This window comes from Engystomops pustulosus, chromosome 7 (assembly GCF_040894005.1).
Source record: "Engystomops pustulosus chromosome 7, aEngPut4.maternal, whole genome shotgun sequence".
Classification (NCBI taxonomy): domain Eukaryota; kingdom Metazoa; phylum Chordata; class Amphibia; order Anura; family Leptodactylidae; genus Engystomops; species Engystomops pustulosus.
In genome coordinates, this window is record NC_092417.1 from 161,683,038 (window position 1) to 161,827,216 (window position 144,179).

General features: G+C 43.8%; 1 long non-coding RNA gene across 4 annotated transcripts; it reads right to left on the reverse strand.

Moving 5' to 3' along the window:
- Window positions 1-11,018: 11,018 nt before the first annotated feature.
- Window positions 11,019-120,687, reverse strand: LOC140071194 (uncharacterized). Of its 4 annotated transcripts, none has more exons than XR_011849091.1 (9): window positions 120,400-120,687; window positions 118,610-118,817; window positions 116,154-116,230; window positions 71,848-71,983; window positions 70,151-71,489; window positions 67,241-67,490; window positions 65,961-66,005; window positions 28,842-28,998; window positions 11,019-11,716 (listed from the first exon to the last, which is right to left on the reverse strand). It is a non-coding gene; the product is annotated as an uncharacterized lncRNA (long non-coding RNA). The 4 variants fall into 4 exon arrangements; XR_011849092.1 differs by having other exon boundaries at window positions 70,151-70,262; window positions 71,320-71,983; XR_011849089.1 differs by having other exon boundaries at window positions 70,151-71,983.
- Between the last annotated feature and the right edge of the window lie 23,492 nt (window positions 120,688-144,179).

Consider the following 144,179-nt stretch of genomic DNA (forward strand, 5'->3'; position numbering starts at 1 on the left):
CCCCTGCTAATTCCTCACAAAATGGTAAAAGATGCAAATTAAAATAAAAAAAGTAGAACGTTATTGTAGCCCTAAGAAGGGCTGTTGGGTTCTTGGAGAATCACTCCTGCCTAACACTATTCTAATAGAACACCCTAACGCTTTCCCTGACCAGCAGCAGCTCTCTCCCTAGCGGCATCCAGACACAGAATGATCCGAGCAGCGCGGGCAGCGGCTAGTCTATCCCAGGGTCACCTGATCTGGCCAGCCAACCACTGCTATCGACGTGTAAGGGTACCACGTCATGCTGGGTGGAGTGCAGAGTCTCCTGGCTTGTGATTGGCTCTGTTTCTGGCTGCCAAAAAGCAAAACGGCGGGAGCTGCCATTTTCTCGAGCGGGCGAAGTATTCGTCCGAGCAACGAGCAGTTTCGAGTACGCTAATGCTCGACCGAGCATCAAGCTCGGACGAGCATGTTCGCTCATCTCTAGTGATAATCCTTTTCCTATACAGATCCAAAATACATTCAAATATAAACCCAAGGAATCTATCTTGTATGTAACTCGGGGACTGCCTGTATGCATGTTAGATTATACAGTTTTTCCATTCTGAAAAAATTGGAAAAGCGTCTATTATTTTCACGTCAAGAGTATTTGATACTTTTACTAAGGTTCCGCGGACCGCGATTCTGTCAGGTTTCCCGAATATTTCTGATTTGCGCTCAATCGCCCCCGGGTTTTTGGTGCACGCGATCTGCACCGGCTTGCATACGACACAAATCGGGGGCGTGGCTGTCGGACAACCCGACAGATTCGGACAAACTGCGGAATTTAAAATTCTAATTGTGTCGCAAGATCAGCACTCACATGCACCGGGAAGAAGATGGTGAACTCTGGCGGACCTGAGCGGGGGAAGCGACACATACAGGAAATTGGACGCACGATCTTAGTGAATCGCGGCAGCTCCGAATCCTCGTCGGACATTGCGGATCGGGGATCGCGACAGGACCGGGTAAGTAAATGTGCCCCTTTGTGTTATTCTATCACATAAAAGAACAATAAAATACATTTACGTTTTCCCTGTAACATTTACAAATGAGGAATAGTTCAATATATTAAGATGGATAGATAAGTGGATACATATAAAGTTGTAAAGATGGATGGCTGTAATGTATATCTTCTTTATATACACTCACCGGCCACTTTATTAGGTACACCTGTCCAACTGCTCGTTAACACTTAATTTCTAATCAGCCAATCACATGGCGGCAACTCAGTGCATTTAGGCATGTAGACATGGTCAAGACAATCTCCTGCAGTTCAAACCGAGCATCAGTATGGGGAAGAAAGGGGATTTGATGCCTTTGAACGTGGCATGGTTGTTGGTGCCAGAAGGGCTGGTCTGAGTATTTCAGAAACTGCTGATCTCCTGGGATTTTCACGCACAACCATCTCTAGGGTTTACAGAGAATGGTCCGAAAAAGAAAAAACATCCAGTGAGCGGCAGTTCTGTGGGCGGAAATGCCTTGTTGATGCCAGAGGTCAGAGGAGAATGGGCAGACTGGTTCGAGCTGATAGAAAGGCAACAGTGACTCAAATCGCCACCCGTTACAACCAAGGTAGGCAGAAGAGCATCTCTGAACGCACAGTACATCGAACTTTGAGGCAGATGGGCTACAGCAGCAGAAGACCACACCGGGTGCCACTCCTTTCAGCAGCTAAGAACAGGAAACTGAGGCTACAATTTGCACAAGCTCATCGAAATTGGACAGTAGAAGATTGGAAAAACGTTGCCTGGTCTGATGAGTCTCGATTTATGCTGCGACATTCGGATGGTAGGGTCAGAATTTGGCGTCAACAACATGAAAGCATGGATCCATCCTGCCTTGTATCAACGGTTCAGGCTGGTGGTGGTGGTGTCATGGTGTGGGGAATATTTTCTTGGCACTCTTTGGACCCCTTGGTACCAATTGAGCATCGTTGCAACGCCACAGCCTACCTGAGTATTGTTGCTGAGCATGTCCATCCCTTTATGAGCACAATGTACCCTGTAACATCTGATGGCTACTTTCAGCAGGATAATGCGCCATGTCATAAAGCTGGAATCATCTCAGACTGGTTTCTTGAACATGACAATGAGGTCACTGGACTCAAATGGCCTCCACAGTCACCAGATCTCAATCCTATAGAGCATCTTTGGGATGTGGTGGAACGGGAGATTCGCATCATGGATGTGCAGCCGACAAATCTGCGGCAACTGTGCGATGCCATCATGTCAATATGGACCAAAATCTCTGAGGAGCTTCCAGCACCTTGTTGTATCTATGCCACGAAGAATTGAGGCAGTTCTGAAGGCAAAAGGGGGTCCAACCCGTTACTAACATGGTGGACCTAATAAAGTGGCCGGTGAGTGTATATGAGGATTCTCTATATAGCGGTGACTTTAATAATATAAATGGCTGGTGACAAGCTCTTAGGACGTACAAGCAAATTACATTGTGCAAATATTATAAGAATAGATATTATGTTGCTTCCTGTAATTTGCTGGCAGCGTGGGTCGTATTCATAGTTAGAGCAGTGACGCTGGACTGACCCCTATTGTCAGAGTTCCCTTGAAATCTGATATTCCGATGAAAAGTTCCATTTAGATAAAAGGCCGGGGATAATAGAGGAGGCTGCCGTGAGCTTGGATGAAACTCTATAGTTTACTATTCCTGCCTCTATGTAAACTCTGACAAGTTCCTCTTGTGTGGAATGTTATATAACCGCGCCGCGCCGCCGGAGCGTTCCGGGTCAGGCAGAGGGCATCTCTCAATTTGCCAGGGCTTCCCTGACATCTGCCGAAATAAACCTCCCAATCCACAAGAACTGATTAGATGACAGAGGTGCAGCCTGTACATGATGTGGGGGGAGAGGACAATACCAGACAGAACGTTGATTAGTTTGTATTTCAATAAAATATTTATAATTTATTTTCCGTGTACCCAAATTACCTCTCTTCTTCTGATACATTTCAGATTCTAAAATATATTATACCGTATTTTTCGGACCTTTGATCTACTCAGAAATCAAAGGTGCGCCTTATAGTCCAGTGCGCCTTATATACGAACCTTACTTACAGACAACAACTGCCTTGAACGGTGCACAGGTCTGCCACCTGCTGGTCATTCATCCTTTTTATCAGGTGCGCCATACAGTGCGCCTTATATATGAACCTAGACATTTTAGCAGGCATTTATTGATGGTGCGCCTTATCTGCAAAGAACAGGTCTGACTCCAGGTCTGTCACCAGATTTTACCGCACAAAACTACTCCCCCCCGCCCCCCTCAGGAAGGGGTTGGAAGTTTCCAAAATTCCCTCTTATGTGAAATTTCAATACAGGCCCTGGGTTACGTATAAGATAGGTTCCATGGGTTTGTACTTGAGTTGAATTTGTATGTAAGTCGGAACTGTATATTTTATAATTGTAGCTCCAGACAAAATTTTTTTTTTTTGTCCCAGTGACAATTGGGTTTTCTAAATTTTTTGCTGTAATGGGACCAAGGATTATCAATAAAGCTTCATTACCGACATCTTAAAACTGATCTTTGCAGCCTGGGATTAAAGTAAAGCATTCAGAGAGCTTCACCGAAGGTAACAGGGGGCAGAGGGGTCCATCTGTAACTAGGGGTTGTCTGTAAGTCAGGTGTCCTTAAGTAGGGGTCCGCCTGTAGTTTAACTATTAAAAAAAAATCTCCTCCGAAGTCAGGCAAATATGACTTATTTTCACATGAGATAAGTCAATTTTATTAGTTGCAGGTGGAGGGTCACTTCAGAAACCCCAATAATAATAATAATAATAATAATAATAATATTTCTTTATTTATATGGTGCCTACAGATTACTGGTCAAAGTGAGAAGTAGAAGACTCTGAGGCACTAACGCTCATCTATATTAAATTGAATAGGATCCATACTGCAGTTCTCCAAAGTGACCACTATACAATGGACGGAGCCTTCCACTTTTAGTTCCATCCACTGAACTCCTGCAGGATTTAAGAGGCTGCTTGGACAGCTAATTGTTGTCCAACCCTGACCTATCCTGAACATATGTGTGGATGAACATGGATTTCCACTTTTTATTCCCGTTCCATTTTCAAAGCCCCTTGTAACGTCATCCTCCTGTTTATATGAAGGCTGCATGGTGGGGTTTTTGTAGTCAGTGACTACAGGAATTAATCAGAAATGCTGACCTGTAAAGGGGAATGGTGTATGTTCATATCCCCATTTTCCGAAATATGTGAACAAAGTCAGGGGTGCACCAGCCATTAGGCAAGTTGAATCTCTTGCCTCAGGCAGCACCATCTGCAGGAAGATTGGGGGTAGCATCAGGGGCCAGTTATCTGCTGCAAAGCAGGAACTGCCATTTAAAAATAATTGGGGTCATTTATCTTTATTTTTCTTCTTGTATTTTCTTTCTATTTTGAGACATTTTTTTTTTGTAATTTGCAATTTTTGCGCCTTTTTGGGGACATTTCGAAATGTTTTTGGTCATTAAGACACATTTATCTTCTATTCCAGATGTGCTAAATGTCGCAAATGACATTTATCATTTCAAATGGTCTAATATTTGGGACAATTTTTTGGAGCAAAAAATTCCAGCCAAAACCATACTGAAGGAAAACTTAGAAAAGGGAAAAAAATGACTTGTGACATTTGTGCGACTTTTTTGCGACATTTGTAACAAATGTCTCAAAAAGAGATCTGAAATTAAAAAAAAACATTGAACACAAGGAAAAAGTGAAATTACCAAAGAAGCAGGGAAAAAAAGGCAAAAGGCATAAACAAGCCTAAACAAACAGAGATAAGATAAATGACCCCCAACGTCTCTTCCCACCCAATGTCAGTATTAGCATGGGGCACTGCATAGAGAACCCACTTACTAAATTTTAAAAAAATAAGCTGATATTGGATGGGGCAGAGAGGGCGCCATTTTATTGTTTGCTTCAGGCAGCAGAGAGTTAAAGTTCTACGGTGAATTAACTAACCAACACATTCAATGTTACTTCCTCGGTAAAAAAAAGGTCCAATCTAAGAGCAGGAGACAAGTCTCACCAAGAGATAAGGAATCTGTATAGACATTCTTTCTCTATTAAATGCGACCTTTGACCCCTTCGCTCCACAGATTCCGACACAATTGGAATTTTTTTCTCTAAACCGTTTTTTTCTCTAGTTTTGTTATTCGTTGCTTCTCATGTATTTTTGCTATTATAATTGATTTTAAGAAAACTAAATGCTGCATTTACTCTTTACCTGAGTCACCCTCAATCCCTACCAGGAGAGAGATAGAAAAGTAGACACCATCGGGAGAGTTCATTTAGACTGGAATTTTGAGAACCAGTTCAGGCCTGGTCTATGGGTAAATATGGGTGCAAACTCCATCAGCTCAGGCCTGGTCTACAGATAAATATGGGTGCAAACTCTACCAGTTCAGGTCTGGTTTCCGGGTAAATATGGGTGCAAACTCTACCAGCTCAGGCCTGGTCTATGGGTAAATATGGGTGCAAACTCCATCAGCTCAGGCCTGGTCTACAGATAAATATGGGTGCAAACTCTACCAGTTCAGGTCTGGTTTCCGGGTAAATATGGGTGCAAACTCTACCAGCTCAGGCCTGGTCTACAGGTAAATATGGGCGCAAACTCCATTAGTTCAGGCCTGGTTTACGGGTAAATATGGGTTGAAACTCTACCAGTTCAGACTTGGTCTACGGGTAAATATGGATTCAAACTCCACCATCTCAGGCCTGGTCTATGTGTAAATATGGGTGCAAACTCCACCAGTTCAGGCCTGGTCTACTGGTAAATATGGGTGCAAACTCCACCAGTTCAGGCCTGGTCTATGGGTAAATACGGGTAGAAACTCCACCAGTTCAGGTCTGGTCTACTGGTAAATATGGCTGTGAACCTGTAGACCAGGCCTGGTGGAGTTTTTGCTATAGTCTCCACCAGTTTTTCAGTAGAGACTATAGTAAATCTGGGCTGAGCATTCACACCCCTGCCCATCCTCCACCTGTCCCCTCACGTCCAAAGTGGCATGGGTTGGAGAATCCGAAAACTGTTGGGGAGTGGGAGGTTCATGTGTGTTCTCACAGTTTGGTGGAGAAGGCTTAACAAATCTCCTCCTATGTGATCTCATTGCAGAGAAGACCTAATCCCTATACAAGGGTCAAGGGTGAAAAGCAATGGTTTACTTAAACAACACCCTTAAAAGTAACCGACAGCCATACTGATTAGAGGACACATAAGATCTACAACCTTCTACCCATCACATTAACCATGAGGAGATGGTCATAGAAAACTGATGACACTGTATGAGATGTGGTACTGGAAGTCATCCATGACTAAGGACGCAGTTAGCGTCTGAAACGCGTTGGAATATACCGATGTATCTGTACATGATTTTAACATGTCATGAATAAAGAATAAGGTTTTTAACCAATCCCTTGATCGGGTGGATTTGAGCTTGAAAATACCATTTGCTACCCTCAAAGTGGAGTGAGGATCCCTGCTCTCCCCCTCCCAAGGTGAATTCACGTGTTGGAAGCTGAAGATTTTCCCAGTGGTTTCAGGTATTGGGATTATCCTGGGATACCCAAGATAGCTTTACCTATAGAGTAGCTTGTTTGCAGTCTGTATGGAATAACAAAATGGAAAATAGAAGTCACCAAAATAGGACCCGTAGAGTTCTTTCCATTTGGACCATGTGGATGTCACTACAAGGAAACCATCTTATTGTGTAGTCTCTGCTCAATAAATGCTGACCCGGGATGGTTGAAATATAGCAATACAAGGTACCAGACTGCGATTTGGTCAGAGTTTCCAACTAAGGTCAAGGGTAGGTCCTTCCATGTGATGGGTCACGGTAGGAGCCAAGATCAAAACATGGGTCACCCCCATAAGAGCTGGTTAGCTAGGAACCTATCTGCTAAGGCACTTTCCTGTGGAGATAGGTGCCTTAATAAGCTAACAAGAGCAAACTTCAAGGTTTGCAGCTTTTTGAGAGGCCACCACTCTTTTCAGACGTGGACTGGAGCAAGGCGCTCATGTCCAGGAAAATATAGAGGGTTACACTGGTTAAACATCTCGTTTTGTGCCTTTCGTTGTAAGGACACGTCAAGGGATTTCAACATTTCCTTACAACGTATGGCAATGCCGTATATCGCTGTATACCTATAGAGTGAGATGCGTCGGGGACACAACGGCAGTAGTCGACTATGTAAGGGATGATTCCCCAGTGATGTCACGGTCCTTATTTGGACAGTAAAATCTCTGAGTCCCCCCTTCCTGCTGAGCGATGTATCCACTCAGTAGCTGAGGCTCCGGGATTCAATACACTATATACATCGCCGACCAGGAAGGAGCAGGATGGAAAGACATAGGGGCACATTTACTTACCCGGTCCAGTCGCGATCCCGCGGCGCGTTGTCCGACGCTGATTCGGGTCTGCCGGGATTCACTAAGGTCGTGCGCCCGATATCCAGCAGGTGTCGCTGCTGCACCAAGTTCTGCCGGATTTCACCTGCTTATTCACGCTGCATGGAAGTGCTGATCTTGGGACACAAATTCTTTTTAAATTCTGCAGTTTTTCCGAATCCGCCGGGTTGTCCGACGGCCACGCCCCCCCATTTCTGTTGCGTGAAAGCCAGCGCCGATGCGACACAATCCGATCGCGTGCGCCAAGATCCTGGGACAATTTGGTACAAATCGGAAATATTCGGGAAACCCGATGAAAGTGCGGTGTTCGGGCCCATATCTTGCTACATCTTTCCATCCTGCCTTTTTCTGCAGATGTGACGTATACGGGTCAAACAGAGGCAACAACTATGCCTCCGTCTGCCAGTATATATCAATGTATATGCTCAGCATATACGCTGGGAGCTTTCACAATGTATACGCTGAGCATATACAAAGAACGAGATAAGATCTCATCCTTATCGGCACTATCCACCACTTGCACTCTTTAATCTAAATTTTCTCACGAAATATGTGCATATTTTAGGTAAATTTTCCAATCTATAAACTCGACCCTACAGTCTGAGACAGGGACCATATTACGAGGTGATAGGGACTATATGATTGCAGCTTGGCGGTCTGTATGACTAATGGGATCCCTAGTGTTCAACCATCATCACGTTTGCCGGCCAATCTATGACTCTTATATGGAAGAGAAAGATTGAAGACTTTGTCAAGGACAATTTCCCATTAGTTCCTTCAAGTCCAATCAGAATCCGGCGACACCTCTTATTATTCATTAGTGTCCTGTCAGGATCCATCAGCTCCTGTGGCCCGTTACCTAATTTACAAGTCTGCGCACATAACAAGGACAGCGGGGATCTTCTGTCTGACATCATGTAACCAGGAGGCTGCAATATTAATGGAACTCAACAGTTTACTTTCTCAAAATTGTGTTCATGACCTTTCCTTTGATATAATTTGATGGCTGCACAGTGTTAAGTAAGTCTATAAAATAATTATAGTTATTTTTTGGGCGTTTAGCATCACGCCGGCAGCGGTAAGCTCTAATGGTGGAGGATGGGTGACTATTAGAGGATACATTTAAAGGGCAGAACGGATAAAATACTTTGATAATTTAATATAGAACATAGAACTTCTACTATTTCACTTTTTGAAAAAAAAAAAAAGTTATTACTGAAATCATCACATATCACTTTGCTTCAAGAGCAGCGGCGTAACTAAAGGGGTAGCCGCTGCTATGGGGCCCACGGTGTCAGGGGGCCCTGGCATCTGGGGTATTGGGTGTGTATGTATGTCTGTAAATGGTATTGTATGTATATGTGTGTGCATATATAATGATGTATATATGATGCATATGTGGTACAGGATGTATGTGTGTTGTATGTTGTATGTATATATGGTGGGTATATACTGTGTGTGATTGTAACTCACATGTCTTAGTATACAAATATGTATATTATTTTAAGGGGTTCAGAAGTTTGCCATGGGGCCCTGCATCTCCTAGTTACACCCCTGTTCAAGAGATTTTCTGCGCTCAAAGTAAGATGAATTATAATTATAATGATAATCTTTATTTCTATAGCGCCATCATATTCCATAGCGCTTTACAAATCATAGGGGACATATAAAAATAAAATATGACAGAACACAAACATTGGAACCAAAGGAGTGAGGTCCCTGCTCGAAAGAGCTTACAGTCTATGAAGAAGAATGGGGTGACACATAAGGTAGAAAGGTAATACAATGGTCCACCCATTCTTCATGAGGGAATAGAACAAAATATAATATGATAAATAGAAGTGCTGCTGCCTGACCCAGTCCTCAGCCGTCATCTTATATAAAAGGTCCAAGGTGATTGTGACTGCAGAGAAGCCTGGAGCTTGGTGTCTGGTGGTTGCCGGATAACAGACAGGAGGAGGACACAGGATGGGTTAGTAAAGAGAGAGTTGAAGTTGGATGCAGTTAGCGAGTGTGATAGGCTGCCTTAAGAGATGGGTTTTAAGAGCATGTTTAAAACTTTGGAGGTTGGGTGTAAGTCTGATAGTATGATAGTCCAGAGCAGAGCATTCCATAGAATTGGTACAGCTGGGAAGAAGTCCTGGAGAAGTGAGTGGGAGGTTCAAAGTAAGGTAGAGATTAATCTAAGATCACTGGCAGAATGAAGAGCACGGTTTGGGCGATAGACTGAGATGAGAGAAAAGAGGTGCAGCATTATGCAGAGCTTTGTGGATGAGTGTGATTATTTTAAACTGTAATCAAAAGGAGTCTAGTAGCCAGTGCAGTGACTGGTACAGACTGGAGGCATCCGTGTAGCGTTTGGTTTGAAATACAAATCTGGCTGCTGCATTAAGGATAGATTTAAAAATATCCGTCATCAAATGTTATAACTCAAGTCACCAGAGGAAAGATTCACCCTGCTGCTAATTAATCAACATATCAGGGCAGATTTACTTACCCGGTCCTGTCGCGATCTCGCGGCTCGTTGTCCGACGCTGATTCGGGTCTGCCGTGATTCACTAAGGTCGTGCGTCCAATTTCCTGCATGTGTCACTTCTGCGCCGAGGTCCGCCGGAGTTCACCGTCTTCTTCCGGGTGCATGTGAGTGCTGATCTTGCGACACAATTCCATTTTTAAATTCTGCGGTTTGTCCAAATCCGTCGGGTTGCACCCCCCCCCCACCCCCCCGATTTCTGTCGAATGCAAGCTGGTGCCGATGCGTCACAAAACCCAGGGCAATTAGGCGCAAAATGGAAATATTCGGGAAACCCGACGGAATCGCGGTCTGTGGACCCTTAGTAAATGAGCCCCAATGTGATACATTGAGATAGAAAGGAGGTGAGGTGACAGATGGAAATCCCTAATGGAGAACATAAGAATTTTTTTGGTTTGTCTGGAATCTTCCTTTAACGCTACATCGGCACCAGGGAGAGAAGGGGGGATGAGCGCTGATCACCCCCACCCCTTTGGATAGTAATATATGGCGCACTGAGCCGTATTCCAGCAAAAGATAGGACATGTCCTATCTTTCTCCTGGCTACGGAACGGTACCACTCCCGTAGGGCGCCGTGCACCAATTGTTGTGCATGAGGGATGTATATACACCATATATACGTCCTCCATACGTTCGTGTGAATGTAGCCTAAATGTTAGTTTACGTACAACATAGGTTCTGTAGGTTTGTTCTTAATTTGTATGTAACTGTATATTTTATAATTGTAACCCCAGGCAGAATTTTTCTGGTCTCTGTGACAATTGGATTTTAAAAATGTTGGGTTGTCATAAGAACCAGAATTAACAATAAAGCTTCATTACAGACGCCTGTGACTAGGGGTCATATGTAAGTCAGGTTTTCTTAAGTAGGAGACAGCCTATTATTGTATGTAGATTATGACCTGGCATCTCACCTGTTCCGCCGCTAAAGAATATACCAATAATTTGGCATTGGTGAGATGATGCGTTTGTAACATTTTGCAAAAAAAAATTTCAAACCGACTTTATGAATATTTAAAAATTTTATTTTCGCCCATTTTTCTTTTTCTCGACAGATACAGTCACTGCGTCCTATCCCCATCAGTCTGCATAAGATCATTTAACCCCCTATGGAAAGGTCGGGTACAGTATCAGCGCAATTTAATCAGTCATCGCAGGTCCTGCTAAGTGGGAGACGTCCACAAGTCTCGCTCCATTGTGTAAGTAGAAAAGTGGAGGAAATAAGGGGTAAACGGATGTGCAAAAATAATTGTTGATTTGGAAAAAAAAAATCTACGTTGCAATTGAATATACAGGAGCCTATTGTGTGGCACAAAGGCGGCGGCTTCTTCGAGGCCTCGGGGATCGGTGCCAGGAACCCTCTTGAATTTCTCCAGGATGATCTGCATTCAGCCCCTGAGCCGTGGCCCTGGAAGCAATAATTGCCTCTGACAGGATTTAATTACCTTCTTCAAGACCTTTTTTCTGTCTGACTGGGGACCTCCTTCTGCCTCCGATCAAAACAGACAGTAATAACAGGCCGGGGCAGCGCAGCCAATCACAAGGCAGGCCTGAAGAGTGACCTTGCTGAGTAGAAGCTGATTGGTGGCGTCAGTCTTGTCACCCGCATCACTTAACCATCACCCGAGACGGAAAATGTGATAACAGGAGTCGGGATGTGCTCCACAGTGATACCGGGGGATAAATCACTCTATAGAAATGTATAACATTATTCATAAGAGATCACGGCCAGATCTAGGGGTAAGAGAGTGAGAGAAAAACAACAGAAGGTTATTTATAATAAAATAATAATAATTCCTTTAAAAAAGCTTAGTTTAAAGAGCCACTGCTCCTGATCTATCTATCTATAGAAAAACAAAAAGCGAACAGCACTCCAAAGTGGTGGAATAATTCAAGTGGTGTTTATTCCCAATCTATCTATCTATATCTATTTCTATATCTATCTATCTATCTATTTCTATATCTATCTATCTATCTATCTATCTATCTATCTATCTCATATCTATCTATCTCATATCTATCTATCTATCTGCCTATCTATCTATATCTATATCTATCTATCTATCTATCTATCTATCTATCTATCTGCCTATCTATCTATATCTATATCTATCTATCTATCTATCTATCTATCTCACATCTTTCTATCATCTATCTATTATCTATCTATCTCTATCTCATATCTATCTATCTCATATCTATCTATCATCTACAGTAAACTAAGAAAAGCAAGGCAGCACAACCTGTATAGTTTTAGTTGGGTGCAAAAATCTGTAAACTCCTCGGCAGGGGATCCAATAGTAGTCACAGGAAAGGTGAAATGCTCACCGAAACGTCGCACCTTTGAAATAAAGATCACCCTGCTTTGATCACATTTTGGAGTGCTGCTGTCTTCCTGTGACTATCATCTACAGTATCTATCTATCTATCTATCTATCTATCTCTATCTATCTATCTATCTCTATCTATCTATCTATCTATCTATCTATCTATCTATCTATCTATCTATCTATCTATCTCATATCTATCTATCTATCTCCTATCTATCTATCTCATATCTATCTATCTATCTATCTATCTATCTATCTATCTATCTATCTATCTATCTATCTATCTACAAATGATGCAAAAGAATGTAAGCAGCACTCCAGGACGTCAGGTGTCAAAAGTGAAGTAGATGAAGTTTATTCCTTTTATTAAAGGTACAGCATAGTACAGCAGCGACGTTTCGGCTCAGAAGAGCCTTTATCAAGCTAAGTGACATAGGTGAATGGCGGTATATATATATCAAACACAGGTGATCACATGATCAAATTGTTCCCACCCCCTTGCATCAACATATTGCATCACATTGCATAAATTAGTGTTTGAACATTGAAAAAGACATAATAATACATGAAAATACTGAAATACATACATAGGTATCTAAAGTGCTAGTGCAGCAATCCTTTTCATTATAATATAGTGGATCGTATTGAATGTGTTCTGTGTCAATAAAGTGACAGGTGCATAAAGTGCTGACACAGTGAATAAATCACAATTAAACAAGTTTAAAAACAGAGGGAGTCTCACCACCTGGATCCTCCGATACCCTGGGCAATAATATCAAGCGCTATGTTGCATCAAAAGGTATGGACCGCAGGTGGAACGCACGCCAAATGTGGCGCACCTGCGCCTAATATCAGTGATTTGTGGCGCTCCTGCGCATGTCCAGGACAGTGCTTAGGCAATCTTAGTTGACAAGCGGAGTGGCCGCGTTACCAGGGAAACCAATCACATCATATGTATACAAAGAGTTGGTACGGCTCAGTATTAAAGAACAATCCATTAGAGTATAAAGATGAGGTGATCAATGGCACAGCGGAGGGCACTTCAGATAGAAATACAAATCAGAGGAGTTTTTATGTGGGTTAACCCCAGTGTAGAACGGGGAAAAGCAGTAGCCCACTAGATAGTATTTATATCCCTGTGACCAAGTAGTGGTCCATACGGGATTATGTAAAGAGATTATAGACCCATGAAGGGGTCATGCGTAATGAGTACATAGCCACTCCCATGGCACAAATTATCATCAACTCAAGGTAAGATACTGTATTAGAAGGATCTTATTAGAAGATAATACAGTATCAGTAATACAGTGCCTAAACACTGTCCTGGACATGCGCAGGAGCGCCACAAATCACTGATATTAGGCGCAGGTGCGCCACATTTGGCGTGCGTTCCACCTGCGGTCCATACCTTTTGATGCAACATAGCGCTTGATATTATTGCCCAGGGTATCGGAGGATCCAGGTGGTGAGACTCCCTCTGTTTTTAAACTTGTTTAATTGTGATTTATTCACTGTGTCAGCACTTTATGCACCTGTCACTTTATTGACACAGAACACATTCAATACGATCCACTATATTATAATGAAAAGGATTGCTGCACTAGCACTTTAGATACCTATGTATGTATTTCAGTATTTTCATGTATTATTATGTATTTTTCAATGTTCAAACACTAATTTATGCAATGTGATGCAATATGTTGATGCAAGGGGGTGGGAACAATTTGATCATGTGATCACCTGTGTTTGATATATATATACCGCCATTCACCTATGTCACTTAGCTTGATAAAGGCTCTTCTGAGCCGAAACGTCGCTGCTGTACTATGCTGTACCTTTAAACATGGAATAAACTTCATCTACTTCACTTTTGACACCTGACGTCCTGGAGTGCTGCTTACATTCTTTTGCATCATTTGTATCTGGAGGATCCGTAGCCCGATCTCAGTGAGCCTGCACCCACCTTCTTCTCCTCTTTTTTCTCCAAAGTGTGCTGTTTGTAATTTCTACAAGTATCTATCTATCTATCTATCTATCTATCTATCTCATATCTATCTATCTATCTATCATCTATCTATCTATCTATCTATCTATCTATCTATCTATCTATCTATCTATCTAGAAAAAGAAAACGGCAGCACTCCAAAGTTGTGAACAAACAGTTGTGTTTATTCCACCTCCAGCAACGTTTCGGCTGTTAGCTCAGCCTTTGTCAAGCAATGTGTGTAAAGTTTTGTACAAATATATATAGTCGCAGTGCAGTGACATCATACATACAAGTAAACACAAGCACATGGTGCATATAGTACAATATAGCGGTGATCGGGCAATTAACAATCCATAATTGATGAATACAGATAATAGCATTTCATAAATATATATAATAGTGATCAGGTGGTCATTTATACATAGACAAAAGATATGTTATAAAAAAGTGTACCGGTCACCTATGTGGGACCTCCTCCTGGCTGTGGGTTGACACTGATCAGACGCTGTCCGCGTCACATGGCCCATACTGCGCATGTCAGGAAAAAGAATAACAAATCAGACGCTGCTCGCGTCACAAAAAAGCTAATGCGCATGTCAAAGAATGTTGTGGAGAGCAGATCATCTACTGCGCATGTCGCGCATGCGCACTATTGATAGTTCAATCGGACGCCATCTTTGGTAAGGATGCCCTCACTTCTCTTTTATTGAGGAAAACCAGCTCTGTCTGTTTCTGGCGCATACGTGCGTCCAATCCTATTTAGTAAGAGAGGTGCATACTGGTAACACAATAATTGTAAGGTATCAAGAGATATCAAAATATAGATATTTTTAGTGTAAACAGATATGGTGCCACGATAAAAATGGACATGATTATTCCAACTTAGCGGTACCAAAAGGATACCTGATCACAGTACCACAAAGGATACCTAAGTGTAGCACACTCAACACAAAATATGGGCTATTGATGCAAAAAAGTCCCAGAATATGTGGGTTACACTGTACGGTGTACACTGGTATAGTGCACTCCGTTCATGTAACAGAAAGCCTATAGGTTCGTGGTGGAAACAATGTTGTCCCCAATCACGGACCAAGCATTTCCCCACTAGAGGACTCAAAAGTAGGTTTGGCCCTAGTGTCGAGTATGCACTATAAGAGTGAAAATGGCATCTGTCAAGAAAAAAATATATCAATAGGTATGTCACCAGCTAGTATAGATAAAACTTCTTCTAACATAAGCGGCTCAATGATGGCTCCAATGCTAAGTCGACTATCTGCAGGGTTACAGATCTGCTACTCCAGTACATTAAATAGAGAGAAAAGATTGAGTAAAGTAAAAAATTATTGATCCCACAAAAAACAAGTATATGTGGTCTAGAAAAAACTTAAAGCCTCAGGAGGGGTCCACAAACGGTGTCCACTTTAGTGTGACAGTGAGTAAGTGCACTGGGTGATCTAAAAAAGAAGAAGAAAAAATATGATTAATATCATATGGTTCAATACACCATAACCTACACAGAAGATTATGATCAACAAGAGCTATGGCAGTACAGTAAGGCAAGTCAGCTTTCAGAGGACTCCACTTGTTTTAAAATCAACATTCAGCCCATTGGGCTTCAGAGTATTTAGTTTGTAAATCCATTCCAATTCACGTCTTTTAAGTAATTTTGTTCTGTCTCCTCCCCTTCTAAGGGGTGGGATTCGGTCAATGATTCGGAATCTGAGCTGTCCCTCTCTATGTTTGTGTTCATGAAAGTGTTTAGGGACTGGGAGGTCCTTCCTACCAGCCCTAATTGTATAACGATGTTGGTTAAGACGGGTTTTCAGGTCAAGGGTAGTCTCACCTATATACCACAGGTCGCACGGACATTGCAATAAATAGATCACATGGTCAGAATCACAGGTAAGATAATGTTTTATCTCATATGTAGCATTAGTCACTGGATGTGTGAACTTGTTCCCCTTTAACATCATCGTACAATTCACACAACGTCTGCAAGGGAAACTACCGTTTTTCTGTGGGGCCAGAAAGGTCTGTCTTACTTTTCCCTTAGTGCCCACATCAGCCTTCACCAGCTTGTCTCTCAGACTAGGTGTACGACGGTATGACATCAGGGGTGGGGTATTAAATTCCGGTATCGTGGGAAAGACATCAGAGAGGATATGCCAGTTCTTTGCAATTATTTTCCCTATATCACTACTCACCTCCGTGTATGTAGATATAAAGGGTATGCGTTTCATTTCCGTTTTTTTTGTTTTAGGTTGTAAAAGGTCTTGTCTCCGTAAATTACAAACTCTTTCCCTGTGTTCAGCTATGAGGGATTTCGGATAGCCTCGATCTCTAAATTTGGTAGTGAGTGTATCAAAATTTTTTTGAAGACATGTCTCTTGGGAGACAATACGGCGTACCCTCAAAAACTGACTATATGGTAGAGACTTTGTCATTTTTTTGGGATGATTACTGTTAAAATATAATAAATTGTTCTTGTCAGTAGGTTTGACAAACAAGTCTGTCTGTATGGTCCCATTGTTCAGTAAAACCTGTACATCCAGGAATTGTATGGATTCCCTAGACCATACCAAGGTGAACTGAACATTCTCATCCTCTCTATTCAGAAAACCCTGAAACAAGTGGAGTTCATCCAAAGTCCCCTTCCACAGGAGGAATATGTCGTCAATGTATCTCCACCACTTCAGCACATTACTGAAGTGGTGGGACACATAAACCGACTCCTCCTCAAAATCACACATGAAAATATTAGCATATGTGGGGGCTACATTCGCCCCCATGGCAGTCCCCCTTAATTGCACATAAAATGTGTCCTGAAAAAGAAAATAATTGCAGGTAAGTACAGTTTCAAGTAAATCCATAATTAAAGTAATAACAGCATTACTGTAGTCAGAATTACACAATTTTCTCCTGACCGCAGCCAGGCCTCTTTCGTGACTAATGGACGTGTAAAGGCTTACCACATCAAAGGAAGCTAAAATTATATTGTCATCCATTGTTATGTCAATTCTTTCCAACTTTTGTAAGAAATCAGAGGTGTCCCTGATGTATGATGAGGTGTTGACAGCAAAGGGTCTCAAAATTTTATCCAGAAAAATAGCGATTGTATTTAAAATGGAGTCCATGCCTGCCACTATTGGTCTCCCTGGGGGGTTTGACAGGCATTTGTGAATTTTTGGCAATACATAAATCACCGGTGTAACCGGATGATCAACTTTCAAAAAAGTATACAATGCCTCATCTGTGAGGTTACTCTCTCGTGCCCCATCGAGAATACCCTTGATCCTCTTAGAAAATTCAAATTTAGGATCACTGCTCACCTTTCTATATACTGAGGCCTCTGCCAGTTGTCTCTCTATTTCCCCCAGATACATCTGAGTATCCATGACGACGACAGCACCCCCTTTATCAGCGGGTTTAATTGTGAGGTCGCCGTCATGGATAAGGTCTTGTAAGGCCTGCCATTCGTGGCTGGTAATATTGGGATTTTTAAACAAACCGCAAACATTATTTTCCTTCAATTTTTTAACACCGGCATTAACTCCTTGTATGAAGGAGTCAACCGCCATATTGTTGACATTTGGGGTAAAATTGCTTTTAACATGTAAATTGAAATCTTTTAACTTAAGTATAGAGGGTGTACTCACACTTGCTTGGATGGGTCTATCAGCAAACCATGTCTTAAGTTTTATGGATCTGAAAAAGTTTTGTAAATCCACCTCCACATTAAACCAGTCAACGGGAGCCGCTGGACAAAATGACAATCCTCTATTAAGAAGTGTGGTTTGTGCAGGAGACAAAACCTTAGAGGAGATATTTACAACTAGTGTCTCTCCTTTCTCCTTGTTGATACCTTGGTGGGTGCTGGTTTCTCTCTCTGATTCTTTAGTTTTCCTACGTCGCCAGTGTCGGATTCCTCCTCTCCTTGTAGGTTTGTCCTTTGGGGCTGGGAACTTGCCCCTACCCCTAAAAAAGAATCGGTATCTGTAGATATACCGGCTTGGTCTCTCGATGCGGTGTTTCTTGTTTTAATCCGACGTATGTGGTCCTTTTGTCGCGATGAACCCTGGTTATATGGGTCACTTTGCCATGAATAGATGGTCCCTTTCTGATAGTCCTCGGCATCCCTGTTCCATTTTTGCCTCTTGGTACTCTCAAGTTCAGTCTGTAGTTTCGACAAGTAATTGGATACTTTAGTCTTGAAATTCGAGAATTCATCCTCTGTTAATGTATTTTTAAGTTCACTTTCGGTTTCCTGAATTTTCACTGTGATTTCCCTAAGTTCAATTTGCAAAAATTCCAAGTTCAATAGTATAAAGTCCAATGCATATTTGTTAGACAGTTCCTCAAATCGTTGACAAAATGATGTATTCATAAAAAATAAATTCGGTCTGATGTTGGAACGCATACCTTTGGGTATTCGGCCCATCTTATAATATTCACCCAATGTAGTTAAGTGCAATTGTAGATTCAGGGCTCTTTTGGAATGGTTCTCATACTTTTTCTTAAGTTCATTTGTAGATGGTTTCCTAAGAAAGCTGGCATCTCCTCCTATACCGCTCACAATCCTTGTGATCTCCTCTTCAGTAAAGGAAAAAGTTTGAGGTGGAATATCCGAATGATCAGTCATCTTGACGTGCAAAGCATGCAATGGTATGGTATAAAAAGAAAAGAAAAAACAGCAGCACAGTCTCCGGCAATGAAGTATAACGGGTGCTATCCTTACACTCACACCAGTCTGAGTGGATTAGCTCTTGTTGATCATAATCTTCTGTGTAGGTTATGGTGTATTGAACCATATGATATTAATCATATTTTTTCTTCTTCTTTTTTAGATCACCCAGTGCACTTACTCACTGTCACACTAAAGTGGACACCGTTTGTGGACCCCTCCTGAGGCTTTAAGTTTTTTCTAGACCACATATACTTGTTTTTTGTGGGATCAATAATTTTTTACTTTACTCAATCTTTTCTCTCTATTTAATGTACTGGAGTAGCAGATCTGTAACCCTGCAGATAGTCGACTTAGCATTGGAGCCATCATTGAGCCGCTTATGTTAGAAGAAGTTTTATCTATACTAGCTGGTGACATACCTATTGATATATTTTTTTCTTGACAGATGCCATTTTCACTCTTATAGTGCATACTCGACACTAGGGCCAAACCTACTTTTGAGTCCTCTAGTGGGGAAATGCTTGGTCCGTGATTGGGGACAACATTGTTTCCACCACGAACCTATAGGCTTTCTGTTACATGAACGGAGTGCACTATACCAGTGTACACCGTACAGTGTAACCCACATATTCTGGGACTTTTTTGCATCAATAGCCCATATTTTGTGTTGAGTGTGCTACACTTAGGTATCCTTTGTGGTACTGTGATCAGGTATCCTTTTGGTACCGCTAAGTTGGAATAATCATGTCCATTTTTATCGTGGCACCATATCTGTTTACACTAAAAATATCTATATTTTGATATCTCTTGATACCTTACAATTATTGTGTTACCAGGAATATGCACCTCTCTTACTAAATAGGATTGGACGCACGTATGCGCCAGAAACAGACAGAGCTGGTTTTCCTCAATAAAAGAGAAGTGAGGGCATCCTTACCAAAGATGGCGTCCGATTGAACTATCAATAGTGCGCATGCGCGACATGCGCAGTAGATGATCTGCTCTCCACAACATTCTTTGACATGCGCATTAGCTTTTTTGTGACGCGAGCAGCGTCTGATTTGTTATTCTTTTTCCTGACATGCGCAGTATGGGCCATGTGACGCGGACAGCGTCTGATCAGTGTCAACCCACAGCCAGGAGGAGGTCCCACATAGGTGACCGGTACACTTTTTTATAACATATCTTTTGTCTATGTATAAATGACCACCTGATCACTATTATATATATTTATGAAATGCTATTATCTGTATTCATCAATTATGGATTGTTAATTGCCCGATCACCGCTATATTGTACTATATGCACCATGTGCTTGTGTTTACTTGTATGTATGATGTCACTGCACTGCGACTATATATATTTGTACAAAACTTTACACACATTGCTTGACAAAGGCTGAGCTAACAGCCGAAACGTTGCTGGAGGTGGAATAAACACAACTGTTTGTTCACAACTTTGGAGTGCTGCCGTTTTCTTTTTCTTGAATACCTAATCCACTCAGACTGGTGTGAGTGTAAGGATAGCACCCGTTATACTTCATTGCCGGAGACTGTGCTGCTGTTTTTTCTTTTCTTTTTATACCATACCATTGCATGCTTTGCACGTCAAGATGACTGATCATTCGGATATTCCACCTCAAACTTTTTCCTTTACTGAAGAGGAGATCACAAGGATTGTGAGCGGTATAGGAGGAGATGCCAGCTTTCTTAGGAAACCATCTACAAATGAACTTAAGAAAAAGTATGAGAACCATTCCAAAAGAGCCCTGAATCTACAATTGCACTTAACTACATTGGGTGAATATTATAAGATGGGCCGAATACCCAAAGGTATGCGTTCCAACATCAGACCGAATTTATTTTTTATGAATACATCATTTTGTCAACGATTTGAGGAACTGTCTAACAAATATGCATTGGACTTTATACTATTGAACTTGGAATTTTTGCAAATTGAACTTAGGGAAATCACAGTGAAAATTCAGGAAACCGAAAGTGAACTTAAAAATACATTAACAGAGGATGAATTCTCGAATTTCAAGACTAAAGTATCCAATTACTTGTCGAAACTACAGACTGAACTTGAGAGTACCAAGAGGCAAAAATGGAACAGGGATGCCGAGGACTATCAGAAAGGGACCATCTATTCATGGCAAAGTGACCCATATAACCAGGGTTCATCGCGACAAAAGGACCACATACGTCGGATTAAAACAAGAAACACCGCATCGAGAGACCAAGCCGGTATATCTACAGATACCGATTCTTTTTTAGGGGTAGGGGCAAGTTCCCAGCCCCAAAGGACAAACCTACAAGGAGAGGAGGAATCCGACACTGGCGACGTAGGAAAACTAAAGAATCAGAGAGAGAAACCAGCACCCACCAAGGTATCAACAAGGAGAAAGGAGAGACACTAGTTGTAAATATCTCCTCTAAGGTTTTGTCTCCTGCACAAACCACACTTCTTAATAGAGGATTGTCATTTTGTCCAGCGGCTCCCGTTGACTGGTTTAATGTGGAGGTGGATTTACAAAACTTTTTCAGATCCATAAAACTTAAGACATGGTTTGCTGATAGACCCATCCAAGCAAGTGTGAGTACACCCTCTATACTTAAGTTAAAAGATTTCAATTTACATGTTAAAAGCAATTTTACCCCAAATGTCAACAATATGGCGGTTGACTCCTTCATACAAGGAGTTAATGCCGGTGTTAAAAAATTGAAGGAAAATAATGTTTGCGGTTTGTTTAAAAATCCCAATATTACCAGCCACGAATGGCAGGCCTTACAAGACCTTATCCATGACGGCGACCTCACAATTAAACCCGCTGATAAAGGGGGTGCGGTCGTCGTCATGGATACTCAGATGTATCTGGGGGAAATAGAGAGACAACTGGCAGAGGCCTCAGTATATAGAAAGGTGAGCAGTGATCCTAAATTTGAATTTTCTAAGAGGATCAAGGGTATTCTCGATGGGGCACGAGAGAGTAACCTCATAGATGAGGCATTGTATACTTTTTTGAAAGTTGATCATCCGGTTACACCGGTGATTTATGTATTGCCAAAAATTCACAAATGCCTGTCAAACCCCCCAGGGAGACCAATAGTGGCAGGCATGGACTCCATTTTAAATACAATCGCTATTTTTCTGGATAAAATTTTGAGACCCTTTGCTGTCAACACCTCATCATACATCAGGGACACCTCTGATTTCTTACAAAAGTTGGAAAGAATTGACATAACAATGGATGACAATATAATTTTAGCTTCCTTTGATGTGGTAAGCCTTTACACGTCCATTAGTCACGAAAGAGGCCTGGCTGCGGTCAGGAGAAAATTGTGTAATTCTGACTACAGTAATGCTGTTATTACTTTAATTATGGATTTACTTGAAACTGTACTTACCTGCAATTATTTTCTTTTTCAGGACACATTTTATGTGCAATTAAGGGGGACTGCCATGGGGGCGAATGTAGCCCCCACATATGCTAATATTTTCATGTGTGATTTTGAGGAGGAGTCGGTTTATGTGTCCCACCACTTCAGTAATGTGCTGAAGTGGTGGAGATACATTGACGACATATTCCTCCTGTGGAAGGGGACTTTGGATGAACTCCACTTGTTTCAGGGTTTTCTGAATAGAGAGGATGAGAATGTTCAGTTCACCTTGGTATGGTCTAGGGAATCCATACAATTCCTGGATGTACAGGTTTTACTGAACAATGGGACCATACAGACAGACTTGTTTGTCAAACCTACTGACAAGAACAATTTATTATATTTTAACAGTAATCATCCCAAAAAAATGACAAAGTCTCTACCATATAGTCAGTTTTTGAGGGTACGCCGTATTGTCTCCCAAGAGACATGTCTTCAAAAAAATTTTGATACACTCACTACCAAATTTAGAGATCGAGGCTATCCGAAATCCCTCATAGCTGAACACAGGGAAAGAGTTTGTAATTTACGGAGACAAGACCTTTTACAAACTAAAACAAAAAAAACGGAAATGAAACGCATACCCTTTATATCTACATACACGGAGGTGAGTAGTGATATAGGGAAAATAATTGCAAAGAACTGGCATATCCTCTCTGATGTCTTTCCCACGATACCGGAATTTAATACCCCACCCCTGATGTCATACCGTCGTACACCTAGTCTGAGAGACAAGCTGGTGAAGGCTGATGTGGGCACTAAGGGAAAAGTAAGACAGACCTTTCTGGCCCCACAGAAAAACGGTAGTTTCCCTTGCAGACGTTGTGTGAATTGTACGATGATGTTAAAGGGGAACAAGTTCACACATCCAGTGACTAATGCTACATATGAGATAAAACATTATCTTACCTGTGATTCTGACCATGTGATCTATTTATTGCAATGTCCGTGCGACCTGTGGTATATAGGTGAGACTACCCTTGACCTGAAAACCCGTCTTAACCAACATCGTTATACAATTAGGGCTGGTAGGAAGGACCTCCCAGTCCCTAAACACTTTCATGAACACAAACATAGAGAGGGACAGCTCAGATTCCGAATCATTGACCGAATCCCACCCCTTAGAAGGGGAGGAGACAGAACAAAATTACTTAAAAGACGTGAATTGGAATGGATTTACAAACTAAATACTCTGAAGCCCAATGGGCTGAATGTTGATTTTAAAACAAGTGGAGTCCTCTGAAAGCTGACTTGCCTTACTGTACTGCCATAGCTCTTGTTGATCATAATCTTCTGTGTAGGTTATGGTGTATTGAACCATATGATATTAATCATATTTTTTCTTCTTCTTTTTTAGATCACCCAGTGCACTTACTCACTGTCACACTAAAGTGGACACCGTTTGTGGACCCCTCCTGAGGCTTTAAGTTTTTTCTAGACCACATATACTTGTTTTTTGTGGGATCAATAATTTTTTACTTTACTCAATCTTTTCTCTCTATTTAATGTACTGGAGTAGCAGATCTGTAACCCTGCAGATAGTCGACTTAGCATTGGAGCCATCATTGAGCCGCTTATGTTAGAAGAAGTTTTATCTATACTAGCTGGTGACATACCTATTGATATATTTTTTTCTTGACAGATGCCATTTTCACTCTTATAGTGCATACTCGACACTAGGGCCAAACCTACTTTTGAGTCCTCTAGTGGGGAAATGCTTGGTCCGTGATTGGGGACAACATTGTTTCCACCACGAACCTATAGGCTTTCTGTTACATGAACGGAGTGCACTATACCAGTGTACACCGTACAGTGTAACCCACATATTCTGGGACTTTTTTGCATCAATAGCCCATATTTTGTGTTGAGTGTGCTACACTTAGGTATCCTTTGTGGTACTGTGATCAGGTATCCTTTTGGTACCGCTAAGTTGGAATAATCATGTCCATTTTTATCGTGGCACCATATCTGTTTACACTAAAAATATCTATATTTTGATATCTCTTGATACCTTACAATTATTGTGTTACCAGGAATATGCACCTCTCTTACTAAATAGGATTGGACGCACGTATGCGCCAGAAACAGACAGAGCTGGTTTTCCTCAATAAAAGAGAAGTGAGGGCATCCTTACCAAAGATGGCGTCCGATTGAACTATCAATAGTGCGCATGCGCGACATGCGCAGTAGATGATCTGCTCTCCACAACATTCTTTGACATGCGCATTAGCTTTTTTGTGACGCGAGCAGCGTCTGATTTGTTATTCTTTTTCCTGACATGCGCAGTATGGGCCATGTGACGCGGACAGCGTCTGATCAGTGTCAACCCACAGCCAGGAGGAGGTCCCACATAGGTGACCGGTACACTTTTTTATAACATATCTTTTGTCTATGTATAAATGACCACCTGATCACTATTATATATATTTATGAAATGCTATTATCTGTATTCATCAATTATGGATTGTTAATTGCCCGATCACCGCTATATTGTACTATATGCACCATGTGCTTGTGTTTACTTGTATGTATGATGTCACTGCACTGCGACTATATATATTTGTACAAAACTTTACACACATTGCTTGACAAAGGCTGAGCTAACAGCCGAAACGTTGCTGGAGGTGGAATAAACACAACTGTTTGTTCACAACTTTGGAGTGCTGCCGTTTTCTTTTTCTTGAATACCTAATCCACTCAGACTGGTGTGAGTGTAAGGATAGCACCTGTTATACTTCATTGCCGGAGACTGTGCTGCTGTTTTTTCTTTTCTTTTTATCTATCTATCTATCTATCTATCTATCTATCTATCTATCTATCTATTATCTATCTATCTCTATCTATCTCATATCTATCTATCTATCTATCTATCTATCTATCTATCTCTAATACCAATCTGTCCATCTCACATTATCTATCTATGGATCAATCTAATGGCTATCAATCTATCTCTTTATCTTTTTGTCTCTCTATATCTATCTCATATATACTCTATTTCAAATCATTTATCCATCCATCATTTTACTATCCATCTATCTATCTATGTATCTATCTATCTATCTCATATCTATCTATCTCATATCTATCTATCTCATATATATCTATCTATCTCATATCTATCTATCTCATATCTATCTATCTATCTATCTATCTATCTCCTATCTATCTATCTATCTATCTATCTATCCATCCCATATCTATCTATCTATACATCTATCCATATATCTAGCCTTATGAGTGGTAATGTATTCTTGATATGCTTGCCCTGACATATAGGGCCACATTTATCACGACTTGCACGCCACCAGTGAGCTGGGAATTTCGATTGCTCCATCCAATATGCCTGTTGGGTGGAGCAGGGGCAGTGCCGTGCAGTGGACGATCGTGTAGTGTTGGTGCCCCCCGCACGCGCACTGCTTATAGCATGAGTCCGCTCAGGCACAGACTTTGGCGCAATTCTATGCCTGTCTTAGCAGCACCAGGATTTTCCAGAAGGCTGGAGTGCTGAGAATGTTTTTATAGATGGAACATATTACACTTATTCTTCGTTAAGGTAATAATAATAATAAATTAGATAAGATTTATTTCAGTACCATAGACAGCTTAGAATTAGTGCCCCTTTCTTGATATATATATATCAACGAAAGTTCAGTCCAGCAAAGACGAAAGTTCTCTAGACACAGAGCTTCTTATTGTAGAAACTTTCCATGTGCTTCCAGCACAACAAGGTAAGTCCACAGGTGCGATGATGAAATATTAACTTTCTGTTACATACAGCTAATGTCATGGAACAGTGACCCACGTGTTTAGACATTCTTGTTGGCTCTTTATCGCCACAGTCCCTAGGAAAGTGAGCCTTAAGGATTGGGCATGTTGAAATTCAGCTTCCCAATCAGAGACCCAACCATGAAACTGTTACCCAAAACCACCAAAAATGGCTGTATGGTGCATTTTTGGTGGGTTTGGCTTTCCGTTTCCTTTGTGTTGGGTATCTGAATGGGTAGCTGAATTTCAACATGCCCAATCCTTTTGGTCTCAGATAGGGAAGCCACAATAGCTTTCTCTGTGCTAAATACTTTTACACTCAGCTGAGTATGCATGTGCATATGTATTGTGAGAGGAACAGTTGTCAGTTGACAAGTTATTGAATGGTCTACAACCGTCTAGATTGCACTTCCAGCTTAACTGAAAGTTAAAGTGATTCACCATCTCCCAAATCAAAGGCTCTTTTACTAGCTTGCCAAGCTAAGCCCTATCACGGGAGCTCCTGCAACCCACGTCCCAGGACGCAGGTGCACCTGTTCCCCTTTCTGCTCTCCCGGACCCCTTCCCTCAATCCAGAGCTGGCTCCGACGGCCTAATGTGTGCACCCCCGCCTCCTTGAGCGCACGTGCGCCGGCTTCTGTAGATTTAAAGGGCCAGTGGGCCAATAATTGGCAATGATCAGCTACCAATTTTGTTAAATGTCCAGCCCCTACCTGTGTCCCCTGTCAGATCTTTGTGCCTCACAGCCTAAGAGAAAGCTTTGTCTGATGCCCTACACTAGCATTCTGTATTCCCTTTGTGACCCCGATTCCGTTATTGACTTCAATCCTGTCCTGACCTTCCTCCATGTCCCCGACTCTGATCCGGAGCTGCCTGTCCCCGACCACGATCTTGCCTTATGACCTTGTACTATCCCTTGGCCGCCACCGCGGACAAAGTTGCGCCTGTGGAACCACCTGGTGGTACCACACCGCAGCAAGTCCAACCCGCTTTGCGGCGGGCTCTCGTGAAAACCGGGAAAACCTTAGACTCTGCTCCCAGGTGTAAGCTTACGTCGCTGTCCGCGGGGGTCCAGAGGGTCCACTACCTCTGGTGCCTGACAAGCCCCAAGTAAATTTTTAAATCTACAACATACTTCTATGGAGCATGTCAATTATTGGGTAAAGTAGAAGTTTACAGTCATGTGACCATGCCCTAAGTGCACCGAGGAGCTAATTTGCATAAAACAGAAACGGGATTTTCTCTAAAATAAAAGATCACTGCAAAACGAGAAATATATATCTAGAAATCTTAGAAAGTGCCCTACACAATGCTGGTTTCACTTGTAGGGTGACTTGGGAGCTGATAGATGCCCTTTAAAGGGAACCTACCACCACGAATCTACCTATAAAGGTAGATCGGGTGGTAGGTGGATGTATGGGACGTGAGGATAGCCCTTACTCCGCATCCTCGGGCGCGATCTCAGGAACGAGGCCGGAGTTACTGCGCATGCGCAGAACTCCGGCTTCTCGGACGAGGGCGCGCAGCTGCCAGGAGCTGCGCGCCGAAGATCACAGGGTAGGCGGGGGAAAGCAGCTACTGGGGCGTGGAGTAGCCGCGCCGTGTAGCCTCGTGTCCGGCTACTCCACGCCCCGGTAGCCGCTTAATTAAATTTACATATTAGGGCAATAAAGTTTATGCTACGCTAGCGGGGACGTGAGGATTAGCTCTAAAAAGGGCTATCCTCACGTCCCATACATCCACCTACCACCCGATCTACCTTTATAGGTAGATTCGTGGTGGTAGGTGCCCTTTAAGCCCAAAATACTAGATTCAGAAATACAAGGACAAGTTCATCTAGAGAAGTGAGGAGGTGAAATTCTGAAATTGGAGAAAGTAGTGACTTTTACTTAAGACAAATTCAAAACAGATGTATATCAAAGAGGCAGCGTAGGGCTCCCGTTATTAAGGCTGAGATAAGACCTTGCCTTTGGCTGCTCCTGTCCTTTCATTTACTTCATTTCATGCTGATAGGAATCACTTCTCAGCAGTCGGCAGACTAGACCGTAGGTTTATCCTCGCCCCAGAGGTAGTTAGGAAAAATGAAGTACCTGGAAGTGAAGACTCATGTCCCTCTACTTGCTCCCACTCTCTGATATGTCACTCGGCTTCGTGGAGCATGAACATGGGATCCAGACAGGAGCCGAGCACATACACTACACATCAAATATTCTGCACCTCCCCCATGTCATTGTAGACCTTTGAGGGTTCTACTTTAGATTCCTAAAAACTTTGGTAATTTATTGTCTGGCAAATTGAGGATTTTATTGTTAACCACTTAAGGGTTAAATATTAGTATGATTTAACAGTTTGGTGTATTTGGACATAGGGATACCAAATGTATTTCCACTTTTAGTTTGGTAAAAGTTCCCGGTGAAAGGGAGCACCGGAATAAGTGAGTATAAGATTCTTTCTTGCAGAGCAAAGTTTGACTACTCTAATTCCTGTTTCCAATGTGTTTTCAGTTAAAGTTCATGCTTGTTAACTAGTGCTAAAGTTGTTGACTAAAATTCTAAAAAATTTTCTATTTTATCCATATTTTCCAGAAACTGCGGCACTTTTGTCCACAGCCTATGTCTGGTATTGCAGCTTATTTCGTTGGTGTGATACTTACCATGATGTCTGCACGACACTGTAAATAGAAAAGTTTACATTCACCAAAAGTTACAATTGGAACATGAAACAGAATGTGAGAGATGTGATCGTTCAGGAAAGCCGTGCAGGTAGCATCCACATGGCCGAGGCCGCAATTAAAGCAGGGACATCGCTCCCTACGGAGAAAAAAAAAAATAGAATTTGTTATTTATTGAATTCAACACCAGTTCCTGCCTGAAGAAGGAGAATAGATTTGATTTCTCCCATGTGTTTCCGCTCATGCTGACCCCTGGTTGGAGTCGAGCACCTGAGCCAATTGTAGAGTTTCCAGGCAAATCTATTGATTGTCTGCAGGAAAGATTGGATGCTGGGTTATTATGAGGCGCAAGCAACCGGCTGGAACTAAAATAGGCTCCTGATGATTTTTTTTGTGTTGACAAGCTTGTCACTTTAACAATAGTGTAAAAATGATATAGTCCAGGAAAACACACAGTCCGAGAGAAGAATATTTCATAGATATCAGAGAGGTAAGTTAGAGAGAAGACATTGGCCTCTCGAGGAGCTGAGGTCCAGATATGGCTGCTACCTCTGCCAGGCTCCTATTAGAAGACTACTTTCACCAGACAAACTTTTCTCCAGATTCTTCTACGAATTAGTGGACACCTTGGACCATAGGACCATGGTACCAGGGGGCCACTGATTGTCAATCGTGGCGTGGGTCGCAGAATCTGCTTCTCCTCAGACTATGAGACATCACTTGTGACGTAAGATGAAATGGCATCCCTTGGTTTGAGGTGGACATTAATTCATGGAAATGGACCCTCTGACATATGGAAAGATAGACCCAGATTCTTGTGTGTGCAACATGCCCTGTGGGGGGTGCTGATGATGGCTAAAAGGGGATTCTCGCTCTGCTGGAAGTGCCATACATCACGCATCAGTAGACGCTTTGGACCATGAGAAATTTCTTCATCCTACATCACAAAGGATGTCCTATGGTCCAAGGAGGCCAGTATTTGGCAAAGGTGTTGTGATTCACGCAATCCACTTCTGCCAATTAGTTGCCACGTCAGACTATGAGACATCACTTGTTATGTAGGATGAAGTCTAATGGTTTGAGGTGGACACTAATTCATAGAAGCATATACTGCGACATATGGCACTGAGGCCAGGAACCCCATTTAGCTATTACATAAAATGAAGTGACATCCCAAGGTCCCATTGACCCACTGATTGGTGGAAGCGGGGTGGGTCATAGAACTTGGCAATGTCAATCAGTGGCCTCATTGTACCACAAGACATCAATTCAACTTACGGCAAACCTGACACCCTATGGTCTAAGGTTGTCGACTGATGGGCACTTCTGGGAATGGAACCGACTTTCAATCGAGTTGCCATCTCGGACCATGAGACATCACTTCATCTTATGATTTAAGGTGGCTAGTGATTGGCAGAACCCAGTTCCGTCAATCAGTAGCCTCCTAGTACCATGAGACATCACTTCGACCTTAGATCACAAGTGACATTCGACGGTCTATGGAGGCCACTGATTGGTGGAAGTGGTTACGATAAAGACTTCTTAACATTAGACCCTACCTGTAAGTGAAGCCCCTCTGATCTCATGGCCTCACAAAGTTGCATGGCTTGTGCCAACCCTGCCAAAACCAATGTCCCTGGAGCCCATAGATACCACATATTTAAGAATATTTGATCACTTACTAAAGATGATATATTTCCTTAAAAATTGTAAAATATTGTTACCATATTTTAGCATATAGGACAATAGTTTATGTATTTTTAATGTAATAATTTAATGGTATTTTTGATTCAATGTTATGTACCTTCTGACGGATAACCTCCCCCTCTGCACAGCTGGAGAGAACATATAGCAGAACATTACTGGAAGGTATAGATAAGCCAGTGCTCCGGCTGTACTTTCTCCCTTTGTCTAGGTAACATGTGACTTTCTTCATTGTGAAAGCTGCTTATCTTGGCTCTGACAGCACAATGTACTTGTTATTTTGCTATCAATCCTGCACTGAATTTCTATCATGACAACATTGGTAAAGCCAAATACATATGGACATGAAAGTGACTGAAGGTGTTTTCTTGGGCTAAAATGATTAATAACATATCCAGGGAATGGGTCCTGAAAGTCAGACTGATCTCAGCTGATAAACAGTGATTGAAACAGGAAGGAGACAGCACCAGTCTCTATTGTGGTTGAACTAAGGCACTGCAGCCTGGCTCTCAAGCAAATAAGTGGGAACTGATCTGCAGTAACCTGGTCGTACCACTACACAGAGATTGGAGCTGTCTACTTCCTGTTTCAATCACTGTTTATCAGCTGAGATCAGTCTGACTTTCAGGACCCATTCCCTGGATATGTTATCCTGCTGAGGACAGCTGACTAGGGTGCTAAATTTGATATTGAGAAAATATCCATTGGATAAGTATCAAAAATTATTATTAATGAAAAACTACCAGGACTGTTCCTTGTGATGTACAACTATGTAACATGTTATTTCTGGTGTTTAACATCAGACTGAAGGTGCTGGATCCAGTAGTTATGAACCTACATGAGAAGGAGAATCTCTGTGAACCACAAGACATATTATAGATCTGATTGTGGAAAATGATTTCTGAGACATAGGCGGCACTCACCCAAATAGGAAAAATCTTCTTTTAATTCAACACCAAAGCATGGGGCAGGGAGGTGCTACACGCTGTGAAAATGGCAACGGGCCGTTTCGCTTGCCGTTTCTCTTGCGCTTCTTCTGGCCATACGGGGGGCGTGAGCGGATGTGGGTGTATATACACCCTCCGCTGACGTCACCCGTCAGGAAGTGTCATGTGATGTAGGAAATCCCGGGGGTGTGTACAGACGTGGTGGGCGTCACGTGGTCAGATCATGTCATGTGACCGCAATCAGATGCGTGTACACTCCGGACCTACGTGATTGCCACAACCACAAAGGTAAGGGTAAACAAATACATCGTAACATGAACTTAACACAAACCAAAACATGTTAAAAACACTCCATATGAACAATGAAATATCGGAGAAATGGTGAGTGTTATTATTGCATATTATTATCAACTAGCTCATGAATCATAGAAATACTGCCATATCATTCTTGTCATTAAGGCCAATTGGGCCCTCTGCTTCTGTCTTTAGAATCCATCGTGCCTCGCATCTCAATAGTTCTCTGTGTCTATCTCCCCCATTAGTATTGGTCAAGACCCGTTCGATGCCTGCAAAGGAAAGTACATCTGGGTTACCTGCATGGGCTGTTCTAACATGTTGTACGAGTCTTGGGGACCCTTTCCCCGTATGTATAGAACGATGGTGTTCTCTAAATCTGATATAGAGGGGTCGAATTGTTTTTCCTATATAAAAACGTTTGCAGGGACAAAAGATGACATAAACTGTATAATCTGTTTTACAACTAATGAATTGTTTCACTGTCGTTGTAGTGCTCCCAATCTGGAGGGTATTGATGGTAAGGTGAAATTTACAAAAGTTGCAATTGTGACATTGAAAGTTGCCTTTTGGAATTTCTCTATCCAACCAAGTGGTCGTGTTTTCACCGAATCTACTTCTAACCAACAAATTCTTCATGGTTGGATTTCGTCTAAAGGCTACTATGGGTGCATTTCTGGTGACCTTTTCTAAATCTGGATCTCTCTCTAAAATCCTCCAATTTTTCCGTATTACTTTCTTAATGTTTTCCTCATTGGGTCCAAAATCGAAAGTGAATGTAAATCTATCTTTTTTCGTCTCTATCTGCACTTTTCGTTCCCTGTACAAAAGTTGTCTCCTGTCGAGTCGTCGAGCTTTCTCGTATGCTGACCCGATAATCTCATCCGGGTACCCTCTAACTCTAAGTCTATCCCTCAATTCCAGTGCTTGTCTCTGAAAGGAGTCGTCAGTGTCATTAATACGTCTCAATTGGACAAATTGTCCGTATGGTACGGCTTTTTTAACGTGGTCTGGGTGTGCACTGTTGAAATGCAGTAAAGCATTGGTGGCTGTGGGTTTTCGATAGCCACTAACTTGAATGCGGTCCACGACAATGTCCATTTGGACGTCTAAAAATTTGAGGTGTTTATTGCCGAAATTGCTCGTGAATCTCATGTTCATCTTGTTACCCTCATTTAAAAATTTCACGAAATCGTGGAATTCAGACTCAGATCCGGACCAGGCCATGAACACATCGTCGATGTACCTTAAATATGTATGTATATACTTTATATATGGGTTGGTGGTATTAAGAATAAATCTACTTTCGAAGACCGCCAAAAATATATTAGCAAAGGTACATGCGACAGGTGTGCCCATGGCCGTCCCCGTAATCTGGTTGAACCATTGATTATTGAATAAAAAGGAATTATGGGTCAAGATGAACATGAGAGCTTCACGGACAAACCCGACAAAGGCCCCACTTTTACCCGCTTTTTGCAGGACCAAACATATTGCTTCGACTCCCTCTTGGTGTGGAATCCGCGAGAGATCCAGATTTAGAAAAGGTCACCAGAAATGCACCCATAGTAGCCTTTAGACGAAATCCAACCATGAAGAATTTGTTGGTTAGAAGTAGATTCGGTGAAAACACGACCACTTGGTTGGATAGAGAAATTCCAAAAGGCAACTTTTAATGTCACAATTGCAACTTTTGTAAATTTCACCTTACCATCAATACCCTCCAGATTGGGAGCACTACAACGACAGTGAAACAATTCATTAGTTGTAAAACAGATTATACAGTTTATGTCATCTTTTGTCCCTGCAAACGTTTTTATATAGGAAAAACAATTCGACCCCTCTATATCAGATTTAGAGAACACCATCGTTCTATACATACGGGGAAAGGGTCCCCAAGACTCGTACAACATGTTAGAACAGCCCATGCAGGTAACCCAGATGTACTTTCCTTTGCAGGCATCGAACGGGTCTTGACCAATACTAATGGGGGAGATAGACACAGAGAACTATTGAGATGCGAGGCACGATGGATTCTAAAGACAGAAGCAGAGGGCCCAATTGGCCTTAATGACAAGAATGATATGGCAGTATTTCTATGATTCATGAGCTAGTTGATAATAATATGCAATAATAACACTCACCATTTCTCCGATATTTCATTGTTCATATGGAGTGTTTTTAACATGTTTTGGTTTGTGTTGAGTTCATGTTACGATGTATTTGTTTACCCTTACCTTTGTGGTTGTGGCAATCACGTAGGTCCGGAGTGTACACGCATCTGATTGCGGTCACATGACATGATCTGACCACGTGACGCCCACCACGTCTGTACACACCCCCGGGATTTCCTACATCACATGACACTTCCTGACGGGTGACGTCAGCGGAGGGTGTATATACACCCACATCCGCTCACGCCCCCCGTATGGCCAGAAGAAGCGCAAGATAGCGCGAAACGGCCCGTTGCCATTTTCACAGCGTGTAGCACCTCCCTGCCCCATGCTTTGGTGTTGAATTAAAAGAAGATTTTTCCTATTTGGGTGAGTGCCGCCTCTTTCCTTACCTATTGATTCATATATGCATTCCTTCTCTGGTTGAGCACCACCCGTGCATTAGGAATGTTCCATACCTGAACGCCACAATACGGGGCTGTCTGTGAATTTCCTATACGAGTCTGGTAGTGCCGGCGCTTCTCTTTAGATGGTTATTACACCATCTTTCGGACTTTGTTGTGATTTCTGAGACAATTCTCGTTGGAAAAACTTGTATTTTATCAGATGCAATTAGTGACAGAAATAGTCAGAGACAGTCCGAGAGAGAGAGAGAGAGACAGTCTAGAGACAGTCACAGTCAGAGACAGTAAGTAACAGAGACAGTCAGTAACAGAGACAGATAGCCCGAAACAAAGACAGATACAAAGACAGTCAGAGAGAGACAGTCAGAAACAGGCACAGTGTGACAGTCAGAGACAGATACAAATACAGTCATATATAGATGACTATATAAATAGATAGATAGATAGATAGATAGATTTAGAGATATAGATTTCCAGAGATTCTGCTCCACTACACAGTGTCAATACAGCACTTATAATAATCATTCCTCTGCCAGGCCTGTGGCACCTCACTTGGACTTTGGCATTTCTCCATGTCAGTGATAATGTAGACGGAGGAAGAAGTAATTACTATTTGCAAAATAATAAAGAAGGACTCTCATAAGAGGAAATCACTCTAGAAGTCATTAATTGGATTATGAACTATTAAGATGTTGGGAATAAAAGTAGTGCCGTGATTTATGAGATATATTGCTCTTTGTGGAGAGAGGCGAGAGTGAAATATCTCTTTTTATCACAGATCCATCGGAGAATTCCATCCATTACTGGTAACAGAGGGATATATTCTAATGGCAGAAGTGAGGGAATGGGGGGGGGGGGGGGGGGGTAGACCGGTGATCAATTAAAGCCGGTGCACTGCCCATTGTACACTGTCGAGATGTTCATATAACAGAGACTCTCTAAATGGCTCATATACAGATACAAGATGACAAAAAAACTGAAATTCCATTCAAAGTTCTTCAAAATTTCCAAATCTTTAGAAATTACTTATCACCCGCTTTTTGCTAAAACTTATAGCCATATAAGGGACTGAGCCACAAAATCTAAATCTGAGGAATAATACACTATGAGGGGGGGGGGGGGGGGGGGCATCTAGGATTTTGAACACCAACTATGGGCAGGTTTATCTTAGACTGCAATTTTTTGGTAAATCCTGGTTTGGGCCTAATTTGTCTTTGTATTTCTCCTGCTAGTACAGCGCAAGCCGGGTCCCGGTCCATGGAGAGGGCAATGGTGCCGGCAGCATGAAAAAGATGGCGGCGCCATCTTGCCGCGGATCGTCGCTCCCCGTGACGTCATCGGGGAGCGGCGATCCGTCGCCATGAAAGCCTCGGGTCTTCCGAAGACCCGAGGCTACTTCGTTTTAACTCATTCATTACAATGTGTTATCAGCACATTGTAATGAATGAGGAGGAAAATCCCCATAAACTGCCATACTGTAGTATGGAAGTATATACGGTAGGTTCGATCAGACAACCTAGGGTTAAAGTACAAAAAGTTTTAAAAGAAAATATAATTTAAAATAAAAAAAAATTCTAATCACCCCCCTTTCCCTGGAACTGATATAAATATTAATAAACAGTAAAAATCATAAACACATTAGGTATCGCCGCGTCCAAAAATGCCCGATCTATCAAAATATAATAATGTTTTTTCACAGAGTTTTACCCTGTAGTGGAAAATAGCGCTCAAAGTCGATAATGGCACTTTTTTGCCATTTTGAAAAATATAAAAAGAGATCAAAAGGTCAGCTGCTCGAGGAAGCTTGTGGTCTACCATTTTGACATTTTTGGCATCGGAGACTCGCGATGCGATTTATGCCAGTAGTCACACACCCACCATATGGTGCCAAAGAGGCTAAAATACATCTAGCTCTGTTATAGGGCATATCGAAATCTGAATATACTCATGGCCCTATAAAATTGCATGGTCAGGAAATAGCTCATCCAAAGTTGCATGTCCCAACCAATACAGAGAGAGTGGAACATCCTTGTATTTTAGAAATGAAAGGGAAAGGGAACCCCACAGAAAGTAACAGATAAGGGGGATCTACCTATAAGTTTATGTCCGGAACACAGCTGCCATCTTGAAAACTATATTGGATCAAGTGTACGTTTTTCCAATGGAAATGTGATCGTGTAACATCAAGAACCAGAAGAAATAGCCCAAATCTGATCGCGAAAATCGATTTCAGAGGCAATTCTGGTCTTCTTTAAAATGTTACAAACTCCCTGGCAGGTAGATGTCCCTGAGCCCCCTCTCCCTTCCCAGCTTCGTTAGAGGCGCTATATAAGAAAACCCTCCCTATCTTCATGTCTCCCTCCCCCCATATGTGTCTGTCTAATGTACTCGGGTTACATGTTGTGACGATTGGGCGCGGAGCACACTGCAGGCCCATGGAAATTAGAGGAAACCTCCCATGCTTTTGAGTTGAGTGAACCGAAAGTAAAAGGGACTGATATTACCCTCTCATTCCAAACTAAATGTCCGTCCAAGCTGTCGGAGGAGCTACTGTTCCATACTGGACCGGGGCCAGTGTGTCTTTTGAGTTATTTTTTACTTTACAGCACAAAATAGTTGAGAGAACGTTGTGCTCTTCAGCCTTGTTTACTTAAGGAGGAGACGGCCATGTCTATATATTATATACAGTCTGATTGTACGCTGCTAGACATATTACATATAGTCTGTCTCCTGGATAGGCATCACCAATGCGTCATCATTATACGTAACAACTTACGAGACCCCGATTGATTTTACTAATGTTATTGGGGTCAGAACCGTTAACATGTATTGGAACAAAAATGTTGAAACATTCCTTTAAGGGATTGTCCACTTGAAGCAAATTCATGTGATGTCACACAGGTGCATAGTACGTTATGTCCCTGGTCATGTGATGTCACACAGGTGCACAGTACGGTATGTCCCTGGTCATGTGAAGTCACACAGGTGCACAGCTTGTTATATCCCGGGTCATTTGATGTCACACAGGTGCACGGCTCGTTATATCCCTGGTCATGTGATGTAACACAGGTGCACGGCTCCTTATATCCCTGGTCATGTGATGTAACACAGGTGCACGGCGCGTCATATCCTTGGTCATGTGATGTCACACAGTTGCGCGGCGCGTTATATCCTTGGTCATGTGATGTAACACAGGTGCACGGCATGCTATTTCACTCGTCATGTAATGTCACACAGGAGTACAGCTTGTTATATCCCTGATCATGTGATGTCACACAGGTCCACAGCTCGTTAGTATCGCACAGCTTTGATTACACTGTGGGGCTCATTTACTAAGGGTCCGAACGCCGCCCTTGGTCGGGTTTCCCGAATATTTCCGTTTTACGGTGAATTGCCCCGGGATTTTGGCACAAACATTCAGATTGTGGCGCATCGGTGCCGGCTTTCACGCGACAGAAAGCGGGGGGCGTGGCCGTCGGAATTTAAAAAACAATTTGTGTCGCAAGATCAAGCACTTACAAGCACCAGGAAGAAGAAGGTGAACTCCGGCGGACGCAGCAGCGACATATGCAGGATATCGGGCGCCCGACCTTAGTGAATCCCGGCAGACCCGAATCCTCGTCGGACAACGCGCTGCGGGATCGCGACTGGACCGGGTAAGTAAATTTGCCCCTGTGTGCTATAACAAGCCAAGCACCTGTGTGACATCACATGGCCATGGACTGGTGTTTATCTAAAGGAATTAAACAATGAAGCTCCCTGTTGCATGACAGCCAACAGAGATCTTTGAAAATGTGAAGAATTGATACAGAAAGTATATTGGAAAATTGTATAACTCATTACTTATTGCTCAAATAATATCACTAATTTGCTTGAATGTGCTTAAAGTGGACAACCCCTTAAGATAAAAAAATTCTTCAAAGAGACCCACAATTACATAATAACCATAGGGGATACGACCTAGAGGGCCGGGGTACAAAAAAAAGTCTAAGAACACTGTAGAGTAAGGATACTCCTTCAAGGCTCCAAGTCCAACGACAATGCTGGAAAATATATATATATATATATATACACTCACTTGCCTCTTTATTAGGCACACCATGCTAGTAACGGGTTGGACCCCCTTTTGCCTTCAGAACTGCCTCAATTCTTCATGGCATAGATACAACAAGGTGCTGGAAGCATTCCTCAGAGATTTTGGTCCATATTGACATGATGGCATCACACAGTTGCCGCAGATTTGTCGGCTGCACATCCATGATGCGAATCTCCCGTTCCACCACATCCCAAAGATGCTCTATTGCAGAGGTCCCCAACCTTTTTTGCACCAGGGACCGGCTTTAAGCTAGACCAGTTTTCCATGGCCCGGTGGGGGCGGGGCTTTGGTCATATGGGGTGGGGTTATGGAGGGGTGGAGCTTATAATATAAGATATCAGGGAGTGTCCGGACCAGATCCATCATATTGGTTTGGTGTAAAAATAAAGCAATGCAAAATGCATACAGCGTACCGCCATGTAGTATAGAATGCATACAGCATATCGCCATGTAGTTTAAAATGCATACAGCGTATTGCCATGTAGTATAAAATGCATGCAGCGTATCGCCATGTAGTATAAAATGCATACAGCGTATCACCATGTAGTATAAAATGCATGCAGAATACCGCCAAGTAGTATAAAATGCATACAGAATACCGCCATGTAGTATAAAATGCATACAGCATACCGCCATGTAGTATAAAATGCATACAGCATACCGCCATGTAGTATAAAATGCATACAGAATACCGCCATGTAGTATAAAATGCATACAGAATACCGCCATGTAGTATAAAATGCACACAGCATGCCACCAAGTAGTATAAAATAGATACAACGTACCGCCAAGTAGTATAAAATGCATACCGAGTACTGCCATGTAGTACAAAATAGAAGCCCTGATAAATATCACAAATGCTGCATATACATACAGCATATATACACATAAACAAACAGTAGATACAGCATATACACATACATATATACACACATACATACACACACACACACATATTACATATATTTACACATATATACACATATTACACATATATATGCAAAGATAAAGTAACCTTACCTCTCTGCAGTGTTGGTGGCGCGGTGAGGTAGCTGGGAGCGGGTAGGTCTTGAGAGCCGGGAGGCTAGGGAGCCTGGAGCTTAAGCGTTGGCAGGGGGAGCCGGGAGCCGAGAGCCTGGAGGGGGGGGGACGTTAGCGGAGCCGGGTTGAGACGGGAGTGGAAGGGGAGCCGGGAGCAGAGAGCCGTAAGCGGGTAGGTCAAGAGCCGGGAACCGGGAGCGGGGTGGCAGAGGGAGCAGAGAGCCGAGAGCGGAGGGAGCGGTAGGGGAGCTTGAGCAGGGGCAGGGAACCGGAGGGAGCGGAGAGCCAGGAACCGGAGGGAGCGGAGAGCCAGGAACCGGAGGGAGCGGAGAGCCAGGAACCGGAGGGAGCAGGGAGGATGTTAGCGGAGGGAGCGGGAAAGGAGCCTGGAGCTTGAGCGGGGGCAGGGGGAGCAGGGAGCCGAGAGCCTGGAGGGGGGGAGCTCGGTGCCGGCAGGGTCTGGGGGCCGTTGTAAGGTGCCGGCGGCGTCGGGGGGTGGGCGCAAGGTGTTGGCAGCGTCGCGGAGCAAGGTGCCGGACAGAGGGCTGCAACGTGGTCCCGACCGGTGCGGGAGCTCAGTGCTGGCCGGTGCCGCCCCTGCGCGGACCGGCTGGTGAACTCCAACGGCCCGGTCCTGGTCCGCGGACCGGCGGTTGGGGACCTCTGCTCTATTGGATTGGGATCTGGTGACTGTGGAGGCCATTTGAGTACAGTGAACTCATTGTCATGTTCAAGAAACCAGTCTGAGATGATTCCAGCTTTATGACATGGCGCATTATCCTGCTGAAAGTAGCCATCAGATGTTACAGGGTACATTGTGCTCATAAAGGGATGGACATGGTCAGCAACAATACTCAGGTAGGCTGCGGCATTGCAACGATGCTCAATTGGTACCAAGGGGCCCAAAGAGTGCCAAGAAAATATTCCCCACACTATGACACCACCACCACCAGCCTGAACCGTTGATACAAGGCAGGATGGATCCATGCTTTCATGTTATTGACTCTTCTGCCTACCTTGGTTGTAACGGGTGGCGATTTGAGTCACTGTTGCCTTTCTATCAGCTCGAACCAGTCTGCCCATTCCCCTCTGACCTCTGGAATCAACAAGGCATTTCCGCCCACAGAACTGCCGCTCACTGGATGTTTTTTCTTTTTCGGACCATTCTCTGTAAACCCTAGAGATGCTTGTGCGTGAAAATCCCAGTAGATCAGCAGTTTCTGAAATACTCAGACCAGCACTTCTGGCACCAACAACCATGCCACGTTCAAAGGCCTCAAATCACCTTTCTTCCCCATACTGATGCTCGGTTTGAACTGCAGGAGATTGTCTTGACCATGTCTACATGCCTAAATGCACTGAGTTGCCGCCATGTAATTGGCTGATTAGAAATTAAGTGTTAACGAGCAGTTGGACAGGTGTACCTAATAAAGTGGCCGGTGAGTGTATATATATATATATATATAAAACAGTCCTGCTGCTACTACACACACAAAAAGTTAAGGTTACACAGATATTCAGGGACAATAACATTATCTGCTGCTTTCTTAAAGGGGAATAATGGAGAGGCCTAAGTGATGCAAGTAGAGAACACAGGCTTCTAATACATGGGACAAGTACGGGTGGGTCGGGAATGTGACCAGTACCTGTGGCCCCTTTAATAACTAAGCTTTGGAGTTTTTAGTATTTTTTACAATTGATCGTGAATGAAATCCCCAAGCCTCGATCTAATATTTACTTGTGCTTATATTTCACGTCTCACCACCAGGAAAGCTACAAAATCACATGTGACCGGTCCCATAAATGATGTCTCCCCCGAGAAGCTAAAAAAATTCCCCCATAATTTCAGACGTCCTTACTACGCTTTCTGTACAGAAACTTTTACTCGACATCTAATCTACAATGTAGAATGAGTCAGGATTTCCGATACCATATTGTTTGACTTGGCAGACGAGGCAGGAGGAAGGAGGTAGCGCAGAGATACATGTGACCCCCGAGACAGAGTCCCGACTCTGGATGTTTTCACCTCTGGATTCCGATACATACATCTCAATGTGGGGGAGTATGGACAGAAACCGGGCGTCAGGGAAGAGAGAAGGGAATTGTATATGCAGTAATTTGTCGTATACTGGGAGAATTTTCCGAAATATTATTAAAGTATAAGACACAGTGAGTTTTTAATAGTTTTTATTTTTGCATTTCCAAATGTTAACCCCTTTTTTGTTTTCTTTGCGTTTTCATTTTTCACTCCCCACCGTCAAAAATCTATAACTTTTTTTATTTTTCCATGGAAAGAGCTGTGTGAGGGCTTGTTTTTTGCATAACAAATTGCACTTCATAGTGATGGTAATATTCCATGCCATTTACCGGGAAGTGGGAAAAAAATTCTGAATGCAATGAAATTGGTGAAAAAATGCATTTGCGCCATTTTCTTGTGGGTTTGGTTTTATGGCTTTCACTGTGGACCTCAAATGACATATGCACTTTTTTTCGTTGGGTTGGTTCGGGGATACCAAGTGTACCGTATATACTTGAGTATAAGCTGACCGATGTATAAGCCGAGGCCCCTGATTTTACCACAAAAACCTGGTAAAACCTATATTTTTTTATACTTGAGTATAAGCCAAGTTTGGGTTTTCAGCACATTTTTTTGTGCTGAAAAACTAGGCTTATACTCGAGTATATATGGTATATAGGTTTTATTGTGTTTTAATACATGTGTTTAAAACTAAAATCTCCTGTACGAAAAAAAAAAATTCTTCATTTCGCCATCTTCTGGCACTGATAACTTTTTCATACTTCAGTGTACGGTGCGGTGTGTGCTGTCATTTTTTGTGACTTTTTGATCACTTTTTTATAGAATTTTTTATATTTAGCAAAATGCCAAAAAAGTGTCTTTTTCGACACTTACCGGGTTAAATGTCGGGAAAAAACGTTCTTATATTTTGATACCTTACATGTTTATGATTTTTACAATTTATTTATATTTATATCAGTTCTAGGGAAAGGGGGTGATTTGAATTTTGAGTTTTTTTTAAATTTATTTGTTTTTTTAACTCAAGGCTGTCATAGAAACAAATCCCCGCTTCCCGATGATGTCATATCTAAGCCAATATGGTGGCAGCTTTGCCGGCGATGATCAAAGGGTTAACACCCGCAATCGGTGCTAGCTTTTGAACTCTGATTTTGTGACCCACACCTCATTCCTTGTTTTTTTGGTTATTTGTTGGTCTTGTTTTGTGTCCTCAGTGTGACATGGGATGGGAATGACGCCCAGTTAGTGGCCGGTGGTCAGGGTAGACCCAGTAAGTAGGCAGGGACAGTTTTGAAGGCTCAGATTTAGGGCTCACTGTCCTGTCTGTCGACAAGGTTCATAGTCCACATTACATTAACTGCACATGCAAATGGACATATGCTCGTCCGTGCCGTAACCTGACCCAGCATGCAGCCGGATGCTCCTCACCCCTTCCCTATCCATTGAAAGCCATAAGGCGGCGCAGTGGCTCAGTGGTTAGCATTACAGCCTTGCAGCACTGGGGGCCTGGGTTCAAGTCCCAGGGCCAACATCTGCAAAGGGATTGTATGTTCTCTCCGTGTTTCCATGGGTTTCTTCCGGGTCCTCCGGTTTCCTCACACACTCAAAAACGTACTGGTAGGTTGATTAGATGGTGAGCTCTGTTGGGGACAGGGACAGATCTGGCAGGTTCTGTGCAGAGCTGTGTAATCTGTGTGCGCTATATAAATAAAGGAATTATAATTATTATTGAAAGCCGGGCACTGTAAACAATGTCGGACTGGGTTTCCTTAGGCCAACTCTTCAATATCCCCCAGGAAATATACTCTAGCAGCCTTCAAATTGTTTTCTGATGGACCTCTGGGGTTCAGTAATGGGTTGAGCCAGGGCCCACCGGAGGATCCTCTGGTACTCTGGTGGGCCAGTCTGACACTGACTATAAATTATAGGACATGTCCTGAATCTTTTGGTGCAGCTGCCCGGCTTGGTCATAATGCAGTGAGACAATGTGCAATGTCCTGGTGCCATATGCGGGGGGTTGTGCGGCTGTACCATCGGTACCATGCATGGGGGTCAAACATTATAGAGGGAAAAATCTTCGATCATGTGTCTTAGATATTGACTACCCCCCTCCCCCCACCACACACACACACAAGCAATTTTATCCGATGCAGGAACTCAACTTGAAGATCAGACCCACGAATAGTTAAATCTATCCGAGAGATTGCAATAAACCAAACGCGTCAACTTTCAATCACAACATAATACCTTCTTCCTAACTTAATTAGTTCTATCGCTGCTTTTTTTTTTTTTTTTTTTTTTAATGCTCGGATACCTAAGCAATTTCCGGACTCAGCGAGCGAGCGGTCTGCCTAAGCGACATTATGAGCTAAAAATTGGATTAAAAAAAATTATACGAAGACCCTGGAGAAGAAAATATAGATCTCGTGCTGTAACCTCAGACCTATCCGCACCCTTACGTAAATTTTCAAAAATATTCACGGTGCGAACTATATCTCCGATGGCTTCTGTGTGGATCATTTTTGTCTCCGTAGGGGGTAACATCTGCTTCGGAGCTCGGCATGGGGGCCGTTTAGTTGCCCCCCCGGTTGGAAATTAGGGGCACGTCTCCATATTTGTTCACAAACCTCATTTCTTTTATAGAGGCACGGGGGAAGGAATTTGATACAGGAATGGAAGCAAAGTGCTTTGAGTAAATGAAATATTGATCCGTGCTCCCCTGGCCTTGCCTTCACCTTGCTCTCCGGACTGTGAGTTACTGACTTTTCCGTTTTGGATGTAATAGGAATTATTACAAGAGGCCCCGGACAAGTAATTACTTGGCATAGAGAAAAGGAGGGTCCGTCATATATTTCTGCGCGCTCGCTAGTTTCCATCAGCCGAGCCGTCTCCTTTTTTTTGGCCCTGTCTTTTTTTCCTCCTCTCGATTCAATTCTTTTAACCGCCATTAATCACGGCCTTTGTCAGCGGAAGTTTATCAAAAGTATTAAGTGAATGGCCATGGCGCAGTCTAGAGAGAGACGAAACAGGGAAGCCGTGCGTGTCAATAGATGGAAGGCCGCCCCCGTGATGTATGGGGGTGTCTCTTCTGCAACGCCGAGCCGTTTGTTTTAGTGATAGATAGAGCAGTTGCGGCAGTGATCAGATCCGTCTTCAGCTATTGTGTACGGTGGACCAGGAGTCTCTCAGTAGTGAAGGTCATTACTGATAGCAAATATGAGAACAACAGCCATTCATTAAAAGCTACTTAATAGGGTCCGAGCTGACAGCAACATGTGTTCTCCATAGCAGAAAGCTTCCAGCACAGGTGATTTCTCTTCCGCCTGTGCTTTTTGACACAAAGCAGCTGTCACACACCTCGTAGTATTGAGACCGCACCACAAGCCGGATACTTCACCCAAAAGCCTTATAAATCCTTAATATTAGGGCATTTACTCCAATCATTTTTTTTTTAAAATAATTCATTAATGAATTTATTTTGTACTGTGACATCACTGTGTGTATTATCCCTGTACTGTGACATCACTGTGTGTATTATCTCTGTACTGTGACATCATTGTGTGTATTATCTCTGTACTGTGACATCACTGTGTGTATTATCTCTGTACTGTGACATCACTGTGTGTATTAATTATCCCTGTACTGTGACATCACTGTGTGTATTATCTCTGTACTGTGACATCACTGTGTGTATTATCTCTGTACTGTGACATCATTGTGTGTATTATCTCTGTACTGTGACATCACTGTGTGTATTATCCATGTACTGTGACATCACTGTGTGTATTATCCCTGTACTGTGACATCCCTGTGTGTATTATCCCTGTACTGTGACATCACTGTGTGTACTATCCCTGTACTGTGACATCACTGTGTGTACTATCCCTGTACTGTGACATCACTGTGTGTACTATCCCTGTACTGTGACATCACTGTGTGTATTATCCCTGTACTGTGACATTACTGTGTGTATTATCCCTATACTGTGACATCACTGTGTGTATTATCCCTGTACTGTGACATCCCTGTGTGTATTATCCCTGTACTGTGACATCACTATGTGTATTATTCCTGTACTGTGACATCACTGTGTGTATTATCCCTGTACTGTGACATCACAGTGTGTATTACCCCTGTACTGTGACATCACTGTGTGTATTATCCCTGTACTGTGACATCACTGTGTGTATTATCTCTGTACTGTGACATCACTGTGTGTATTATCCCTGTACTGTGACATCACTGTGTGTACTATCCCTGTACTGTGACATCACTGTATGTATTATCCCTGTACTGTGACATCACTGTGTGCATGATCCTGTACTGTGACATCACTGTGTGTATTATCCCTGTACTGTGACATCACTGTGTATTAGCCCTGTACAAAATGTAATGCTCCACAATTCTATTATCAGAGAACTAGATGAGATCTACTTTTCTTTTATACTCTTTAATTTATTTCTTTAATTAACAGTCTGTACTATGTGCAGTGTCCTGTGTAGTGTGCAGGGGGTGCCAGATTCAGGATTTCCGGAGCACATTCCTCATGAATCTGGCGCCCCCTGCACTGCTCCGAAAGAATACACCTCTTTTTTTTGGTGCACCTTTAACATAGGGCATGCAGCACACTTCTGTCAGACTTTACATGATTAATATGGCGCACGGTCTGATGGAGCACCGGAACGCACCCTTCAGTGCAGAAATCTGTGTCACGTGACACAAAAGGGCCAGGTACAACACAAATGTTGTACAGACACCTCTTAAATACCTGTGCAAGCAGTTCGCACAGAAAAGAACATGCCTTCATTTATTCTCAGAGGTAAACCCGGCACGCCGAGAGGTCAGCATTACCGAAAACATGCGATTATTTCAGCAAAGAAACATTTATCCAAGCTTCTAGAACAAACATTCATTATGGTAGTTATCAAGAGGAAGGAAAATAATCTATCATCTATCTTCTATGAACTTACATCCGTCTACTATTTATCTTTCATCTATCTATTTATCTATCTCATACCATTTTATCTATCTATTCTAGCCACATATGGGCCACATTTATCACTTCTGTGCGCCTAAGTGTAGTAGTTGCGCCTAAATTCGGGCGCACTATTTTGCCAGAATTATCACAAGCTACAACCATCTGTGATAAGTATATTTTCTGCCTCTTATTAATCACTTTACTTTAACACAGTTTTGGCGCAGTTTAGGCGCAATGTTAGATTCAGGCAGTTACATGTGATCCTGCTACAAGCTCCTCTCTGCTTCTCCCACAGCCCAGCATGAGAATGACCCTCACAGCAGCACCCAGGTGTGTGACACCCTGCACCCAGTGACCTCCTCAGCAGGGGCTTCTCCTGGAGGGGATCCCCCAGTGCTGGTCTCGTGCTGCACCCCTGTAATTCTGCACAGTATCCCCCTCAGACACACTGGTGATACTGTGCAGAATTACATGGGGGACACTTGTTTGTACTATCTGCAACATTCTGTAAAGTTCTCTTCTCTCTTGCTGTGAGCTCAGGATTCTGCAGAATGTTTTGTAAATAGAAGGTGATGAAGTGTAAATAGAGTCTGCAGCTCCTGTCTGCGGAGTATCTAATGTCTGTATGATCTCTACTAATGTATGCAGAGTATCTAATGTCTGTATTATCTGTACCAGTGTCTTCAGTGTATGTAATGTCTGTATGATCTGTTCTAGTGTCTGCAAAGTATCTAATGTCTGTATGATCTGTACTAGTGTCTGCAGAGTATCTAATGTCTGTATTATATGCTCTAGTGTCTGCAGTGTATGTAGTGTCTGTATTATCTGTACTAGTGTCTGCAGTGTATGTAGTGTCTGTATTATTTGTATTAGTGTCTGCAGTGTATGTAGTGTCTGTATTATTTGTATTAGTGTCTGCAGTGTATGTAATGTCTGTATTATCTGTACTAGTGTCTGCAGAGTATCTAATGTCTGTATTATATGCTCTAGTGTCTGCAGTGTATGTAGTGTCTGTATTATCTGTACTAGTGTCTGCAGTGTATGTAGTGTCTGTATTATTTGTATTAGTGTCTGCAGTGTATGTAGTGTCTGTATTATTTGTATTAGTGTCTGCAGTGTATGTAATGTCTGTATGATCTGTTCTAGTGTCTGCAGTGTCTGTAATGTCTGTATTATATGTTCTAGTGTCTGGCTGAGCTCTGTTGCTGTGGATGAGCTGCTCTGCAAAGGGGCTCAGTGCTACTTCTCAGTTTACGCCACCTATCTATCTATCTATCTATCTATCTATCTATCTCATATCTATCTATCTATCTATCAGGAATCCTCTTCACCCGAAAAGTCTAGAAGAGTCCTGGTTCGACCTGGCACAGAAGAGCCCCTGCAGCGCAGCTCAGATGCCCATCCGGATTTATCAGGTCACAGCCCACAGATAGGTGCCAGGAGCACCATCATATGAGAAATGTGCCCCCATATTTCCCAAAAAAACTAAATTTTGAGGAAAACAGCTACATTGCTCTTCAATGAAGCTGATTTCATCATATGCCAAGATTATAGATATAGGGCCACATGTATCACTCGTTTTTTCTGTTGTTTTTGTGCCTTTTCATTCAGGCGCACCATTTTTGCGACTAAATGCCAAACTAGCCGCGCAGCAAAAATACCCAGCTTTCCCTCATCTATCTTACCAATCCAGATGTTTTGCTGCGCCTAATGATATTCATCACTTGCAACGTTTTCATTTGGGCGCAAAAACGGGTGCAAAGACACTCCAGCCCGAAGGTGTCGTTATCTGAGAAGAAAGCACTGAGCCCCTTTGCAGAACAGCTCATTTCTAGCAGCAAAGCTCAGCCAGACACTAGAACAGATAATACAAACATAAGATGCTCTGCAGACACTAGTACAGATAATACAGACCTTAGATACTCTGCAGACAGGAGCTGCAGACTCTATTTACAGTTCATCACCTTCTATTTACAAAACATTCTGCAGAATCCTCAGCTCTCAGCAAGAGAGAAGAGAACGTTACAGAATGTTGCAGATACTACAGACAAGTGTCCCCCATGTAATTCTGCACAGTATCACCAGTGTATCTGAGGGGGATATTGTGCAGAATTACAGGGGTGCAGCAGGAGACCAGCACTGGGGGATCCCCTCCAGGAGAAGCCACTGCTGAGGAGGTCACTGGGTGCAGGGTGTCACACACCTGGGTGCTGCTGTGAGTGTTATCTTCATTCTGGGCTGTGGGAGAAGCAGAGAGGAGCTTGTAGCAGGATCACATGTAAGTGCCTGAATCTAACATTGCGCCTAAATTGCGCCAAAATTGCGCCTAAACTGTGTTAAAGTAAAGTGATTAATAAGAGGCAGGAAATTACCTTATCACAGATGGTTGTAGCTTGTGATAATTCTGGCAAAACAGTGCGCCAGAATTTAGGCGCAACTACTACACTTAGGCGCACAAAAGTGATAAATGTGGCCCATAGAGGGGTTATTTATTCTTTTTTAGCTCTTTTTACGCCTCTACTGAGTTCTTTTTGCACCTAATTTTTCTTTGTAGTCTCACCTCTTTGTCAAAAAAGACGCTTTCCTAGGCATGGTGGTGATTTGATTGTTTTTGCTAAATTATTTGCTCCTTTATAGGTGCAAAACAATTTAAAGGAAATCTGCCATAGATGGATGGAGATTCCCCCTTAGTGGGGCCTCTGCACAACGTTTTTATCTTAATCTTTTGTACAGCCCTTAGTGAAATGTTGTTTATTTTTTCTTTATGCAAATTTGTTGCAGAGGCTACTGGGAGCGTGGAGTAGCCTCAGAGAGCCTATGGGGTGAAGGCTATTCCACGCCTCCAGTTGCCCCTGAATGCCTGCCTCCTCATTGCTCCTCTTAGCTATCACATCTTTAGCAGCAGGCAAGCTATGTGGAAACGCAACAGCACCTGTTTCGCTGCCAAAGACACGTTTGCCACCGGGGAGCTTCTGCGCATGCGCAGTAGCTCCGATCATCTGCTGTTGATGTGCCGGCAGCAGAGGGTGTCTCCAGCGACACAGGTGCTCCTGCTCTTTAGCAGAACTCGTCTGCTGCCGGAGATGTGCAGCAAAGAGGAGCGGGTAGGTGGGTATGCATGGGTGACTGGGGGCGTGGAGTAGCTTTCACCCTTGGAGCTCTCTGAGGCTACTCCACGCCCCCAGTAGCCTCTGCAAGTAATTTACATAAAGAACAAATTAATAATTATTTCACTAAGGGCTGAATTAAAGACTAAGACTGCACTAAGGGGGAATCTCCATCGGGAACTACTTCAGAATGTAGATTCGTGATGGTCCATTTCTTTTAAATAAGGCACAAACATCTTGCAGTAGAAGGAATACAAAAAGGATAACCACTACACGGAGAACTCCAGCGTGCCGCTAGAAAAAGGGCTCAAAAATTGTGCAACTAGCCCAATGCCCTAAAAAGTCACTAAAAACCTGCACTAGACTAATATACATCTGCCCCCTAGAGGGGTAGAACTCCCCATACTCCATATAGGTGACAATACTTCATTATAGGGCGGCATGGTGGCTCAGTGGTTAACACTACAGCCTTGCAGCACTGTGGACCTGGGTTCAAGTCCCATCCAGGCCAACATCTGCAAAGAGTTTGTATGTTCTCTCCATGTTTGCATGGGTTTCCTCCGGGTCCTCCAATTTCCTCCCACACTCCAAAACATACGATTAGATTGTGAGCCCCATTGGGGACGGAGACTGATTTGGGAAGCTCTGTGTAGCGCTGCTTAATCTGTGTGCGATATATAAATAAAGGAATTATTATTATTATTATGGCCAAAACTTGTCTTGTATCTTTAGCCAACTTGGGAACTTTTCCCCCAAAAAAATGTCACTTCTGCTACTTTTTTTTTAATCTCCTTCCTGTAAATCGTTTTTGATGTGAGACATTTTATCTGCGAGCGCACGTGGCCCAGGTGACTGTCCATAAAACCTACTTGTGAACTCCAACTTCATTTGCTCTGAGGGCTCCCGGGTGGAGGTGAACTTGGCGCCCGATATAAAAGAAAGGGGCAGTATCTTTTAGGAAGCGAGTCTTCAAAGAGCCCCTTTCTTGTTGAGAGAATAGAGTTAAGTCACCCGGTGCTCTTATGTTTCCTGTCATCCTGTACAGGGTCTATATTAAGTCTCAGCAAAAATGTCATCCAGTTCAGTAAGACTATAAAAAGAATACCGGAATCGTACACTGGGCGACGCTCTGTGATGTCCTCCAGGCTTTGTACGGGCTTTCATAGTTCGGTCATAAGACTTGGCTCCTTTGATCATTCTCGACATAACGTATCATGGAAAAAATTAGGAGACAGGGTCGTTTCTGAATACTGGCCCCCAAATTCTGTCATACGGCAAAGTATGTCACAGCCCGTAATGTAACATGTGTGCAGGACCAAGGGCGAGTGACACCTGTTCAAAGCCAATGGATTTATAGGGGTTTGTGCTATTGTTTAGTCTGGAAGCAGGGATATAAATAACAATAGGGAGGAGGTTACTGAATACTAGATGTACAGAATACATGCGGTCCCCTACTTAAGAACACCAGACTTACAGACGACCCCTAGTTACAAACGGACCTCTGGATTTTGGTAATTTCATGTACTTTAGTCCTAGGCTACAATAAACAGCTATAACAGTTATCACAGGTGTCTGTAATGAAGCTTTATTGTTACTCCTGATTCTTATGGCAACCCAACATTTTTAAATCCAATTGTCACAGAGACCAAAAAGATTTTTTGTCTTGAGCTACAATTATAAAGTATACAGTTCCGACTTACATACAAATTCAACTTAAGAACAAACCTACAGAACCGATCCTGTACGTAACCCGGGGACTGCCTGTACTGTAATTACTGAATAGACACAAACAGTATATAGAGATATATATGAAAAAAACAAAATGTATATCTCTGGGTCATAGACAAAGGATGCATTACCTGTATACCTCAGCCTTGGGTAAGGAAGCAATGGTATCAATTACATCTTGAGGGGAGATTTGAATGATTATGATGCAAGAAGATATCCCCATTCCCCAATCTGCCTCTACAAATTGTCTTCTTTTAATCTGCTCTATTCTTCCTGCTCTATAACATGCATGCAGATAGGACACTATGTACAATCTGCTCAGCTCCTCCTGCTCTATAACATGCTTCCTGCAGATAGGACACTATATACAATCTGCTCAGCTCGTCCTGCTCTATAACATGCTGCCTGCAGATAGGACACTATATACAATCTGCTCAGCTCCTCCTGCTCTATAACATGCTGCATGCAGATAGGACACTATGCACAATATGCTCAGCTCCTCCTGCTCTATAATATGCTGCATGCAGATAGGACACTATGCACAATATGCTCAGCTCCTCCTGCTCTATAACATGCTACCAACAGATAGGACAGTATGTACAATCTGCTCAGCTCCTGTTGCTCTATAACATGCTGCCTGCAGATAGGACACTATGTACAATATGCTCAGCTCCTCCTGCTCTATGACATGCTGCCTGCAGATAGGACACTATGTACAATATGCTCAGGTCCTCGTTCTCTATAACATACTACCTGCAGAAAGGACACTATATACAATCTGCTCAGCTCCTCCTGCTCTATAACATACTACCTGCAGATAGGACACTATATACAATCTGCTCAGCTCCTCCTGCTCTATAACATGCTGCCTACAGATAGGACACTATATACAATCTGCTCAGCTCCTCCTGCTGTATAACATACTACCTGCAGAAAGGACACTATATACAATCTGCTCAGCTCCTCCTGCTCTATAACATGCTTCCTGCAGATAGGACACTATATACAATCTGCTCAGCTCGTCCTGCTCTATAACATGCTGCCTGCAGATAGGACACTATATACAATCTGCTCAGCTCCTCCTGCTCTATAACATGCTGCATGCAGATAGGACACTATGCACAATATGCTCAGCTCCTCCTGCTCTATAATATGCTGCATGCAGATAGGACACTATGCACAATATGCTCAGCTCCTCCTACTCTATAACATGCTACCAACAGATAGGACAGTATGTACAATCTGCTCAGCTCCTGTTGCTCTATAACATGCTGCCTGCAGAAAGGACACTATATACAATCTGCTCAGCTCCTCCTGCTCTATAACATACTACCTGCAGATAGGACACTATATACAATCTGCTCAGCTCCTCCTGCTCTATAACATGCTGCCTACAGATAGGACACTATATACAATCTGCTCAGCTCCTCCTGCTGTATAACATACTACCTGCAGAAAGGACACTATATACAATCTGCTCAGCTCCTCATGCTCTATAACATGCTGCCTGCAGATAGGACACTATATACAATCTGCTCAGCTCCTCCTGCTCTATAACATACTACCTGCAGAAAGGACACTATATACAATCTGCTCAGCTCCTCCTGCTCTATAACATACTACCTGCAAAAAGGACACTGTCTATTTGTATGGAAATAGATGGAATAAACATTTAACATCTCTGATCTATGGATTGGAGAAGTATAGAAGCGGCTGTCACGGATGAGGCCGGCGCCAGCTGCTAATCTACACTATATCACAAGCAGGTGCATTCGCTGCCATTGAGTCCGAGGTCTGAATGTTCCTGCCAGTCTTAATAACAATGGAGAAGAGGAAGCTGGCAAAGACCTGACAGTAACTGGCAACAAAGTGAGCAGAAAGCCTGCGCCCGGAGAGAGAACATCTTCAGGTTCAATCATGTGATGTCACAAATCTGTCTGTCTCCCATTATTGGGAGCCTCTGCCCCGTAGCATCAGAGTCACACAGTAACATCGCTCATTGTCTGACTCTTATACGTCGCAAATAAAAGTTGTGCGAGACCTGGAAGCTTCCAGGAGGGATTTATCACCTGGCGGTGAATCCGCTCATATTAAAGGCATATATAACACAGGATCTGCTGGAAAGTTCTCCCCGGTTATTGACACTTTTATCTAGATTCATATATAATCTTCTATTACAGGCAGTCCCCGGGTTACATACAAGATAGGGTCTGGAGTTTTGTTCTTAAGTTGAATTTGTATGTAAGTCGAAACTGTATATTTTATAATTGAAGTTCCAGACAAAATTTTTTCTTTTGCCCCAGTGACAATTGGAGTTTCAAAATTTTTGCTGTAATTGGACCAAGAATTATCAAGAAAGCTTCATTACAGACACATCACAGCTGATCATTGCAGTGTGGGACTATAGTAAAGCATCCAGAGAGCTTCACCAGAGGTCACAGTGGGCAGAGGGGTCCGTCTGTAACTATGGGTTGTCTGTAAGTCGGGTGTCCTTAAGTAGGGGACCGCCTGTACATCCATTCTAGAATGTCATCGTCATAAATACACAGCAATCTCCAACGTGTAGTCCTCCACTTGTAGGTCAAGGAAAGGGAAAGAGTTGAATTGAGCTGCTCGCCCTTGGAAACATGCATCCCCCACCCATAAAGATACAGGGGCACATTTACTTACCCGTCCGTTGTCCGACGAGGATTCGGGTTCTGCCGCAAAGATCGTGCGGCCAATTTCCTGCATCTGTCGCTTCCCCCACTTAGGTCCGCCGGAGTTCACCTTTTTCTTCCCGGTGCATGTGAGTGCTGATCTTGCGACACAATTTGCTTTTTACATTCCGCGTTTTGTCCAAATCAGTCTGGTTATGCGACATCCACCCCCCCCCCCCCCCCCCCCGATTTGTGTCACATGAAAGCCGGCGCTGATTTACCACAATCCGATTGCGTGCACCAAAAATTTGCAATTCAGAGCAAAACGAAAAAAAAAATCTCGAAACCCGACGAAAATGTGGCGTTCGGACCCTTAGTAAATGTGCCCCAGTGTAAACATTGGAGACAGCATAGCTATAAAACAACTGTGGCAGCTTAGATACAGTGGATGAGTCTTTCTATTGTTGTAGTAGAACTGTACTCCATGATACATTTTTTTCTCCACAGCCTCCCTTACTTGGCTACATACTTTTCTACCTAGACTTTTGTCATTAAAACGTTAATGATCTGACAGTCAGTGTATTATAAATTTCAGAGTGCAGAGGAAGGGATTTATGATACTTAAACTGACAGGTATGAAATGAGCTCAAAGTGTTGTCAGAGGGGCCAGTCCTCCTGGCATATAGGTTTGGATTAGAGATGAGCGGACTCCATGGTAGAGTTCAAGTTGAGCATTCGGGTTTGGGCCCCTGAGCCAGACACCCACTGGCCAATCATAGCTATAGATAGTTGCTAGGGGCGATCCAAATATGAAGAAGATGGCACTCACCGAGGCAACCAGCCTCCTGCACCCATGGCATCTTTTCAATAACGCGACGATTGACTTCCACATCAGTGGGTTCCGTCTTCTTCATATTTGGATCACTGAATGCTCTACTACTCCATGTGCACCCCGATTGTTGATCCTTTATACCTGCTCCTGCATGTCTTGCTGGGTCCCGGGTGGATTTCTGGGGTTCGGTTCTAAAGGGGTGGTGCTGGTGATCTCCTCTTTGGCTTCTGGAACTGTGGATGTAGGGGCCGTTTGGCCGCCAATCCTGTGATATGTCAAGGCCAGGCAGCAGAACCCGACCATCGGGTCAGCTCATCTCTAGTCCGCTGTAACACCTATAACTACCCACATCACATAGTAAGTGTCCCTGGTTTATCATGATGGATTTTCATGCTAAGAAATATATTCATCTATGTAATATATTCCCTTCTAAGACCCAAATTCGAGGTGGCATTGGTATAAATAGAAAACTACTTAGGAATATGCGGAAAATGATGGAATATTTTTTTGCTTATTTTTGCTTAACTAATTTAATATATTTTAAATAATATTTTACGATGTAGAATCTGATGTAAAACATAATTCAGGGGTTTATTAAAATAAATTAGGTGGCAGCCATTCAGTGGCGCTGATGGAAAAGCGGCGCTGTGTATGTGCAGCGGAGGAATTTTTTCTCCCGTCCTCTTTTGTGTCGGAGTGAATGGAACGATTTCACTCAGGGATAAGACTATAGAGAAAGGTCTCCGTTCTGCTGGGAGTCACGGTGAGTGCAAGAGGATCAGGTTTACATCCTGTTGCTCTGTGACTGAATGATCTATCATCCGTTCTTGGCTTTTCCTTATCAGCAGCTCCGAACTCCGGGTCTCAGCTTGGCGCCCGGCTACACTTGCCTCGCGTAGAATGGCTTCCATGTGCCATAGATTTCATAGAGATCACACAAAACATCCAATGTTCATGCAGGAGAATGACTCGTAAAAAAAAAATACCACCAAAAATTAAATATTAATAATGATATTCATTAAAAAAAAATTTAATTGAAGATATTTAATTAATTTTTTAGCTGCAAAAATTTGTTTAAAATGTATTTTAATATAATAATTTCACATTTCTCTCATATTCATCTGACGTTGTTGTAGATGTGACGGAGCTGTTTCAAGACGTGGATCTGGATAGGTTGAAGGTTTGAGCCAAGACATGGCAAATGAGGCTTAAAATAAATCTATACTTATCACTTCCCTCCCTGCTGCCGACCCCCAAATCCACTTCCTGTGTCTCTCCAGATCCCTTCAACCAGTTATTGACTGTGAGGCCTTCCAACACAGACGGTAGAGTTTGGTGGTGACTAGAGATGAGGGGACTGGAAGTTTAAGTTTGGTATTTGGGCACGTTCCTCCTGACCCAGGCACATTGCCGGATTGACTGTGTGGCAGCAAATCAACTGGCCATGGCTATGATTGGTCAGAATGTTAGGGGCGTTAACTTAGCAGATTGTCTATTTGCCAGTACTTACCCCTTCCCTGCTACTATGATAACCCTCCATTTCCTGGTCTCAGCTCCAATCCACTTCCTGTGTCTTTCCAGACCCCTCCAACCAATGATTGGCTAAGAGGCCTTCCCACACAGAAGGTAGAGTGTGGTGATGACTACAGATGAGAGGATCCGAAATTTCGGTTTGAGTTTCTCCCAAACCGGACATATAGTCGGATTGGCTGCCATGCAGCCAATCATAGCCATGGATAGTTGTAAGGGGCATTCATTTACCAGATTGCATTTACCAGATTGCCTGTTCGGCAGCCAATCCAGACTTCGGGTCTGCTCAACTCAATGTCACATCACATCAATATAACCCTACTACTAAATTACTCAGAGCACATAATGGAATTTCTAAGCCACAATTGGTTTGGTGTAGGCGAGACCGGAGTGTGTTCTCTAAGGAATCTCCTGAGACAAGGATGGTCATCAAGAGTGTGGTGAGGATTGACAGGCCGTAGGATAAGACAAGAGCGTAGAGATGAGATGACCAAGCCAAAGATGTAGAACAACTGGTACCAGATGAAGTATTCAATGGACAAGACAAGAGCAATGGTCAAAAATAAGGTCAAGATTTGATTCGAAATAATACGAAATTATCCTCTAGATAAACCACCGCCAGGACCTTATGTTATCTTAGGAGGCTTTGAAGTCTCCAAGTTATTGAAGAGGAGACCAAATATTCCTCCTCTTAGAAGGAAACATAGTGGATATAGGTCACAAAGTTTCTTATGTCAAATAACCAGAAAGGTCCAATTGATGGTTGAGGTCTACTGGAAGCTCCTCAGCAGTTTTCGAGGACATAAAAACCTTCTCATTTCCCTTCCATACTGGGAGAGGAATCACTGAAGCATGTCGATGGCCACGCTTAAGACCCGGAAAGCAATTATGAACCTGAAAATTTGTGGTGAGCAAAGGCCCCAAAACACGTTGGTGAGGAGCGGAGAATTAGTCCAGTTCATTAAAATCATTAATAGTCATGAAATGAAAAAAACCACCAGAGTCCAAAAGGCTTAATGCCCTATCCATATTAATTAGACGGAAGCAAATCTGAAGTGAAAAGCAACACATGGTCTGCAGAATTAGCAACTGCTCTCCGCAGACTACACAGATCTCTATTAAAATTCAGTTTAATTAAAATTGATCACGTTAAGAAACTGATGTGGTTAATTAACTGAATTCCTGGACCTCTTTTCAGATATTTCACAGGTGCCTTGTACGCCGATGTCCTCTGTGACAGCTAATACCGCGCCACTCAAAACAAATTTCATGGCTTTAACTCCTTGGCTTCCAGGTTTAACTTAGCGGACAAGGAAACAGCCTCTATGAGGAAATATAGGTGTTGGTGTGAAGGAATGACACATCTTAAAGGGGCGTTTAGTGTAAAAAAAAATTCTTAAAATATGGTTTATTTCAAATTTACCAATATACTTCAATATTAAACTCTACTTTCCCATTTGTATTTGACAGAGAGAGTTTCATTTGTTGTCATGTGACTAGTGCTGGGGGCAGGCTGACTAGTTTCATTGGAAAGAGGATAATAATCTGAGTGACTGGGACCCCAAATTACAAGAAGAATGTGCTGTTTTCAATATTCGATGAAGTGGTAGGTAAAGAACCTAATCAGGGGCGTAATGATTGAGGTCACAGTGTGTGCGACTGCGACCGGGCCCGCCCTGGTAAAGGCCCGCATCTGCCGAGTGACAAGTGCAGGTCCAAGAGAAGGTATGGAGACACATATTGGGGGTCATTTACTAAGGGCCCGATTCACGTTTTCCCTACGTGTTACCCGAATATTTCCGATTTGGCCGATTTTCCCTGAATTGCCCCGGGATTTTGGCGCACGCGATCGGATTGTGGCGCATCGGCGCCGGCATGGACGCAACGGAAATCGGGGGGCGAAAACCCGACGTATTCGGAAAAACCACTGCATTTAAAAAAAAAATGTGTCGCGAAAATTGCACTTGCGTTCGCTCAGCCCGGCTCGGTGTATTCCATTGAGTTCCAATGCTCTTCAGCGCAGCAGCGCCACCTGGTGGACGTCGGAGGAACTACCTCAATAAATCCCGTCCGGACCCGAATCCAGCGCAGAGAACGCGCCGCTGGATCGCGAATGGGCCGGGTAAGTAAATCTGCCCCATTGAGTGAGGAGGTTGGGGAGGCTTTCTCAACCTGCCGCTTAGTTCATTAGTTGGAACGGATACTCTCGTATTCACCCAGAGATATTTACTTAATTTGTCGAAGCAAGATAAAGATGTTCACATAGGTATCAGAAACATAACAGTCTGTGGAGAGGGAAGGGGGAGCAAAAACTGGATGAGTGATGAGAAACACAGACAGAGGTGGAAGGTTGTATCTATCCCACCATCAGTACATGTCAGTTCTCTATAAAGTTTTATACTGAAGCTTCTGAGCAATAAAGTTATTGAAATTCTTTGTGCTGTGTATAGGAGACATCATAGTAGCCAGTCTCCACCACTGGTGATGAAACAAATGAGACTTACAGCCTGCAGAGGGGAAAACTGATAGAAATTCTGAATATGAGCCATGTAGTAGTGTCATTCCTTGTGTACACTCACTGGACCACTAAGTTTTGTAAAGTTTGTTGAAAGATTACCTTTCCAAAATGTACTGTCCATGAGTCACTAAAGACCGAACACATGTACTACACCGAAAATTCCCAAACAATATCATTTAAAGGGGTTGTCCACTTTCCGCAAATGATTGTTTGTGTAATGAAAAGTTATGCAATTTTCCAATATTCGTTGTGTATCCATTCCTCTCAGTTACTGGATCTCTGCTTGCTGTCATCCTACAAGAAGCTTCATTGAATACTTCCTGCGGATAAACACCGGTACCAGGTCATGTGATGCCACACAGGTGCACTGTTCGTTATAACACACAGCTCTTATTACTCTCTGTGATATATGGAGCAGTGTATCTGTGTGACATCACATGAACAGAGATATAAAGAGCCGTGCACCTGTGTGACATCACATGAACAGAGATATAAAGAGCCGTGCACCTGTGTGACATCACATGAACAGAGATATAAAGAGCCGTGCAACTGTGTGACATCGCATGACCAGGGATATAATGAGCAGTGCACCTGTGTGACATTGCATGACCAGGGATATAAGGAGCCGTGCACCTGTGTGACATCACATGACCAGGGATATAAGGAGCCGCGCACCTGTGTGACATCAAATGACCAGGGATATAAAGAGCCGTGCACCTGTGTGACATCACATGACCAGGGATATAATGAGCTGTGCACCTGTGTGACATCACATGACCAGGGATATAACAAGCCTTGCATCTGTGAGACATCACATGACCAGGGATATAACGAGTCGTGCACCTGTGTGACATCACATGACCTGGGATATAACGAGCCGTGCACCTGTGTGACATCACATGACCAGGTATATAATGAGTTGTGCACCTGTGTGACACCACATGACCAGGGATATAACAAGCCATGCACCTATGTGGCATCATATGATCAGGGATATAACAACCTGTGCACCTGTGTGACACCACATGACCAGGGATATAACAAGCCATGCACCTGTGTGGCATCATATGATCAGGGATATAACGAGCTGTGCACCTGTGTGACATCACATGACCAGGGATATAATGAGCCGTGCACCTGTGTGACATTACATGACCAGGGATATAACAACCTGTGTGACATCAGATGACCAGGGACTGTTTTTTATCCACAGGAAGTAAACGATGAAGCTTCCTAAAGAAGGACAGCAAGCAGAGATCTAGAAAACGGTGAGGAATTGATACAGAAAGTATATTGGGAAATTGTATAACTCTTCATTACACAAACCTATAGGAAGGACATAGTAGAAGTGATGTCATGCAGGACGTGCACATCATTGTCTGGTTGTGATGCTTTGGCTGTATACAGCTGTGTATAGTCCATGTCAATCAGCAGGAGTATAAATGTGTTTTATTGCAGTCCTTGCCCCTTCCCATATATCTGTCAACAAAGACCCCTTTGTACGTGAATGTCGGAGTTTAGTGATTAAATCCCTTTAAACCCTGTACAAGGTAGCTTTCATTTTTGCCTTCAGTCTCTGAAGCCGAGCAATCTCACTAAACAGACTTGAATTGATTTAATTTGTAAGCGAATTTTCATGGATCGTTAATGCGTGGCGCCACAGACGTCCCCTGTGCTCCTGCGACAGATCAGTAATTGCACGCATATTTCATAGATCTCGCTTTATGACCAGAGATTTGTTAAGGAGGAGCGTTTTGGGTATCACAGACAGAGTTTACATTTTTAATGTAATTTTTTTTCGGGGATAAAAAAAAACCTCAATAAAATGATTTTTGTATGTTACGGAGAAGTAACCTAAAGGAAACCTAGTATTTGATTTGATGCATTATAAAGCAAACATACCTTGAGAATGCTGTAGCTACACTGATGCAGGGTCATATGTTGGTTAATTCCTGAGCTGAGTGGTTTTGCTGAAAAAAAATTATAACATTCAGGACCTTGGGAAAGCTGGATCAGCATGGCTGCCTAGATAATGAGCTTGAAATTACAAATGGAGGTAAGTCAAGCATGATCAATCAACCTGAGCTGGATCACTCATACACATCAGCTGGGGCATGGTGCAGCAATTGATTATTCTGTCTGGCAGGGAGAAACGTGATTGCATCATCTTCTTCTGCAGAGACAAACTCATACAAGTGCTGAAGTGCATAGAAGGGACAAAGCTTCATTATTAATAATGTTATATCTGTTTTATCAGCAAAACCACTCAGCACAGGGATTAACCAAGATATGATCCTGCATAAGTGTAGCTACAGCAGTCTCAAGGTATGTTTGCTTCATAATGCATCAAATCAAATGGTAGGTTTCCTTTAAAGATCCTGGGACTTGATTTAAAATATGCAACAGGAACCTTACCTACATATGCAAAAGAGGTGTGGCTTATGTAATCCTTACTCAAAAGTAGGTGTTCTCGGAGTGTTTGGGGGAGGAGCCTTAGTTGACCAATTTTCCTAGCTAAAGCTAGGAAAATTGGTCAACTAAGGCTCCTCCCCCAAACACTCCGAGAACACCTACTTTTGAGTAGGGATTACATAAGCCACACCTCTTTTGCATTTGGACAAGATTGCCAGGATTGACCAGAAAATGCTGACCTCCACTCCTTTAAACGCCATTTTTCTGAAGATCGTCGGGGGTTGGCATGAACACTAATATTGCAAGGTCGGGTTTGCTTATCACTACCCATCAAACTTCAACACTGGTGCTCCCACATTATATAATATCTATGCCCTTATGGCAATCACATTGTATAATCCCCCCTCTTGTGACCCCCTCCACTGTAGGATTCCCATTTATGGCCCATGAATGGTATAATGGCCTCTTTTGGATCCCAAATTGTGTACTGCCTCACTATTGGCCCCCACAACGCAAAATTTCTTCCACGATGGTATACTCATTGGTAAGGCTGCCTCCTCCACCATACTTCCTAATGCCCTCCCTTGTGGTTTCCACCTTGGCCACCCCATACACTCCCTTTTATCATTGGTATATTAGTAATTCGACAGACTTCCTGCTTTAGTAGACTTCAACTTATACATAGCAGCCGATCAGAGATCAGGGGAGGGACAGAGTTTCAGCCTGAACCTATGATAAAACAGGAGGTGTGTCCCAAACTACCTAGGGCTTCCTTTAAACACAGTGGGGCAGATTTACTTACCTGGTCCAGTCGCGATCCAGCTGTGTGTTCTCAGAGGGTTCTACCGGGATTCACTAAGGTAGTGCGCCTGATGTCCACCAGGTGTCGCTGCTGCGCTGAAGTCCGTCGGAGTTCACTGAAGTTCATAATCCTATTCCTGGTGCAGGTAAGTGCGTGTCAAGCGGCACATTTTTTTTTTTTTAAATATGGCGGTTTTTCCGAATCCGTCGGGTTTTCTGATGGCCACGCCCCCCACGCCGGCACTGATGCGCCACAATCCAATCGTGTGCGCCAAAAACCCGGGGAAATTTGGGCGCAAATCTTAAAAATTCGGGTAACCCGACGAAAATGTGCGATTCGGGCCCTTAGAAAAGACCCCCAGTAGCTTAGTTGTAGGCACAAATCACAGCTTTTCTCTAATGGAGCTCGGCTGATATGTATCTAAGGAACAAGATATGAAGAAAATAAATAGTAGGTTATCATTCAATGGAAATACTGACTTTTGTGTCACTTGAAGCCCCTGATTGGACCTTCATTGTAAGAATAAGGATCAAGGGAATCCTTAGTCCCTCATCCAATAGTTAGTCTGTACTATTCCAGATACAATGCAGGGGACAGTATTTCCTATTGTGACATTGGATGCTTTGGGGGAGATTTATCAGAAGTGTCTGAGAGCAGAACTGTTCTAGTTGACCATGGCAACCAATCAGAGCTCAGCTTTTATTTTCCCAAAGCTGTTTATAAAATGAAAGCTGAGCTCTGATTGGTTTCCATGGTCAACTAGAACAGTTTAACCTCAGACACTTCTGATAAATCTCCCCCTGTGTATCTAGAATATTTACCCCTTCCTTCTGCGTTTACAGCAATGTCTTCCACAGCCCATTGAAACGCTTCTAATTTAATTTAGTTTTAACTAAAGTGACCCTGGTGAGTGTTTTGCGTGTGTGAAGAAGGTAAGACTGCTTGCAGGTGGCAGAACAATGAGCCGGTATAAAAATCACTGATCTGAAAATTTTTTTTTCCCAACATATAAATAACAGCTACAATATTCTATAGTAAAAAAATAATACATGTATGAGCAGCAGGAATAGTGATATGAATGACTGTATAGGGGATGATAGGATCACTGGAATCAGTAGAGATTTCAACTAAAATTCCCTTATAATTTCCAGATTGTAAAGTCTAGTTTAAAAGTGTCAACAGGTTTTACTCCATTAAACTATCTGCCCCCTCAGGTAGGGATGAAATGTCCTTTCTAGAAGTCACCCTTTTATTTGAAATGTCACCCGTTTACATAAAAAAAAATCTCCACTAAAGTGTTTTGAAAATGAGCAGAGAAGAGTCATGTTTTGCCTGAGATGATTTAAGAGGGAGAGTCACCCAGATCAGGGCCGGTTCTAGACAAAGTGGGGCCGTGGGCAAAACTAAAAGTGGGGCCCCAAAATAAAACTGTTTTATAACCAGTCACAGTCAGTAGGAGACTCCATTTAGTATGGTAAAACAAACTGTAATATGGGAGAATTTTATAGGAGATAGATAGATGACAGGTAAATTGCAGCGTGGCTCCGTGGTTAGCATTACAGCCTTGCAGCGCTGGTCAACATCTGCAAAGAGTTTATATGTTCTCTCCGTGTTTGCGTGGGTTTCCTCCGGGTCCTCCGGTTTCCTCCCACACTCCATAACATACTGGTAGGTTGAATAGATTGTGAGCCCCATTGGGGACAGGGACTGATCTGGCAAGCACAGTGCGGCGCTGCGTAATCTGTGTGCGCTATATAAATAAAGAATTATTCATTACAAATATTATGATAGAAGATGAATATGAAAGATGATTTCTAGATGCAGAACTATAAAGTAGATGATATATACAGTAGATGAGAAATAGAAGATTGATTAATAAATAGAGAAAATGCGACATATATAAATGGTCAGATTATAGGAGATAGATAACTAGACAGATAGATTAACCCTTTCACTGCCAGGCATTTCTGGATATTTTGTCGCGTTATTGACCAGAGCAATTTATACAATTTTGAGGTTTAAAAATAAAATCAAAATTACAGCAAAAACAATTAAAGTACACCACAGCAAACCACATAATTTCTGAAAGCAGACACTTGCCCCATTTTTAAAATTGCCTTATAAAGTTTATAGACATGGGCACCTTCATGCAATTTTGATTCAAACTGAAACATTTTATAAAAAAATACTTAAAATTTGACTTTGATGGCAAAAAATGTGCTCAAAATAGAAAATATTTACCTTCACATCTTCTAAATGTAATAGATGGACATGTGTAGAGTTCACAAATGTCCCATATTGATATGTTCACATAAATTCACATAATGGGGGGACATTAATCATAGGGGGTCTCAGGTTCGCCTGTTTTTGCGCCTGGTTTGCTCTTCTTTTCGGCTCCTGATCTATGATGGATCTAGTTCTGCCTTAGTAAATGCACTTTGGAATTGTCGCATGTCCGATTCATTTGCGCCTAAATTTGCGCCAAATTTGTCTCAGATTGTTAGATCTCATTTGTGAGTAATAATGAAAGGAGACTGAGAAAATGTGACAGAACGTTCAGGGCTTCATCTCTGCACCAAATCCTATCATTGTGATGTAACTGCAGGGACTAAAAGTGACAGAGATGTAAAATAAAAAATAAAAATTCTTGCTGAAATGAGTCTTTGCCTTTTTTATTATAATGTACATGAAATGACGTCTGATAATATTCTCAGATCTGTACAATAAGACAATAATCACTCACAGAGATGATCCCATAGACAATGATGAAGTCGTTACTGGAGAAATTTTACATTTTAAAACTGCTACAAAGTATTTTCCATGTTGCAAAAAGGGAATTTTTCATTTTGGAACCTAAAAATTATGTTTTTAGTAATGAAAAGTGAAGTTTTTTGGAAGTGCACCTGCTTAGAGTAGGTGCATTTTTGCGCCTATTTTGCACCTTTTTAGGTGCAAATTTGTGATAGATCGCCCAGGCAAACATTTGTGTAGGACGCACTCACTATGTCAGATAAGGCGCAGGGACTCAAAACCACTAAGTGCCAAACTTTGCCGTGCGCCAAAAATTAACGAGATGCGGACACCAAACAATTTTTGCTGAAAATTGCACTGAGCATCACACAGATCTATCATTGTCTGTTCCTTACACAATGGTCACCCAAATAAATAACAATATATCCATAACCCAAGCTAATGAGATAATAATAGTCACGTTTAGATGTCGCCAATTAGCTGCGCCATAACAGATCCCTCCGCGCTTCATAAGAATTCGAGTGAGAGCGTCATAACATAGGAGTAAATAATGGGGGATGGTGGGAAATAAAAACTTTATTCCAGAACATGTGGGTGTTTTTGGTGTTACATATAACTTTAAGGACAGGTTCTGGTCGCGGTGTAGTCACATTAGGCGAAGAGGATCGAATGTTCATCGTATCAGTCAATTTTCGAAAGAAAAAACGATCACGAAATAAAAGGCAATAAGAGAGAAAGTGTGTTCTTAAATAGTTCTGCATAGAGAAGAGTTAAAAACATAAATATTAGCTGATATTATTCCTTCTCAAAATGTAGTAACATATAAAGTGAATATTTCCATTATCTGTGAGGTGCAGCAGCTCCTGTGTGCAGCAAATTCTCCCTGCAGCCTGATGGCTAAGAATCTGGAGGGGGCTACACTTCAGGGGGCTGGATCTCTGGCTCTGTGATACATAGAACCGCACTTCTTTTTTTCTAAAAAAAGAAGAGAGTCTCCTCTTTTATATGAATCTATAAATTTGTTTTTAAGTATTAGAAACGGAGATATTAACTGTTAAACTGCCGTCGGGAGTGATTTTTATTATATAAAAATTATATAAAAATTTCACCTGATATTCTCACTTTAAACCTGAATATCTTTGGATCCAGAGTACCTAGAAAGAAAATGCAAAAATCATTTGAAAGAAGAGGTCAAGGGGGCCCACTTTGCCTACTCATACCGCAGACCAGCGGCGCGTTTTTAGTCGAGGATTCGGGTCTTCCGGCGATTCACTAAGGTAGTGCGCCCGATGTCCACCAGGTGTCCGCCGGAGTTCACCATCCTATCCTGGGTGCAATTAAGCGTGTGTCAAGCGACACATTTTTTTTTTTTAAATACCACGGTTTTTCCGAATCTGCTGGGTTTTCCGAGGGCCATACCTCCCCATTTACGTTGCATGCATGCTGGCACCGATGCGCCACAATCCGATCAGGTGCGCCAAAAACCCAGGGCAATTCGGCTCAAACAGGTAATCTTCGGGAAACCCGACGAAAAAGGGCGATTCAACCCCCACTGTCTTTAATTGGCAAAGTCTTCATAAGGAGAGCTCTGCCTTCCCGACCCAAATTTATGCTACAAGAATGTTCGATTGGTAAAAGTTTGGACTATTATCTCCCCTTTAATTAGCTGGGGTTTTGACATTGGACAATATTTCTTCCATATATGGAGCAGACAGTCCCTCACCGGGTCCATGGCCATAGACGTCCTACTTTAACCAGTGAAGACTGATCGGTTATCGCAGTTCGCTATGTTGGCCATGGACAAGACCAAATGGTCAATAATTGGCTGTATCCATTTGTAAAAAAAAAAAAAATTATAATTAGAAATTTGTAACATTCGTGGAAATTTTTTTTCCCATTGCTAGCCATCTAGTAACAACCTATTTTTTCAAGGGTTCTTTGGTCAGTACCATGAAGGACTTACAAGACTTTACTTTTAAAAACTTTGCCAGTCAATAACACAGATTTTTACATAGCGACTGAAGCTACTTAACAACCTTTAATGTTAATTTTGCATGAAAACACCATCTGCTTGACATAACAATCTAAGCCCGGGATCTCCTATAGTCTGGGTATGCTTAATATGATATCCAGAGGTCAAACAAGAGGTTTAATTGCTTGCCCTAGTACTTAGAGGGCTTAGACACTGGTGCACAGATATTCTCACTTCTGGCTGCTGCGTCTACGAATATATCAATTGCTATGTACAGTATATACCAGTGATGGCAAACCTTTCAGAGACCGAGTGCCCTTGGACAGAGACCAAAATTCCGCTCATTTATCAAAAAGTGCTAATATAGGTTGATATTTATTTATTTGTTGAACTGTTCTCCTAAGTTCTCAATCATACCTGCCTCCTCAGGACACCGATACAACTGAAAGCAGGAGCACAAATTCGGACTACCACTGAAGCTTCTCTCCAGGGTCCCGCTGTACAGGAATAGTCATGGGGCCAACAGGAGGGTTTCAAAGATAATCCGGTCCTTTCCACATCTTCACGCTTTTCCTTCAGTCCCAAGCAGCCAAGAGATTCTAGGTGCCAGGGATCCAAAGTTATGGCTCATATGATCCAGGACGAATCTCATACAGGCTTTGCCACCCTGTGGGGAAATATGAGATACGTCTTTAGTAATTAAAGGGTTAAAATAGCACTGAGATTAGTAAATCTTGACTTACGTGGGACTGCAGTTAGATTCTTTGAGTCCTGCCTACTAAACTCTGTGCTAGGGTGGTGGCATCAGTGCCCACAGAGAGCACTCTGAGGGCCACCTCTGGCACCCGTGCCATAGGTTCACCACCACTGGTATATACTGTATGTATATAGAATGTGCGGGTTGGTGCACTGGATTTAGACATTTGTGAAGATGCAGCCTATAGAAAAGATTCTGGTATCTTAGAAATATTGGTATCCAGTCATGAAACACAGATACAGTGTAAGTATATTATTCACCTGCTTGGAGAAACGTGTGAATTGTTACAAATTAAAAAAAAAAAATTAGCAATGTATACATTAGGAGTACAAATGTTCCATCAGTTTCTATGCATGAGGCCTAAAACAGATTATAAAAATAAAATGGAATCAATATGAAGCCTTGGTGGATTATCCGAATACACGTAATGGGGCAGATTTACTTACCCGGCCCATTCGCGATCCAGCGGCGCCTTCTCTGCGGTGGATTCGGGTCCGGACGGGATTCACTAAGGCAGTTCCTCCGCCGTCCACCAGGTGGCGCTGCTGCGCTGAAGAGCATCGGAACGCACTGGAGTACACCGAGCCGGGCTGAGTGAAGGTAAGTGCAAGCTCCGCGACACATTTTCCGTTTTTAAATGCGGCGGTTTTTGCAAATACGTCGGGTTTTCGTTCGGCCACGCCCCCCGATTTCCGTTGCGCCACAATCCGATCGCGTGCGCCAAAGTCCCGGGGCAATACAGGGAAAATCGGCGCAAATCGGAAATATTCGGGTAACACGTCGGGAAAACGCAAATCGGGCCCTTAGTAAATGACCCCCAGTGTGTTCCAATTGTAAAGTACTCACGGTGTGCACCACCTTACAGAAAAGAAAAGGGGAGGGGGATTTTTAGGAGAAAGAGAAAGTTGTGAGTGTACTAAAAATTAACTTTTATTAATTTATTAAAATCTTGAGTCTGTTCTCACTCTATTGAATATAATAACCACGCTTGTAATCTTAGTGTTATTATATTCAATAGAGATTTTAATAAAGATCAAGATTTTAATAAATTAATAAAAGTTAATTTTTAGTACACTCACAAATTTCTCTTTCTCCTAAAAATCCCCCTCCCCTTTTCTTTTTTGGTGGATTATCCCTGTCATCAGTATCAATATCTGATCAGTCTGGGGTTGAAACTGAAATTGTAAGCTCAGCTCCCATTGAAGTGAATGTCAGCCAAGCTTGCAGTTATGGCACTTAACCACTGCATGGAGCAAGGCACCATCTGATTTTGGCTCTCAGAACCCTGTTTTGCTGATCATGAACAACTGATCTTGCCAGGGACGAGTTGTCAGTCACTCACCAGCAGTAGTGGATTATAATATAGTCGGTTTGGGGGGTAGCCCAGAGGTCAAGCCTTTTAGGGGGGCCATGGCCACCCCAAACCAATCACCAAAATTTATACTGAGAGGGACTTCACCCATGAATTCCTTATACATCTGTTCCTGCGCTCAATACACATGTTCACAAGAGCCATTTCAGGACCTTTGAAGGTCCTCCAAAGGTCCCTAAACCACAGATTGAAAGCAGAAGGGACGCATTCTCCATTCCCCAAGAAGGGACCAGATGTAGGAAGTTATTCCAGACATGTAGGGGCTAAAATATTCATACAGCCCAGAGTCCATGGCAGCCTTAATCCACCCCTTCCCACCGGTTAGATGTTGAAAGTCTATCCTTAGGACAACCCATCTACCCAACAACCTAACAAACGGCTCAAATCCCTTCTCCTTCTCCTTCCCTCCCCGTCCCCTTTCCCATTCCCTCCAATGTCTCCTTACCTAATGTTGGCGCTGTTGACCCTAATACAATGGGGGTCATTTACTAAGAGCCCGATTCGCGTTTTCCCGACGTGTTACCCGAATATTTCCGATTTGCACCGATTTCCCCTGTATTGCCCCGGGATTTTGGCGCACGCGATCGGATTGTGGTGCATCGGCGCCGGCATGCGCGTGACGGAAATCAGGGGGCGTGGCCAAACGAAAACCCGACGTATTCGGAAAAACCGCCGCATTTAAAAACTGAAAATGTGTCGCTTGGGACGCGCTTACCTTCACTTGGTCCAGCTCGGTGAATTCCAGCGCAGCAGCGCCACCTGGTGGACGGCGGAGGAACTACCTTCATAAATCCCAGCCGGACCCGAATCCACCGCAGAGAATGCGCCGCTGGATCGCGATTGGGCCAGGTAAGTAAATCTGCCCCATTGTCTTGTTTTACATTATGAAAAATCAATGAATATAGTTTAGGAAAAAAAAAATATTGCATTTAGTGCAGCTTTGTTTTAACCAGTTAAAAAAAACACAAAAAAAGCGTCCGTTTTTTTTACTGTCGTCTGCTTCTAGCTGAAAAGTCGGACTGTTACAACTGATTCTGGGGTAGATTTATATGAGGGTCAGTGGTATCAAGGCTAAAAACACACACACACATAGGACCTTTATGCTTTATCCATAGGCAATTCTGCTTCCAATATGTTTTATCACAAATTTTTTTTTCCCACATAAATAAAATAAAAAAGGGGGCGATGATCTTCTTACCTTCAAATACACTGGGATCCCACAGGAGCTGAACACAGCGCCCAACATAGTGAAAGGAGCGGCATAAAACATCTCAATACAACATAATAATGCGACGTGTAAATGTTCATTCCTGCGTATAAAAACATAATACAGCACAAAACAACACAAACATGTGACCTTGGATCTATTGGGGACAGTTCTCTTTACCATAGACTACGGGTAAGTTGTGTCTATTGAATGTAGATAAAATAATGTTTTCTTTCCATCTTCCTGAGCATTGGCAGAATTCCTGTTGTACAATTGTTGTAGGATTCTCGGGAAATAACAATTTTCAAAGATGAAATATTTCCTGTGATAGCTCTGGAGGTTACCTTGATATTTTCTGTAGAAATATGTTACTGGTTTTCATAAAAAAAAGCCTGAATGCTTTCGAGTTGGAATTTGAACTCCTTCAGAGCTGGAATCATAATTCTGCTGGAGATTAAATTGCAATCTCCCTGATTTACGTTTTGGAAAGTATAAACATTGGGGCAGATTTACTTACCCGGTCCATTCGCGATCCAGCGGCGCGTTCTCAGTGGTGGATTCGGGTCTTCCGGTGATTCACTAAGGTAGTTCCTCCGACGTCCACCAGGTGTCGCTGCTGGGCTGAAGTTCCTCGGAATGCACTGATCTTCACCAAGCCAGGCCGAGTGCAGGTAAGCGCTTGTCCAGTGACACTTTTTAAAAAAAAAATGCGTCAGTTTTCCCGAATCCGTCGGGTTTTCTTACGGCCACGCCCCCGATTTCGCGTGCACGCCGGCGCCGATGCACCACAATCCGATCGCGTGCGCCAAAATACAGGGAAAACCGGCGCAAAGCGCAAATATTCGGTTAACCCGTCGCAGAAACGCAAATCGGGCCCTTAGTAAAAGACCCCCATTATATGGTGCATTGTATGGTAATATGATGTCATCAGGGATGGTAGTGGCCATTTTCCATACCAGTTACTGCCTGAGCCTACTGGACTATTAACACTAATAAATAGCTTAAAGGGAGGGAGGGAGCAGGTGGAGGGTAAGACAGTGTAACAGTCTGTAAAGCTAGATCATAGAGGGGCTGGGATGGCCACTCGGGCTCATTAGCATACTTTTAAAAGTTGATTGTAGAAGGAAGGAGGCCATAGTTAACAAATATAAGAAGATTACCACAGTTAAGTGGTCTTCATTGAAGCATCATGAGATGAAGTGCTGGCTCTGATGAACCTCTTCACATCCACTTTGTTTTTTTGTGCCCACTGACAGCTCTCTTGCAGGGTGCCCAGGGTAGTCTTATGGTTACAGCTTTTCTGTCCTCTCCATCTCTATCACCAAGGATCCTGAATATAATATTGATAATATATATTGATATTATCTGAGGACACCAGGGATCTTAGAAATCCTTTATTGCACCACCGGCTATACAACAATTTACCCCTCTGTTCAATTTTGCTCTCTCTCTATATATCTATCATATATATTCTATTCTCTATTTACCTCGTCTCTATGTGGCCCTGTGTGTTTGGCCAATTATTAGGGGGGATATAAATTGTTATTCATTTGATGCCATTTTGTGTAGCCCTTTCAAAGGGAAAAATTCCCCACGTAGACCCGTGCCCCATTCACCCGTTTCAAAGGCTTGGAGGGAACATTGTTATTCTCACTTTACTTATTCCCTCCAGAACACTCTATACATACAATTTTCTCCGATGCCCCCTAAGGTCTCGTTTTATTCTGCGATTTTAGTCCAAAAATCCGTCCACATATTGTGATTTAGATTTACTGTAACTCTGAGGGGAAATGGGTGTTTTCGTTCTCAATTTCCAAGCAGCACCTTGAAAAAAAAAAGGGAAATGTTCTTAATACGTGAAGATGACATTTACTTCATCAACCTGAGTGCTTAAAACGCTGATTACATTACACAAGTTACCGGCATTAATAGGACGCCTTCCTTTAGGACACTAATCTCCCTATAAAAGATTACCTACCACCTCACTAATGTCCTCGGCCGCTGCGCAGAGGAAAAATCTTTTTGGTAACTCATAAAGTTAAAAACAGTAAATTTTCTTGGCCCACATCCATGGAAGACGTTAGTCTGGCTTTGTAGGTGGGCCTGACCTTACCCATAACTGCTCCGTAGCTTCTGAAGATATTAGAGTAATGTTAAGGTAATTGACTTTCGGACTCTTAGAGATGTATTTAGATGTAACTGATAATGTGGTTTCTGCTTTTCTTTGAAAATACATTGTTGGGTCTGATTTAAAGGGCTAGAGCACATATGCCATCAGAGGGTTCCTTTACATATTGTACTAGTTGTAGCTCCCGGCCGTTGCCCAGGATAGTAAATACCTGCTCTTAGCTAGAACAAAACAGAATGGGTTAACAAAAAATATTTTATATGTATCTATAGACTGTCTCTGTCACTGAACTTCTCTGTCTCTGCCATCTCTTTGAGTGACTGTCTGTCTCTGGCAGTCTCTTTCATTAAATGTCTGTCTTTGGCAGTCTCTTTCAGTGACAGTCACTGGAATGACAGTGTCAGAGACAGTCGCTGGAATGAGAGTGTCAGAGACAGCCACTGGAATGACAGTGTCAGAGACAGTCGCTGGAATGAAAGTGTCAGAGACAGCCACTGGAATGAGAGTGTCAGAGACAGTCACCCACATGAGAGTGTCAGAGATAGTCACTGGAATGACAGTGTCAGAGACAATCTCTGACACTCTCATTCCAGCGACTGTCTCTGACACTCTCATTCCAGCGACTGTCTCTGACACTCTCATTCCAGCGACTGTCTCTGACACTCTCATTTGATTGACTGTCTCTGAAACTCTGATTTGAGTGACTGTCTCTAACACTCTCATTCCAGTGACTGTCTCTGTCTCCGTCTGTCACTTTCTCTATGGGGAGATTTATCAAAAGTGTCTGAGCAGAACTGCTCTAGTTTCCCATGGCAACCAATCAGAGCTCAAGTTTCATTTTTGCACAGCTGTTTATAAAATTACAACTGATCTCTGACTGGTTTCCTTGGGCAACTGGAACAGTTTTACCTGTTAATTCTGATAAATCTCACTCTATCTGTGTCTCTCTATCCATCTCACCTCACAATAAGTTCATTGCCTATTATAACCAAGCAAAGCTCAGAGCTCATATTAATGACCTGCGGCAGAACAGCAGCCAATCACGGCTCAGCTTCCAACTGCCACAGCAGCAGCAGACAATGGCTCCTGTATATGGTGGTTAATAAGTAGATTTTGTAAAGTGCAGGGTGAAAATTTTGGCTCAAAACCGAGTCTATGATGTTCCCTGAGTCACATAGAGGGGCTGTGCAAAATTTGGTGATTGTAAGCCCGACGTATTATTTTTCTTATAGACTAGAGCAGTGGTTCTCAACCTTTCTAATGCTGTGACCCCGCAATACAGTTCCTCATGCTGTGGTGACCCCAAACTATGCAACTCGCAGTAAAAACACTGTAAAATTGCGGCTCCGATGGCTTTAGGCGACCCCCGGTTTTGGTCGTTCGACCCCTGCTGGGGTCCCGACCCACAGGTTGAGAACCACTGGACTAGAGTATAGAGTATGTATATTTGTGGCTCAGCGTTATATAAAGAAACACATTACAACTTCCCCCCCATACAACTTCCAAGATGCTTTGTAATATGGAACTTGTGGACCACTTTGAGGTTCTACTGTGAGGGTGGGGAGTCTGTGGTTGCATGTATATTATAATGTTGTACACCACCCTCTTCAACTTTAATAGGCGCTGTGCTGCTGATTCTGGAGTAGCTGGAATTTTCTCTCTAGTCCCCACAATTCCCAAGAAAACTGTGTTATAATTTTTGGATATCTACTGTCAGAACTTTGGTTGAGCAAGGCATTCATCTCCAGCCCATCTAACAGTATAACCGAAGAGGGAAACAAAAAAACAGAGGACCTCGCCTCAGTAATACATTGTAGAGCAGAAGTATATAAAACCAGACCCCTAATTGGGGTGCTCACATGGTTCCCCTTTCATATGCTTGCCAAATGCCGATGATTGATGTATGGAACCAAAAAAGATGGAATCCTTGTGAGTTGATCTAAAAGGTAGCAATGTCAGAGTAAGTGACAGGTTACAGAGATTTCCTTTCAGCACATGCTAGGTCAGTGATGGTGAACCTATGGCACGGGTGCCAGAGGTGGCACTCTTAGCCCCTTCTGTGGGCACTCAGGCCATCGCCCCAGGACAGAGTTCACCAAACGAGACCAAATCCACTGAATCTTCCCGAGGTCCCAGGCAACTTAAGAGATGCTGCTCTCAGCGCTATTTTAAAGCCACACTTCATTGACTGTTTGGAACTGCGGTAAAAGTGAGGTGTTGACAGAAGTGAATTCTTTTTGGAGGTCATCCTGCTGGACCCACCATTCTTCCTGTACAGAGAGACCCTGGAGAGAAGCTACAATGAGAGTCTTAATTTGCCCTCCTTCTTTCAACTGTATTGGTGGCCTCGGGGGGCTGATACGATTGAAAGATGTGGAAGAACAGGTTGCAATAAGTTACTGCTTAAAATGCCAGGTTGGCACTTTACAGTAAATAAGTAGATTTTGGATGTAATTTGGGCACTTGGTCTCTAAAAGGTTCGCCATCACTGTGCTAGGTGCTCCTACCCAGCTCCCTGCATGGTTCTAGTATAGTCTATAACAGAGGCGATTTGGCGGTAGCCCCGGGCCCAAGACTTCTAGGGGGCCCATGGCCCACCCAAACCACCCACCAAATTTTATACTGAGAAGGAACTTCACTCATGAAATCCTCAAACATCCTGCACTCAATACACATGTACACATCTCGGACCTTTTGATGGTCCTGTAGCCACAAATTGAAAGCAGCAGAAGGGAGAATCCTCCATTCCCCAAGAAGCTGATTCTAGTACCAGATGTAGGAAGTGATTCCAGACATGTAGGGGCCATAATATTCATACAGCCCAGAGACATGGTGGTCTTAATCCACCCCTGAGCATAGTACTAGTACTTCGTATGGAACCTAGTAGGAGAGGATTCACTCCATGATTGCTATCCTGAGTTGAATCGTTCACTACCTGTTCACATTGTAATAGTTTAGGACCACCTAATTGGAACATGATTTGGCCTTGTGGTGGTATCAAGAAGTAAAGAATCACAAGTAGTGTCCTTATAGGCCGCTATTACTAACCTCTTTTTCCTATCTGCACTATTTTATTATATCCACTCGAGTATATTGTGCGTTTTATGGAATGACTCCGGCTCCTGCACCAGCACAATGCTTATTAGCTCTGTCTACACGAGGCAGATTTATCAGAAACCATCCCGACAAATAGAAGTGACTCATAATTGTCTCTATAATAACTTTGTCTGTAATATACTGCTAGGTAGTTAAAGTCTCGATTGACTCCGGTCCAATGTTTTGATCTGGTTGCCGGGTTTGTTCAATCATTTCATGCCTCACTTGTCTGTTCTGGAGAGATGGTCTGTAAAACGGCTCCAACCTATCATACCTACCCCCCCACCCCTGAAACATTTCCAAGCTCAGGTCATAATGACTGCACCAAGCAGCCAACCTCTTCCAAATTTCTACTCTAACGACTCTCTACGCCTCCTCCCCAATTACAGCTCCATTTCCTGCACTGCGCTCTCCCTATCATCATCCCGGTGATGTAATCCTCTTCTGTTACAGCCCAAGTTATTAGAAAATGACTTTCCGCTACTTACCGTTCTCTCTTCATTATGTTTTACTATGCTGTTTTCCATCTCGATAAGCAGCTTCTACACCCTTCGGTCGTTGTCTTTCATTTGTTGTCTTTACAGCTCGTTTTACATCTGCGGCACCGGTCTGATGACCGGCATTTCGAAGCTGTGAGCAGTCTCATCTGCCTTACGGGGCGGGAATTACTGGAGTAGAATTTGGTCTAAATCTTGGGATTAGTATTAGTTTGTATTGTACCATTGAGTTGAAGTTACGCTTGTCTTGAGTTTTGTGGAGAGCGAGTGATGGGGTTGCTTAGACACTGCCAAAAATTTCTCATGCAAGGCTAATCGAGACAACTTGTTGGCTATGCCTCCATTTTATGATGGGGGGATGTGGTCAGTATCATGACCCCTTATAATTATGAGCGATACACATTTGACATATTTAAAGGACATCAATTTTTCGAATCCTATTAAAGGGGTTATCCAGGTTTTAAAAATTACCTAGGGCCGGGCTGGGGAGGGCTAGTTAAACATAATAAACATGTACTTACCTCCTCCGGCGTCGCCAATGTCGCGCGGCGGTCCGTTTGATTCGTGCCCCTGTTTGTTTACAGGGGCACGGAAGCCGCGCACAGGGAGCTTCCGGTCCGCGATGTGGACGGCTCCTCCCATCCGTCCATATCTCTCAGCGTTGTAAGCGCTGGGAGATGGTGTCCCATGGGAGCATCCGGCCACCCGGAAGCTCCCTGTGCGCCCTTGTACTGAAACCTGTGCACGGAGAAGACCAGCCACGGCACGGGACATCGGCAGCACCGGAGGAGGTAAGTACATGTTTATTGTGTTTAAATAGCCCTCCCCAGCCCGGCCATAAGAAAATTTTTAAACCTGGATAACCCCTTTAAGAAGTTCCTGCAATTGCAGCAATAAAGAGCTGTAAAAATTATGCTAATTAGCCTAGCCAAAATGGTTATGTCATTGGAGAACTTCAGAGCACCTCATATTTATTCACTCCTCCCATTACTCTAGTCCCGACTGGTCCTGCCCCCGATAGACAGTGCATAGAGCAGATGACGGGCGAAGAGCAAATAAATTAAAATACGAGGTGCTCTCATGATGTAGGTGGAATGCCCCAGGCTAATTAGTATAATAAGATAATAAGAGATTTGAGACAATAAGCCACATAGAGGTCCTAATGGTCTAATGGCTTAGTGTCCCAAATCCCCTATGGCAAACCTTTTAGAGTGCCCAGACTACAACCAAAACCCACTTATTTATCCCAAAGTGTCAACATTTAAGCAGTAACTTCTTGCAGTTATAGCTTTCAATCGTATCAGTATCCTAAGAACACCAATACAGTAGAAAGAAAGGGGAACAAATTCAGGTTCTCCTGAATAGGAAGACTTTTCGGTCCTGGAGCTGAAGCTACATTGATAATCCAGTGCTATTCCAAAATATAAGAAATCTTTATTCAATATAGACAAGACATAGAAATTACACACCAAACCAAAAATACGGTCCATGAAAGGACAACTCCTCCCTACCCAGCCACAAAACTCTCCCAGCCCCTTTCCCTCCTTGCCTGGTAATTATGCTGATCACATTGACTACATTCTCCTATCATAGATATTTGGTTTGATCGTATACTACTTGGTATATAGTTGCTATTTGACGGGCTGAGGGTTTTGGGGCTGGGTAGGGAGGGGTTGTCCTTTCATGGACCGTATCATGGGTCCTAACCTCCCTTGGGTTTTGTATAGAGGATTTATTCCTTTTTAAATGTTTTTATTGGTCTTTTGGTTTGGTGTGTAATTTCTATGTCTTGTCTATATTGAATAAAGATTTCTTATATTTTGGCATAGCACATGTTTCCTTTTGCATGTTTGTATCTAGTTTTTCATGTGCCCAGCTTGCTACCTTTGTGTAGTTCCCCCTCATTTACTTACATTGATAATCCAGATCTGCCCACACTTTCCCATTCCTCCTGTAGTCTCATGCAGCACTGCTGCTTTAAGATAGCATTGGGCCTTCTGAAAATTCATGAAGATCCCTTGTGTCCTCTTTGGTGATGGCCTGGGTGCCCACAGACAGGGCTCCGAGTACCACCTCTGGCACCCATGCCATAGGTCCGCCACCACTGGTCTGTAATAAATAAAACACTTACCTTGGTCTTCAGCTTCCAGTTCCTACACCGTCATTAATTAAAGCCAGTCTGGTGCACCTCGTCTTCTCTGGGCATGTGTGGTAGGTCTGGTGCATCATCAATGAAGTTGGAGTGTAAGTGCATGCGCCAGAGATCGGTTCCTAGTGAGACCCATCTCTAGGTAAGTAGTTATATTATTTTATTATTACACACATCTACAGAGATGATATAGGCCCATTTAGGATAATAGTGACCAAAATTGTCCTGGTAGGGTCTCTTGTTTTACCTTGACTTAATGATATTGGTCACCTCTCCATAGCTTATAGAGGGAGACTAAATATTGATTCTTAAAATTATAATTTTGCCCTTTTTTTCTGCCTATGACTTTTGCACTATAGTGTAATTTTTCCTGAATGCAAAACAAAGTCATCTCAAGGGTAAAAATTAGAGATTAGCAAATCTTTTAGTTGGTTCTCAGATTCAGTTTTTTTCAGGCACCGAATATAAATCTGAATTTTTTCCGATTTGCTTCAGATGAATCTTTCAAAATAGCCGCCAGCGACCGTAATACAGTATTGTCATTTATTTATAATGAACAAAACAAGATATTTATGAAGCTTTTTCAGGAAAAATTAGAGGACTAGAGGGGGTTATCCAATCATTTCCAGAAGATTTAGAGCAACATCAGTTTGGACCAATTCAATTTGGACTTAAACCGAAGTTTATGAAAAATTTTACAAAATTTCTATGAACTGAATGTTGGATGATTGGTTCATCTCTAGTAAAAATCCATCCCTGGAATTCCCTGGAAATCTGTCATGGAGGAAGGACTTGTTTTCAACTTTTCCTTTGCGGAGTTTGTATAAAATTTCTTACCTACTCGTTAGTTCTGCTAGTTCTGCTCATACACATTGGTTGTCTTAAAAAGCAAATGCAAGTAAATTATTATCTCTCAAGAAGAGCGGCTCAGTTTTTCTTCCATAAAATGTGTTTGCTGATGTGTGTGTTGATCTTAGGTGGGACACTGAAATCATAACTTATCAAATGTTTCTATAGGGAAAGTCTGGTTGGCATATACAGTATAATAATAATTCCTTAATTCATTAAGCACTCACAGATTACACAGCGCTGCACAGAGTTTGCCAGAGTGGTCCCTGTCCTCAATGGGGCTCACAATCTAATCAACCTAACAGTATGTTTTGGAGTGTGGGAGGAAACCAGAGGACCTGGAGGAAGCCCAAGCAAACACAGAGAGAACATACAAACTCGTTGCAGATGTTGACCTGGGACTTGAAGTGTATAATATGCCCAACCTGATTATATTTAAAGGGGTTGGCTACTTTCAATAAATCTCTTCCATGTATATGAACCTGTCTTTGCCTCCTTTGAAAGCTGCAGCCTTTCCCTGTTCTCAGCATGCTGCCCTCTGCATACACACAGCTGCCATTTCTGTCACTTCTCTAGGTCATCCATGTGAGGTCACCTCTCCTCACAGTGAGAGGGAGGGAGGGGGAAGAGGATGGAATGTACTGCTGCAGCTTCACCTATTCAGCGGAGCTCAAAGATGTAAAAAAAAGCAGCACGGCACACAGTACAAATGTAACAAAAGGCAGTAAAGGCACATGGGCAACTTATGTACAAGAGTGTACTTAAAGGGGTTGTCCCATTCCAGCAAATTAATGTTAATATTTTTATGATAAAAAGTTATACAATTTTCAAATGCCTCAATTCCTCTGCTTGCTGTCTTCTATAGAATAGCTTCTAAGTTTACTAGAAATCTGTCCATGGCCACATAGGCGCACGGCTCATTATAACCCACAACTCTGATTACTCTCTGTGATACTAATGAGCCATGGTCAGATTTCTGTCCACTGCTAGTAAATAAAGAATGACAGCAAGCAGAGATCTAGCAAACTGAGAGGAATTGATACGGAAAGTACATTGGAAAATTGTAGAACTTTTTATCATAAATACTTTATGATACAGAAACAACATAGAACTGCCCTGTTCATCTGTTTCAGTCACAATGGCCTATGGAATGAAATCTATAGAATATTCTATATATAGGTAGTGGCATAGTGGGACATAATCTGGTCTGGGGGTAAGAAGGACATAGGATCTCGGTATGGTGTATAAGAATTCCTTTTGGGTATTATATGCTCTATGAAATTGGCTTTACCTCCTCTACTTGCTTCCATGCCAGCTTCTTATCTCTTTCTATAATGTAGACGATCAATCTGGCTGCCAGACTCCGCTGTCATGTCAGCTGCTTGCGGAGGAAGCTCTTTCATGCATTGCAGAGATAATCAGATGACTGAAGTGTCATTTTCTATTTAAGTGGCTGAACAGCACAAACCGAAGCGGCGTCTAGTCCTAATAACGGGCAAGTGGTAAGTGTGGCGGGTTAATAAGCCGTGGAGGGGCTCACCTGAGCGGTAATATAATGGTACAGGAGCCGAAAAGGGCTCCCCGCAATACAGACGCAAAATAAATTCAAAACGTTTCAAGTTTTGAGATCCCCATGCAGGTATGTAAGCCAAGGTCGGCCTAAATTATTGACTCCATTTCACAGATGTCAAAAATATAAAGGGTTAAATCAAAAATTAGGATTACTAGGTTCTTCCTTACAGAACAAGAACCTAGTATTTTAGACACTTTAGTGACTTGTACCCTGAAAAGGCGTGGCTTTGGCAGAAAGGGGAGTGGCTTAGCAGAAAGTGGGCACCTAACAATATTGTACATGCCCTATTTTTCGTCAAGCGTCTCCAAATGATATGTACATGCAGCGCCTCCAAATGATATTTACATGCAGCGCCTCCTAATGATATTTACATGCAGCGCCTCCTAATGATATTTACATGCAGCGCCTCCAAATGATATTTACATGCAGCGCCTCCAAATGTTATTTACATGCAGCGCCTCCAAATGATGTTTACATGCAGCGCCTCCAAATGATGTTTACATGCAGCGCCTCCAAATGAGATTTACAAGCAGCGCCTCCAAATGATATTTACAAGCAGCGCCTCCTAATGATATTTACAAGCAGCGCCTCCAAATGATGTTTACATGCAGCGCCTCCAAATGATGTTTACATGCAGCGCCTCCAAATGATATTTACATGCAACGCCTCCAAATGATATTTACATGCAGCGCCTCCAAATGATGTTTACATGCAGCGCCTCCAAATGATATTTACATGCAGCGCCTCCAAATGATATTTACAAGCAGCGCCTCCAAATGATGTTTACATGCAGCGCCTCCAAATGATATTTACATGCAGCGCCTCCAAATGATGTTTACATGCAACTCCTCCAAATTATATTTACATGCAGCGCCTCCTAATGATATTTACATGCAGCGCCTCCAAATGATATTTACATAAAGCGCCTCCAAATGTTATTTACATGAAACTCCTCCGAATGATATTTACATACAGCGCCTCCTAATGATATTTACATGCAGTGCCTCCAAATGATATTCACATGCAGCGCCTCCAAATTATATTTACATGCAGCGCCTCCAAATGATATTTACAAGCAGCGCCTCCAAATGATGTTTACATGCAGCGCCTCCAAATGATGTTTACATGCAGCGCCTCCAAATGATATTTACATGCAGCGCCTCCAAATGATGTTTACATGCAGCGCCTCCAAATGATATTTACATGCAGCGCCTCCAAATGATGTTTACATGCAGCGCCTCCAAATGATGTTTACATGCAGCGCCTCCAAATGATGTTTACATAAAGCGCCTCCAAACAATATATACATGCAGTGCCTCCAAATGTTATTTACATGCAACTCCTCCAAATTATATTTACATGCAGCGCCTCCAAATGTTATTTACATGCAACTCCTCCAAATTATATTTACATGCAGCGCCTCCAAATGAGCTTTACATGCAGCGCCTCCAAATGAGATTTACATGCAGCACCTCCAAATGAGATTTACATGCAGCACCTCCAAATTATATTTAAATGCAGCGCCTCCAAATGATATTTACATGCAGCGCCTCCAAATGATGTTTACATGCAGCGCCTCCAAATGATATTTACATGCAGCTCCTCCAAATGATGTTTACATGCAGCGCCTCCAAATGATATTTACATGCAGCGCCTCCAAATGATATTTACAAGCAGCGCCTCCAAATGATGTTTACATGCAGCGCCTCCAAATGATATTTACATGCAACGCCTCCAAATGATATTTACATGCAGCGCCTCCAAATGATGTTTACATGCAGCGCCTCCAAATGATATTTACATGCAGCGCCTCCAAATGATATTTACAAGCAGCGCCTCCAAATGATGTTTACATGCAGCGCCTCCAAATGATATTTACATGCAGCGCCTCCAAATGATGTTTACATGCAACTCCTCCAAATTATATTTACATGCAGCGCCTCCTAATGATATTTACATGCAGCGCCTCCAAATGATATTTACATAAAGCGCCTCCAAATGTTATTTACATGAAACTCCTCCGAATGATATTTACATACAGCGCCTCCTAATGATATTTACATGCAGTGCCTCCAAATGATATTCACATGCAGCGCCTCCAAATTATATTTACATGCAGCGCCTCCAAATGATATTTACAAGCAGCGCCTCCAAATGATGTTTACATGCAGCGCCTCCAAATGATGTTTACATGCAGCGCCTCCAAATGATATTTACATGCAGCGCCTCCAAATGATGTTTACATGCAGCGCCTCCAAATGATATTTACATGCAGCGCCTCCAAATGATGTTTACATGCAGCGCCTCCAAATGATGTTTACATGCAGCGCCTCCAAATGATGTTTACATAAAGCGCCTCCAAACAATATATACATGCAGTGCCTCCAAATGTTATTTACATGCAACTCCTCCAAATTATATTTACATGCAGCGCCTCCAAATGTTATTTACATGCAACTCCTCCAAATTATATTTACATGCAGTGCCTCCAAATGTTATTTACATGCAACTCCTCCAAATTATATTTACATGCAGCGCCTCCAAATGTTATTTACATGCAACTCCTCCAAATTATATTTACATGCAGCGCCTCCAAATGAGCTTTACATGCAGCGCCTCCAAATGAGATTTACATGCAGCACCTCCAAATGAGATTTACATGCAGCACCTCCAAATGAGATTTACATGCAGCACCTCCAAATTATATTTAAATGCAGCGCCTCCAAATGATATTTACATGCAGCGCCTCCAAATGATGTTTACATGCAGCGCCTCCAAATGATATTTACATGCAGCTCCTCCAAATGATGTTTACATGCAGCGCCTCCAAATGATATTTACATGCAGCGCCTCCAAATGATATTTACAAGCAGCGCCTCCAAATGATGTTTACATGCAGCGCCTCCAAATGATATTTACATGCAGCGCCTCCAAATGATGTTTACATGCAACTCCTCCAAATTATATTTACATGCAGCGCCTCCTAATGATATTTACATACATCGCCTCCAAATGTTATTTACATGAAACTCCTCCGAATGATATTTACATACAGCGCCTCCTAATGATATTTACATGCAGTGCCTCCAAATGATATTCACATGCAGCGCCTCCAAATTATATTTACATGCAGCGCCTCCAAATGATATTTACAAGCAGCGCCTCCAAATGATGTTTACATGCAGCGCCTCCAAATGATGTTTACATGCAGCGCCTCCAAATGATATTTACAAGCAGCGCCTCCAAATGATGTTTACATGCAGCGCCTCCAAATGATATTTACATGCAGCGCCTCCAAATGATGTTTACATAAAGCGCCTCCAAACAATATATACATGCAGCGCCTCCAAATGTTATTTACATGCAACTCCTCCAAATTATATTTACATGCAGCGCCTCCAAATGTTATTTACATGCAACTCCTCCAAATTATATTTACATGCAGCGCCTCCAAATGAGCTTTACATGCAGCGCCTCCAAATGAGATTTACATGCAGCACCTCCAAATGAGATTTACATGCAGCACCTCCAAATTATATTTAAATGCAGCGCCTCCAAATGATATTTACATGCAGCGCCTCCAAATGTTATTTACATGCAGCGCCTCCAAATGAGATTTACATGCAGCGCCTCCAAATGTTATTTACATGCAGTGCCTCCAAATGTTATTTACATGCAGTGCCTCCAAATGATATTTACATGCAGCGCCTCCAAATGTTATTTACATGCAGTGCCTCCAAATGTTATTTACATGCAGCGCCTCCAAATGTTATTTACATGCAGCGCCTCCAAATGCCAAAAATGTTCCCTACCAAACAAGCAAATCATGAAACTTGTCGAATACAAATCGGCCTTTATGTCCAGGCTTAGTGCCTAGGACAGTGTGAGCGGTAAGTGCTGCACAGGTCTTGTGTCCTATCTCTGATGTCGTATCTTCGGGATTATTGGTGGTATGTCAGCACAGCACTGAGTTGCCATATATTTCCATAATGTTTATCTGTCAGCAGTCAGTAGATTTATTGAGTGTGACAAATAACAGTCCTGCTTTATAGGATACATTACCACAGTTCTGCCTGCCTATACATTGCTGCTGAATCTAGAACAAGCGTTTCCTCTGCCGCCTGTCATCCATCACAATAACAGACTAAGCATCATGTGTACAGGAAGACGCTCCATCTATACTGTCAGAACAGGCAAAATAGCAATAATAAGTACAGTGGGTACGGAAAGTATTCATACCCCTTTACGTTTTTTACATTTCATTGCAGCCAATTAGTAAGATGAAAAAAGTTCTTTTCTTGCTCAGTAATGTGAGCCCTGCCCACATCTCGACAGAAAAAAACTGAAATGTAGATATTTTTAATAGTTTATTAAAGAAGAAAAACTGAAATATCACATGGTCATAAGTATTCAGCCCCTCTGCTGTGACATTCATATTTAACTCACATGCTGATCCTCCTTGAGATGGTTCTACTCCTTCCTTGGATTTTAGCTGTGTTTAATTAAACTGATTGGGTTTCATTAGGCACACACCTGTCTATATGATACCTTACAGCTCACATTGCATGTCAGAGCACATGAGAATCATGAGGTCTAAGGAACTGCCTAAGGAGCTCAGAGACAGAATTTTGGCAAGGCACAGATCTGGCTAGTTTCTGGTAGATTCTCATGATCCCACAAGTCATAGAACCATGTTGTTTAGTCACAGACTTCTCAGCAACTCGAAACGGTCTACAAAACAGAACTAGATCCCGAGGAACCCAGATCTGCAGCACTGGAACAGGAGGTCATGTAGCAGATCTGTAAACTTTTCTTACAGGAAAGAGTTCCTTTCAAGCATCTTTATGTTGGCAATAGTCTTGTCTGTCAGGCACCAGGGGTAGTGGACCCACTGGACCACCGCGGACGAGAACCTAAGACAACACCTGGGAGCGAAGACTAAGTGGCACCTGGTTTTCACCAGAGCCCACAACAAAGCGGGTCAGACTGCGGCGTGGTACCACCAGATCACTCCACAGGCACGACTTTGTCCGCGGTGGCGGCCAAGGCGAAGTACAAAGTCGTAAGGCATTTGGTTTGGCTTTCACGTGGCATCACATCTATGGTGGACGGTGGTTATAAGTCACTTATATGACTAGAATTGTAATCTAAGTGATGTACTCCATGCGTTTTACATAATCCACAAGACATAATAAGCAACAAAACAGAAGCCATCCCTTTAATTGGCGGATGAAGAAGATGCACGGGCGTTTTTCACCCTGTATATTATTTGTTTCATTTGTTAAAGCCTAGTCAGCAAACAATGGTGCTTTTTACTGCCGTCATTGTAATAACCAAGGGCAGCGCAAACAATAAAGTTAAGCTATTCAAATTACAGAAATGATTGTCAATTAAAATAAGTAATGTGGACAGAATGCAGAGTTGCTGAATCGCTGCGAAATTCACCATTAAATCTCTCTTCGCTGCAAACTGATTTTGTATAATGTCTTCTCAAATGATATATTTGTATAACGCGTCGCTCGCGCTCCGGTTTTATCGAGTGAGGATTGTTTGTCATTAACCCCTTGGAGTCTATCGAGGTTTTGCCCGAGGATGGATGCCATCACTCTATGCCCCCTGGCTGCCAACCAGTAGAATAATTACTGATATAGGAAGTTCTAGATATAGAAGCTTCTCCTTGGAAGGTTACGTGGATTTAGAGGAGCAATTTTTTTTTAAGAAGTCAAACTGTGTTCACACTTGCTTCTATTTCTTGTGAGATTATTTATAAATCAAATAACATAAGTGTTCCCATATATGCATGGTAGTAGTTGTGCTTTAGTTTACTGTGCACTGCCCATATAGGTAGGATGGGAGTAGTGGTACCTTACTATGCAATGTCCATACAGTATCTGCAGGAGAAATAACTATACAATTATCATTTTAGGAGAGGAGTAGTAGCAAGTTACTGTCCAGTGCCCATATATGCAGGATAGGAGTAGTGATAGGTTACAGTACAGTGCCCATATATGCAGGATAGGAGTAGTGATAGGTAACAATACAGTGCCCATATATGCAGGATAGGAGTAGTGATAGGTTACAGTGCAGTGCACATATATGCAGGATAGGAGTAGTGATAGGTTACAGTACAGTGCACATATATGCAGGATAGGAGTAGTGATAGGTTACAGTGCAGTGCCCATATATGCAGGATAGGAGTAGTGATAGGTTACAGTGCAGTGCACATATATGCAGGATAGGAGTAGTGATAGGTTACAGTGCAGTGCACATATATGCAGGATAGGAGTAGTGATAGGTTACAGTACAGTGCACATATATATGCAACACCCTCGCCGATGCAATGGCGAGGGAGGGTTTGCGAATACGTCCCACCTGCATGTAATCACCTTACACTACATGGCCCTGATAGGACATAGGGGTATTGCAGTGGTGAATCCTGCCTGGCAAGGCAGAGGTTAAGTATTTTGTATGATGCAAGATGCTGTTGTCCAATGATATGTGTTACATCCTGTGCTCTGTAAGCTGAGATGTGATTGGAGGAGCAGCCACCACCTGACCAAAGGGAGGTAATAAAACCTCTGGCCAGGAATGTTCTGGATGATTATTCTAGTGTGGAATCCTAGAGATCAGTGAGTGAGTGAGTAATCTCTGTCTAGCCCATACCAGAGCAGGAAGAGCCTAGCCTCTGCCTCTGAAGAGTGGAGTATTAGATTAGAGTTAGTGTAGTGAGGAAAAGGGATATCATCTTACCTTTGAAGGTGATACCTGAAGCCCTACAGGACAAGCTGAAGCTTCCTACCAGGACACAGCTGCCTCCCAGCCTGCCCTATACATCCAGGCTGGTGAACTATCTCCTGAGGCTCCCTCCAACTCACATCTCAGCACTCCATCTACCTGTTAAAGGCACGTTGCTGCGGTTCCTGCCGGTTCAAATAAAGAACTGTAAGTTGTTTTCTTCAACTTCTGTCTCCGTCTGGTCCCTGCTAATACGGCTGCCTTCATCACCGGCACCCTGTCCATCACCCAGAGACTCACACTCGGGACATTAAGGGGTTGCCCCAGGGAGATCCGCTATAGCAGCCTCTCCCTCATCATTTCTTGCCAACACCACCTGCTGGAGACCTGCCAGGCTGTAGGACAGCCCTCCGGTTCCCCCGTACCAAGCACCGTGACAATAGCGTGCTTAGGCCGCAACCGCCAGCCACTCCGGTACCGCGGGCCCCGGCTGTCACCAGGCCTCACCTCAAGGGCTAGGCCCCGGTGGGGGATGTTGCAAGTGGCGTCACGAACAGGATTGATACTTCTGTGCCTTATTACGGCATTAAAGACTTTCCTTTATTAAAAAGACTGTGCTGCCTAACCCTGCTGCCATCCGGGTTTAGGCCCAAGGACTTGTGTGTTTCTGGAATGAACTGTGTTATACTGCTGCCACGTGCGGTCGAGCGCCGCTCCCGCACTCCAGAGGTTAATCCTGGCAAGAACTGTACCAGCTCTGCTACATCCGGCGCTGCCGCGCCTAAAGATTTTTACCTCAGAAACTGTGGCGCAGCAAATAATTCCAGCCCGCCAAAACCTTCACTGGCGGGAAACCCAGATGACGCATCAAGCTCCACCCACGCGCGAAGCGCGCGAACCCCGCCTCCTGTGGCGCAGGAAAAATTGGAGGCCGACACAGCTCTTGGCGGGAAGGACTTGGACTCCTCCTACTGGCTCGAGGCGGACTTCCTGCCCTGCCTCAGAGAAGCGCCAGAACTGGAGTGGACTTTGGACAGCGAGGACAACGCCATGTGGGGTCCTCCGCCTCTCCCTCCTGTGGAGCGTCCGGAGTTTTACGAGGTCCTAGAGACTATGGTGGTGGTCTCTGCGCAGCCTGTCCGAAGACCCTCCGCTGGACATCGGCTGCACCGAGGATTGACTCGGGCCTTCGTCACCAGGACATGTTACCAAACGGTGATGCAGTACCAAATCCCACCCGGGCGGTTCCTCGTCCCTATCCCGGCTACCATCCCGGTACCGCGGGTCCACGTGGAGGCGCCACGTGGGGAGGCCCCGACTCCTACTGAGCCAACGCCGGGGCCTAGTGTTGCCGCTCCACCTGCTCCGAGGCCTACTACTCCTGCCGCGCGGCCTGCTAGCCCCGCTGTAGTGGTTCCTGTCCCTCCGGTGGTTCCTGCTCCTGTTCCGGCACCTACCTGTCGCCCAAGGAGATCCGAGCCTGAACCGGAGCCACGAGCCCCAGCACCGAAACCTCCGCAGCCTCAAGGCCGAGGTGAGGCCGCCCGCCGGCGACTCCGAGACGCTGTCTCGGACCAGCGACGCCGAGAGAAGGAGGCCCAGCGGTATATGGCCGGTCGATCTACAGCTGGAGCTTGGGTCGAGAAGAATCGCACCACCGGCATGGTCCGGTTCTTCGACAAGCGGAGGGGCTATGGCTTCGCCACCCAGGACTACACCGGACGGGAAGTATTTATACCCCGCCGGTCCGTCAAGAGACCTGATCTGCCGGAGAGCATGCACAACCTGAAGCCGGGAGAGTGCATCGAGTTCTCCCTGCAGGAAGGACCTCTAGGACCCTGGGCGGCTGGCGTGATCCGGATCCCCGATTCCGACGAGGACCGTTACTTCCCGCAGGACGACTGGTATGAGGATGACGAGTGGCCGGAGTCTCCGAACACCTCTTCCTCCTCGGCTGCAAGTCCCCGGGCGGTGACCCACGTGAATGCCCCATCCACAGTAATTGTGAGTACGGGTCCCATTGCTATCCATGGGCCGGGCATGATCCAGGGCGCCACCCCCACTGTCTCCCCTGCCGGGAGCATTGCCAGGTCCCGCGGCTCTTCTGTGGGAGAAGACATCCCGGCTAGTGAACCTTGTCCGGAGGTTCCATCTAGGCCCGCATCTCCCCGTGTCGGTTACCAATGGGGTGATGACCCGGCCCCGGAAGAACCGGAGCTGGAAGGAGCCGCGGCGCGGCCGCTGGACTCCGTTTATTTTTTCCTGGACCCCTCTGTGGTCCCTGGCTCAGTTGAGCCCCCGGCTGGAACAGCCGACACCCCGGGCGACAGCGCTCCTCCCCCTGAAGGTCCTGAGGATGTTGCTGCATCTGCAGTACCCACTGCTGCCACCGGGTGTCCCCAGCCGGCACCTACTCCCGCTGAGGACGCACAGGATTCCCTGCAGGAGCTGGATCCTGTCTTTGCTGAACCCAGCGATACTGACTAATCCCTGAAGGGCTGTAGCCCTCTCCAGGTACTTTGTCCATTGTAAATATATGTGTATAGCTCCATTTTCCCCAAAGAGCCAGAGACAGTCCTGAGACTCTTACCCTTATTTATCTCAGTCAAGAGATTATACATTGCCATGTGCTATGATAGCACCTCTTCCTCTGCCACAGCAGAGATTTCTTCAAAGGACTCTGTCCCTCTCCAAATAGAGGAGACCCTTTGCTTCTTCATTGCACTTTTCCCCCACATCAAGGGCTGTACCCAGAAGATGGACTTTGTCAGTAGAGACCTTCTGAGAGACTTTTGCCAGATACTCCAGGGAAAAGTTGCTATGTCTATTGACTTATTATTCTGCACTTAATGCCTTCCTTTTTAGGTACGGACATTATGTTTGCACTTCCATGCCTTTCCTTTTCAGGTAAAGAGACATTTTCTATTCTGCTACCCTGAGTAGCCTATTTACCTATGTAACGTTGTCACGTTATAAGATGTGTACCCATTGGGCTCCTAAGCCAATGTGATCTTAACCTGTTGCACACTGTCATATCTGCCAGTAGTCTGCATTAACCCTTTTATAGGCTTTTCAGGTTGTAGTGTGGCTGTGTCGGACCGTCTTTTTGTGTAAAACACTGACCGCTACCTGATCCCTCAAACTGAGGTTTGCACATGGGGGTAGTCCGTAAACTGCGGGTCTTTAGGGGACCGGGGGTGTTACACAGATAGCACCTGGATGCCACTCATACATGGGTAAGGATGCCAGTCAGGAGGTACTCGTGTCGCATATGCTAACGCAATGCAGATAGACACCATATAATTGCCGCCAGGGAAGAAGTGTTGATACAACAAATATACAGGCCTTGGTGCAAGGAGTGGATTACAGGACATGACACCACACCTTTCCTACTGTACAGTTCGGTTTAATGGCGTCAGCGACCAACTGTCATACAGCTACATGCTTTTGTCTTAGTCCGACACCAACCCAGGTGCCTGTCTCCAGGACCATGGGCGGTTTGTCCCTACACCTCACATAGCCTGCACTTCCCAGAAGTGCCCTTAGCCCCCTCTGTGCCCCAAACCATCTGTAGTCGAGCCGAGGGCGGCTCTTTCAATTGCCCCCGGGGTATGCAACACCCTCGCCGATGCAATGGCGAGGGAGGGTTTGCGAATACGTCCCACCTGCATGTAATCACCTTACACTACATGGCCCTGATAGGACATAGGGGTATTGCAGTGGTGAATCCTGCCTGGCAAGGCAGAGGTTAAGTATTTTGTATGATGCAAGATGCTGTTGTCCAATGATATGTGTTACATCCTGTGCTCTGTAAGCTGAGATGTGATTGGAGGAGCAGCCACCACCTGACCAAAGGGAGGTAATAAAACCTCTGGCCAGGAATGTTCTGGATGATTATTCTAGTGTGGAATCCTAGAGATCAGTGAGTGAGTGAGTAATCTCTGTCTAGCCCATACCAGAGCAGGAAGAGCCTAGCCTCTGCCTCTGAAGAGTGGAGTATTAGATTAGAGTTAGTGTAGTGAGGAAAAGGGATATCATCTTACCTTTGAAGGTGATACCTGAAGCCCTACAGGACAAGCTGAAGCTTCCTACCAGGACACAGCTGCCTCCCAGCCTGCCCTATACATCCAGGCTGGTGAACTATCTCCTGAGGCTCCCTCCAACTCACATCTCAGCACTCCATCTACCTGTTAAAGGCACGTTGCTGCGGTTCCTGCCGGTTCAAATAAAGAACTGTAAGTTGTTTTCTTCAACTTCTGTCTCCGTCTGGTCCCTGCTAATACGGCTGCCTTCATCACCGGCACCCTGTCCATCACCCAGAGACTCACACTCGGGACATTAAGGGGTTGCCCCAGGGAGATCCGCTATAGCAGCCTCTCCCTCATCATTTCTTGCCAACACCACCTGCTGGAGACCTGCCAGGCTGTAGGACAGCCCTCCGGTTCCCCCGTACCAAGCACCGTGACAATAGCGTGCTTAGGCCGCAACCGCCAGCCACTCCGGTACCGCGGGCCCCGGCTGTCACCAGGCCTCACCTCAAGGGCTAGGCCCCGGTGGGGGATGTTGCAAGTGGCGTCACGAACAGGATTGATACTTCTGTGCCTTATTACGGCATTAAAGACTTTCCTTTATTAAAAAGACTGTGCTGCCTAACCCTGCTGCCATCCGGGTTTAGGCCCAAGGACTTGTGTGTTTCTGGAATGAACTGTGTTATACTGCTGCCACGTGCGGTCGAGCGCCGCTCCCGCACTCCAGAGGTTAATCCTGGCAAGAACTGTACCAGCTCTGCTACATCCGGCGCTGCCGCGCCTAAAGATTTTTACCTCAGAAACTGTGGCGCAGCAAATAATTCCAGCCCGCCAAAACCTTCACTGGCGGGAAACCCAGATGACGCATCAAGCTCCACCCACGCGCGAAGCGCGCGAACCCCGCCTCCTGTGGCGCAGGAAAAATTGGAGGCCGACACAGCTCTTGGCGGGAAGGACTTGGACTCCTCCTACTGGCTCGAGGCGGACTTCCTGCCCTGCCTCAGAGAAGCGCCAGAACTGGAGTGGACTTTGGACAGCGAGGACAACGCCATGTGGGGTCCTCCGCCTCTCCCTCCTGTGGAGCGTCCGGAGTTTTACGAGGTCCTAGAGACTATGGTGGTGGTCTCTGCGCAGCCTGTCCGAAGACCCTCCGCTGGACATCGGCTGCACCGAGGATTGACTCGGGCCTTCGTCACCAGGACATGTTACCAAACGGTGATGCAGTACCAAATCCCACCCGGGCGGTTCCTCGTCCCTATCCCGGCTACCATCCCGGTACCGCGGGTCCACGTGGAGGCGCCACGTGGGGAGGCCCCGACTCCTACTGAGCCAACGCCGGGGCCTAGTGTTGCCGCTCCACCTGCTCCGAGGCCTACTACTCCTGCCGCGCGGCCTGCTAGCCCCGCTGTAGTGGTTCCTGTCCCTCCGGTGGTTCCTGCTCCTGTTCCGGCACCTACCTGTCGCCCAAGGAGATCCGAGCCTGAACCGGAGCCACGAGCCCCAGCACCGAAACCTCCGCAGCCTCAAGGCCGAGGTGAGGCCGCCCGCCGGCGACTCCGAGACGCTGTCTCGGACCAGCGACGCCGAGAGAAGGAGGCCCAGCGGTATATGGCCGGTCGATCTACAGCTGGAGCTTGGGTCGAGAAGAATCGCACCACCGGCATGGTCCGGTTCTTCGACAAGCGGAGGGGCTATGGCTTCGCCACCCAGGACTACACCGGACGGGAAGTATTTATACCCCGCCGGTCCGTCAAGAGACCTGATCTGCCGGAGAGCATGCACAACCTGAAGCCGGGAGAGTGCATCGAGTTCTCCCTGCAGGAAGGACCTCTAGGACCCTGGGCGGCTGGCGTGATCCGGATCCCCGATTCCGACGAGGACCGTTACTTCCCGCAGGACGACTGGTATGAGGATGACGAGTGGCCGGAGTCTCCGAACACCTCTTCCTCCTCGGCTGCAAGTCCCCGGGCGGTGACCCACGTGAATGCCCCATCCACAGTAATTGTGAGTACGGGTCCCATTGCTATCCATGGGCCGGGCATGATCCAGGGCGCCACCCCCACTGTCTCCCCTGCCGGGAGCATTGCCAGGTCCCGCGGCTCTTCTGTGGGAGAAGACATCCCGGCTAGTGAACCTTGTCCGGAGGTTCCATCTAGGCCCGCATCTCCCCGTGTCGGTTACCAATGGGGTGATGACCCGGCCCCGGAAGAACCGGAGCTGGAAGGAGCCGCGGCGCGGCCGCTGGACTCCGTTTATTTTTTCCTGGACCCCTCTGTGGTCCCTGGCTCAGTTGAGCCCCCGGCTGGAACAGCCGACACCCCGGGCGACAGCGCTCCTCCCCCTGAAGGTCCTGAGGATGTTGCTGCATCTGCAGTACCCACTGCTGCCACCGGGTGTCCCCAGCCGGCACCTACTCCCGCTGAGGACGCACAGGATTCCCTGCAGGAGCTGGATCCTGTCTTTGCTGAACCCAGCGATACTGACTAATCCCTGAAGGGCTGTAGCCCTCTCCAGGTACTTTGTCCATTGTAAATATATGTGTATAGCTCCATTTTCCCCAAAGAGCCAGAGACAGTCCTGAGACTCTTACCCTTATTTATCTCAGTCAAGAGATTATACATTGCCATGTGCTATGATAGCACCTCTTCCTCTGCCACAGCAGAGATTTCTTCAAAGGACTCTGTCCCTCTCCAAATAGAGGAGACCCTTTGCTTCTTCATTGCACTTTTCCCCCACATCAAGGGCTGTACCCAGAAGATGGACTTTGTCAGTAGAGACCTTCTGAGAGACTTTTGCCAGATACTCCAGGGAAAAGTTGCTATGTCTATTGACTTATTATTCTGCACTTAATGCCTTCCTTTTTAGGTACGGACATTATGTTTGCACTTCCATGCCTTTCCTTTTCAGGTAAAGAGACATTTTCTATTCTGCTACCCTGAGTAGCCTATTTACCTATGTAACGTTGTCACGTTATAAGATGTGTACCCATTGGGCTCCTAAGCCAATGTGATCTTAACCTGTTGCACACTGTCATATCTGCCAGTAGTCTGCATTAACCCTTTTATAGGCTTTTCAGGTTGTAGTGTGGCTGTGTCGGACCGTCTTTTTGTGTAAAACACTGACCGCTACCTGATCCCTCAAACTGAGGTTTGCACATGGGGGTAGTCCGTAAACTGCGGGTCTTTAGGGGACCGGGGGTGTTACACAGATAGCACCTGGATGCCACTCATACATGGGTAAGGATGCCAGTCAGGAGGTACTCGTGTCGCATATGCTAACGCAATGCAGATAGACACCATATAATTGCCGCCAGGGAAGAAGTGTTGATACAACAAATATACAGGCCTTGGTGCAAGGAGTGGATTACAGGACATGACACCACACCTTTCCTACTGTACAGTTCGGTTTAATGGCGTCAGCGACCAACTGTCATACAGCTACATGCTTTTGTCTTAGTCCGACACCAACCCAGGTGCCTGTCTCCAGGACCATGGGCGGTTTGTCCCTACACCTCACATAGCCTGCACTTCCCAGAAGTGCCCTTAGCCCCCTCTGTGCCCCAAACCATCTGTAGTCGAGCCGAGGGCGGCTCTTTCAATTGCCCCCGGGGTATGCAACACCCTCGCCGATGCAATGGCGAGGGAGGGTTTGCGAATACGTCCCACCTGCATGTAATCACCTTACACTACATGGCCCTGATAGGACATAGGGGTATTGCAGTGGTGAATCCTGCCTGGCAAGGCAGAGGTTAAGTATTTTGTATGATGCAAGATGCTGTTGTCCAATGATATGTGTTACATCCTGTGCTCTGTAAGCTGAGATGTGATTGGAGGAGCAGCCACCACCTGACCAAAGGGAGGTAATAAAACCTCTGGCCAGGAATGTTCTGGATGATTATTCTAGTGTGGAATCCTAGAGATCAGTGAGTGAGTGAGTAATCTCTGTCTAGCCCATACCAGAGCAGGAAGAGCCTAGCCTCTGCCTCTGAAGAGTGGAGTATTAGATTAGAGTTAGTGTAGTGAGGAAAAGGGATATCATCTTACCTTTGAAGGTGATACCTGAAGCCCTACAGGACAAGCTGAAGCTTCCTACCAGGACACAGCTGCCTCCCAGCCTGCCCTATACATCCAGGCTGGTGAACTATCTCCTGAGGCTCCCTCCAACTCACATCTCAGCACTCCATCTACCTGTTAAAGGCACGTTGCTGCGGTTCCTGCCGGTTCAAATAAAGAACTGTAAGTTGTTTTCTTCAACTTCTGTCTCCGTCTGGTCCCTGCTAATACGGCTGCCTTCATCACCGGCACCCTGTCCATCACCCAGAGACTCACACTCGGGACATTAAGGGGTTGCCCCAGGGAGATCCGCTATAGCAGCCTCTCCCTCATCATTTCTTGCCAACACCACCTGCTGGAGACCTGCCAGGCTGTAGGACAGCCCTCCGGTTCCCCCGTACCAAGCACCGTGACAATAGCGTGCTTAGGCCGCAACCGCCAGCCACTCCGGTACCGCGGGCCCCGGCTGTCACCAGGCCTCACCTCAAGGGCTAGGCCCCGGTGGGGGATGTTGCAAGTGGCGTCACGAACAGGATTGATACTTCTGTGCCTTATTACGGCATTAAAGACTTTCCTTTATTAAAAAGACTGTGCTGCCTAACCCTGCTGCCATCCGGGTTTAGGCCCAAGGACTTGTGTGTTTCTGGAATGAACTGTGTTATACTGCTGCCACGTGCGGTCGAGCGCCGCTCCCGCACTCCAGAGGTTAATCCTGGCAAGAACTGTACCAGCTCTGCTACATCCGGCGCTGCCGCGCCTAAAGATTTTTACCTCAGAAACTGTGGCGCAGCAAATAATTCCAGCCCGCCAAAACCTTCACTGGCGGGAAACCCAGATGACGCATCAAGCTCCACCCACGCGCGAAGCGCGCGAACCCCGCCTCCTGTGGCGCAGGAAAAATTGGAGGCCGACACAGCTCTTGGCGGGAAGGACTTGGACTCCTCCTACTGGCTCGAGGCGGACTTCCTGCCCTGCCTCAGAGAAGCGCCAGAACTGGAGTGGACTTTGGACAGCGAGGACAACGCCATGTGGGGTCCTCCGCCTCTCCCTCCTGTGGAGCGTCCGGAGTTTTACGAGGTCCTAGAGACTATGGTGGTGGTCTCTGCGCAGCCTGTCCGAAGACCCTCCGCTGGACATCGGCTGCACCGAGGATTGACTCGGGCCTTCGTCACCAGGACATGTTACCAAACGGTGATGCAGTACCAAATCCCACCCGGGCGGTTCCTCGTCCCTATCCCGGCTACCATCCCGGTACCGCGGGTCCACGTGGAGGCGCCACGTGGGGAGGCCCCGACTCCTACTGAGCCAACGCCGGGGCCTAGTGTTGCCGCTCCACCTGCTCCGAGGCCTACTACTCCTGCCGCGCGGCCTGCTAGCCCCGCTGTAGTGGTTCCTGTCCCTCCGGTGGTTCCTGCTCCTGTTCCGGCACCTACCTGTCGCCCAAGGAGATCCGAGCCTGAACCGGAGCCACGAGCCCCAGCACCGAAACCTCCGCAGCCTCAAGGCCGAGGTGAGGCCGCCCGCCGGCGACTCCGAGACGCTGTCTCGGACCAGCGACGCCGAGAGAAGGAGGCCCAGCGGTATATGGCCGGTCGATCTACAGCTGGAGCTTGGGTCGAGAAGAATCGCACCACCGGCATGGTCCGGTTCTTCGACAAGCGGAGGGGCTATGGCTTCGCCACCCAGGACTACACCGGACGGGAAGTATTTATACCCCGCCGGTCCGTCAAGAGACCTGATCTGCCGGAGAGCATGCACAACCTGAAGCCGGGAGAGTGCATCGAGTTCTCCCTGCAGGAAGGACCTCTAGGACCCTGGGCGGCTGGCGTGATCCGGATCCCCGATTCCGACGAGGACCGTTACTTCCCGCAGGACGACTGGTATGAGGATGACGAGTGGCCGGAGTCTCCGAACACCTCTTCCTCCTCGGCTGCAAGTCCCCGGGCGGTGACCCACGTGAATGCCCCATCCACAGTAATTGTGAGTACGGGTCCCATTGCTATCCATGGGCCGGGCATGATCCAGGGCGCCACCCCCACTGTCTCCCCTGCCGGGAGCATTGCCAGGTCCCGCGGCTCTTCTGTGGGAGAAGACATCCCGGCTAGTGAACCTTGTCCGGAGGTTCCATCTAGGCCCGCATCTCCCCGTGTCGGTTACCAATGGGGTGATGACCCGGCCCCGGAAGAACCGGAGCTGGAAGGAGCCGCGGCGCGGCCGCTGGACTCCGTTTATTTTTTCCTGGACCCCTCTGTGGTCCCTGGCTCAGTTGAGCCCCCGGCTGGAACAGCCGACACCCCGGGCGACAGCGCTCCTCCCCCTGAAGGTCCTGAGGATGTTGCTGCATCTGCAGTACCCACTGCTGCCACCGGGTGTCCCCAGCCGGCACCTACTCCCGCTGAGGACGCACAGGATTCCCTGCAGGAGCTGGATCCTGTCTTTGCTGAACCCAGCGATACTGACTAATCCCTGAAGGGCTGTAGCCCTCTCCAGGTACTTTGTCCATTGTAAATATATGTGTATAGCTCCATTTTCCCCAAAGAGCCAGAGACAGTCCTGAGACTCTTACCCTTATTTATCTCAGTCAAGAGATTATACATTGCCATGTGCTATGATAGCACCTCTTCCTCTGCCACAGCAGAGATTTCTTCAAAGGACTCTGTCCCTCTCCAAATAGAGGAGACCCTTTGCTTCTTCATTGCACTTTTCCCCCACATCAAGGGCTGTACCCAGAAGATGGACTTTGTCAGTAGAGACCTTCTGAGAGACTTTTGCCAGATACTCCAGGGAAAAGTTGCTATGTCTATTGACTTATTATTCTGCACTTAATGCCTTCCTTTTTAGGTACGGACATTATGTTTGCACTTCCATGCCTTTCCTTTTCAGGTAAAGAGACATTTTCTATTCTGCTACCCTGAGTAGCCTATTTACCTATGTAACGTTGTCACGTTATAAGATGTGTACCCATTGGGCTCCTAAGCCAATGTGATCTTAACCTGTTGCACACTGTCATATCTGCCAGTAGTCTGCATTAACCCTTTTATAGGCTTTTCAGGTTGTAGTGTGGCTGTGTCGGACCGTCTTTTTGTGTAAAACACTGACCGCTACCTGATCCCTCAAACTGAGGTTTGCACATGGGGGTAGTCCGTAAACTGCGGGTCTTTAGGGGACCGGGGGTGTTACACAGATAGCACCTGGATGCCACTCATACATGGGTAAGGATGCCAGTCAGGAGGTACTCGTGTCGCATATGCTAACGCAATGCAGATAGACACCATATAATTGCCGCCAGGGAAGAAGTGTTGATACAACAAATATACAGGCCTTGGTGCAAGGAGTGGATTACAGGACATGACACCACACCTTTCCTACTGTACAGTTCGGTTTAATGGCGTCAGCGACCAACTGTCATACAGCTACATGCTTTTGTCTTAGTCCGACACCAACCCAGGTGCCTGTCTCCAGGACCATGGGCGGTTTGTCCCTACACCTCACATAGCCTGCACTTCCCAGAAGTGCCCTTAGCCCCCTCTGTGCCCCAAACCATCTGTAGTCGAGCCGAGGGCGGCTCTTTCAATTGCCCCCGGGGTATGCAACACCCTCGCCGATGCAATGGCGAGGGAGGGTTTGCGAATACGTCCCACCTGCATGTAATCACCTTACACTACATGGCCCTGATAGGACATAGGGGTATTGCAGTGGTGAATCCTGCCTGGCAAGGCAGAGGTTAAGTATTTTGTATGATGCAAGATGCTGTTGTCCAATGATATGTGTTACATCCTGTGCTCTGTAAGCTGAGATGTGATTGGAGGAGCAGCCACCACCTGACCAAAGGGAGGTAATAAAACCTCTGGCCAGGAATGTTCTGGATGATTATTCTAGTGTGGAATCCTAGAGATCAGTGAGTGAGTGAGTAATCTCTGTCTAGCCCATACCAGAGCAGGAAGAGCCTAGCCCCTGCCTCTGAAGAGTGGAGTATTAGATTAGAGTTAGTGTAGTGAGGAAAAGGGGTATCATCTTACCTTTGAAGGTGATACCTGAAGCCCTACAGGACAAGCTGAAGCTTCCTACCAGGACACAGCTGCCTCCCAGCCTGCCCTATACATCCAGGCTGGTGAACTATCTCCTGAGGCTCCCTCCAACTCACATCTCAGCACTCCATCTACCTGTTAAAGGCACGTTGCTGCGGTTCCTGCCGGTTCAAATAAAGAACTGTAAGTTGTTTTCTTCAACTTCTGTCTCCGTCTGGTCCCTGCTAATACGGCTGCCTTCATCACCGGCACCCTGTCCATCACCCAGAGACTCACACTCGGGACATTAAGGGGTTGCCCCAGGGAGATCCGCTATAGCAGCCTCTCCCTCATCATTTCTTGCCAACACCACCTGCTGGAGACCTGCCAGGCTGTAGGACAGCCCTCCGGTTCCCCCGTACCAAGCACCGTGACAATAGCGTGCTTAGGCCGCAACCGCCAGCCACTCCGGTACCGCGGGCCCCGGCTGTCACCAGGCCTCACCTCAAGGGCTAGGCCCCGGTGGGGGATGTTGCATATGCAGGATAGAAGTAGTGATAGGTTACAGTGCAGTGCACATATATGCAGGATAGGAGTAGTGATAGGTTACAGTGCAGTGCACATATATGCAGGATAGAAGTAGTGATAGGTTACAGTGCAGTGCCCATATATGCAGGATAGGAGTAGTGATAGGTTACAGTACAGTGCACATATATGCAGGATAGGAGTAGTGATAGGTTACAGTGCAGTGCACATATATGCAGGATAAGAGTAGTGAAAGGTTACAGTACAGTGCACATATATGCAGGATAGGAGTAGTGAAAGGTTACAGTACAGTGCACATATATGCAGGATAAGAGTAGTGAAAGGTTACAGTACAGTGCACATATATGCAGGATAGGAGTAGTGAAAGGTTACAGTACAGTGCACATATATGCAGGATAGGAGTAGTGAAAGGTTACAGTACAGTGCCCATATATGCAGTATAGGAGTAGTGAAAGGTTACAGTACAGTGCACATATATGCAGGATAGGAGTAGTGAAAGGTTACAGTACAGTGCACATATATGCAGGATAGGAGTAGTGATGGATTACAGTACAGTGCACATATATTCAGGATAGAAGTAGTGATAGGTTACAGTACAGTGCCCATATATGCAGGATAGGAGTAGTGAAAGGTTACAGTACAGTGCACATATATGCAGGATAGGAGTAGTGATAGGTTACAGTACAGTGCCCATATATGCAGGATAGGAGTAGTGAAAGGTTACAGTACAGTGCACATATATGCAGGATAGGAGTAGTGATAGGTTACAGTGCAGTGCACATATATGCAGGATAGGAGTAGTGATAGGTTACTGTGCAGTGCACATATATGCAGGATAGGAGTAGTGATAGGTTACTGTGCAGTGTACATATATGCAGGATAGGAGTAGTGATGGATTACATTACAGTGCACATATATGCAGGATAGGAGTAGTGATAGGTTACAGTACAGTGTACATATATGCAGGATAAGAGTAGTGATGGGTTACTATGCAGTGCACATATATGCAGGATAGGAGTAGTGATAGGTTACTGTGCAGTGCCCATATATGCAGGATAGGAGTAGTGATAGGTTACTGTGCAGTGTACATATATGCAGGATAGGAGTAGTGATGGATTACATTACAGTGCACATATATGCAGGATAGGAGTAGTGATAGGTTACAGTACAGTGTACATATATGCAGGATAAGAGTAGTGATGGGTTACTATGCAGTGCACATATATGCAGGATAGGAGTAGTGATAGGTTACTGTGCAGTGCCCATATATGCAGGATAGGAGTAGTGATAGGTTACTGTGCAGTGTACATATATGCAGGATAGGAGTAGTGATGGATTACATTACAGTGCACATATATGCAGGATAGGAGTAGTGATAGGTTACAGTACAGTGTACATATATGAAGGATAGGAGTAGTGATGGGTTACAGTACAGTGTACATATATGCAGGATAAGAGTAGTGATAGGTTACAGTGCAGTGCACATATATGCAGGATAGGAGTAGTGATGGATTACATTACAGTGCACATATATGCAGGATAGGAGTAGTGATAGGTTACAGTACAGTGTACATATATGCAGGATAAGAGTAGTGATGGGTTACTATGCAGTGCACATATATGCAGGATAGGAGTAGTGATAGGTTACTGTGCAGTGCCCATATATGCAGGATAGGAGTAGTGATAGGTTACAGTACAGTGCACATATATGCAGGATAGAAGTAGTGATAGGTTACAGTGCAGTGCACATATATGCAGGATAGGAGTAGTGATAGGTTACAGTACAGTGCACATATATGCAGGATAGGAGTAGTGATAGGTTACAGTACAGTGCACATATATGCAGGTTAGGAGCAGTGATAGGTTACAGTACAGTGCACATATATGCAGGATAGGAATAGTGATAGGTTACAGTACAGTGCCCATATATGCAGGTTAGGAGCAGTGATAGGTTACAGTACAGTGCACATATATGCAGGATAGGAGTAGTGATAGGTTACAGTACAGTGCACATATATGCAGGATAGGAGCAGTGATAGGTTACAGTACAGTGCACATATATGCAGTATAGGAGTAGTGATAGGTTACAGTACAGTGCACATATATGCAGGATAGGAGCAGTGATAGGTTACAGTACAGTGTACATATATGCAGGATAGGAGTAGTGATAGGTTACAGTACAGTGCACATATATGCAGGATAGGAGTAGTGATAGGTTACAGTACAGTGCACATATATGCAGGATAGGAGCAGTGATAGGTTACAGTACAGTGCACATATATGCAGTATAGGAGTAGTGATAGGTTACAGTACAGTGCCCATATATGCAGTATAGGAGTAGTGATAGGTTACAGTACAGTGCACATATATGCAGGATAGGAGTAGTGACAGCTTACAGTACAGTGCACATATATGCAGGATAGGAGTAGTGATGGGTTACACTGCAGTGCACATATATGCAAAATAGGAGTAGTGACAGCTTACAGTGCAGTGCACATATATGCAGGATAGGAGTGGTGATAGATTACAGTACAGTGCACAAATATTCAGGATAGGAGTAGTGATAGGTTACAGTACAGTGCACATATATGCAGGATAGGAGTAGTGATAGGTTACAGTGCAGTGCACATATATGCAGGATAGGAGTAGTGATAGGTTACAGTACAGTGCACATATATGCAGGATAGGAGTAGTGATAGGTTACAGTACAGTGTACACTCTACACATCTCTACAGTCTCTGCACATATATGCAGGATAGGAGTAGTGATAGGTTACTGCGCAGTGCCCATATATGCAAATTAGGAGTCTTCTTCTTATGGTACAGTGCTGAAATTTCAGGAGCTTAAAAAGAGATGACCAAAATCTAACCACGGGACCTCAGCAATTAGCAGAACAACAAGGACTAAAAGTCCACCCGACATAGCTCTGTCCTGCCCTCCATTCACTTCTTTAGGAATGGTGGGACAGCTTGGGATATGTTGGAAGGTCCTGTGTTGTTTGGTGCAGGTCGGGGGGCTTTTGTTCTTGCTACAGTTCCTAGAGGTCAGACACCTGCTAAAAAGACATTTAGGTATTTCATGACATATCCCCTTTAAGGCCTAGCAATAGCAAAACCCTTTGGTGTTGGCAGAGTCAATATATACCTATAAGACTGAGGATACAACACACTGGGGATGAATTGTGGAGTCACTGCTGTGCACACACCGCTGGTCACACCACCACAAGTCTCTACTGCAGGAAGGAAAATACCACAGTCCTGATTATAGACTATTCCTGCCTGAGCCATTCATCAGTCCTATATACAACGACCGCCCGCAGCAACGCAGAGTAGTCACTAGAGAGGGAAAAGATTAAGATTCAAAAGCAGCTTGTTCTGAAGTATGGACAGAAGATTCCAGCATATGTCACATTTCTGGGGTAATAAACACAGTGATATCACAGTACTGGGGTAACACATGCAGTGATGTCACTGTAATACACATAGCCCCACAATTACTCAGGTCCTTGCCAAATTGAAAGGATCCAAAAAATACTGTAAAAATATGTACAACATGGAAACAGCAAACAAGAACAGTGCTACAACGCTGTACAGTACTTGGAATGAGTTGTTATATTATTTGCATGACTTCTGAATTCTGTTACCCAAGATTCCCCCAAATACCAACAATATAACAATTACCTGACTTCCTATCGGCTACTGTGTGTGCTGGTTCCGCGCCACATCACATCTATTGGTCACATGACCTGATTGCAAGGGAATGGGGCCGAGATGAAATACAGCACGTAGGCTTAGTGGTTAGCATTACAGCCTTGCAGTGCTGGAGACCTGGGTTCAAGAGTTTGCAAAGAGTTTGTATGTTCTCTCCGTGTTTGCATGGGTTTCCTCTGGGTCCTCCAGTTTCCTCCCACACTCCAAAACATACTGGTAGGTTGATTAGATTGTGAGCCCCATTGGGGACAGGGACCGATTTGGCAAACTCTGTACAGCGCTGCGTAATCTGTGTGCACTATATAAATAAAGGAATTATTATTATTATTATAATACATGACCACTATATTCTAAAATACCCACAATATTCACAAAATTTTTTTAGAAACAAAAGCGTAGCCAAGTTTCCTACATAAACTAAAAACTTTTGCCGATCCGGAAACACGGCGCCAAGGCTAACCTTGCTTATATCCGCACCATTAATTGCTTCACTTCTTATAAAATTTATCTGCCACCGTAAAAACGTGAAGGTTTAATCTTCACAATAAACTTTCCCTCAGAAATGGCGTATACGTACGGCCGTATATCATCCCCCTCGCCTCCCATCCCGTAACCCGGCTGTTACTCTTACACGGGTGGGGGTGGGGGGGAGTTTAACCTGAATAAAAATCCTATCGAATTCCCCCGTAATAATTGTACAGAACTGTATAATCCATTTAGGTCAAACGCTTCTGAAATGTCAATTCATTTCCTCCCTCATCTGTGTTCGCGCTCTTCTGACAGACAGAAAGGAATTTCACCCCCGTACAAAAGAGAGATGAGCCTCAGTCAAGAGTCAGCGACATTAGCTGAGGAAACTAATAAAGAGCGCGGATTAAGTAATAACATTTCTAAATTCATTGCTTCCAGGCGGAATTTATATTCAAGGTCTGGCACCGGCTATGAAATCTAATTTTGTTCTCATGGACGTGTGATATAATTTTATAAGTGTTATAAAGAAAGGTCCTTAGCGCTGCGGACCGGAGAGTCGGGGTATCTGCCGGTATAGATCACAAGTGGCCCTGCTCTACCAATAAGATCACGGGAGTGGGGGGCATCGCGGTTTTAAGGGAAATTGATCCACCAGTGGTTTTCTCTGCAGAACTGATTTAGCGCTATTCCTGATACAATTTTATACGGGTTGCTTATTAGAAACAATGCAGAGGTGTCGTAATAGAGTCATAAATATTGGAGAGTTTTTGAAAATGAAAAATGGTACATTTTGGGGCATATTTAGGCTAAATTCACATGAATGTATGGGGGATGTATATATGGCCGACGTATATATGGTGTAGATACATCCTCCTTAAACGGCAATGGGCGCATGGCGCCCTAAATGAACGGTATGGTGCAGCACATGTGCGGCACCGTTCCATAGCCAGGAGAAACATAGGACATGTCCTATTGTTCTCCAAAATATGGCGCTGTGCGCCATATATTACTGCTGAGAGGACCAGGGTTGAGCGGCACTCATCCCCTCCTCCTCTCCCTGGCGCAGATGTATGCCGTACTATGTTACAGCGGGCATACATCATGTGAATGTAGCCTTACTAAGGGCCGTGGGCTCCTTTTCTGTCGGACTTTGCAAATTGCGGCAAATTAACTTACCCGGTCCTGTCGAGATCCTTGATCCGGACAGTCCGACGAAGATGAAGTCACGTAGCTCGTGCGCCTGAGTTGCTGCATCCGTCGCTTCCCTGTCGAGGTCCGCCGGATTTCACCTTCTTCTTTCCGGTGCTTGTGAGTGTGTGTCCTGGACACAATTTGAAATGTTAAATCCTGCGCATAGTCCAAATCCGTCAGGTTGTCCGACAGCCCGCCCCCAATTTGTCACGTGCAAGCCGGCACCAATGCGCCAAAATCCGATCGTGTGCTCCAAAATCCCCTGTTAAATGCGGCACAAAACAGAAATCGGCGGGAAACCCGACGAAAATGCTCTCCGCGGACCCTTAGTAAATGAGCCCCATTGTTTTTAGTGCAAACTGCTTGCACAGGCATTTAAGAAGTGTCTGCACCACATTTGTGTCGGACGCGACCCCTTTGACTAGGCATCCTGTGACACAAGGTAAAGAGCGTTCTGGCGCTCAGTCAGACCAGAATTAACATGCAAAGTCCGACAGAAGTGTGTCACACGCCCTATGTTAAAAAAAAGTGGTGCGCTCTGTCGGAGCAGTGCAGGGGGAGCTAGATTCATGCAGAACAGGCGACACAAATCCTGAATCTGCTGCCCCCTGCACACTATACAGGGACTGTATTTACTGGACACTATACTGGGATTTACTGTTCTTAGTAAATATGTCCCTTTATGCCTTCTCCAACAATTTGGAGAAAGCACATGAATCTCCCCCTCCCCGCCAGTTTTTGCGTTTCTACGACCTGCTCGCCACTTTGGGCGTGTTGGGGTAGAGAGCAGGTGGGGAGTGGGATAGGCAAAGGCTAGATAGGGGTGTGAACGTTCCAGTCCGCCGCATTTACTAAGGAAAACCGGTGGGGTCTTTATCCAGGGGTAGGGGAGGGAGGAATATAGCAGGCCTAATAGTGTATGCCATGACTGTTATAGGAGAGCTGAGAATGTCATGTGTAATAGCTCATCATCTCTCATCTCTGATGTGTCTCATCTCTCTTTTTCAATGTGTCAGATACTAGTGAATTACCGATGTGTCATTAATGAGGTAGCCGGCTCCCCACAGTGAGTCGATGGCTCACTTAACCCCGCCCCTAACCGGCTCACCACACCCCCTTTAGCCCGATACAATCGGGTTAAAAGTGGAGTGTTGTGGTGTGTGGTGATTGACTGGCCTGCAGCTCCCTATAATATATTTAATGCAAAGCCATTCAGTAGCCAGAAGAGCCGGTTGTTCTTAGTGAGCGGAGCCTTATGAGCTAGCTCTGCCTATAGTGGGGGCCTGGGGGACTGCCTATTTACTGGGGAGTCGGGGCTGCATTGTGCTGCCTAATACTGGGGGGGGGCTGCCTATATACTGGGGGGGTGCTGCATTATGCTGGGGCTAACTATATACTGGGGGGATGAGAAGGCTACATTGTGCTGGGGCTAACTATATACTGGGGGGGAGCTGCAGTGTCCTGGGGCTATATATATATTGAGGGGTGTGGGGGGATTCATTTTGCTGGGACTACCTATATACTAGGGGTGGGGGCTGTAGTGTCCTTGGGCTACCTATATAGTGGGGGGAGGTTGCAGTGTGCTGGCTCCCTATATACTGGGGGTCTACAGTATTCTGACTCGCTTTATATTGGGAGGGTGCTGTTTACTGGCTCCCTATATATTGGAGGGCACTGTGCTGGCTCCCTATAACTTGGGGGGGCAGTGTGCTGGCTCCCTATATACTAGAGAGAGCTGTTGTGTGCTGGCCCCCTATAAACTAGATAGAGCTGGTGTGTACTGGCTCCCTATAAACTGGGAGCAGTGTGTTAGATACCAATATACTGGGGGACAGTGAGCTGCATACCTATGTACTTGGAGAGGGGTTGTCATGTTTTTTAAGCTATCATTGTGAATATTCAATGTTTGGATTCTTTAGTTTTCTACCTGTGGTTACCAGTGCAGAGCTCCCATCCAGCAGGGGTGATGCCATCTGATAGAGAGTGGCACAGTATATACATCTAATAAAGGGATGATGGAATATAATACGGGAGGCACAGTTTATAGCTGATACAGGAAGCACAGTATCTATCGAAATTTATTACAGGGGTAGAGTATGAATTAATTAGAGGGCTCTTTACATATGTAAAATCATTTGGGATACTATATATATCTATATAGGTACCGGGAATTGGTCCTGGTGCTGTGTTTCTGTATGAAGCTTGGTTCTAGTACTGTACTTATGTATTGAACTCCTTAATAGTAATAATTCCTTTATTTATAAAGCGCACACAGATTATGCAGTGCTACACAGAGCTTTGTTCTGGTGAAGTATATATGTAAATCTCTATAATAATAATTCATAATGGACACATTATAATTTGGAGGACACTGCACATTTTTACTAAAGGGGGGCAATGTTAGAATTAATTTTGGGGGGGGGGGGAGGGGAGCAATATCTGTGGTCAGTGCTTATCGGTGCACTGTGCATGCCGTAACACAATCCCGTGCACAGAAAGGGGTAATGAGGTGCACATGCGCACCGTGCACCATGTTTACGTCAGTTCATGTACTTCGAGCGCGTGCAGCGTGCGCCATATTCATGAAGAACAAGATCCAGTCTTCATGAATATCTAGCATGCTGCACTCACTAATAATACATCTGGACCAATGTCCCATATACAGGGAACATGTTATAAAGCAGAGCTGAGCAGGTAGTACATAGTATCCTATCTGCAGGCAGCATGTTATAGAGCAGGAGGAGCTGAGCAGATTGTACATAGTGTCCTATCTACAGGTAGCATGTTATAGAGCAGGAGGAGCTGAGCAGATTGTACATAGTGTCCTATTTCCAGGCAGCAGGTTATAGAGCAGGAGGAGCTGAGCAAATTGTATATAGTGTCCTATCTGCAGGCACCATGTTATAGAGCAGGAGGAGCTGAGCAGATTGTACATAGTGTCCTATTTGCAGGCAGCATGTTATAGAGCAGGAGGAGCTGAGCAGATTGTACATAGTGTCCTATCTGCAAGCAGCATGTTATAGAGCAGGAGGAGCCGAGCAGATTGTACATAGTGTCCTATTTGCAGGCAGCATGTTATAGAGCAGAGGGAGCTGTGCAGATTATATGTAATGTCCTATCTGCAGGCACCATGTTATAGAGCAGGAGGAGCTGAGCAGATTGTACATAGTGTCCTATCTGCAAGCAGCATGTTATAGATCAGGAGGAGCTGAGCAGATTGTACATAGTGCCCTATCTGCAAGCAGCATGTTATAGAGCAGGAGGAGCTGAGCAGATTGTACATAGTGTCCTATCTGCAGGCAGTATGTAATAGAGTGGGAGGAGCTGAGCAGATTGTACATAGGGGCAGATTTACTTACCCGGCCCATTCGCGATCCAGCGGTGCGTTCTCTGCACAGGATTTGGGTCCGGCCGGGATTCACTAAGGTAGTTCCTCCGCCGTTCACCAGGTGGCGCTGCTGCGCTGAAAATCATCTCAACGCGCCGGAATGCACCACCTCGGACCAGGTGAAGGTAAGCGCTTCCCAAGCAACACTTTTTCGGTTTTTAAATGCGGCGGTTTTTCCGAATACGTCGGGTTTTCGTTCGGCCACGCCCCCCGATTTCCGTCGCTTGCAAGCCGGCGCCGATGCGCCACAATCCGATCGCGTGCGCCAAAATCCCGGGGCAATTAAGGTACAATCGGCGCAAATCGGAAATATTCGGGTAACACGTCGGGAAAACGCGAATCGGGCCCTTAGTAAATGACCCCCATAGTGTCCTATCTGCAGGCAGCATGTTATAGAGCAGGAGGAGCTGAGCAGATTGTACATAGTGTCCTACAAACTTCAAGGAAGGAAGCAGCACTCCAAGATAAATAGTGAATATTTATTCCTTCTACCTATTTATCTGGTACATAGTGTCCTATCTGCAGGCTGCATGTTATAGAGCAGAAGGAGCTGAGCAGATTGTATAAAGTGTCCTATCTGCAGACAGCATATTATAGAGCAGGAGGAGCTGAGCAGATTGTTAAAATCAACTTTTATAATTCTGCTAGTGAAGCGGGAGGGCTCTGGGGGGGTGTTACCAGAGCCCTCCCTGTTGTAGCTTCACAGGCTGTAACAATGCCTGGTAACAACCCAGGAGCCCTTTTGGCTCATTAGCATAATTTTAAACGTTGATTTTAGAAGGAAGGAGGCCATGGATAAGAAATATACCACAGTCACAGTGCCTGGAACTATGATTGAGTGCCCCTGGTTTAGCATGATGGAAGATTACCTTGATATAAATAAACCTGCCAACTGCACAAATTCTGACAAAAAAACATTTGAGAAGGATAAGATTATATAGAAAAAGATTAAATATATATATATATAAATCATAATTCAAGATTTTTTCTACCTTTTTGATGATGAATTTTCCAAAAATTTCGTGGAATGATGTAAATAATGACAACTGATTTAAATTCAGTAGGAAATACAAGAACCTCGGGGTATATAGGGTAACAGCGCCACACTGTGGCCAAAGAGGGTAAGAACAATACAAACACCCATTCGTTCTTTTTCAAAACGTAATTAGAATCTTATAAATGTTAAGGTATTTTTTATTTTTGGAAAGAATGTTCTATACCATGTGGATGATGTATATTATGTATGTAATATGCAAGTTTGAATAAATTCAGAAGAAAGGGGGAACAAAGTCAGACAATAGTCAACATCTTGTTTATAGAATGGTAAGTTACATTTTTATAATACATTAGGCAGTGATATTGCACTGTTGCAATTGGAATTGGATTACGATTGGAATCCTGATAACCAAGGGCCCATGTGTAGGGCCTCGTCTCAATGGGATTGGATGATGCAGAGGACGTTGAATGTATAAGGAGAATATCGGAATATTGTTTTATTTGACAACCGACAAACACCCGTGGCCAAAGTGAGCCCTTGTCCCCTTTGGCCACCATAGAGGCGCAACTAAAGGAAATAACCAATCTTGGCATGGGGTGTAATCATTATGTTTTCATATGATTTTATTGAAGCTATCTAGGAGGTCTGTTGAAGTCAAGCTCTGTGCATATGGTCTAGTAAAAGCTGGAAAAGACCAAAGAGAACTTTTCAATATGAAGAATCAGTATACTTGTAGGTGATGTGTTATAGAGCAGGAGGAGCTAAGCAGATTGTGCACAGTGTCCTATCTGCAGGCAGCATGTTATACAGCAGGAGGAGCTGAGCAGATTGTACATAGTATCCTATCTGCAGGCAGCATGTTATAGAGCAGGAGGAGCGGAGCAGATTGTACCTAGTGTCCTATCTGCAGGCAGCGTGTTATAGAGCAGGAGGAGCTGAGCAGATTGTATACAGTGTCCTATCTGCAGGCAGCATGTTATAGAGCAGGAGGAGATGAGCACATTGTATATAGTGTCCTATCTGCAGGCAGCATGTTATAGAGCAGAGGGAGCTAAGTAGATTGTATAAAGTGTCCTGTCTGCAGGCCGCATGTTATAGAGCAGGAGGAGCCGAGCAGATTGTATATAGTGTCCTATCTGCAGGGAGCACGTTATAGAGCAGGAGGAGCTGAGCAGATTGTACATAGTGTCCTATCTGCAGGCAGCATGTTATAGAGCAGGAGGAGCTAAGCAGATTGTACATAGTATCCCATTTGCAGGCAGCATGTTATAGAGCAGGAGGAGCTAAGCAGATTGTACATAGTATCCCATTTGCAGGCAGCATGATATAGAGCAGGAGGAGCTAAGCAGATTGTACATAGTGTCCTATTTGCAGGCAGCATGATATAGAGCAGGAAGAGCTGATGTTTTTTTCCATTTTTGTGGTGTAACTAGAGAAGATTGTAATAACAAAACGTCCTACCCTTCCCTTTCATCCATCTCACCTTCTATCTATCTATCTATCTATCTATCTATCTAGAAGTGTGAAAACCCAAGGCAGCACTGTGTAACCAATGAGGCTGGGTGCAGGTCCGTGGGTTATCAGGCATAAACCTCTTCACATACAAACTCACAGATTTCAGTTAAAATTATGGTGAAAAATTTATATCAAGATGGCAACGTTTTGGTCTTGCACACCATCGTCACATTAGTTAAAGAGAAACAGGGAGTATACATGGAGATTGTTATTACATTAGTGTGCTGGTAGCAGCCATGAGGAGAATCAGCTGAGAGCAGGGAGAGGAGAGGGGGTGTCTCACATGTAGCTCTCACTCCATATACAGCAAAGTGTGGACAGGAAGTGCCTAGCGACGGCCATCTGAGGAGTCACTGATAGCAGGGGGAAGTCTGCTGAATAGAAGAGGAAGGCGCAAGATTGGGGTAACTAATCCAATTGCAGAAGGACTTAAAATTGCCTGCCCTACAACATATCCAAAGTTTTTTTTATTCGTTAGGGTGTATTCACAGGTTCAGTTTTTCAGATGCAGCTTTCAAAGCCAAAAGCAGGTGTTGGTGATGATGGGTGAGCACCTACCACTGAGAGAAGCTGTTCCTCCTTTTTTCACTCTAGTCCTGGTTTGAACATGAAAAACTGCTGCTGAGAAACTGAACGTGTGAACGCACCCTAAAGTTCTCAACACTTTTGGAAAAAATACCCCAAACCTAAATGCATATACTCAGCCAGGAAGCTAAGAACCTTGTGTTACACAGCGCAGCGCCCTCTGGTGTGCACTCAGAATACTGCACAATTTTACCTGTCTGCAGGCTGCACTAGCCCAGCCACTTGTACCTTAATGCACAGGAACAATTCTGTGACTGTGATAAAGGGACAACATCGATAAAACACAAAAGCTACAAACGTATCAAATGAACTCTATTCCCCCCAGACAGAGTATAACAGATTAGGGCTTATTTACGAAGGGTCCTGCGGTCGTATTCTGTTGGTTTTCCTGACTTTTCGGGGATTGCGCCGGGGATTGTGTTGCATGCGATCGTTTTGTGTCGCAATTGCGCCAACTTTCACGCAACACAAATCAGGAGGCAGGCGTCGGACAATCCAACAGATTGGGCACGGGATTTAACATTTTAATTTGTGTCGCAAGCTATGCACTTACATGCACCAGGAAGAGGAGGGTGAACTCCGGCGGATCAGAGAGGGGAAGCGACACATGCAGGATATCAGCTATATGCAAAAAAGTGGAAATTTGATACAAGGTACGTGATGCAATATCTCATACAGCCAACACACCATATACAACATATGATCAAAGCAAAGAGCAAGTTGGTGTGTAAAGGCTAAGAAGTGAAAAAAATTTTTTATTTCAATATATGGAAAACACGCACAAATGATGCCATGCATCACATTTCATAAAAACATTTAAAAAGTGTAAAAAGTACACATTAGCAAAAGACATGTGGATCGGAACCAGTTCAACCGATCCACACACGGCCACCAATCAACCCAAAGTAAGAGAAATCCCCCCCCATTCACAGTCGAATGAAGATCAGGCCTTGATACAGTCACTAGTAACTTAGCACCAAGAGCGTCACTTAGTCTCAATGACATTGCCACTTGTCCTCTTGGTGACGGTCCCATTGGAAATCCTCTCCTTTACATTAGTAACACTCCCACAGTAAGTGATCCAGCTGATGCAGAACCTTGGCCCCTTAGGGAATGATCACCCACCATGATGACACCTCGACACTTAGGCAGCAATTCTTCTCCTTTCGGGTGCAGTCACACGTTCAGTTTTTCAGGTGCAGTTTTTGATGCCCAAACCAGGAGTGGAGTGAATGGAGGAGGAGCACTTCTTAATGATAAGTCCTCACCCATTATGATCCACACCTGCTTTTGGGTTCAATAATTGACTGGACATGTGGGTGCACCCTTCAGGTCTCTGCACCACACTCCTAAAATGGCTGCCACACACTCCTCCTGCCTGAAGCTCCACCTCTGAAGAACAGGGTTCCTATATCTTCTGCCTCAGTCTTTGTTTTTGGCATCCCTTGGTAAACAGTGACCAACAGTGGTCAAACAACAAAATGTTGATCATTAACATTAACCTATTTACAGAAACAGGTGCATACACAAAATGGAGGCTGTTTCATCATCTTACAGGGGCAGCAATGTGACTACTTGGGGGCAGCATTGGCTACTTGGACATGAGAGCAGCACTGGCTACTGTGGCATGGGGCAGCACTGTGACTACTTGGGGGAAGCAGTGGCTGCTCAGACATGGGGGCAGCACTGTGACTACTTGGGGGAAGCAGTGGCTACTCAGACATGGGGCAGCACTGGCTACTGGAGCATGGGGCAGCACTGTAAATACTTGGGGGAAGTACTAGCTACTCAGACATGGAGGAAGCAGTGGCTACTGGGGGCAGCACTGTGACTACTTGGGGGAAACACTGGCTTTTCGAACATAGGGGCAGCACTGTCTACTAGGGGAAGCACTGTATACCACAAGAAAAAATAAGGAGTCAAACAATTCTCCAATAAAATTACATATAGTTTTTTATTTCATTAATATATTAAAATAACAATTACAATGGATGTTAAATGGAGGATATCCAAAAAAAATGGTCTGAATATGCTGTCACCTCACTAACAAAAGGGTATGTTCACCATAAATTTATCACCATTATTGCTTATTTCCCCAGTACAAAAAGGTAAAGTGCATATATGCCTAAACAGCACCTACTTAGGTATAATATTCTCACCTTGGTGAAACTTTAAGTAAAAGACCAATGTCTTACCCATAATGTAGTGTAGGTAGGAACAGCTACCCAGACACCCCAACGCGCGTTTCGCCCACGCTTCCTCAGGGGGTCTTAGGGGAAGCACTGTGACTACTTGGGGGAAGCACTGGCTTTTCGAACATAGGGGCAGCACTGGCTACTGGGGGCAGCACTGTGACTACTTCGGAGAAGCACTGTAGCTGCTTGGGGGAAGCACTGGATACTGGGAGCAGCATTGTGGCTACTGAGGGCAGCCCTGTCACTACTGACGGCAGAACTGGCTACTGGAGCATGGGTCAGTACTGGCTACTGGGGGCACCCCTGTGACTACTTGGGGGTAGCACTGGATTGTTCAAGCAGCCCTGTGGCTACTGTGGGCAGCCCTGTGACTACTGGGGTCAGCACTGGCTAATGGGGACAGGTGCTGTGACTACTACCACTGTAGGGGCATAACTGTGATCTCTAGGGGAACAACAGAACACTGTTAAATTTGTAATAAGAACTTGTTTGTGGTTCGATATCTATAGAGCTGAGCTGTGGCGGGAAGAAGCAGACATATTCTCCAGATAGAAGAAGATGAAAGAGAATTAAAGGTTGGACTTGCATCTTTTTATATACTATGAATGGGGATGTCCAGGCTTGTATATTTTTTACCAGTGAAGTGTGGAGGTTATAAAAAACAAGAAAGCAGTTGTACCAGCGCTGCACACCCATCACCCCTGATCTCTATACGTTTACAGAGAGACAGCAGTGACGTCAGGACCACAGCGTGCTCCCCTCACAGCCTGAAAGCATTACATGGACAACAGCCAGCACCGGCTGCAGCTGTGATGTCACTGCTGTACCTGGCACAGCATGGGACCGGAGCACCCGAGGGGGGTTAGTATATTTGCTTTCCTCTTTTGACACCCCTAACTCGGACAACCCCTTTAATTATGGAGGCCACTGTATATGCTGTACATATGGGTCACTAACTCAGGGTTATCCAGGCTAGGTTTAGTTAGCTTAGGGTTAATGAGCACATTTATGTTCCCAGTGGTTACGTTCACACGCTGCTTTTGAATGACTTTTAGGAACACAATTCAACCACAGTGTAGAGGAGAGTCTCCTGATCACATGTGGATAATGCAAAACACATAGGAGCTAATTTAGTAAGGTTCCACGGACCGCACTATTGTCAGAATATCCGACGATTTCTGACGATTTCTGCTTTTAGAAGGGTTTTTTGGGCGCACGCGATCGGATTTTGGCGCATCGGCGCAGACTTTCATGCGGCAGAAATCTGGGGGCGTGCCGTCGGACAATCCGACAGATTCGGACTAAGCATGGGATTTACCATTCAAATTTATGTCGCTAGCCATGCACTTACATGTACCGGGAAGAAGAAGGTGAACTCCGGCGGACCTGAGCGGGGAGCGACACATGCAGGATATCGGGGGCAGGATCTATGTGAATCGCGGCACAGTGCATTATCATCGGGGAATACACCTCAGAGATTGTGACAGGTAAGTAAATGTGCCCCATTGTGCACCTTCCCGATCACAAGCATTTGACTCTAAGTGATGTGATGAGAGAAACCCCTCCCCTCTGTGCTAGAATGGTCTTCCTAAATGTAATTCAAGTGCAGAGTATGAACACAGTCAGAGGCCGATGCTTTTTACATACACTGTAATGAAGAATTAAAATGCTACTGTCCCTTTAATCTGTCCATTGATTTTCGCCGCGCAGAGCCGGCACAGGACAGAAGATGGCCGCTGGTCACATGTCCACATCACATGTCCGGCACCTGTCTGGGTAGGTCATGTGATGACCAATATGTTTGGTTGTAGTTGGTTGGTTGCAGTGCATTCAGTACGGCCGGTGTTGTGGCGAGACCCATCTCAGTGAGGTAATGTGCAGTGATGGCAATTACATATCATTACTATGGTAACAGTGCAGAACAGTCTGTTACATCGTCACTGGGAGCAGAGCATAAAAGGGAGGAGGAGTTACTGAGTACTAAAGGATCATGGGAGATGTAGTTTCCAGTGGCGGCCATCTTGGTGATTACTCCGCCTACTTGAGATAGTTCATAACATTTTGTGAATCATAAAACAAAACTATTTAAGATCCAATTTATGACTAATGAGTTTAATTATATTCATCTATGTATTTTTGTATAAGACGTTCATATTCCCAGAATACCCCTTTAACTTCAATTGTAGGGAAAATATTGAAAGGGTTACTAAAAGGCTACATAACATAGTATAAGAAGCAACAGCCATCATGAGTTTACCAAGGATAAAATTTCTCATACTAACCTGATCTGCTTCTATGAAGAGGTGAGCAGATGCCTGGATGGAGGAGCTGCTGTGGATATTGTGTTTCTCATAGATGCCTGATGGGTAAAATAAGATCTATTGGTTTGGCAGAAATCATTTGCAATTGGATTGACAACTGGCTGAAGGATCGTGTCCAGAGAGTTGTGGTCAATGATTCCTACTCGGAATGGTCACCAGTTATGAGTGGTGTACCCCAGGGTTCTGTGCTTGGCCCACTACTATTTAATATATTTATATATATGGAGGATGTTCATAGGCTGCAGGGTGACTTGGACAAACTGAATGTTTTGTCATCCACTTGGCAAATGAGGTTTAATGTGGATAAATGTAAAGTTATGCACCTGGGGCCTAATAATCCACAGGCAACAAATGTCCTTGGGGGAGTAAATCTGGGAGAGTCCCTTGTTGAGAAGGACCTGGATGACTAGTAGATCATAAATTAAATAACAGCATGCAATGTCAGTCAGCTGCCTCTAAAGCTAGTAGGATCATGTCATGTATCAAAAGTGGTCTAGACTCTCAGGATAGGGGTGTAATATTGTACAAGGCATTGGTTCAGCCTCAGGCTACAACGAAGAGCCACAGAAATTATATGGGATATGGAAAGTCTCAGTTACGAGGAAAGATTAAAACAACTAGATTTATTTAGTCTACAAAAGAGTAAGACTAAGAGGGGACATGATTAATTTTTTATATATATATACGAATGATCCATACAAAAAATATGGTGGTAAGTTGTTCCAGGTTAAATCAAATCAAAAGACAAGGGGGCTCTGTCTCTGTCTGGAGAAAACAAGGTTTAATCACCAGAGGTGACAGGGCTTTTTTACTATGAGAATCTGTGGAATAGCCGAGCTCAGGCTCTGGTCACAGCAGGGACAGCAGAGAGCTTCAAGAAGGGTCTAGATGCCCTTTTACACCTAAATGACATTGATGGTTATGTTATATAGAATTTTTTCCCCTAAATCCCTTCCTCATCCAATCCCTTCCCTTCCTTGGTTGAATTTGACGTACAGGCGTCTTTTTTCAACCGTATAAATTATGTAACTATAAACTATGAATGCAGAGCTACGCACAGGAGCAATGAGGTAATAGTCACAGCTGCTGCAAAGAAACCATCATATTTTCAGAAAAAAAGAATGGCGGGGGGGGGGGGGCGGAGAGTAGTGTCACAATGTGTAGGTGGGAGGTTTTCAAGTGGGAATGGGGGTTTGAGTTGGGTGCTACAGGAAAGGGGGGCTGCAAGGGGAGAAACTGTCTAATCGGAAGCTCTACAAAGAGGCGACTACACGAAATGGAGAATTAAACATGGGGGTGGGGGTTATAGCTTGAAAGATCTACAGATTATAGAGCCTCATTCAAGAGGGCTACGACAAGGGGTAGCATTATAAGTGGGGACTTAAATGGAGGTGGGTATTATAAGTGGGGTTGGCAAAAGGACAGGAGGCGGTAGTATTTACTGGGCACCACAATACGGGGCCACTATAGAGAGTTTTGTGTCACAGGAAGGACACATTTTACAATTTGGGGGCCATTATGTTGGGAATTATTATTTGTGAGTTTGCTTTTGGCTGGGGTTAGGGTTCTGACAAAGCGTGTGACTTAATGAGGTTTTCCCACAAAACAAGTTAGAGCCTATTCATAGTGATAGGACCCATGCAGATCACAAGAACAGAGGTACGATTGGGTCCCAGTCGGACCTCTCGTCACACCACGAGATGACCGGAGCAGTCGGTCGCGCATGGTCGGACTGCCTTGTTCATCTCTATGGAGCTGACGGAGATTATCGAGCTCGGTCCTGTGGATACGGCCTAATTTGCTTCGTGGGAAAACACCTTTAAGGCACAAAAATCCATCAGTTCTGTCTCTACGGTTGATTTTGGCAAAGTTTGTTGAAAAGTTCATTTCCCTTTAAAGTATTATTAGGGAAGGTTATAAGTTTAACATGAGACACAGAAGTGCTGTTTACCCTTAACAGGCCATATGTGTGCAGGTCCATCCCCAGGGTCATAACTTTAGGGGTTGCAGAGGTTGCGGTCGCTCCTGGGCTCAAGAGGTTTAGGGGGCCCTTATGGTGTCACTTTCCCATATGAGAAGACTATTTCTATAAACCAAACATTATAGGGGGCCTGGGACAGACTTTGCACTGGGGCCCATCAGCTTCCAGTTACGCCACTGTTCATCCCCTTTAAGTAGAACTTGTGTTCAGCCCCTGACACAGGAGAAGCTACTAGTTGGCGCCAATTTCCTTCATCTTCTTGATGAAAGCACTATTAGATTCTTAGCGTGATAAATTAAGACTTAAGAAGACTGAGAACTGTCTGTTCTTCTCACTTGAATGATTGCAGGAATACTGCTGATACCCAGGATTATCAGATTACATTAGACCCATACATCTTGAGTTTTGAGCTCAGGATGATGGTCAAGTGACCTACCTGCCAGAGTAGCCGCCCCGCGTGATGTCTACGCTGTTGTAGCTCTTACATTAAAGCCAACGTGGAGTAGAATCACGCAGCATGTAAACACTGATCTTGTGTCCGGATGCGGAAGAGATTAAATCATTAAAGCCATTCATCTTCTCAGTAGATGTTTTCATTAGGTAGCCTGCGGGCGACGGAGGGTTAGTTTATTATCCAGATACACCTGCGAATTAACACAAAGCTTTGGTGATCAATAACGGAAAGGATGCAGAGTGATGCATGGGTAATGCGAATGTACTGATGTGTACCCTTCTGGATACTTTATATCATGGTTTATGTTGGGCTCCCCTCTGTTCATAGTTTCATACCCAAATCCATTACGTACAGTGTCCATAGTCTCTTCTGCACCTCCATATGCCTCTTACTTTATACAGGGCCATATTCATAAAAAACAGTGCACCTGTACTCTGTGAAGTTGCCTGTGGAGTGTGCAGGGGGCGCCAGATTCATCAAAACTGGTCCCCGGTCTTCATTAATCTGGCACCTCTTGCATTGCCCAGGAAGTGTGCATCATTTTTTTTTTTCATGCTGCAGAATTGTGGTGCACTTCAGTGATAAATGTGGCGCATACTCCGAGTAAGCACTAACACGGCCCTTTAGGTGCACATTTTTTCTATCTTATCGGACACAAAACTGGCGCAGACACTTTATATATACATGTCTAAGCAGTTTGCAATTTCTTTTCACTGCTAAGTCATACAGAAAAACAAACAATTTAATAAATGTGGGGCAGTGACTTGCATACCAGTGTCTGCTGTTTATATGAAGTCGTCATCAGATGAGGGAACCCCTTACCCTTACAGTTATTTCTAGAATCCTCCCTATGATGATCAACCAGTATGTGTCTGTGTACTACATTAAATCAACTGGTACCCCATGGCTGCTTTAATGCAACAAATTTGAACCAACACCCCCTCAATAAATAACATGCAACACCAGGATTCTCTCATTAATATGCAGAGCCCTCATGGGTTCTGGCATGCATAGTTCATATGCCATGCCAGAACCCCCTCATTAATTCATATGCAGTACAAGTACCCTCTGATTAATTTATATCCTGCGCCAGCAACCCCTGATTGATTCATATTCACCACCAGAACCCCCTCATTAATTCAGATGCAGCACCAGTACCCCCTGATTAATTTATTTGTAGAACCAGAACCCCCTCATTAATTCATATGCTGCTCCAGCACCCCCTGATTAATTTATATGCTGCACCAGCTCCCCCTCATTAATTCATATGCAGTGCTAGCACCCCCTCATTAATTCATATGCTTCTCCAGCACTCCCTCATTTGTCAATATGCAGTGCCAGCACCCCCTCATTTATTTATTTGTAGAACCAGAACCCCCTTTTTAATTCATACGCAGTCCAAGCACCCTCTGATTAATTTATATACTGCACCAGCAACCACTGATTAATTCATATTCACCACCAGAACCCCCTCATTAATTCAGATGCAGCACCAGTACCCCTTAATTAATTTATTTGTAGATCCAGAACACCCTCATTAATTTCTATGCTGCTCCAGCACTCCCTCATTAATTCAAATGCAGTGCTAGAACCCCCTTTTTAATTCATATGCTGCTCCACCACCCCCTCATATAATCATATGCAGTACCAGGACCACCTCATTTATTAATATGCATCCTGTTATTAATTAGTATGTTGCATAGCAGCACCCCAGCTTCATTAAAAGAAAATTTACAAGTACCTATAAGGCAAATTTCACTGAAAATACTCACCTACACTTTTCTTAATCTTGATCCCATTGATGGTCTTCTCTAGCCTTGACACACGTGGATCACCTGAAAAAGAGACTTATAAAAAGCAGCCCAGAATGCAGGGACATGATGTCCAGTGCTCCGGGCTGCTAATTGTTCTGCACAACAGGTACAATAGGTACTTCAGTATCGGTATCGAATTCCAAAGTCTGGTAGGTGTGAAACTCTAATCATTGTGCTCTTGTTTCTCTCTGTAGTGCAGTGGCTCGCCCAATTCATTGCAGGTCCAGTTCTTGTTGCACCATAGTGTAGTGGACCCTATGGATAAAATGATTTTATTTGTAAGCTCCTGTGAGCAGGGCCCTTGTTGCTATTGTTTCATATGACTGTTATTACTATGTAATGTCTTATCTTATTTGTATATTTTCGCTAGAATCAGTAAAGCGCTATGGGATACGATGGCGCTATATACATACAGATTATTATTATTATTTGCAGGGTGGAAAAAAAACTAATAATAAATGTACAAAGCTTCTATAACTTACTTTTGTTTTTACAATGGCAGATTTCTACTGGGTGTTTTATATTTTCAGGTTTTTTTGCAGAGTATACTGTAGTTCTCCCCAACATTGGGGGTCATTTACTAAGGGCCCGATTCGCGTTTTCCCGACGTGTTACCCGAATATTTCTGATTTACGCCGATTTCCCCTGAATTGCCCCGTGATTTTGGCGCACGCGATCGGATTGTGGCGCATCAGCGCTGCCATGCACACAACGGAAATCTGGGGCGTGGCCGAACAAAAACCCGACGGATTTGGAAAAACCGACGCATTTAAAAAACAATAAGTGTCGCGGAGTTTGCACTTACCTTCACCAGGAATAGGCCGGCGTACTTGAGTGCATTTCAGCGGACTTCTGTGCAGCAGAACTACCTTAGTGAATCCCGGCCGGACCCGAATCCACCGCAGAGAACGCGCTGCTGGATCGCGAATGGACCGGGTAAGTAAATCTGCCCCAATATCTTTTCTTTTCAAAGGGTCATTTTAATATCTTAAATAGGTTTTCATTTAATTTTAAAGATGTCGATACAGTTTTTCTTTTTGTTATGTAATCACTTAAAATACATGGCTATACCACATATATATCATAGTATCATAGTATATAAAGCTGGAAAAAGACACAAGTCCATCAAGTCCAACCTTTAAGAATTAAATAAATGTTTTATCCCCATAACCCGTGATATTTTTTCTCTCCAGAAAGGCATCCAGGCCTCTCTTGAACATGTACATAGAGTCCGCCATAACAACCTCCTGCGGCAGAGCGTTCCATAGTCTCACTGCTATTACAGTAAAGAACCTTTGTCTATGTTGATGGTAGAATCGCCTCTCCTCTAGGCGTAGAGGATGCCCCCTTGTCCTGGTCACAGGCAGAGGTATAAAAAGATCTTTGGAGAGATCCTTGTACTGTCCGTTCAGGTATTTGTACATTGTAATGAGGTCTCCCCTCAGTCGTCTTTTTTCTAAACTGAATAATCCCAAATTTTGTCATTGTATTCTAATCCCCCCATTCCCCTAATAATCCTGGTTGCTCTCCTCTGCACCCGTTCCAGCTCTACTATATCCTTTTTATACACTGGTGCCCAAAACTGTCCACAATATTCCATGTGTGGTCTGACCAGGGATTTGTGTAAGGGCAAAACTTTCAGTTATTCCCTGCTTCTAATCCTGGGCTCCTTAGCTTCACAAACCCACATGACTTTCCCTGCAAATATCTGCATATCATGAAGGAAGAAATATACATACACGTAAAATGGGGGAAAGGACTGCATTCTCTCAAGCGACCACTAGATGGAGACAACATATCACACAACTCACAGAAATAAAAAATGTTTTTCTGTGTTTTCTTCCAGTGTTATTCTCATATTCTGTATGTCTTTAGAAATTGTTCTGCATCTGTTATGATAATCTCAATAAAATACATTGTGCAGCCACTGAAGTTCCATCTATCATATTTATCTATTATCTAATGTATCTTTATCTATCTATCTATCCATCTCATATCTATTTATCCTCATCTCTATCAATGGGGCAGATTTATCATCTCTGTTTGCGACTTTTTGGTGTGGTTTTTTTTTGCAACTTTTTTGTGTTTGTATCATATTTTTTTGCGTCTTTTTTGATACTTTCCAAAAGTAAGCGCTGCATGAATTTTAGACACTTAGGCCCGTTCCACACTTGCGAGTGTGATGCGATACACTCTCAACGAATGCTGCCGGGAACGCACGGCCCGGGAACAGGCCTTACGCCTAATTTAACTTAGTAATCCAGATGCTTTTTACTAATTTATGATATGCGACTTTTTAAAAATGTCTCAAAAAAGTCTCAAAAGTGCCTCCTCTACAGAGCAGGCACAGATAACCCCCCCCCCCCCCAAAAAAAAAAAAACAATCAGACACATTTGACAAATCAAAATCAAAAAGATTTTTGGTTTTAAAATATAGGTAAAAAAAATGCCTGTGTGTTCGGCTCTGTGTATGTTGTAGATAGTCATGCGCAAAATCTGCATCCAATACATGCATTTTTTATGTGCGGTTTTAATGCAGATTTTCCGCATGTGTTTTTTTCTGCATGGAAACTGCACATTGATGCAGATTTTCACTCTCATAGACTTCAATGTGGAAAAAAAACATGCAGAAATCTGTAAGGAATCACAAGAAAAGTCACATGATCAGTATTTTATTTTCCGCACTGAACAACGATTTTCCTGAAGAAAAAAATGCATCATATACAGGATTTTTTTTTTCCAAATCTCCTTCACTTTAATGTTACTGTATTACGCGGAGGATGTTACACACTAAAATCGATTCAATGAATTGATTTATTGAAAAAATTTAAAAAACCTCTGTTTAGAAATAAACAAATATGTTTCATTTTGCAACATTTTTTTTGTCAGAAGTATCAGGAGCCCCATCATAATATGGGGCTGTTCACATTAAACCCCCTCCCTCCCCCCCTTGCCTGAACACAAGTGTCACTCGACAGGTGGGAGGTCCCCAGTGATTTCCATCTCCATATAAGGGCACTGGCCTCAATAGGAAACCCGCCAAATACAATGGCAACAGCCAATCACTATCTTCTGCTGAGGTTGACACCTCCCGCTGCTTTCAGGGGGGGGATCAGGCAGCGTATCGGCCTCTATGCGCACTCAGTGATATACATTGTAAGGACACGTTGCTGAGCCCTACAAGTTCTGCTTATAATGTATGTGACTGCAGCCGCACCATGTACAGCAGCGTTCCTCAATCACCGAGCCGTGGCCCAAGACCGGGCCGTGGAGCACCTGGCACCGGGCCGCAGCCAAACTGAAAAAAAAAAACCAATGGACAATGGAAGCAGAAGAGGCATTGAAAAGGAAAGGGGACGATATAAGTGTAGGGGGAACTTTTCGGACAATATTAGCCATACATTTTTGGCTAGACACTAGACCACCTACCCATGTCCACCGGTCCCTGGAAAATATTTATGCTCGCTGCCCTGGGCAAAAAATTTTTTGGGACCACTGATGTACAGGATACACTGGGATAGGACATCTGTATATACAAAGCTGAAACAGTAATATTACCATTAAAACATAAAATTATATCTATTTTTTGATTTCTATATTAAATCCCCCCCAAAAAGAACTATTAGTCTGAAGAATGTTCCTAAATGTTAAATGATTGTATCATAGTATCATAGTATGTAAGGCTGTATGTTGCCAGCAGAATTTTGTCAGCTGAAGGGTAGGATCCGGAATGTCTATTTTAGAATTCCCTCTTTTATGTGAAACTTCCCTTTTTAGCCTTTAAAAAATATCTGCCAAAGTCAGACAAATATGACGCTTCTCACTTCATTTTCACATGAGATGAGTTAAGTTTAGTGGTTGCAGGCGGAGTGTCACTTCAGTTCATCTTTTGTTCTATAGCACCTATAAACATGCTTTTTGTGTCATGGTGGCTGAGTGGTTAGCACTTCTTCCGTGCAGTTCTGGTGTCCTGGGTTCGAGTCCCACCTAGGTCAACATCTGCAAAGAGTTTGTATGTTCTCTCCGTGTTTGTGTGGGTTTCCTCCGGGTCCTCGGGTTTCCTCCCACACTCCATAACATACTGGTAGGTTGATTAGATTGTGAGCCCGATGGGGACAGGGACTAATTTGGCAAGCTCTGTGCAGCGCTGCGTAATCTGTGTGCACTATATAAATAAAGAATTATTATTATTATATTAAAGATAGAAATCTCATCTGTCAGAACTGGACATATAAGTAGTTTAAAAAGGCAGGAAGTTTATCTGAATGTTCAGCTTGCATTTCAAACTATATCTTTAAAGGGAACCTGTCACCAGGAGACCCATTTTTAGTTCTCCCCCAGTCCCCCCAGAGCATAGTATATACACTGCCAAAGTTTTTTGTATAAAAAATTGGTTTTACAGAAAAAAAGATGTTATATTGTACCTTTCATTAGCATCTGCTGTGTGACTAGGCAGTTGCCTTTTGGGAGGGTCTGGAAAGGAGCAGTTCCCCCCCCCCCCCCACCCTTGGGAAACATGTGACCTTTTCAAATATATGAATAACTCCCCTCACTCGGGATTGGCTGTAGAGGAGCAGGGGGCGTCGCTAAGCCCAGTGATGGCAGGGGAGCCAGCCCTATCTACCCTACTTACCGGTGATATTTTTTCATTTGTCTTCTTTAGTGTTGGGCACACTTATTTTGTGTTTCATTTATATAGCTCAATTGGTCATCGTGTACAGCTCCCAACACTATACTGGTCACTCTGATTATGTAGGGTAGATAGGTTAGTAACCCTAGTGCCTATTTTTCTGCATCAGATCTCCTAGGGTTGCACATAGCCACAAGCATCCACTATATATATTTTTTGCATATTCGGTCTTGTTGCTATATATAGAGACTAGCACTAGATGGTGCTTTTTAAATGTTTTTAAACAGCTTTTTGGTATACACGTTTGGTCTGTCTGTATATTTATATTTACGTAAATAAAGATTTTCTATTGGTTCAGCCATCGTGTACAGTATTAGTACCTATAACACGTCCCTTTCTTTCTTGGTGCACATATATTTGAAAAGGTCACATGGAGAAGCAGTTCCCCAAGGATGCTCCCATTTGGCAACTGCCTAGTCACACAGCAGATGCTAATGAAAGGTACAATATAACATATCTTTTTTTCTGTAAAACCAATTTTTAATACAAAAACACTTTGGCAGTGTATGTACTATGCTCTGTGGGGACCGTGGGAGTGCTAAAAATGGGTCTCCTGGTGACAGGTTCCCTTTAACTGCCTGTATATCTGGTTCTTACAAAGCCACAAACCTGATGTGATCTGAAAGATAAGATTCTTGTCTTTCAAAAAGAACAAAAAGCATGTTCTTAGATACTAGGTAACCAAAGACAGGGCCTTCTGAACGGATAACCCTCTGCAAGCGCTAAACTTGACTCCTCGGTTGTGAAAATAAGGTGAGAAGAGTCACATTTGCCTGACTTTGGTGGACATTTTTTATAGGTAAAAGATAGATTTCTAGGAAGGACAGTTCAAACCCTACCCTAATGACAGGTGACCCTCCCACCTTCTGTTCTCATTTAGAATATAGATTGAGGAATGTGTCATGGAGACAATTAAAGGAGTTTCTCATTTTTGTGGGGCATCTAGTAGAAGGAAAAAAAATAAAACATACTTGACTTTCTCCACCCTTGTTCTTGTGGAGCAACTGGTGATGGAAACCAGGATCCATGCCATGGTGATGGGGAGTCACAGCAAGTAAGCGAGTATGTTTAATATTTTTAACCTTCTTACTCCCCTTTAAATTTTTTGTTGTGGCCTGTGAATAATCTAAATCTCTATGGCATTTTGTTACTTTTAGCTGGTAGGGCTGGGGATTCCAAACATGAGAATATTGTATGAAGCTTGTATGAATGGAGAAAAAGGTCGCTACTTCTATGTCTGTGAGTCAATTGTAGTGGATAGAGGAATATCATTTCCAGAGAACCCCTTTAACACTATTCCCAAATATGGATCTCAGATTACACCAGTGCCGAAGACTAATGAATACTTAAAGTGACCATATAGCCAGAAACATTATACCGGGGTACTGCATTTAACAATTGGGAGCTGAACTGCAGTACCCGGGCACGGCCAATGCATAGTATATGGAGCTGCACTAGCACTTTATGTAAAGGGATTACTCAATTTGCACAAATGAAGGAGGGGCATGAGAGGGACACGACCAACAATGGAGAGGGCCGGCGTGGGGCGTTCTTGTCCCCATGCCGGTGCTTTCGCTGCAGCCACCCAACGGATACATCAAGAAGCCTAAGTTTATGTTATATGTGCCTATTTTGGGAGAGATTTATCAATATGTCTTAAAGCAAAACTAGCTTTCTTGCCCATTGCAATCAATGACAGCACAGGTTTCATTTTACCAGAGCTGAATGAGAAATTAAAGCTGATCTCTGATTGGTTGTTAAGGGCTACAAAACCAGTTTTTGAGAAATCTCTCCCAAAATGGCCATTGATAACATTTGTATTGAACATAACAAACTTTAAAGGAAATATACCATCAGATTCACTGATGATAGACAACTTTTACCCAAATGTTCATTCTGTCACTTTGATAGTGGATCTGGTAATGGTATATCATGGAAACAGGTTTTAAAAATATGCAAATTATCCTGATGGGCTCCAGGTATGTCCACCAAAGCCCATCTCGGCACTCACTTCTTTTAAACCTGCCACTGCGCAAGGAACCGCTTACACAATACGCGTGCGGGTGGGACTAGACGGGGTGCATAAACTAAAAGATAAGAATGCCTAGATGGGCTTTGGTGATGTAGCCAGAGCCCCTATGGCTAATTTGCATATTTGTAAAACCTCTTTTTTTATCGATAATCACACCATTCCAGTATATAACAATAACAGATCCACAATCAGGATGACAGAACAAACACCGGAGTACAAGTAGACTACGATCAATGAATCTGATGGTAGATGTCCTTCAATAAACACAAACAGTGATGGAGACAATTCAGTCTTAAAATATGCTAAATGCAAAATGGCTACCAGATATTTTACCTCTGTTAGTTTATTTTCTGAACTATCCTATTCAGATTTATTAAAAATTTTAAACTTACGGGGGTAAAGCAAACATTTACATTCAGACACTGTCTGAGGTAAAATGTCTGGCAGCCATTTTGCTTTTCCCATTGTTTGAGACTGAAATGCCAGTCACCACTGTTTACATTTCAAGGTGGTGGTCTACAATTTAAAAAAATGGCTTTATATGCCATAATAACCAATCACAGCACAGCTTTCATTTTACCAGAGATTTATAAGACAAGGAAGCTGCTCTCTGATCGATGGCTATAGGATACAAAGCCAGTTTTTTTGTTTAGACAGATTTATAAATCTGTCCACCTTCTCACATACAAAAGCAAACAGCAAAATGGCTTGTCAGATCTTTTAACACAGTTAATTTATTTTCCAAATTATCATGTTCAGCTTATTTACTAAACTAAAGGGGTGTAAAGGAAAAGGTTACATTCAATTGCAATATGAGGTAAAATATCTGGCAGCCCTTTTGCTTTTCACATTGTTTTGGACTGAACCACCATCAGCACTCTTTATGAATATGAGGTTTCTGTATGTGCACAATGTGAAAAGCAAAATGGCTGCCAGATATTTTACCTCATATTGCAATTGAATGTAACATTTTGCTATACACCCCTTGAGTTAAGTAAATAAGCTGTTCGGGTAAAATATCTGGCAGCCATTTTGCTTTTCACATTGTTTTGGACTGAACCACCATCAGCACTGTTTATGAATATGAGGTTTCTATATGTGCACAGGCTAACATGTTATTGGCCGCCATTTTGGGAGAGATTACTGCCTTAAACAAAAACTGGCTTTATATTCCATAACAACCAATCACAGCACAGCTTTTGACTTACCAGGGCAGGATAAGAAATGAAAGCTGCTTTCTGAATGGTTACAATGGAAGACGGTTTATCCTTTAGACTTTTTCACAAATCTCTCCAGAAAAATCGTAATAAGCACAAACGGTGGTGGAGGCAGCTGAGTCCCAAACACGTGAAAAGCCAAATGGCTGCCAAATCTTTTACCGCAGTAGTTAATTTATTTTCCCGAACTATCCCTTTCAGATTAATTACAGCTGTTAAAATCAAGGGGGTAAAAAAAAAAATCCAACAAGGGTTTACATCCAGACGCCTTCTTGTTTGATTCCAAATAAATTGGAAGACTTTTCTAGTAAAATAGTAAAACAATTATCAATTTGAAAAAAGGATAATTAATGTGTGTTCATTCACATTAGATCGTGTACCTCGAAGCGGGACCCACAGATTTTGTAGTCTTCAGCTGCTTGGTGTATTTTTTTGTCTATTTTTTTTTTTTTTCGCTTTCTTTATCGTGTGATGCGCCGCCCCGTCAATGCTGACATTTAAATGAGCTGGTGTTGAACACAAATGTGATCATTTGTTCGGCTTCCAGTGTGGCACCATACTGTGATGATTGCTTCTGGGAGCCATCCGTGGCTTTTCGAGCACAGGGGGGGGATAAAAAAAGGCAGGCAAAATTTTTATCAATTTACATTTTTCTGTGATTAATTTTTATGTAAATGAGGGCCCGACAGGGCTCCCATCTCACCTGAATCATTCGGATCATCAAAGACAAATTGAGCATCACTTATTTAAAAAATAGGCTTTAAAATACTCTACAGCTGTGTTGGAAGGAAGCTAAGAGCAGGGCGTGAACTTTTCTAATGTACCAGGAACAGATAAGAAAATAGCCATTTAACTGCATTTACTTCTCAAATAACACAAACATGAATAGGATCAATGCAGTTAAAACCGTCATTGTGTTCCCTTACCGCAATGAGGAGATTATTACTGCCTCTGTGTGAATAGGAAATTGTACAAGGTGAAGAATGGCTTCCTTTATATACTGGGTTCGGGAGCTACTAACTCATATATAAAAAAAAAAAAAAAATATATATATAAATATATATATATATATATATATATGTATATATTTATATATATAAATTTATATAAAGCAGCCAGCAGCCTGTGCATGTGTCCAAGGATTTTTGGGGGAACCCAAGGCCCACAAGTGCTAAAGCGGTCACCTAGAATGTAAAAAATGATGACCTCTTTCATTCCAAGAACAGCGCCACCCATGTTGACGACGGTGCCCAGTATTTCATCCATTTAACACAGGGGGGCTCATTTACTAAGGGTCCGGCGACACAAATCGGGGGGCGGGCCGTCGGAAAACCCGACGGATTCAGACTATGCTCAGGATTTAACATTTAGAATTGTGTCGCAAGACAATGCACTTACAAGCACCGGGAAGAAGAAGGTGAACTCCGGGGACCTCAGCGGGGAAGCGACGGGTACAGGAACGCGGGCGCAGGAGCTTCGTGAATCGTGCCGGACTTCATCTTCGTCGGACCGTCCGAATCGGGGATCGCGAAAGGACCAGGTAAGTAAATTTGCCCCATGGTGTCATATACCCATCCATTCCCAAAAAGAACTCAAATAAAGAGACAGAATGAATGGAAATTAATGACTGCAATTTTTATTAAGGGGTAACATAACAAATAGTTGGCAGCAAAAATAAAATAGGGCAAGAATACCCCACTCCAGCCCAACTATATACTTGAATTTCCCAGTGATTGGTTACCAGGCAAATTGGCTAAAAATAGTCACAGCCAATCAAACGTCTGTTGCTTAACAGACGTTATGGGTCAGCTCACCAGACATACAATTAACAGGGGAAGGGGGTACACGAACATAAATGGGACCCGAGTTACCTAACGCAAGGAGGATTAAACCTGAGGTAAATTTACCTCTAAATTTGATCAAAATAAATAAAAAGTTTACCTAACTAGGGAGTGGAGACATAATGAGGGGCTACACACAATTTGTGTTCAACCCCATTCCTTTCTATACATTTTAGGCTTTTGTGTACTAAAATGAAGGAGTGGATAGGCTCACCAATGAACCCCAGTTTAGAGTTAGTTATGACCTTCCTATTGAGTCTTAGATTACATGCAAGTGACTGAGTTAATGAATTGTATTACATAACATTATTGGATAATATGCAAATAGCCTTCCAGGATGGGATAAGGAAAACCCCCGCCTCTTTTAGCTACATTGTAAGGCAGCTCCATTGACATCAAGCATGACCTTCAGGAATCCTAATGACATGATGCAGGGTTAAAACCAAACTAGTATATCTATTCCAGAAGGAACAGATCCCAACTGTTGACATCGCTGTTTCAATCTGGTTGGATCTCTTCAGTACAGTGTAGGGAACTGGTTTGGCTGGTGAGATGCTTTTGACTAGAGTTGGGAAGTAAGAGTTCGCCTTACAGAGAATGCCAATTGTCGGCATGTGGAGACTTATTGCAATTAACGCTGCACAAAGGGATTCTGGGAAAATATGCAATGAGTTTTCCAGAATTGCCTCTTTTAGCTACCTTTTAAGGCAGCTCCCTTGACATCAAGCATGACCTTCAGGAAGCCTAAAGACATGATGCAGAATTAAAACCAAACCAGTACATCTATTCCAGAAGGAGTCAATGGCTCTCAACATGCCGATACGGTGGCCTTAATAGACAGTCTCTGTAAGGACAACTCTTACTTCCCCGATAAAATTATTGCAACAGAGACACAAAGGGGTGTTTTCTTGTAATGGGCCCATATCACATTCTTAAAACCAGGTCTTCTATCATCTAGCCACTCTACAGATGATGGAGTCATCTGCTTTCTGTTCTGTGTGCAGCACTCTAATCTCCTGCACTCCCATTATAGTATTGAAGAGAGAGGGTGAGACCCTTGTTCCCATAATTCATAGCGGTCCCAGCAGTCGGGCTCCTAATGACTAGAATGTTATCCCCTATCTGGTTGGGAACTATAAGTAAGTTTTAGGCAGAAGTTACACTAGTGGACAATGAAGAAACAAACCACTTGAAGGCAGAATAGTACAGTGGGGGACTGTGGGCATGGGTGAACCTGAACTCTCTGCCTGAGGTATAGAACAGCACCCCAGTCTGCCCCATCCAGAAGTAATTTATCAGATATTTTTATGTGGGTTCTCCATGTAGTGTCTCAAATCTATGTTGAAATTGGGGGTGAAGAGACATTTACTTACCAGTCCCTGGCGCGTTCCCCGATCCGGAATGTCCAACTGGAATGCCCTGTGCCACGATTCACTAAGATCGTGCGCCCGATTTCCTGCATGCGTCGCTTCCCCGATCAGGTCCGCCGAGTTCACCTTCTTCTTCCCGGTGCATGTAAGTGCTTTGGATGAAACACAATTTTAAATCCCATGCTCAGTCCGAATCCGTCGGATCGTCTGACGGCCCGCCCCCATGATTTCTGTCACATGAAATTTGGCACGATTGCAGCAAAATCCAATCGAATGCGGCACAATCCCCTTCTAAATAGCTGTCACAGCGGCGCAAATCCCGAAAATTTCCAAAATCCTACGAAAGTGCATTCCGCGGGACCCTTAGTAAATAAGCCCCAATATGTTTAAGTGTCAGGTCTCGCTGATACTCCTGATATAGTTGCTATTATACATATTTTTATACACATATTTTTTGTGGGGTTTATGTTATAGAGTAAGATTAGCTAAGCAGTTTGCACACAGAGTCCTATCTGCAGGAAATATGTTATAGAGCAGGAGGAGCTGAGCAGATTGTACATAGTGTCCTATCTGCAGGAAATATGTTATAGAGCAGGAGGAGCTGAGCAGATTGTACATAGTGTCCTATCTGCAGGTAGTATGTTATAGAGCAGGAGGAGCTGAGCAGATTGTACATAGTGTCCTATCTGCAGGCAGCATGTTATAGAGCAGGAGGAACTGAGCAGATTGTACATAGTGTTCTATCTTCAGGCAGCATGTTATAGAGCAGGAGGAGCTGAGCAGATTGTACATAGTGTCCTATCTACAGGTAGCATGTTATAGAGCAGGCATAGCTGAGCAGATTGTACATAGTGTCCTATCTGCAGGCAGCATGTTATAGAGCAGGAGGAGCTAAGCAGATTGTACATAGTGTCCTATCTGCAGGTAGCATGTTATAGAGCAGGAGGAGCTGAGCAGATTGTATATAGTGTCCTATCTGCAGCCAGCATGTTATAGAGCAGGAGGAGCTGAGCAGATTGTATATAGTGTCCTATCTGTAGACAGCATCTTATAGGGCAGGTGAAGCTGAGCAGATAGGAGTGGAGCAGGAGGACTCTTAAAGAGTACCATAGCTTTTTTCACATGAGGTTTTATGCGACCCATATCAGCTTTGCAGTGTTCCTCAGAGGTCTATCTGGAGAATTTATCAAGAGCTAGCGCATTGTTAGTCTTGATATTCCCCAAGCAGGAGCATGTTGTGCCAGGGACTCTGCCCAGTTCAATTCTACACCAGGTCCAGACTGCCATCAAAATAGGCCTATGACCCGTGCCAGGAACCTGGTAAAGGCTGTAGTAAATTTATCGGGCATGGGCATGCTTGTCACTCCCCATCATGCCTACTTGGCATGGGGGGGTTAGGGGGGAAAATTTTTGAATATCTGGCCATTATCATAGAGAATAACTAGAGGTGTGTAATAACGAGCCATGCACCTGTGTGACATCACAGAACCAGGGATATAATGAACCATGCACCTGTGTGACATTACCTGACCAGGGATATAATGAGCCATGCACCTGTGTGACATCACCTGACCAGGGATATGATGAGCCGTGCACCTGTGTGACATTACCTGACCAGGGATATAATGAGCCATGCACCTGTGTGACATCACACAACCAGGGATATAATGAACCATGCACCTGTGTGACATTACCTGACCAGGGATATGATGAGCTGTGCACCTGTGTGATATCACATGACCAGGGACCGTTTTTATCCACAGAAAGTAAACAATGAAGCTTTATGGGCTGAAATAGGAACACCAATATAAGTCTGCGAAGGTATAATCTTATCCAAAAGTTGTGCAGAATGCTGGGGGAAGCGACATCTTGACATAAGGTTGATGTAGGGCAGTGATGGCGAACCTTTTGGAGACCGAGTGCCCAAACTACAACCAAAATCCACTTATTTTCCCGTGAAGTGCCAACATTTTAAGCAGTAACTTATTGCGACCTGTTCTTCCACATCTTTCAATTGTATCGCCCCCCTGAGGCCACCAATACAGTTGAAATAAGGAGGGCAAATTCAGACTCTCATTGTAGCTTCTCTCCAGGGTCTCTCTGTACAGGAAGAATGAAGGGTCCAGCAGGATGACCTCCAAAGATATTGCAGTTCTGTCAACACCTTCTCACTTTTCCCGCAGTTCCTAACAGCCAATGAAGTGTTGCTTTAAAATAGCGCTAAGAGCAGAGGCGCTTAAGTTACCTGGGACTTGGTGGATTTGGTCATATTTGGTGAACTTTGTCCTGGAGTGATGGTCTGATTGCCCACAGAAATGGCTCGGAGTGCCACCTCTGGCACCCGTGCCATAGGTTCGCCACCACTGATGTAGGGGTTGGAGGTACAGTTAAGGATGCAAGAAGGAAGGGGGAAGGACACAAGTAGTTATGTTAAGTTAGTTGCTCATGCATTCTAGCAGGGGTATGACATTAAGAGGGGTGCAGTTGAACATGGGCACATGAGTAATAGGAAGCCCTTTAAGTTATCTCTTCCCTAATAAAGATATCAAAATAAATGTTAGGGACCTAACTTAGTTTTTTCATTAGCTTTAAGTTACGCCTCTCAAAAAGCATTCCCATTCCTGCACCGCTCACCTTATTGCACAGTGCGGGATGTAAAATACACTTATTTCTCTGCACCCTTCTGTCTACTGTGATTAGACCCCATCATGACTGTTTCTCTATCTTTTTTCTGTCTCTATCAATCCCATGATGCCTCAACACTGCATCACATAGGCAGTTTGAGGTTGTGCCATCTCTGCCTGCTGGAAGGACATTGTGATCATTTTTCTCTCTATGTAAATAAGTATATTGTCTGGGAGGCTGAAATAAGTATATAGTCTGGGAGGCTACACTGTCATCTTCTATATTACAGCTGTTTGACAGGAGCCCTTCTGATTATCAGTTTTGTACTTGTAGGAAGCCTAGTGCATGAGTGCACAAGGGATCACATCATTCAACCATAAAGGTATATGAAGGAATTTGGAATGGAAAGAATAACTAAATAAGTTAATACTGGAAAATTTTTACATTGAGATGTACTAGAGTCCTTCTTTAAAGTACAATACAAAGGTAACAGAAAAGGTTGAAAGTTTTCAGGATGCTTTGCTGTCTGTCCTTTGGCAATTTCAGGGTTAAATGAATTGTAAACACGTATGAACACACATGACTGTTGTGGAGTAGGGAATGTAAGCTCCTCACTGCACACGCGACTGCAGCTAATTACGTGAACAGACAGATCCTGGTTCGCCCGAAGGCTTGCTCTACCACCGCAGTGAGTCTGTGCTTTAGTCAACGGGCAGGTAGTGAGGGAGCTCAAATGTTATTTGACAAGGCAGCAGGCCCCATCACCTAAGGTTAGAAAACAGACAAGCCACACTGTGCTTGAAAGTAAAGATGGAGAAATCTCAAGCAGATTGTATCTGACAGAAGTCGTATCACAGCCGCACATCCTGACAAGGCCTGCATGAACGAAACCACACACTTTATGTTTCCCATCGAGCCCTTTAAGATAAAGACTTGCACTTCAAAGGTACATCGGAGGTGACAGCTTGATCCTCGACGGTTACTAACTTTTTAAGTGTCTTCCTTTTTTCGCCACAGAAACCTACGAGACACAGTCAGGCCCGTTTGCTTTAATTTTACCTCAGAAATCTCAGTGAGGCCTGTGGACAAGTCCTACCATTTTCACAGCTTGGCTCTCTTTATAACACATCACTTTTTACAATGACGGCTCAAGTCGCTTCCATTAACACTTGTAAAGAGACATTGGAAACATCGAGTAAACCTCCTTTCCTTATTTTTTTTTCCTTTGGAAACCTATATGATGAAGTTTTATCCAACAGACCCGTTTGCTTTCATTTTACCTCGGAAATCTCAGTGAGGCCTGTGCACCAGTCCCACCACAACTTAGCTTTCTTTACAACAAACCACTCTTTATAATGGCGGTCCACGTTGCTTCCTGCTTTTTCATTTTACCATTACTATTTGTTCAATGGCATCAGAGACGTCAAGTATAGCTCATTTCCTTCCTTTTTCCCTTTGAATACCTATAAGACCTAGTTTTGCTCTCATTATTTTACCTCAGAAATCTCAGTGAGGCCTGTGTACCAGTCCTACCACAACTTAGCTCTCTTTATAATAGCGGCTCTTGTTTCTTCCTGTTTTTATTTTATTTTACTATTACCGCTTGTACAATGGCATCAGAGGAAATGGGGCGCATTTACTTATCCGTCTGTGGAGTTCACTAAAAGTGCATTGTCCGTTTATAATGCACTGTGCTGCGATTCACTAAGATCGTGCGCCCGATTTCCTGCATGTGTTGTTTCCCCGCTCAGGTCCACCGAAGTTCACCTTCTTCTTCTTCCTGGTGCATGTAACTGCATGTCTTATGACCAATTTGAATCTTAAAGGGGTATTCCGGGAATATGAATGTCTGACACAAAAACCCATGATGATATAAATAAATGAATACAACAATACTCAATGTCATTAGTCACAAAACAGAGCATAAATAGTTTGATTTTATGATTCACAACATTTAATGTCCTCTCTAAAGTAGGTGGAGTTATCACCAAGATGGCCGCCACTGGAAAATACAAGTCCCATGATCCTTTAGTTCTCAGTAACTCCTCCTCCCTCTTATGCTCTGCTCCCAGTGATGATGTAACAGGTTTTCTTGCTCTGTTACCATAGTAATGATGTGTAACTGCCATCACCAAAACACTGACCATACTGGATGCACTGCAACCAACTGACTACAGCCAAACATAGTGGTGATCACATGACCTGCCCAGGCAGGTGCAGGACATGTGATGTGGACATGTAACCAGCGGCCATCTTCTGTTCTGCGACGGACCGCGCGGAGGAAATCAACGGACTGATTAAAGGGCCAGGAACATTTTAATTCTTCATTACATTGTATGTCCACAGCATTTTTCTGCTAAGGGGAGCTAAATTTTAAATAACAACTAATTACACATTAGCTTATATTTTGAGTATGCATTTGCATATGAATTATGCTGATTCCTGGAATACCGCTTTAAATCCTGCGCTCAGTCCGAATCAGTCGGTTCATCCAACGGCCAGCCCCCCCCGATTTCTATCACATGAAAGCCAGAGCAGCTGCGCCACAATCCGATCGCAATCAACATAATCCCAGCGCAAACCCCTGTTAAAGACCTGTAAAGCTGCGCAAATCCCGACCCAGCAAACAGTCCATCGAAAGTGCTATCCGTGACCTTAGTAAATAAGCCTCGTTAAGTAAATCTCTTTTCCTTAGTTTCCTTACAATGGCATCAGAGACGTCAAGTATATCTCATTTCCTAGTTTTGTCCAACAGGTCCACTGTCATTCATTTTACGTCAGAAATCTCAGTGAGGCCTGTGTACCAGTCCCACTACAACTTAGCTCTCTTTGTAATGGCAGCTCACATCGCTTCATATTTTTTTATTTTATTTTACTATTACTGCTTGTACAATGGCATCAGAGACATAAAATACATCTCTTTTCCTTAGTTTTTTTCTCTTTGGAAACCTATGAGACCTAATTTTACCTCAGAAATCTCAGTGAGGCCTATGCGGCAGGCCTGCCATTTTCACAGTTTAGCTCTCTTTATAACACGCCACTCTTTATAATGACGGCTCACTTCTGTTCCTGCTTTCTCATTTTACCATTACCGCTTGCACAGTGGTATCGGAGACGTCAAATAAACCTCTATTTGCAGAATAATATAATTGCCGCAGCACTGCGTGACAGAGTCTTAATGCTGATTAAATAAAAACCATTATTTCCTTTAACTCCTTTACAAACCTAACGGGAGACTCCCCCTGAGATCTTTTGTGATATTAAATCAGCCCTTTAAGTGACGCAAACCAAACTAATACAAAATACTTCACATACTGCCAGTGCAACACACAATTGTCTCCACGGGACGCCATTACCTTAAAACTTGGAGATTGAATGAAATATACTCAATGATGCTCTATTTCTTAAGAAAGGGTTTTTTTCCCATCGTAGACATCAATGGCATGTCCACACAATCCAGCGAAAGAGGATTTGCTAAGACCCTGATGTACCAGGGACAGTGGATTGTGCCCATGTACTTGGCATGGACTCCTGTACAAGTCTATAGGAGTTATAACCAAGCATGACTAGCTCGCCCTACAACTTTTGGCTCAACTCTGGCAGAATGGGCTGGAAGGAGACCCAGGGATATGACCCAATCTGTAGCAAGTCATAAGGATGTGTGAGAAGTAAATTAGAGTTATAGAAACAGAATTAAATGGCTACACTTGGCTGTTTTTGTATCTCTCAAACCGGGAGGAAGCACAGCTTATTCACATGTTGTGTATATTTGGCTGGGATGGGAATACCCCTTTAACCTTGTTTGATGTGTTTGACATGGAACGTGATCGTTAAGTCTGTATGGAGTGGGCTCAAGGGCTGAGCCTTATCAATACTGGCCAAGAGGTGGTAACTCTGTGGTTTCACTGCAGTGAAGTCCATAGGTTGAAAGGTGATAACCAAGGTACTACTTAGTGGATAAAGCCTTAGCAGTAGCTCCAAATGAAGGAAAACTACTGTCACTACATTAGAATACACTAGGTTGGATTCCTACTTAAAGAGGACCTGTCACCTGGAAAAACTTCTCTGGGAGTTGCGTATTCATCAGGGGTTGGGATTAGGGTCGGTGACTGACGCATGACGCAGTCACCGCCGGCCTATGGAGTGCGGGGCAGTCCGGGGGAGAGACAGCGCCTCAGACCACCACCTAATGAATATGCCCGACCGCTTACAGCGCGGTCCAACGTTTTCTATTGTACAGCGCGGCACTGTTTGCTAGCGTTATTGGAGGTTTCCAACAATGCTAGCAGTGTAACACTGCTGCACCTGTTTTAGCACTAGGAGCTGCTTACTTGAGTAAGCAGCTTTTAGTGAAGTTTTTACAGGTGACAGGTCTTTTTTAAAGGACATCTACCTTCAAAATTATCATGATAAACAAGGGACACTTACTCATAGATTCAAGCACTGTGACTGTGGTAATTTTCTTATATTTCTTATCCATGGTCTACTTCCTTCTAAAATCAACTTTTAAAATTATGCTAATGAGTCAGAAGGCTTCTACCAGAACTCTTCTGTGCTGTAGCTTCACAGGCAATCACACTCCTCTGTACGTCCTCAGCACTTGTGCAGTGAGCACTTGGTGCTGTGTGATCTCAGTACTGGGGGGAGGGTGAGACAGTGTAACAGTCTGTAAAGCCACATCACAGAAGGGCTAGGGTAGCCTCTCAGGCTCATTTGAATAATTTTAAAAGTTGATTTTAAGTTGATTTGCTTTAATAATCTAGCAATATAAGTAAGCACCATCTTAATCTTTACTAATTAACCAAAATGGGTAGAACCCTTATGCCAAAATAGCCATCTGACCATGTTATTTTAAAGGCATTTTAATTTTTTTCATTTAAAATGGAAAACTTCTAGGTGGGTAAAAGCTCTAGTCCTCACGTAACTTGAGATCCTTAATTTTCAGTATACTAGTACAAGAATATTATTCATGGGTATTCCCCAAAAAGTAAAAAAAACAAACAATGGATATAATACAATATGTGCCCTGTTTGTTGGCCTATTGCATGTAATCTATGTGACAACAGATGTTAGAGATAAATATCCCTATTTACTATGTTCATAGACAAAAATCTACAAAGCGATGGCTGCCAATAATCACGAATAATAGGCTGAAAGTATAATAATTAGTAATGATAGTCAATGCCAGAACAAATTAATACACCTGTTATGCTGATGAGTGCACACAGTATTGTATGAGTACAGTCGATTAACACTGTGGCATGTATTCTTCTTGTTTAATTATAAGGAATATCCGGATTTCTTTTAATGTTTAATTTAGAAATCAATCACATCAAATTTTTATGATGCTAATTCTGAACATGTCTGTCTGGCTTGATTAAAAATTGTGATTGAGAAGTACAATTGGGTTGGAACTTGAAATGTGTAGGTATGGATTGCTGCGAGTAGGGGATACCGAACGGGGGTTCTGCTCCCCTGAATAATTTGAGCATTTTAAATGATGCATGGCTTTAGTCACAACACTTGAAGCCCTATTACTGTTCCTGCTGCAAGGCTTGCTCTTCAGCATGCTTTGGCCTTCCCGTGTGATCCTACTCCTGGTAGTAAGCTACTGGCTCTTAGGGTGCAGGCACCTTCTATCCCCCACACGAAGGTGCCTAAGGCCCCTTTCACACTTGCGTTTATCACGCGCGTTTTCTGCGCGTGCTTTTGATGCGCAGAACTTGCATTGCACTCTGACCCATTGTAATCAATGGGTCTTTTCAGACTTGCATTTTTTTTCACGCACACATGCGCGTTTTTTTTAACGCGCGTTTAAATCTCGACATGCTCTACTTTTGCAAGTCACGCGCGTGAAAAACGCACCATATAAGTCTATGGAGATGCATCAAAAATGCATTGCACTCTGAGACACAAGGAAGTGCAATGCAAGTGCAATGCAAGTACAATGCGTTTTTCACGCATCAATTGCCATAGAAAAGATAGAGCTCAGTCCTGAGTCCATTTCACGCGTGTTATCTGCACGTGAAAAATGCATTGAAATTGCATTGAAATTGCATAAAAAACGCGCGTGAAAAACTGAGACACTGAACAAACTCTGACTGAAAACTGATTGCACTCTGATGCAAAATGTGCGTTTTTCACTGACCAAACCCTGATCGCACCCTGATCAGACTCTGACGTGATCTGCAACGCAAGTGTGGAAAGGGCCTCAGCATTATGGTTCCAGTCTTCTCAGCAAAGGTGCGTTCTGAAAGTATTTAGCAGGAACAATGATCTCATTGATGGCCCAGAGTCAAACTGGTTGGATAGTACATTGGGTTTACAGCCCACCAATTGTAACAAAAATCAGATGCATGCGCGCTGCCCATAGACAGTGAATGGAGCCAGTCACATAACTTAAAAACTGCTGGGCCCCAATGATAAATCTGGAGCAGTCCTATGATATGTCATTTATATTACAGGCCCTTCCTAATACTTCTTGGTTACTAACACATTATAAACAAGAGAAAATCACACTCTCATAGAGAAGTAATCCAGCAAATAGTAAATAGCCGACAGGTGATCTGGTACCCAAAGGGTGGGAGGTTACAGCTCAATATCAGCCTATAATAATGATTTAGGCTACCACGTATATATATGTCCCCCATACACTTCTATGGCCTCACGGCACCGTATGGGAGCGGTACGGTGCAGCACACGTGCGACACCGTACCATTCGGTAGCCCGTAGAAACATAGGACACATCCTATCTTTTGACGGAATACGGCGCCGTGCGCTGTGTATTCCTATGGAGAGGGGTGCTCCTCTCCTCGGCGGCAATGTATGCCCGCCTTACTACGGTACGGTGGGCATACATCGTGTGAATGTAGCCTTAGGTAGCACAAAGTCCTAGATCCCAAGTCTCTATGTACAGTCTATGTTCATCAAAGTAGAGGCAAAAATTGGACAAATGGGTGCAAACATGTAGGAAGGTACATCAAGATTTATTTATCAAGCAAGGGATGACGCGTTTTGAGAGAGACCTTCCCGCTTCCTCAGATCCAAATGCCAGTCAGTGAGCTGCTTCTTACCTTTAGGACTAGCTTTTGCATCTGCGGAAGAGGGAAGTCCTCCTTTGCAACTTTATATAAACCGCAATATACCTTCCTACATGTTGGCACCTAGTTGTCCAATTTTTGTCTCTACTCTGAAATACTTCTTGGTTGACACCTTTGGCACTTTCTCAAGTTACATGACTGAATGAAGCAGCAATACACATGCTCAACTTGCTGCTCCAATCATTAAGGGTAATGAAAATGCCATCCTAGTAAGTAAATATAGAAGTCTACCGATGCCACACTACACTATTATGAGACTTTCTAATATGCCATATAATAAGAATGGATCACAGTATGCAAATAGAGTATTGCTGTAGAACAAGAGAAGGCCGCCATCTCTAACGAGTATCGTGTCGCATCGAAGACTTTGTCAGATTCACAAGCTGAGGACTCCAGAACTGTAGAGTTGGCATGACAAGGGATCATCATCACTAGCATGGTACCAAGTGACAAATCCAAGAGTCAAGACAGTAGTGACATCATCCAGGACCATGGCAGCCTAGTGTAGACTGACCTGATCATTTAGGCAGCACAAAGTCCTAGATCCCAAGTCTATCATGAGCAAAAATTGGACAAATAGGGCCAACATGTAGGAAGGTACATCAAGATTTATTTATCAAGCAAGGGATGATGCGTTTTGAGAGAGAACTTCCCTCTTCCTCCGATCCAAATGCCAGTGGACAGCCAAATGGACAGAACAAACAGGGTCATGACAAAGAGCAGGAGCCCAATGACGCCCAATGCTTCTCAACCTGATGCCTGATGCACTCAAATACATCAAGTACTCAAACACTTTGGATTTGAGACCCATCAGTCTAAAGCTGCTCATTGATGATGACAAGTCACATGACACTCATTCAGATAGCCGTCGAAGAGTGTGCTGATCTTGTAGCACACAGTGACCTCTTAATATACTTCAATAGACTTCAATATACAGACTTCATACATCCGGTTATATGGATCCCCAACAGATTATAATAAGGTAGATCCACCTGATTAGCTCCTCAAACTTTACCTCTTAAGCCAAGTCTCCATTCTTGGAGATATTTGTAAGGATCTTTATGACTATTAAGTTAACCTACGACACAGTTGCCTTATAGAAGTGACTGATAGGAAACATGACAGACATACAAGAAAGGGTCAAGTGCTTCTTGACCCTTTTTTAAAATTAAGCTGAGTAAGGAATCAGTGACCTGAATATGTATACGGATGTCTCATAGGCAAAGACATTCTTCTCCCATGAGCTCAACCACCGTCGGACAAAGCACCACAAGTCTTTCAAGCTGAATCATGGCCTCTGCTATCTAAATGTTTGTTTATTGATTTCCTCTTGATCTCACCAAATTATTGTTGGCCACTATATGGGGGCTAAAGCTTAACGCTAAAATGTGATATTTGCATAAGAGCTTGGCACATCCAACCTCCAAGAAAGTTCTGTTTCGTCTGGCATTGGTAGCTGCCTTGCAGATGGCATAAAATAGCTTAACTATGATTCACTTTGAGCTAATTTGAGATGTTGCTAAATCACGCTGTGTGGAAAATTGGTGTCAAACTGTAAAACGCTGTGGTTTGTTAAGAGCATTCACAAAGTAATTTCAGACCCCTAAAACAATTGACTTGAAAGTGAAATTGGCCAAATTTGTATGAGATTTGAGAGCTTCAGATATGTAGAGTTTCTGCAGTCTGGAGGTAATTTTATTTAGCGCATTGAGCTAGTTTTTTGTTTAGAGGAAGCAAAAAAAACATAAAACTGAAAATTTGAAATTCATTTTTCAAGTACATACAGTAACACACTCACCGCGTCTACAGGCAAACAGACCCAACATGAATTGTATAGGTATTAATTTTAGGTTAATAAACTTTTAATATTTAACTTTACGATTGGCGCAGGGGTGATCCTTCAAAAGGGGTCCTACCATGTGTTATACAGGCAGTCCCCGGGTTACGTATAAGAAAGGTTCCTTGGGTTTGTACTTAAGTTGAATTTGTATGTAAGTCGCAACTGTATATTTTATAATTGTAGCTCCAGAAAAAATGTATTTTTGTCCCAGTGACAATTAGATTTTCAACATTTTTTGCTGTAATGGGACCAAGGATTATCCATAAAGCTCCATTACAGACACATTAAAGCTGATTATTGCAGTCTGGGACTATAGTAAAGCATTCAGAGAGGTCACCAGAGGTCACAGTGGCCAGAGAGGTTCATCTGTAACTAGGGGTCACCTGTAAGTCAGGTGTCCTTAAGTAGAGGACCTCCTGTATATTGTTTATTAGTGGTAAGACAACTAGAATTAATATACATTGGGGGTCATTTATCTTATTTCCCCCTTCTCTGCGCTCTTTTTACACCTGTTGGCGCAATAGTATAATAAATCGGTGCAAACAACTGTAAAGAGGCTCAATGTAATGACATATAGGGCACAACAACACAATTGAGGCGTTACATTCCCAAAAAAGCGCAAAATTGCCGCAAAACAGCCATTACACAGCAAAAAGGCGCAAAAACACCTACGTCAAGGGGAAAAAAAATGATATATGACCCCCATAGTGTAGCACCGTCGATGCTGCCATGCATGATATAAGACCATTGAGCTAGATGATTATATGTAACTTGTGCAGGAAAAAAACACAAGCAGAGATCATCAAAACTGTAAAGTTTAATTGAAAAGCCCTTTAAGGTTTTTAATTTTAATAAAAAACGAGGCGAAAGTTAATTATAATTAACATACACAACTGAGCAGCATGTCGTAACAAAGACACAAACTATGAAATGTCACCTCCTCATTTATGAACAGGGGTGTGGGAGTTACATACAGTAGGTTCCTACTACCTCGTAACAAGAAGACTAGAACAGTGTAGATTG